General features: G+C 35.6%; 6 protein-coding genes across 14 annotated transcripts; 2 read left to right on the forward strand and 4 right to left on the reverse strand.

Moving 5' to 3' along the window:
• The first annotated feature begins 30,645 nt into the window (after positions 1–30,645).
• On the forward strand, positions 30,646–37,374 carry LOC114313068 (acetyl-CoA acetyltransferase 2). 2 transcript variants are annotated; one of them, XM_028259401.2, is made up of 15 exons: positions 30,646–30,851; positions 31,559–31,629; positions 32,263–32,361; positions 32,477–32,650; positions 32,739–32,844; positions 33,884–34,022; positions 34,232–34,309; positions 34,396–34,461; positions 34,630–34,715; positions 35,204–35,303; positions 35,454–35,564; positions 35,659–35,700; positions 35,867–35,953; positions 36,089–36,194; positions 37,207–37,374. In XM_028259401.2, the coding sequence occupies exons 2-14, from the start codon at positions 31,581–31,583 to the stop codon at positions 36,176–36,178; spliced, it is 1,227 nt and encodes a 408-aa protein (XP_028115202.2). In that variant the 5' UTR covers positions 30,646–30,851; positions 31,559–31,580; the 3' UTR covers positions 36,179–36,194; positions 37,207–37,374. The 2 variants fall into 2 exon arrangements, with proteins under 2 accessions (XP_028115202.2, XP_082740866.1); XM_082884740.1 differs by having other exon boundaries at positions 30,810–31,383.
• Positions 37,375–40,077: 2,703 nt separating this feature from the next.
• Positions 40,078–44,711, forward strand: LOC114313070 (protein NOI4). 2 transcript variants are annotated; one of them, XM_028259405.2, is made up of 3 exons: positions 40,078–40,850; positions 43,127–43,309; positions 44,082–44,711. In XM_028259405.2, exons 1-3 carry the CDS (start codon positions 40,845–40,847, stop codon positions 44,136–44,138), a joined length of 246 nt encoding a protein of 81 aa, XP_028115206.1. In that variant the 5' UTR covers positions 40,078–40,844; the 3' UTR covers positions 44,139–44,711. The 2 variants fall into 2 exon arrangements, with proteins under 2 accessions (XP_028115206.1, XP_028115207.1); XM_028259406.2 differs by having other exon boundaries at positions 40,505–40,850; positions 44,383–44,711.
• Positions 44,712–45,310: 599 nt separating this feature from the next.
• On the reverse strand, positions 45,311–55,103 carry LOC114313069 (SAWADEE protein). Of its 6 annotated transcripts, none has more exons than XR_014339045.1 (8): positions 54,684–55,087; positions 48,407–48,730; positions 48,226–48,268; positions 47,828–48,134; positions 47,571–47,649; positions 47,395–47,506; positions 46,094–46,305; positions 45,311–45,766 (listed from the first exon to the last, which is right to left on the reverse strand). XR_014339045.1 is itself a non-coding variant. In XM_082884739.1 (7 exons), exons 1-6 carry the CDS (start codon positions 55,008–55,010, stop codon positions 46,141–46,143), a joined length of 1,245 nt encoding a protein of 414 aa, XP_082740865.1. In that variant the 5' UTR covers positions 55,011–55,103; the 3' UTR covers positions 45,311–45,766; positions 46,094–46,140. The 6 variants fall into 6 exon arrangements, 1 of the variants encoding a protein (XP_082740865.1); XR_014339047.1 differs by having other exon boundaries at positions 46,089–46,305; XR_014339046.1 differs by having other exon boundaries at positions 47,257–47,506.
• Positions 55,104–66,885: 11,782 nt separating this feature from the next.
• LACS8 (AMP-dependent synthetase and ligase family protein) lies at positions 66,886–83,343 on the reverse strand. The gene is made up of 12 exons (XM_082884741.1): positions 83,141–83,343; positions 81,298–81,900; positions 81,128–81,208; positions 80,713–80,985; positions 80,238–80,369; positions 79,982–80,155; positions 79,616–79,845; positions 69,486–69,603; positions 68,840–68,971; positions 68,625–68,759; positions 68,184–68,390; positions 66,886–67,251 (listed from the first exon to the last, which is right to left on the reverse strand). The coding sequence occupies exons 2-12, from the start codon at positions 81,844–81,846 to the stop codon at positions 67,087–67,089; spliced, it is 2,196 nt and encodes a 731-aa protein (XP_082740867.1). The 5' UTR covers positions 81,847–81,900; positions 83,141–83,343; the 3' UTR covers positions 66,886–67,086.
• A 13,381-nt stretch (positions 83,344–96,724) lies between these two features.
• Positions 96,725–97,894, reverse strand: LOC145796734 (serine/threonine-protein phosphatase 7 long form homolog). The gene is made up of 3 exons (XM_082881895.1): positions 97,822–97,894; positions 97,047–97,712; positions 96,725–96,967 (listed from the first exon to the last, which is right to left on the reverse strand). Exons 1-3 carry the CDS (start codon positions 97,891–97,893, stop codon positions 96,740–96,742), a joined length of 966 nt encoding a protein of 321 aa, XP_082738021.1. The 5' UTR covers position 97,894; the 3' UTR covers positions 96,725–96,739.
• A 7,153-nt stretch (positions 97,895–105,047) lies between these two features.
• Positions 105,048–109,972, reverse strand: LOC114319058 (uncharacterized). Of its 2 annotated transcripts, none has more exons than XM_082884742.1 (4): positions 109,499–109,972; positions 108,296–108,695; positions 107,385–107,573; positions 105,048–105,616 (listed from the first exon to the last, which is right to left on the reverse strand). In XM_082884742.1, the coding sequence occupies exons 2-4, from the start codon at positions 108,539–108,541 to the stop codon at positions 105,533–105,535; spliced, it is 519 nt and encodes a 172-aa protein (XP_082740868.1). In that variant the 5' UTR covers positions 108,542–108,695; positions 109,499–109,972; the 3' UTR covers positions 105,048–105,532. The 2 variants fall into 2 exon arrangements, with proteins under 2 accessions (XP_082740868.1, XP_082740869.1); XM_082884743.1 differs by having other exon boundaries at positions 108,296–108,691; positions 109,499–109,962.
• Between the last annotated feature and the right edge of the window lie 9,371 nt (positions 109,973–119,343).

Here is a 119,343-nt window from a genome sequence, read left to right on the forward strand (position 1 = left end):
GGAGAGAGAGAGAGAGAGAGAGAGAGAGGAGATTGATCTTTCTCTCACTCGATGTTTGCAGAGAGAACTGGGCAAGGATTAACCCTAGGATAGGATTAAATTACAAATTTGCCACCATTCTTCACAATTTTCTGACCCAGTTGAAATTTTTGGGCCCCATCGGGGTGGTTTTGGGCTTTTTCTTGGTCTGTCTTCTTGGGCTTTTATTGCTTTTTTGTTGCTATTAAGACCAATTATTCATGTGGGCCAGTTAGGCTTTTCATGCATCACTCACTGGGATTCGTTTCCCGTCGCAATGTCTTGGTGGCCCAATAAAAAAACAACAAAAACATTATTAAAAAAAAAATAAAGTCTCTTACATTCTGTTTGGATTTTGAATTTATGAAAAGATTTGTAAAAAAATTTAGGGCAAATTACCAACATCCCTCGAGATTTGATTAAAATACGAATTTTTCCTTGAGATTTGAAAAATTACAAATTATCCCTAAAGTTTATATTTACATAACAAATTGCCCTCTCATTTGTTATGCAAATATAAACTTTATGAGGCAATTTGTTATGCAAATATAAATCTCAGGGGGTGAGATGTAATTTCTCAAACCTTAGGACGGAATCCCTATTTTAGTCAAATCTCGAGAGATATTGGTAATTTGCCCAAATTTTTAAAATGGAAATAAAGTGAAATTTATTTATTTATTTTTCCCAATTTTCCTTTTTTTTAAATTTTTTATTCTTCATAAATTTCTTCATAAATTCAAAATTCAAACAAATCCTTAAAATTCATGTTAAAAAAAGGGTTTTAATAGCCGCTTAATTGGATTTGGAGTTCAACCCTATTGACATTAACATATTCCCTTCCCAAATATTTAATGTTTTATTTGTACCAAAAAATGAATAATAAAATTATTTGAATGTCAAAACGCATTTTTCTTGTTGATAATTATAAACAAAACAAACAAAAGAGAGAATCAACTTTGTGCAAGTCACTTTATTGTACATTTGCAAAGTATTTTGCATGCTTGGATTGGCGTGAGTTGAGGATATAATTAGAAACCTATTTCTTATGAGAATGATTCCAACTTACTCGAATTGTTTATTCACACTGTTTGAGATTAGTTCAAAAACTAACCATTTGTTTTAGCGGAAAATATTTTTTGAAAAATGATTTTTATATTTTCTAATGTTTGGTTTGGTATAATGAAAAATAAAAATTAATAGAAAATATTTTCAAATGTCAACACAAAACAAGCCTTTTTTTATTGGCTTTACTTTTATTAAAATTGAAAAAAAAAAATATGCTTTTGTGGTTTTACATGATTAGACAAACCAAAAAAGTTTATAAAAAAATAACAAAAAGTTGCCTTTTACTTTTTAGATTCTTCTACATTAGACAAACTTGAAATGTAACATTTTTTGATACAAACTTTATAAAAAAAAAAAAAAGTCACTAAAGATACAAATGTTCAAGTATTAAAAAAAATGTGATTTTTTTATACTGATCCCAAACTCACCCTCAACTTCTCAGCTCATCTCATATAAAACACTAATCGTAGACTATACATGAAACTAGGCCTATATTATAAAATAATAAAAAAAAAAATTTATCTAGCACGACCTTTACAAGTAAAAATACATTGCATAAGCATATGTAAATAAGACATATACAAGACACCTATTAAAACAGATTAATAAAAATATAATATACGCATCTTATTCTGTAATTTTAAAAAATTCAAAAATTAAACCAACAAATCAAAATGATATACAAATTAAATGGCATATTTTACTAAATAAGTGTACATTTGATAACCAACAAACATAGTCAACCAAACATCCCCAGCATTTATTATATATTATTGGAAGGGAAAATGTCAAACAAGGCAACTACATTAGTTTTTTAAGACCCACCAATCTTGAACTGTTATGACTGAATAATTATCACAATGGCACTTCCAAACATATTTGATGTCGTAGGTGGTTGTTGGGTACTAGAGCTAGTTCCACTGCACTATGTAATATTGTTGGCTTATTTTTCTTACGAAGAAAAATATCATAAATGTGAGCGTGTCAGTAAGGATTGAAAAATCTTTACAGATTAAATTCAAGCCAATTATCAAGCGATTGCGTTGGCGGTTCTTTTGCCTCAATAAAGAGGACTTCAAAATTGTCAAGTGTAGAGAAAAGAAAAATTAAAAGAAGAATGAGGGAGGCGGAGAAAGGTGATTGAGTGAACAATTAAAGTAATAATTACTTACCTCTACTCCTATGCTTCGAAAAGGAAATGCTAAAAATAAATACTTTGAAATATAAATCTATGTTAAACTACTCCTAAGATAAGAAAAATGACAAGAAATATTGAAATCGATTGTCTTTGATTTGAATTATGGATCTTTTACAATGTAGTCATGAATGGCTATTTATAGACAAATATTTGTAGGAAAAAACTTCCAACAATAACTACCCAATAACCACCTAAAACTACCCACTCTTCCATCTTCATTCCCATAATGCCACATAACTCCCCATGCCTTCATAAATTCTCATAACCTCCAAATGAGTAGGAGGATGTCACATGTCCTGCAATTATATAAATAATAAATAATAATAAAAATTACAGATTTATGGTGCTAACAAATATATATATATATATATATATATGATGGTGCTAATGACAGTTTTAAAAATTGTGAATAAAAAATATGATATAATATTTTTTTGGAGAGAGAGAGAGGATATTGCTTGGTTTATTTTGATAAGATTTTTTTTTATTTTTAAAGCTCAATTTGGTGAAAGTTTAAATTGTTAAATAAGAAATGTGTTTCTGAAAGACGTCACTCTATACACATATTGTCATTAATTAGGCTTGACTAACATTGGGGATTTTTTTTCTAAATGGAATATCAAGTTATGATCAGGTTAGACTTGAATAAGTAATTTACATTTTGAATTAAGCTTGTATAATTCTCTCAATTTGACTGAAACCATTGAATTTCAGCCATAATACAACCATAACATAACAGAGAAACAAGTTTACAAGGCATGACAATGTAGACTAAAGCATAGATGTATATATAAGAATTAGACCCTTAAAATGGGACTTCTTGACTTGAGACTTTGAGAACAGCAAACTTTGTGGTCCAACAATGATGCCCACTACCAGCCTCCATCACCAGTTTAGCTCATTTTAATAACTTGAAAACTACTATTTGACTCCACATTCCCACCAACGACTTGTTGCAATTTCACATATATATATATATATATATATATATGTAGTATGTATAGTGTTTTTCACTCCAAAATTGACTAAAAAAAGTGAAAGAAATTATGTTGAAATAAACAAAATTACAAACTAATGTTGCTCATATCATATTATTTTAGTGAGTCTCGTTTTAAATATCAAAATTCTATCACAGCACGTAATATTAATTGTAAAAGTTTAGGAACACATAACTAAATCTAACCTCAATAGATCCTCTGTGTATATACTATAGAGTAGTATCATAAAAATAAAATATTATGTATGTCCAAAATTAATCAATCTCAATTGATCTCCATGTAAAAAGATTGTATCTAATTTTATAATTGATTTCTATATTTGAAAGGAGAAGAATTGATATTTATTTGTGACATAAATTTGTAGTAACTACGCAATAGAGTCAATAAAGGCTCCCAACTATGTGACTCTGTGAATAATTTGGTCCTCTCTTATGAGCCCTTAGTTATGCAGTAATATCTATCAATATATACATAATTGAGCGGATGACTTTGACTAAAAAAACTTCTTGAATTTACGTTTGTCGTCTCTCTCACCAAAAGCCCATACAAAATTGGCAAATACTACGCAAAAAAGGTCGTTTGGGATGATTTTTTTAGTGCTTTTTTATTTTTATATCATCTTTAGTAAAATTTTCTCTTTTTTCTTTTTTTTTTAACACCAGAAGTATTGAAAAAGTTAAAAAAATCCAACACAAATTTGAAAAAAATCACTAGACAAAAATTTTAAAAACGAATGTGATGCTAAATGATGTCAGTTTTATATTCAACTTTAAGTTGATAAAAATTAAAACAAAAATAGAAACATTTTTTGAATCCATGCATTAATGTATCATGTTATAATGAATTCAATAGATTTCATAACAGGAGTAATTATTAGAAGTGGCATATAATTAATATAAACAAATTTTTAAAATAAGATAGAAAATCTTAAATAAATATATAATGAATAAATCTTACACATAAATAGAAAGACTAGAATCTCTAATCTCTTAATAAGGTGTTAGGCACTACATAATGATGATACTACAGGAGACTTGAACGGGTCGGACTAATTCACGCTTCTCCAACCGGTATCCGAGTGATCAAGTCCACCCGAGAACCTGCACAAGAGTTCAACGGAGAACGGGAAGTCCCCCAGCGAACCCTCCGACAAGCAAGTTAGAAAGAGAAGTGGATTGTAGAGATAGATTAGAGATAGAAAAGCTTAACCTTCTTTCTGTCTTCGACGTCTGCTTATATCCTCTGGTAATCATTTCGTTGTCCCTTCCGACCTGTCACCTTGGCCGAAAGTCTATGCTCTAGCTTACTTTATTCATGGTGAAGGCGTTCTGTCCCGACGAAGAGGGCTTGTCGCAATAAATGTTGTAAGGGACTTCATTAAATGGCGATGTGCAGTGGCAATAACTTTACAGATCTTTGTCTGCTGATGTGGCTTGCCCTTCTCTTGCCATGTGTCTTGGTGTCATTGGTTCTCATTGCTACGTGAGTACTGGGCTTTAGTATTTGAGATATGTATTGGGCCCTAAGTAGTGGGCTATAATCTTCATGGGCTTACCCATGTCAGTAGTGTAACAACCCTCATACTGTTTACTGATTAATGACTGAATGATTACCGTTAATCATTGATTACTGCGAAATGGAACTGATAACTGACTGAAATTGAAACTGAATTGACTGAGTATATGTTAGTTAATTGCATTCTATCTGTTTAATTGTCTGATTATCTGTTCATGTTTATATGTTTAAACTGCTAATTGAAGGCCTTACCGACGGCCGAATCCGAAACCGATTAGTGTTCTATGATCCTTAGAATTAAGGTGATTTTATAGTATAATTATCTGAAAATTGATTGGGTATGATTAAATTAGATTAAAATAAGCCAATTAAAGAGTTTGTCATATTTACCATTTTGCCACTATCTCATATACACACACTTGAGCCTTTTACACTCCACGTATGTGATCAAACTAAACATTTCTTCTCCTCTTCTTGCCTCAACCGACCCAAGCTAGAGAGTGAGAGAGAGTTGAGTTGTTCTTGAGAGATTTGCTTGATCTTGCTTGGAATTGAAGTGTATTTGTATATTTGAGCTCCCTTCTTGAACTACAAGACTAAAGGTAGCTCCATTGTCTTCTTGTCCATGTTTTGAGTTGATTGTTGCATGGTCCATGTTAGATTGTAGAGCTAAGTCATGATTTGGGTCATTAATGGTGAATTGAAGCTTAAGTGTTGCATGCATGTACATATATTGAAGTTTTGAGGTTGTGGTTCATCATACCTCACATGCATGTCCATCTTTTGGTCATACTCCATGAGTTCATCTTGTTTTTGAAGGCTTGAGCTCTCTTGAAACAGCATTAAAGCTTTGAAAATGATTTAAGATCATGCATGTCATGTTTGAAGATTGTTCTTGGAAAATGATTTGAAATTGGTTTGAAATTGGGTTTGAATTAAACACCCTTGGGCTTTGATTTCTCAAATTGGGCTTTAAAACATGTTATTCTATACGTTTATAGATGTTTTCTGGAAATTTAGCCCAAGAGGTCGAGTTTTGATGCTTTTGAACTTGAGTTTGAGCTTGGAGGTGCAATCTGGGTTTTCCAGATTTCGCACTTCCGCTCGAGCGGGGAAATTTACGCTCGAGCGTGGAATCCGAGCAACCAGCATCTCTCTGCACTGTTTTGCAGTCCGCTCGAGCGGAGTATTGGGCGCTCGAGCGGAGTCATGTCTCAAGCTCGAGCGGGCGTCGAGCGGAGATTTCACCCATCCAGTACTTTTACAGTACGCTCGAGCGGGAAAGTTTGCGCTCGAGCGTGTACCTTTGTTTGCCTGTACGCTCGAGCGGGGAAACCTGAGCTCGAGCGGGACTCTGTTTTTCTGAAATCCTGAACATGCTTTTAAATGTACATCTGTGCATCCTCATCCCATTCTAGGCATTCTTAGGCCTAGTTTAAGGCATCTTGTTGAGGATATAGATGTAGAACACACCGAGGAATTAGGGATTAAGTTATTATATTTCCCAACTGTATAGCTTAGTGTGTGTTCAACCTGTGAACTGTGTAGGGTTGGCAACTGGGGAGACACGCTCTAGCATACTGTAGCCCAGAACTCTGTGAGTAACGATTGTGTAAAGATATGTTCAACTGATATCTTTTGAATACTGAACTGAACTGTTTACTGAACTGGTATTACTGAATGAATGTATGTCCTTTATTTCTGAACTGTACTGTGGCATCCTTAGTACCTACGGTTTACTGTTACTGTTACTGTTACAGAGATCTCTGTCGGTTCCCTCGTGGAACCACTACTGTTTACTGACTGATGGCCATCATTACTGTTCGGTCTTTTAAGACCTACTGTTACTGTTATGCTAATGGATGTACCACATATGACTGTTTACTGTACTGAACAACTGAAATACTGATTGAATTGAACTGTTTTCATTACTGTAAGGACATTCATTCTAAACCCCTTTACGCTTTATGTTATTCACTGGGCTTTAGCTCACTGCTCATATATATATGTAGGTGTACAGGCACCAGAACGGAGCTAGGAGCGTCAGGGTAACTCCAGTTTTGTCAAGCCAGCCTTTGTGCCTCACTGCGAGGTTCCGAGTTGCCATGCTATGGCATGGGGGTGTTTTGTTTGTTTTCCCCCGCCTGTCTTCTGTACTGTCTAACTGCTCTGTATAGACTGACTGTTTACCGTACTGTTACCAAGGGATTAGGTCCCTGTACTGTGTGACTGTAAACTTTGTATAGACCGTACTGTTTTGTACAGACGGAATGTTTTCTGTACCGCTATCTAGGGTTGAGTCCCTAGATTGAATGAATGTCAATATTGTACATACTGTTCTGTACTGTTTATGTATAAATGCATGGAAAATCTTTTGCATACAGACTGTCACAGCTCATTGGACATTGTTTAATTACTGTATTGGCTTCCGCCAGGCCCTGTACTCTGTTTTACTGTATTACTGTTAAGCAGGCCTTCGGTAATCTCGGATTACTGGCCGGTTACGGTGCTAAACCCATAGGGCCGGGTTTGGGTCGTGACAAGTAGTCCCCCATTCTCAAGTGCAGCTTTAGTCCAACGAAGGGAATAATGAAGAAAATGAGGGTTGTAAGAGACCGGCAGGGTGAAGGCCGACCGAGAGGAGTGGCCGACCATGAGGAGGGTCGACCACGAAGGGTGGCCGAGTGAAGGGACCGACCATGAGGAGGGCCGACCGCGAAGGGTGGTCGAGTGGAGGGACCGACCATGAGGAGGGCCGACCGCGAAGGGTGGTCGATTGGAGGGACCGACCATGAGGAGGGCCGACCGCGAAGGGTGGTCGAGTGAAGGGACTAACCATGAGGAGGGCCGACCGTAAAGGGTGGGTGGGTGGGTGGTATGGCGCGGGACTCGAAAAGCGGCGGGGTACGTGTGGAAGTGAAGTGGAATAGACAGGGAAGGGGAAAAGGGCAGTGGATCGTGGTCGTACACGTGGCAGGATCTGGTAGTGAGAGAGGTTAGGCGTTGGGCAATAAGTGAAACGATAAGTCATTAGAGGGTGTTGAAAAGACAATTTTGGCGGATTTTTGAAAATTTTCAAATTGGCGAAATTTAATTGTGACCCTTGGAATATAGGCAAACCTTGGGCTTTTGATATTATCCGTTTTACGTACCTCTTTGCTAACAACCAAAATATTCCAAGTTTAAACTCCTTCGTCGCTAGTGATACACTCCTGCAACACTTTGTAAATTTTCTTGCGCCGGCATCCGAAGCCATTCGCAAACATATCACAGAAATGGCCCAAGAAGAAGCTGCAACCGCCAAGGTCGATCCATTAGGGGACGACGATGCGGTGGATTTGGCAGAGCAATACAAGACGAAGAGGTAGGTGGGGAGTGGGGGGGTGCCAGCGGGGCGACCTCGTTCGTCCACAATGATGGCGGCTCTGAGGCTAATCAGCTAGGTGGAGCCAGATCATTGGCACACGAAGGCCGACAAGTCGACCATTACCACGAAGGAGTTAGAGGGTATGCGGGAGAAATACCAGATTCTCGCAAAAATAGAGTTGAAACTGTCGGAATCAACGGAGAGGGCCTCCGATGTTCGACTGGGGGAATTCACCCTGTACGAGGAGGCGCTAAAGGGGGGTTTGAGATTGCCACTCCCCCGGATAGTAGTGGACGTGTTGGACCGGTTGGAGGTGGCTCCAGGCCAACTGATGCCCAATGCGTGGAAGATCTTGCTAGCCTGTGCGAGCGCATATCCGAAGGCGAACGGCGGGGCTGAAATGACGGTGGACGAGTTTTTTGCGTGCTACAAGGCTTCGGGCCAGCAAGAGACTTGGGTAACTCTGCAAGCAGCGGCAGGGAAAGGTTTGGTAGCGGGGTTATCGTCGTCCATTAAGGAGTGGAGGCCGCGGTGGTTCTACGTGTCCGCGAACGGAGGAGTTGAAGTTCGCACGGTGTGGAGAGTGCCCAACAAGTCTGTGGAGCCAAAACTGGGGGTAGCGGCAGAGGAGAGGGTGAAGAAGGTGAATGCATGGAGGGAGAATGACGGTGTCAGATGGGACGACCTGGTTCAGCCTTCATCCTTGTTTGCCGTAAGGCTGGGCCCTCAGCCGACCGGTGGAGATCTGACACCGGAAGAACTAGAGGCGAGAAGGAAGGCGCAAGAGGCGGAGGATAGAACCATTTTCGCCAAGGCCAATAGATATAAAGAGACACAGGCAGGCCGTCCGTCGAAGGAGATCCCAAGGGAAAGAATCCGACTGCGCCCCAAACCGCTCGGGGAAAAAACTTGAGCAGTTTTGAGCCACGACCGCCCCCAGTTGATCCGGTGAAGGAAAGACCGAACAAAGAGGGTGAGGCTTTAGAGAAGAAGAAGAAAAAAAGGAGAGTGAGGGAGAGTGAGGAGGAGCCCGCTTTGAAGATGAGGAAGGAGATGACAGCAGAGGAGACCGCCCCAAAGGCGGGGCTGGGGGAAGTAGAGAAGGGGGTGGAGAGTGGGTCGACCGCCCCTGAAGAGCAAGTGGAGGTTGGTGTGGCTGATCGTATGAAGGGGGTGGAGCAGCAACCCCAGGGTGCTCCTGCGCCTCAAGGAGAAGGAGACGGGGCCAGGTTGAAGACCATTTTTTATCACGCCCCGGCCGTATCTGGGCGGCTAGGGAGAGAAGGAATAGAAGCCAGGGCCGTTGCAGATCGCCTTTTACGAGTAGTGGAAGACGCAGCCGTGTGTTCGGTGGAGAGTTTTACTGAGGCTAAGCTGCTGAGGGGGTTGTGTTCTGTCCAAATAGAGGCGGCCTCCTTAGCAGGGGCCCTTCTAAGAAAGGCGGCGGCTGCAAAAGGTGAAATGGGGCCTTTGGCGGCAAAGTTAGAGGGGGTGGAGGCTCAACTTGAGAGCTTAAGGAGGGAGGCTGCAGGGTGGCGGAAGGTCACGCGAAGTGCGTGTGCCAGGGGTTTGGAAGAGGCCCAGAAGGCCAAGAAGATGGGGGTATTGGCGGTAGTGCAGGGCAATGTTGCCGACCGTGCCCATGCTGAGGTGCTCGCGGTCAAGTTGGAGCTTGAGGACGAACACCGCAAGGTGGTATCGCTCGAGTTCCAACTGGGGAGTGAGCAAAAGAAGCTGGAAGAGGTGCAGAAAGCCTGCACCGTCGCCAACGACCGGTGGGACGAGGCCATGACTTGCAATGAGGATCTGCGGGCCTAGTCGACCAAGGAAAAAGAAGAAGCAAATTCGAAGATCGCTGGGTTGGAGAAGGAGTTGGTAGACAAGCGTACCAAGGTGATGGCAGAGAAGGCTGGGCTGGAGAAGGAGTTGGCAGACGAGCGTGCCAAGGCGGTGGCGGAGAAGGCTGGGCTGGAGAAGGAGTTGGAGGAAGAAAAAACCAAAGCAGCGTCTGAAAGGGCAACATACCCTGACTTATGCGTCGCGGCGGTAGAGCAGTTCAAGGGGTCTGCTGACTTCCAGATGGCGATTGATGCTGCGATCGCCAGCAATTTGGCGAGGGAGGGAGCTGGGGGGGCTGGCCCGTCGGGAGCGACCGCTGGGGGCAGGAGTGAAGAAGAAGTGATCCAGAGCTTCCAGCGGTCGGACTTCTACAAACACGAAATGGCTGAGTTCTGGGACAGCGGGTGGAAGATGTTCAAACGTAAAGCGGAAGAGTTGTTCCCAGACTTAGACTTAAGTAGTATCAAGATCGACGACGACGACGTGGCCTAGACCCCCTTAGACGAGGGCGTTGAAGAAGAAGACCTCGTGTCAAGTGAGGGGGAATGATGGAATGGGACAAAATTTGTACTTAGAGTTTTGCTTGTTTTTCTTTTTGTTGTTGTTGTTGTTTTTTTTTTTTTTGAATTGCTGTAATAAACTTGTGTATAAGTTGGTGAATGAATAAAATTATAAGGTTGTGTTTGTCACACTGCTGTCTTTATGTTTGTAAGTCTGAAATGAATGAGAATGGTTTATTCAAATTAGGCTTGACTTGTAAGGGAAGAGGCTGACTTGTAAAAGTTGGTAAGTAAGAAAATAATCTGACTTGTAAAGGAAGCATGTAAGAATGTCAAAAATGTGGAGTGTCAAATCAGGCCCAAAAATGAAGTTGTAAATCATGTTGTAAGGGTGTTGATAAATGAAAAATTAAGTTGGGAAATGAAAACCAAAAAATGTAAAGAGTGTTGAGAGGTGTGAAAGCATGGACCTGAAATTTGACTAAGTATGGCCACTATGCCACAACCATGAAATTGGCACGAATGGCCTTGACCGAGCTCTTCATTCGTGCTCAGCTTAGGTGAAGCTACGATTAACGGGCTTTTCGTGCTCAGTCCGGCTGAGGCTTTTCATGCTCAGTCTGGCTGAGACTTTTTATGCTCAGTCGGGCTGAGTTCTTCATGCTCAGTCTGGCTGAGACTTTCATGCTCAGTCTAGCTGAGGCTTTTTATGCTCAGTCTGGTTGAGTTCTTCATGCTCAGTTTGGCTGAGGTTTTTCATTCTCAGTCGAGCTGAGTTCTTCATGCTCAGTCTGACTGAGGCTTTTCTTGCTCAGTCTGGCTGAGACTTTTTATGCTCAGTCAGGCTGAGTTCTTCATGCTCAGTTTGGCTGAGGTTTTTCATGCTCAGTCACGCTGAGTTCTTCATGCTCAGTCTGGCTGAGGCTTTTCATACTCAGTCTGGCTGAGACTTTTTATGCTCAGTCGGACTGAGTTCTTCTTGCTCAGTCTGGCTGAGGCTTTTCATGCTCAGTCGGGCTGAGTTCTTCATGCTCAGTCTGGCTGAGGCTTTTCATGCTCAGTCTGGCTGAGACTTTTTATGCTCAGTCGAGCTGAGTTCTTCATGCTCAGTCTGGCTGAGGCTTTTCATGCTCAGTCGGGCTGAGTTCTTCATGCTCAATCTGGCTGAGGCTTTTCATGTCACACCCCAAACCTACCCCTAGAAGTTTGGGCATGACCACTTCAGAAACGGACACTTAACCTATTATATATAACATATGGGGCCTGAATGGAAACGTAAATTCTACATAATAACAGGCAAGAAAAGAGCTACATCCATTGAGTAACCACTATCATGCCAGGATCACAAACAGATAGATAATAATATTACATACACATATACAACCCCGCCCCTTGATTGGGCGCATAACAAAAACAAAATTAGAATTTATAACATTTTATAGACAATCAGAATGTAAGCCAAAACTTCACAAAACGGGTAAACTTCACCCAAATGCTTGGACACACAGAGGCTGACCTCCAAACGCAGGACCTACGGAATCAGACAAAGTACAGAGTGAGATAATCTCAGTGAATAATAGTACTTGAATAATTAAATGTTCAACTTGAATTATACTACAAAGCAGAGCGTATATAATATAAAAGACAGGTAGTTAATCCGATTCTATACTAATGTCAGAACGGCCTTAGGCCCCTTTTTAACTAAAATGACTTTAAGCCCTTAAATAGTGTGGCATTGAGCCCTTTACTAGAACGGCACTAGGCCCTTATCAGAATGGCATTACAGCTCTTAAAAAGTTGGCATTAAGCCCTTGAACATATGTGTATGAACCCAAGAGCTGTCTCACACGGATCCTAGAGGTGACTCACGTCGTAGCACTTAGTTCCGTGTAGCACTATGTTTTATACTAGAAATCCTTAGGTCTTAAAGACCGATCAATTCATATCGTGTTATACCATAGCATAAACGGATCGGATAAATAGAAACATATTCATACATATTTTTCATTAAACTCGAATCAGAAATAGAAATCAGAGTTCATGCTTGATCATAACCCACCCGTATAAGACCGTCGGTGGCACCATCCGTACAAGACCGTCGATGGCAAAACATAATCCACCCATACAAGACCGTCGGTGGTACCATCCGTACAAGACCGTCGATGGCAAAACATAATCCACCCGTACAAGACCGTCGGTGGTAAAACGTATCTTGTAGCATACTTGAACCACGGTATTATTACCCCCGGGTAAGGGCCATAAGACCACGGTATTATTACCCCCGGGTAAGGGCCTTGTGCTAAGGATGACATGCATACTTTTACATATATGAATAATCATTCATTAAGTCACAACATAACTTATCAGAAAATGGAGCATTACTTGTTATATCATGTCATTATCGTGCGCTTAACAAAATAGAATAATTCATATTCTTATGTGGTCACGTAATGATGTTAAACTTTTGCATTCATGTTGTAGATTCCGAATAACTTCGAATTCATATGTAACATAAGAAAGTAACTTCAGATTCATATGGATTCACATAACTTTCCAATTATTCTGATACTTCGAAGATGAACATAAATTCTCTTTATTCATTAAGAAATAACATGGTTCACTTGAGCCATTAATCAATAACATACACCTTTGTTTAATCGTTCATATATGTTAACATGGTTGACCCGCAATTAACAGAGTACTAATGGTAACCATGGTATCATTCACATGAGTTCATGCAGTTAACTTAAGTTTAACAGAACGTTCTTGACAATTGTTAACGAAAGGTAAGCACATTTTACCGATTGAATGATTCCAAAGATACCGGAATACTATAGTTTCACAATGCTCATATGTTCCATTTGTTTGTCATGAATCACCCTAGCTATCTTACAAATAACAGAAAATTAGTATTCATTGTCAATAGAAAGTCAATACCATCCCACATAATCACCACATATGGGCTGCTCAATAATGTCTCTAGATTCGCCAATCAACATATTGTTAATTTAATTACTTGCAAGGGTCATAATTAACAATACTTGAACGTGCGACTATAGTACTACTACTCACAGCGTTCAGATGCTTGGTCCGCCCCTGCAGCTGACCCTACACAATACATAATAAACATAAAAATCGGGTCACATATACTTTAGTCTGTTTTTAACTCGTTTAATTCTTTTTATACCAAATTACACATCAATTCGCAATTAACATCATTAACTCAATACACTTCTCCATACATATCTCAATACAATCCAACATAATTCACGCTATTTAGCATGATTTAACTTACTACTACTAAATATAATTCAACATCTTTCAAGGTGAAGTCTTAAATTCTCATTTTATCATTTCATCCCAAGGCTCTTATCACCCATGACATTAATAATCTTGTTCCCCAATTTTCATCTTACATAATAGCATGATTCAGAATGTTCATAGCAAAATTCATTCGCAAATTTTAAACATAACGTTCAAGTATAACCAAATTCCAATTAAACTTGTACATATGTAATTCAATCTACCAATTTCATTATTCTACTTTCAATTTGGACCAAATCATTGGTTATCATCATTAATCAACCTAGGGTCAACCTAGGGTTTTAAAGAAAATTGGGGGTTTCCTCCTTTCTTAGTTAAATCTTCAAATCAACAATTACTATAGATCAATATGCTAAAAACATTCAACATCCTTTGAAAATTGGAGTAGAAGCCCCATTTGTGAATCAACAACAAGCCATTAATGTTTCTAACCCATAATCAACTCAAAATTCCAAAATGTCAACAAAATCCCAAAGTGTCAACAAAATCACTTTGAATCATAAACATTCAAGGCTAAGAGAACCCCCTACTCAAGATTGGAAGCAAAGAAGCTAGGTCAAAAACGTCCTCTCGAAAATCCCACAATCTAATCGTTTGGAAAAGTTGATCTTCACTTATTCCTCATCCTTGATGCACGATCCATGGTGGCTTGTTGGTAAGAATGGCTGAAATCAAAGGTTTAAGAGTTAGGTTTTTGGACCTAGGAAGAGAGGAAGGAAGAGGGAAGAAGAAAATATATGAAATGATCCAAAAATCCCGTTTTTTAAGCTGCTGACCCGTAAAACCCGCTCGAGCATCTATCTTCCCGCTCGAGCGTACCTGCTTCCAGCACAGAATTCAAAACTTCAAACAGATATAACTCTCCCATCCGGACTCCGTTTTAGGTCGTTCTTGTGTCCAAATTGAACCCCCGGAAATAAGTTTTCTAATGGTTCTAACCTCACATCCCAATTCAAAGTGTGAAAAAAGAAAAGGACAAATGAATGACGGATGATCGTAGAATAACTATCCGAATTATATTCTTTGGTTCAATCTTCCTTTACCATCATACCACCACCTCAATCAATACCCCAAAATAAGGTAAGAACATTCCAAATACATTAATAAGAATGTCAAAAATGAGCCCACGTGCCTCAGAAGTTCAAACTTAACCAGGCGACCCGCTCGAGCGCCCAACCTTGCGCTCGAGCTCGAAGACCAATAAATTCGTCCGCTCGAGCGACCATTACTACACTCGAGCGGAAAATCACCACTCCCAGAATTTCAGTCCACCTGCAAAATTACTGAAAACCCCAAAAGTCCGCTCGAGCGCCAACTCCCCCGCTCGAGCGGAAGGAAAAATTTCAGATCGTTACAGTAAAGGTCGTCAATTCCAATGGATATAATTGATTTAAACCACGTTAACCCCATATTAAATAAGGATGATTTCCTCTACGCATTTTGGGGTCATTACATTTCATGCTCAGTTTGGCTGAAACTTTTTATGCTCAGTCGGACTGAGTTCTTCATGCTTAGTCTGGCTGGGACTTTTCATGCTCAGTCTGGCTGAGGCTGCAATCAAAGCGTTATTGTAATACCACACAAATAACTGAGATATAAGCTTGCTGTGATTAAAGTGGAGCCCATTTGATCATAAATTTACATCATGTGAGAGAAGAATAAGAACATTCAAGCGTGAAGATTGCCGAAAAGAAAATACAATAACTGATCAGTACAAGAATGAGAAATTATTGAAAATAACGCTTCAAGTGTTCAGCGTTCCACGGATGGGGGAGGTCTCGACCTTCCATGTCCTGAAGTCGGTATGTACCCGGACGAGGTCTAGCTTTAACAACGTAAGGTCCTTCCCACTTGGCTGCCAGTTTCCGTTCAGTCGGATTTTTGGTGGCAAGGGTTGCTTCTCGTAAAATAAGGTCCCCCACGGCGAACTCCCTCAGTCAGACTTTGCGGTTATAGTGAGTTCTCATTTTTTGTTGGTATGAGGTCCATCTGACTGCAGTGGTTTCTCGGAGCTCTTCAATTAGGTCTAGGTCTGCCCGACGCAGCTCTTCCGTCAGTTCTGGATTCAAATGTAGAACCCTTAGAGTAGGAAGACCGACTTCCACTGGGATGACCGCCTTAGCGCCATATGTTAAGCGAAAGGGGGTCTCTCCATTGGGAGTTCGAGCAGTAGTGCGGTAGGCCCAGAGTACATTCGGTAGTTCCTCAACCCAGAGTCCCTTAGCAGCTTCCACTTGGTTTTGATGATCTTCAGAAGAGAATGGTTGGTGACCTCAACTTGGCCATTGGCTTGGGGATGACCTAGGGAAGAGAAGCATGGCTGGATTTGAAGCTTTGCACAGAATTTCCTGAACTTGGCATTGTCGAATTATTTGCCGTTATCGGAGACGATGGCTTGAGGGATGCCAAATCTGCATACGATCAACTACCAGATGAATTTGGTTGTGTTCCGCTCGGTAATTGTGGCAAGGGGTTCTCCCTCTACCCATTTAGTGAAGTAATCAATGGTGACAATGACAAATTTGGTTTGGTCTCGGCCAGTGGGCAATGGGCCAACTAGGTCGATCCCCCATTTGGCGAATGGGTAGGGACTGCAAAGCATGACTAATTCTGTAGAAAGAGCATGGGGGATGTTGGCAAAACGCTGGCACTTATCACATTTGAGCACGAAGTCTACCGCATCCTGATTAAGAGTAGGCCAGAAATAACCAGTGTGAAGTATTTTGTGGGCTAGAGACTGGGTGCCCGAATGATAACAACAGATACCCTCATGCATTTCCCTCATCACGTAGGTTGCTTGAGCAAGATTGAGGCATCTGAGGTATGGGCGTGAAAAATCACGTTTGTATAAGAGGTCGCCGACAAGAATGTAGTTGGACGACTGGGCCCTGACTTTGGCGGCCTACTGTTTGTCGGCTGGCAGTTCCCCCGTTGTCAAGAAGAAAGAGATATCGGCCGCCTAGGGGATAGGTTCGTTTTGGAGAAAGTAGACTTGCTGTTGGTTTGGGGAAATGGTAGGGTGCGTCAGGTACTCGAGGCGGACACCGTGGCTAAGGTCTGCCTGGTCGGCCGAGGCCAGCTGAGCCATTTCATCGGCCTTGGAGTTTTCTGTCCGAGGGATGTGCTTGATGTGGAAATTGCTGAAGAGGCGAACGAGAGGGAGTGCAATGTCCCTGTAAGCCCGCATTGTGTCGTCCTTGGCATCGAATTCCCCCGTGATCTGGCCGACAATAAGCTGAGAATCGCTGAACACTTGGATATGGCTGACACCAATGTCTCTGGCTAGGCGAAGACCTGCTATCAATGCCTCATATTCGGCCTCATTATTGCTTGCATCGAACAAGAAGTGGAGAGCATATTTGAAATAACCACCCTTAGGGGCGGTGAGGATGAGGCCAGCCCCGCTGCTTTCTTTGTTGGATGATCCGTCGACGTTGAGGGTCCAAGAGTGGGGGTCTTCTGGCTCGGTTGGGGGTGGTAGAGGCGGATGAGCTGTGGTTGGAGTGGGATTAGTGAATTCCAGGATGAAATCGGCAACAGCCTGCCCCTTAATTGTTGTCCGAGGCCGGTAGGAGATGTTAAACTGGCTGAGTTCGACCGACCACTGCATAAGTCTACCAGAAAGCTCTGGTTGTTGCATTATCTTTTTCAATGGTTGGTCAGTGAGGACCACAATGGAATGAGCTTGAAAGTAGGGATAGAGCCGTTTAGAGGCAGTGACCAAGGCCAAGGACATTTTTTCTAACAATGGGTAATTATGTTTCGCTCTCCTAAGAGCCCGACTGATGTAGTAGACTGATCGTTGGACCGAGCTGTCTTCCCTGATAAGAGCTGCATTGACTATGGTGCTCGACACGGCTAAATAGAGGAAGAGGGGTTCGCCCGTGATTGCCTGAGAAAGGAATGGGGGTTGGCCATACACTACTTCAACTGCTGAAAAGCCTCTTCAGATTCGACCGTCCACTCAAAAGTTTGTCGAAGCACTTTGAAGAAGGGGAGGCACTTATCCATTGCGCGTGAAATGATGCGGTTGAGGACGGCAACTCGGCTAGTAAGTCTCTGAACCTCTTTAACCGTTCTGGGAGACTGCATTTCAATCAAGGCCTTGATCTTTTCAAGGTTAGCTTCAATACCCCGTTGACTGACCATGAAACCCAAGAACTTCCCAAATCCTACGCCGAAGGCACATTTCTCCGGATTGAGCTTCATTTGGTACTTTCGTAGGGTGGCGAAGGTCTCTCACAGGTCAGCCAGATGATCTGTGGAGAGCTTACTCTTGACTAGCATATCGTCGACATATACTTCCATGTTCCGGCCTATCTGGTGATGGAAGACAGCATTGACCAACCGTTGGTAGGTGGCCACAGCATTTTTCAACCCAAATGGCATCGCACGATAATGGTAGGTACCTCGGTCGATGATGAAGGAGGTGTGTTCCCGATCAAACGGGTGCATCAGAATTTAGTTGTACCTAGAGAAGGCATCCATGAAGTTGACCATTTGATGACCGGCCACGGCGTCAACCAGCAGATCGATGCGAGGAAGGGGGTAGCTTTCTTTGGGGCCAGCTCGGTTGAGGTCAAAGTAGTCGACACAGAGTTGCCATTTACCATTGTTCTTACGGACCAGGACCACGTTTGACAACCATCTAGGGTAGTCCACGTTCTTGATAAATTGTGCCTCAAGGAGCTTATCGACCTCTGCAGCAATGAGAGTATTGCGCTCTGGATGAAAGATACGCTGCTTCTAGCGAAAGGGTCGGAAGTGGGGCTCAATGCTGAGGCGATGAGTCATGAAGGATGGGTCAATACCCGGCATGTCTGAGTGGGTCCATGCGAATACATCGTTGTGTTCAATCAGGAGGGCAGTAAGGTTGGCCTTTGCTTGGGTGGATAGTTGGCTGCCGATCTTGGTGGTTTTTACTGGGTTGGTGGGATCGATGGGGACCTCGATAAGTTCTTCCACTGGTTCCCCCCTAACCAGCTCGTCTTCGTCTCTGACATCGAGTCCCTCAAGGATCATAGCCTCCTTCAGCTTGACTTCTTTGAGTGAGGCGACATAGCATTCTCTAGCCACAGTCTGCTCTCCCCTCACTATCCCGATCCCCAGATCGGTGGGGAACTTGATGGCAAGGTGGTAAGTTGATGTGATAGCTTGAAAAACATTTAGGGCAGTGCGGCCGAGGATTATGTTGTAGGCAGAGGGGCAGTCGACAACAAGGAAGGTGAGCAACTTGGTGGTTTACTACGGGTACTCACCGATTGTGATGGGGAGATCGATGGAGCCGATGGAGGTCATTCGGTCACCAGTGAAACCGACCAAAGGGGTTTGGAGAGGGGACAGACTTTATTTCCCTATCTTGAACTGGCGGAAGCAGTTGAGGAAGATAGTGTCTGAAGAGCTGCCGTTGTCTACGAAAACCCGTCTGGCCTTGTAGTTGGAGATGAGGGCCGAAATGACAAGGGGTTCGTCATGGGGGTAACGAATGCCTGTGCAGTCGGCGTCCGTGAAGGTGATAGGCTCGGTCCACTGCCTGGGCTGTTTGGAGGGTTGGTCCAATGTGGCAACTTCTTTGTCTAAGCCCTGCCTTATTTTTCTAAGTTCTGCCCGTTGGATCGAGCGGGATGGTCCTCCACAAGCAAGCCCACTGGAAATAACACTGATTTCTCCAACAGGTGGGGCGGGGTTACCTTGTGCCCGAGGTTGCTGTGGAGGGCGATCATGACCTTGGTTAGGTTGTGCTGGTTATCGGGGAGGGGTGTGCCTGCGGTTGTTTCTGATGGGTTTAGTCCGTTGTCTCTGCCGAGGGTGAGTTTCCGTGAATCGACTGAGATGACCTTAACGAATCAAGCCCTTGACCTGATCTTTGAGGTTAACACACTCTTCGGTGTTATGGCTCTAGTCTTGGTGAAAACGGCAGTATTTGGACTGGTCTCTCTGATTGGAAGGAGTCCGTGATGGTTGGGTCCATTTTAGGGGGTAGTCATGCTGGATCTGATTGAGGACTTGTTCTATGAGTGAATTGAGGGGTGTGTACCGCTCGAACCAGCCGGGCGGTCGGGCTGGTGTTGACCGGTCGGCTCGGGGGGGGTCGGTTGGTATAATGAGGTATTCGGTTATTGTATTGGGTATTTCTTTTGTCTGAATCCTTTCTCTTCTCCCGGATGATGGGGTTTTTGGCTGCAGGGTCTTAGCGAGCGGCTAGGGAATCCTTGGCGTTCATGTATTTTTGGGCTTTGGAGAGTAAGGCTGCCATGGAGGTCGAAGGGTTTTTTGAGAGGGAGAAGAGGAAGTCAAATGACCGCAGACCGGCCATGAAAGCTGTAACGATGACTTTGTCATCGTTTTCCGCTACCTGCAAGGCTTCAATGTTAAAGCGGGTAACTGCGCAGCGACTCCCCCTCGGTCTAACGGATGTTGAGGAATTGGGTTGTCGAACGTCACTGGCGCTGAGCTCCAATGAAATGGCTGAGGAAGGAGTCACTGAGGTACTGAAAGGTGGAGACAGAGTCCGCCGGCAGCTGACTAAACCAAAGTCGAGCTGACCCCTTGAGTGTCACGGGGAAAGCCCGACACATAATTTCGTCAGGGAATGTGTGAAGGATCATAAGGGTTCTGTAGGTCTCCAAGTGGTCGACTGGGTCCGTCGTACCGTCAAAAGAGTCGATGGTGGGCATTTTGAACTTGGGGGGTAGAGGTTTGTCCCTGATGGAAGTAACAAATGGGGAGTTGGCCGTGGTAGATGGTTTATGTTGTATGTTCTGCATGACCCCTTGAAGTTGGAGCTTCATGGCTCAGAGAGCTGCGTCCCAGAGAGAGATGTTGTCACCACCGAAGGGCAGCGAGGGTTGGACGCTGCTGGCCTCTCCTTCAGGGGTCGGTATGGCTGTGGGCCCCGAGGTGGCAGGTTTATACCTGGGGGAGGGGGTTGTAAGCCTTCCAAGTTGGGTGGATTAGGCTGCAGGATAGTATGGCTCGGGGCTCGTTCTTAGTTGGGGGGAATATCTGGAGGTGGTGGAGGAGACATAAGAAGGTTTCTTTGGAGAAGAACATTAATTAGGGCTTGGTTTTGCTCAGCCAAGCGGTTAATGCTGTTGGTGAGCTCGGTGAAATACGGTGGTGGGTTATTTGGATTGGGGGGGTCGGCTTGATGATCAGGAACATTGGGGTGAGAAGCCATGGATCTAGGCGTGACCATACACCTTGGCAGGTGGTAGGAAATGGGTTATTGGGGAAGGGCCTCCGGCGACAATGAGCACAATTGGCGCGCGAAGTAAGAGTTTCCTACGGACGGCGCCAACTGATGATACTACAGGAGACTTGGACGGGTCGGACTAATCCACGCTTGTCCAACTGGTATCCGAGTGATCAAGCCCATCCGAGAATCTACACAAGAGTTTAATGGGGAACGGGGAGTCCCCCAGCGAACCCTCCGACAAGCAAGTTAGAAAGAGAAGTGGATTGTAGAGAAAGATTAGAGATAGAAAACTTAACCTTCTTTCTGTCTTCGACGTCTGCTTATATTCTCTGGTAATCATTTCGTTGTCCCTTTCGACCTGTCACCTTGGCCGAAAGTTTATGCTCTAGCTTACCTTGTTCATGGTAAAGGCGTTCTGTCCCGACGGAGAGGGCTTGTCGCAATAAATACTGTAAAGGGCTTCATTAAATGGTGATGTGCAGTGGCAATAACTTTGCAGATCTTTGTCTGCTGATGTGGCTTGCCCTTCTCTTGCCATGTGTCTTGGTGTCATTGGTTCTCATTGCTACGTGAGTGCTGGGGTTTAGTATTTGAGATATGTATTGGGCCCTAAGTAGTGGGCCCTAAGTAGTGGGCTATAATTTTCATGGGCTTACCCATGTCACATAACAAGCTAAATTTTTGTCTAAGATGAACAAATACTGAAACTTTCCAACAATGTTTATTTTATTAGCACCAACCTAAGAGAGTAGGTATATATATGTTTTGGACTGGAGGATATTTTATATTACTAAATGAATTTTACATATTTTTTTTGGAAGCAGACCCAAGATTTCATGTAAGATGAACCAAAATTTTGACAAGAAAATTTTCATTTCTTATAAACGATTTTATATATTTCTTTTGAACCAAGACTTCATTTACTAAGGTGGTGTTTGGTGTCACTTTTGAAAGTCCTTCCTCACCACCATAGAAGTCCTTCAGAACTAATTTTTGTACGAGCAAAGAAATTTTGAGGAAGTCCATCTGAGAGAAATTTCAATAACTTGCAGCTCAAATTTATGAAAAAATGAAAATTTAATGTTCAAAGTAGGGATGTAATTTTGGCCTGGCCCATCTGGGCTCGGGCCGGGCCCACGTCGGGCCTTGCAGGCTTCCCCCAAAAATTAGGCCGGGCCGGGCCACAAGCCAAAAAATTAGGCCCAGGCCCTAGCCTAGGGGTATTCGGGCTTTGGGTCGGCCAGTGGGCCGGGCCTCGGGCTTGGGTTGGGCTCGGGCTTTGGGAGGGCCTAAACAATTTTTTTAAATTTTTTCCACCAAAAATTTATTATTTTCCATTAAAAATAACATTGGGCATCGGTCGGACTGGGCTTTTGGACGGGTCTTGAGCGGGCCAATGGGCCGGGCCAGGCTTCAAAACGATGGCCCAGGTCTAGGTCCAGGCCCAAGCCCAAGGCCTCAGTGTAGACACCCCATTTTTGACCGTCCTCAAGACTTGGACATCATCGTTTGAACACTCGATGATCATCCATGATCGTGTTCGTTTTGAGTTCTCAAAGGTCTCGGCTACGCGCCTCGCCTCAAGATCTCTCAACTTATCTGTTTTGTGCTTGGTCATGGACCAAACACTTGTGTTTTTGCTTCTAAGGGCAGGGAATGGCTTGTTGGCCATCCCCAAACCTCACCGGCCATGGCTTGAGGCCACCGGCCCTGTTTTCTTGCTACTAGCCAAAGGTATTGGCCGGTCGATATTGTTTTTGGTCGGCCGACCATTGTTTTGGTCAATCGGCCACTTTTTCTGGCCGAGACCTTTTCTTTGCCTTTTTCAGGCATTATGCATACCAGCTGTACCAGCTGGTAAGCACAGACCCTGCCCTCCATACACGTGTATGGAGGATTTGCACCCTTATTTTAAGCTTCTTGAGGAAGCTTGAACCTTTTGAACCCTTATTTTAGCTTTTTGAGGAAGCTTGAACCTTTGTTTTAGCTTCTTGAGGAAGCTTGAATCTTTTGAACCCTTGTTTTAACTTCTTGAGGAAGCTTGAACCTCTTGAACCTTTGCTCTAGCTTCTCTAAGAAGCATGAACCTTTTACTCTAGCTTCTCCAAGAAGCTTGAACCTTTGCTCTAGCTTCTCCAAGAAGCTTGACCCTTTTGCTCTAGCTTCTCCAAGAAGCTTGAACCCTCTTCTTTCTCTATAAGAGAGGGCCTCCCTCTCCTTTAGAGAGGTTGAAAAATTTGTCTAAGGCACAAGAGATATATCTCTCTCTATATCTCTATATTTTGGGTTCAAAAGAATGAGATTCTTGGCCCCTTTGCACACCACCTCACAACCACACACCTCCACCATTCATTTAAGGTTCTTAGAGGGTATTTTTAGAGGTTAAAGAGTTGGTTTTTGGTCCAAGAACCTGCTGGTTTTGCTGAGCTACAAGGGTAACCCATTTTCCCTCTTTATTCCCTATTTTTGCACAAGATTTTAGCCTATCTTGTATGCTGTTTTGAGCTTAGTGTATAACTGATAAAAGTTTTTTTTTTCATGCTTTTAATCTTTGTTTAAGATCACTTTTGTATTTGGGTTTGTTTACCCCCTCTTAGGCCTTGTTTGGCCTCATTTTTGTTCCTTTTTTGTGAGCTTCGGGACCACCTTGTAGATTTCAGTGGTGGGGATGGTGTTTTGAGGTCCTAAGAAGGAGAGGGTCATCCCCTCTCCTTTGTTGTCTTGTTTGCTAGCATATTTGGCCGATCAAAGGAGCATATGTTTATATCATTTTGAGGCCTATTTTAGGCACTTTTTGGTGACTTTTGGGACCTGCCTAGCCTTTGTCCATGGCTGGTTTGGTCCCCTTTTGTTTGCCTCTTGCATGTGTAGAGTAATCTCATTCATAGCTTATCAAAGGAGCATGTCATTCTTGCATGTATTGACCATGTTTCAGTGGATTTTTAGTCATATTTTGGCATGCCATGATTCTGTTTTTGGCTGGTTTGGTGGCCCCTCGCATGCTTCATGGGCTTGTAGTGTAAATCATGCTTACTAGCTCACATTGCATATTGTTTTGGCCCCTTATTCTAGCACCTTTTGGCCACACTCCAAACATGTTTTGTTCATATTTTGGGCTGTCTTAGCTCTGTTTTTAGGCCTCTTGGTCGATTGGTGCTTGCCATGCATGGTTGTAGTGTAATAGCCTTGCTTACCTTTGAGTTTTGGGGTCCCTTGCGTGTGTTTCTTGAGGCATTTTAGTGTTTTGACATCATTGAATATGATATTTTAGAGTTTATAGGTGTGTCATATTCTCATGTTTATCATGTCTTCAATGTGTTTGAGAGTTGTGCTTTTATACCCCATTTGTGAGCCATTGCATGAGCTTCATTTTTGTGCACTTTAAGGCATCATCTTAGTCCATTTTGCCACTATTTTAGGCCTGCATAGGGACTGTTTAGGGTTGGTTTGGTCATTCGAGCATCGCTTTGCATACCTCTAGTGTAATGTGTTTCACTAGTTTCGGTATTTGAGCCTTCCTACATGCATTGTGTGAGTCGTTTGCATGATTCAAGACCATTTTGTATGTCATTTCAAAGCTGGAATATATGCCATTATATGCCATACTTCATCTTTTCAATGCACTAGCGGAGTTGCATCTTGTGCTATGAGTTAGAGCCCTTATACCTTACATGTTTGCATGTGTTTTGTTGCCTCATTTCCATCATGTTTGGCCACTGATTTTGGCATGCTTAAGAGCTACCCATGTTAGTGTAAGTCCATCTCACCATGTTGTTGCATGCTTGTTTCATTTTGCATGTTGTTGTATGCTATACATGTTCACATGTTTAGGTTGTATGCCTATTGCCTATTGCCTATTGCCTATTGCATGTTTGTGTTGCTTTGTTAAGTTCATCATGCATGTATTACATTGGTCTAAGTATACTTGTCTTTGCATGTTATTAAATGTTAGCCTATTGACATGTTGTTGCATGTTCATCCATCTTGCATACTTGTTAAGTTACATGCTTGTCTTTGCATATTGTTATATGCTAGTTGTCTTGTATAGCATTGTTGCTTGCATGCTCATGTTGCATTAGTTTGCTTGCATGCTTAGGTTGCATAGCATTGTGTGCGCATCCCTTGCCTCTTGAATCAATCATGATAGAGGTTGAGGCCCTTATGTGTTTGTGTGCATTTCATTTGATATCAAATTGCACACTTGACGCCTTTGGCCATCATGCATTGAAATGCGTGATTGGTGGCCCGAGAGTCGAGAACCAAACCCCCTTGAGTTCATAGCATGATAGGGAGGGTGGTCGTGCATACATTGTCTTGTAAATTCCTTGCCATGCACTGTTTGTCCTCTGCTACAGCAAAAACAGAGTTCTGCAGGAACAGATGGCCGGTCAGCCCTTTTTAGTGCCGGCCGGCTACCAAAGTCCAGCCGATGGGCCCACTTTTGGTCGGTGACCACTTCCTAATGGCTGGTGGTCCTATCGTTTAGCCGGTGACATCCCACAATGCTCAGGGAGTAATTCAGAGGCATCTCAAGGATTTTCACAATTCTCAGAGGTGCAGAACAGTGCAAATAGAGGCAACATGTGGCATGGCAACGGGTTTTCGAGCGAGGCGAATCGAGCATGCATGCATTTGACCCTCTTCCCGAGGCAGCTTTACTGCTTTAATAGATTAATTAATTCGTTAATTAATTAAGGTTTTGTAATATTTAATTAGCTAGAGTAGTTAATTATTTATTTGGTTTGTATTATTCTTTTGGCCCCTCCGAGAGAGAGCGAATTTTGTAATAAGCGTGCGTGTGTGTGATGCATGTCTTCCAACCCCACGTCTTTCTCCCTTTTACTTACCTGCTTTCAATGGTTAGTCTTAGGGCACGTTTCAATTAGCATACTTATGATAGCATGTTTGCATACATTCATTCGTATTGCACGCACCGGGCTCGGCACATCATACTAATTGCATAGTATTTCAATTCCAACTTGAATACGTGTATCGAATTGTCGCATTTCACATGTCATTCTTAGGGTAGCCGAGCCTATCTTAGTTGCATTTTGCATGCGTTGCATTAGCCATTGCTAACATGAACTAGGATCATGCATGATTACTAATTAGTTTCTTGTTTTGACTCGGAGTACACTGTGAGTATTTATGCTTTAGCATCTTGCATGTATGTGAATGTTAACATGACAACATGCTTGCCATGAGGCTAATTGCTTATGTGATATAACTGCCTGAATGCATGTGGGTGAAGGTTGGATTGCTTGAATTGGAACAATTCATTGGAATCCGTGTTTTAGCCTACTTGCGAGTAGCACCTTCAAACCGTTTTTCAAAATGAACATGAGATGTTTTGTTCCAATTCAGGCGACCCAGTCTATACTTGTATGTAGTGTGCATCACATAGTAATTCTAGGCTAATAACCGGAATAAGAGCACATAATGTTTTCAAAACTCGATATCATGATTAGTAGAGGCCGATCTTTGATCGGGCGAGCGGGGGTGCTCATGAAGTGACATTCCCCAATCGTACGCAAATTTCCGAGCCGAGGCAACTTTGGTGATGACGGACATGTGACCTTAGGCACAAGTCAGGGTTTCCTAAATTCTCCCAAAATAAAATATTTAGGTGGCGACTCTGTATCTGGCAAAGCAGTCCATGTTTGGCACTTCTTTCTAAAAATCAGTTTTTCAAAACGATTTGCCGGATTTGGACTCTTTGATGATTCATCGATCTTGTATTGCACTCTGCGAGATTATATACAGGATCGTGACATTGAGTCCCGAACTGTAGTAAGCCCAAATGAACAAAACGGGATTTCTCTTAGGGCGTTCGGGGACATCTACACTCAGGCTGGGCTTGGGCTCGTGCCTAAACGGGCCGGGCTCACCTCGGACAGCGGGCGGGCTTCGGGCCGCCCACGGGTCACGGGCTAAAATTACACCCCTAGTTCAATGGTAATATGGTTGAGTTTTTATAATTAGTTTTTTGAATTTTTTTTAAAATTAGAAATTGGTTTGATAAAAAATACACACTACAAATATATATATAATTTAAAAAGTTAAAAATCATATTAAAATAATGATTTTTTTTATTTATCAAATTAAATTTTGAATGTTTTTATAAAATAGATTATAAAAACTAAACTAAACAGAATGGTACTTGGAATAGTTTAAACTCGCAATGATATTTTCTTGGGGGCAGAGGGCCATGGCCATGGCCATTGGCCACACTAAAATTTTATTTTTAAAATTTCTAAGCTCAAAAAAATAAAAAATAAAATAAATAAATAAGAGGAAATTTGAGTCAGCATAAGGTGGGACTAGCAAAAATGGTGCACAAGTACGAGTGTAAAAATTGCTCGTGGCCGTGAGTGACTCAAAGTCCACCCGTGGTTCGGAGTGAGTCCAACCTGTTTGGGTCCGGGCCTAAGCCCAATTCGAGACTCACGCCCAAGGCTTGACCCATCATTTTGAAGTCGGCCTGGCCTGCCCTATGGGCCCACTTAAGGCACATCAAGGCCCAACCCATCCGAAATCCAGTGTTTTTTTAGTGAAAAATAATAAAATTTTAGTAGAAAAAACAAAAAAACAAAAAAATATGTTCAGACCCGCCCAAGCCTGAACCCAAGCCCAGGCCCATTGGCTTGCCCAAGGCCCGAATTTCCCCTAGGCTTGCACCTAATGTTTTAGCTCGTGGCCTAACTCGGCCCGAATTTTAATGGGAGCTTGCGAGACTCGACATGAACTGGACCGAAACAAGACCGAGCCATATTTACATCCCTATGGGCAACTACGCAAGATGGGCAATAAAAGACAACAATTAGTACAAATTTGTCGCTAAAATCGAGGGTTGGGATAACGCAAATCTTACCACTAATTTTTTTTTTTTTATTAATTTATTTTCCCGTTAAGAGAAAGAGGGACGCAAATCCTACTATAATTTATAATTTATGTTGCAGTTTAATAACAATATTGCAAATCATAGAGTCTTTAATTTACCAACCACATGGCACATATGAGGCTTGGAGTTTGATTTTCTTAGTGTATTATCAAAATGAGTAAATAAAATATAAATTTTAATTAGTTTAAAATAAATAATTTTTACAATTTTAGATGAAAATATTATAGTTTTGAACTAATTAAATTTCGTATTTTACAATTGATCATAGAGTCTCTCTTTTCAATTTTTTAAATGTTTTTCAACTATTAAATTATTTAAAAAATTTAAACTATATAAATCTTAAAACATAATTTAGGCTTTGTTTGGAGTGTTATTTTTTTGGTTAAAATAGTAAAAAAATCTAAATAGCCAATCACACCGCTTTCTATTTTTGTACATATCTTTTCATAAAAAAAATTGAACAACTAACTAAATAGTCACTTTCCAAACACTTTCTTAATAATAAAAAGTGCATTAAAATAAAGAATATGAAAATTAGAATAAGTTTATGAACCTACCCTTATCTATTTTGAATTTATCCCGAATGATGATGTGTGGTTAGAATTGAATTTGTGTAGTGTGAAATTCATGTGTAAAATATATCTAAATTGCAAGATGATAATTCTAAATAATTTATTTCTAAATAGTTAAGTCTAAGTAATATCGACCCATACTATAAGCCACGTTTGTTTGGTAAATTAAGTTGGATGAGATTGTTAATGAGATGATAGTTAATGAAGAAATTGTTAATGTGAGAATTGTTAATTTAGAGATTGTTAGTCAGTGGATTAAATAAAAGTGTGTTTATTTTGATAATAGTATAAGTGATGGTTAGTAATGTGATTATTAAATTATTTTTATGTAAAATAAATAAATAAATTATTTTTATATTAAGAAAAACTAAAACAAATATTAAAACATATAGGTGTACTTGATAAAAATAAATAAAATTAAAAAAATAAATTTTTTTTTTATATAAAATAGATTCAATTCCCGCACTATTTTTCTAATTCCATTTAAAACTCAGCCAAACTTATTTCTTTACAGGTTCAGTGGCATTGTGGAAAGGCCTTGGGATTTAAGCCCCAAGGTCACAAGTTCAATTCCCCCCTTGGGCCAATCTCTTGGGCGAAGCACTGTTGGTTAGGAGGTTGGATCTCAAGGATGCCTAATCAGCTACTTGGTTTAGGTTTAATGCTCCCTCGCTGTGCGAGTCCTGACTTAATCGAAGTTTGCCTTGGGAGGTCGGGACAAGCTTCCAGGCTATAGTCTCTTACTCGGAACGGACAACAGGACACCCTGGTGATCTCCTCATGGGACGCAAGCTTGCCTTGGGAGGTCGGGACAAGCTTCCAGATTATAGTCTCTTACTCGGAACGGACAACAGGACACCCTGGAGGTCGGGACAAGCTTCCAGGCTATAATCTCTTACTCGGAACGGACAACAGGACACCCTGGTGATCTCCTCATGGGACGCAAGCTTGCCTTGGGAGGTCGGGACAAGCTTCCAGATTATAGTCTCTTACTCGGAACGGACAACAGGACACCCTAGTGATCTCCTCATGGGACGCTGCCTTGGACCTGCGGGAGAGTGGGAGGATTTCCCTGTAACAAAAAAAAAAAATACTTATTTCTTTACTGAGAGGAATTACTAAGCCCTTTGAATTATCAATTCGCTTTCCCATTTCACTACCAAGCACACAGCCATGATAATCCAAATTGACTACTCAAACTGCAAAACAAACATTTTGTTCCAAAAAAAAAAACTGCAAAACAAACATGGCCTAAAATCTCTAATTTACCAACCACTCATGGTTGTTGTAAACTATCAAAACTGTCCATGTGAGCATTTAATAATGGCTCCTCCTCTTTAAACGTTTACAGTTGTTATTTTGAATACCCTTATTGTTCTCTTATTAAGAGATGTTAGGAACACTAAATAATTTATTAAATTTTTTATATGGGTATGAAACTCATATATATGTGAGTTCGTGTGAGTTTCACACCTATTTAAGAGATTTGTTAAAAAAATTTAATAGATTATTTAAGGTCCATATCATTTTATGTTCTTATTTGACCATTCATGTAACCATTTGCATGGGAAGGTTTCAGTTTTTTTTAGAGTGGATTTAGAAATTCTCATTTACATTATTATATATATATATATATTTCTTCTGATTAACCATATTCATGGGTTAATAGAGTTAATCACTATACATCAAATGGAAAGTCGCCTTGTTTTATTAAAAAAATATGAAAAATAAAAATTTAAATTTTTTAAAATAATAATCAAAATCAAATAAGGCTAATTTTCAGTCGCATAATTTACATTTGATTTGGCAGTAACTAAAAATTTTATTTATTTATTTTCATGATAACCTTTGAAGTTTAGTTAAAGGGAAAATTAGTAAAACAACTTTTTTTAACTTTGTATAGGAGGAGATATTTAAAATGTTTTTTTTTTTTTATTAGTGAAGGTTTTTTAATATTTTCATAAAAAAAATCAAACGATTCAAAGAAATTTCGAATCCGACTCATATGTGAAAATTAAAATTTCTCTGTCGAATAAAACTTTTCTAAATCAAATTCTTTTTATAAAAATATTAAAAAATATTAACTTTTATAAAAATATCTTATATATCATTTATCTTATAAAATTATCTTTAATATCAGGCAACGCAAAAAAATTCACGCTAATTAAGAGTTTAATTATGGACAAGTGAGTCAAAAAAGGCGGTCTAAGAGGGCACGCTTGTAATTTTACATGTCTGCGTGTTCCCCGTGCTCGGCCATTGGCTAGCTCTACCTCTCTCTATATATCGCACCTCAGTTCGATTCCTTGCTGACCATCTCTCTCTGTACTGCTCTGTGGATTCAACTCTCTCTCAGGTAGACTCTCTCGTCTTCATTCTTCAAGCAAACACATGCATCAACAACATCTTTCTAAATTTTCTTGCTGTTTCTCGGCATTTCCACCGATCTAATTTCTCGCATAAGAAACTTATTTGCTTTATAAGATCTATATTAGCTTCGATCTTTGTTATCGATCAGGGATGAGATAAAAATATCGTTTCCTAATTACTTTGTCACGTTAGATCTAGCTCCCTCTCTCTCTCTCTCTATATATATATATATGTGTGTGTGTGTGTGTGTTTAGGTATACGTACATATACATACATACATACGCCTATATTCCTTTCCTCATTATTGTATTAATTTCTTATTTCGACGAGATATAACTATTTGCTTGAGATACGTTTTTCTAGCGTAAATTTCTATTTTTGGTTTAAAAAAACTTCAGATGATTGTGTTTTGTTTGTTTCTCGGAAAAATCTGTGAGAAAAGGGGAGAAAATTGATTGGAAAGCGTCGTTTTCTTTTCTCAATTTTTACTTGAACCTGAGTAGGGTCAGTGAAGTGAGGTGAGAAGATCTCTCGTAGCTGTGTCTTTGTTTTGAAGTCAAAGCTCATCATGCTTTCGTTATGCAACGTTTTTTAGGCACCAGAGTCGCTATTTTATTGGGCTCACACATTAAGCTTGATCACATATGTTATCAATCGTGTTGTTTTCTAAATCGATATGTCTGAATGGAACAGATATTCATTTACATACATCATCATGGCTCCAGCAGCAGCAACAGCATCTGCAGATTCTGTAAAGCCTAGAGGTAGATGCTCTGGTTTTATTATTTGAAAAATTCATTATTATTAGCTGTAATCAATTTATTTATTTATTTTGGCTTGCTCTAATCAATTTGTGTGCATTGTTTTATTTATTTATTTATTTATTTATTTGGATATAATATTGATAGTTCATCACTAATTGACTGTGCTTGAAGTACTAATAATGAGTTTTGATTTGATTAATTTCCCTAATTATGCTTGAAGTGCAACTTATTTTGAAAGGAGATCTTGTAGGACGGAGGAATACTGTTTGTTAGTCATTGGATGCATGTTAAAATCAGTCTATAGTGGAGTTCGATATGTTTTGTTCCTATGTACATGCATCCACAAATATCTGTATATAGTGTGTATTTATATCTTTTAAAAACATTTTACACAGCCTTTGATCTTGTGATTCAATGTTTTGGTATGCCACTCGTAAGCATGTTAGATCCACTTTATAAATTTTAAGTTGGCTACTGAAGTATTCGAAAACTGAAAATCAGTAGCTTCCTTGTTTTTGAGTGATACATTTATTACCTCATATTTTACAATTAAGAGATGCATGATTGTTTGAGTTTTGAATTTGGAAGAACCTTTCTACCGTTTAGCTCAGCTTTCTTGGTTTATATTTGCAGATGTTTGTATTGTGGGTGTTGCACGTACACCAATGGGTGGATTTCTTGGTTCTCTTTCATCTTTACCAGCCACTAAGCTCGGATCTATAGCTATTGGCAGTAAGATTGCAACTTCTTCTCTATCCCCAATTTTATTCTCTGTTGCTTTGAAATTTCTATTTTTATTTTTATTTTTTTGTGTAATTTCAACTGGTCTTGAAATATCAACGTGTAGGTGCTCTTAAAAGGGCTCATGTTGATCCGTCACTTGTCCAAGAAGTTTTCTTTGGGAACGTCCTCAGTGCCAATTTGGGGCAGGCTCCGGCTAGGCAAGCGGCATTAGGTGCAGGAATACCTAATTCAGTGGTTTGTACCACCATTAACAAAGTTTGTGCATCAGGGATGAAAGGTGTGACCTCAATCTTGAAACCAGTATTTTCTTTTCTACTAAAGCGATATTGGACTGTAATATCAGTATTTTTTTTGGGTCATTGCAGCAACTATGCTTGCAGCACAGAGTATCCAGTTGGGCATCAATGATGTTGTTGTAGCTGGCGGCATGGAAAGCATGTCCAATGTCCCTAAATACCTAGCGGAAGCAAGGTTTATGTCCCCCTCTAGCTCAAAATAGATTTACTTTATATCTTCTCATCTAACTCAAGTTGAACTCTGTATTGGGCAGGATTCTGTCATTTTTCAAAGCAAATGATGGGATGCATCCTATAGATATAAATTTTACGTAAAGAAATGAATTGTAAATTGTCAATCTCTTTCAATTCTGATTGTCAACAGGACAGTTAGATGATATATATATATTTATATATAAACAGATTAAAGCTGACTTTTGTCTACCTTGAATCATATTGGACCTATGGACTTTTTATAAAAAATTATTTTATATATGTCTTGTGAGCATAAGAGGCACATCAAACAGATTAACTTGATTTGGTAATGCTGCACTTTTTTTGGTTGAGGAGTGGCAAGCTTTCTTTGGGGTTTAGCGTGTTGAATAAATTAATTTTTTTCTTTGCGTTTTTAAATGGATAACTCAAGAGAAATTTGGGAAACAAATAATCACATCTTTCTAGATATTTGGGTTCTTAGTTGTGTTAGATCCAATACCTATATCGAATTCATATCGAACATGTTTCTGACTTTACCGCTCCATTAAGTCTTGTACAACACCCATAAACTTTCTTTATTTTGTCATCAATATTTTGATCTGCCACAGCATAGCATTATTTTAGGACGTATATAAAGTTTTCAAATGGCTGATATATTGGTTTTAAACATCATGGACTCTGGTCATGCATATAAAATACAATCCACATGACATGTTGCTGTCTACTGTTATCTAATTTGTTATTTACTTTCATGTACTATGTATTTCTGCAGATTCTAAACTTTCATTCTTGTTGATTTGAACATCTTTGAAATCATATCAAATTCTCAACCTCCATACTTTTTAAATAGTTTTCAAAGTATTGCTTCTCTTATTGATTCCTTTTAGCTAGGATGATATTGGAATATTGGACTTCCTGATCTGCTATTATTGTCTTTATTGCTTCAATATCCTAGTTAGTCCTATTAATGAAGAACCTCCTATGTTGCAATTTGTGCTGAAATTTTTATTTAATTGCAGGAAGGGATCTCGACTTGGACATGATTCTCTTGTTGATGGTATGTTGAAAGATGGATTGTGGGATGTTTATAACGATTATGGAATGGGAGTTTGTGCTGAATTATGTGCAGAACAACATAAAGTAACAAGAGAAGAGCAGGTTGGTTATAAACCTACCTATTGAGATGTTGATGTAACATTTCTTGCTCATTTGGTCTATTTTCGAGTAACTCAAATTTATAATGATGAAATTCTCCATTTGTAATTAATCACTCTCTTTCATTCCCCCTCACAAGAATCATCTTGCATGAATTTTGTTTTTTTTCTTGCATAAAAGTTGCATTACTTATATCTGGATGACTTGTGCAGGATGATTATGCCGTTCAGAGCTTTGAGCGTGGTATTGCAGCTCAAGATTCTGGTGCCTTTGCATGGGAAATAGTTCCGGTCAGATAACTAGTTCTAAGTTTCTAGAGAAGCCAATGAAATTTTGTTGTAAATCAGTATGCAAACCATAATTTGGTGATGTGCAGGTTGAAGTTTCTGGAGGAAGAGGAAAACCGTCAACAATTGTTGATAAGGATGAGGGTCTTGGAAAGGTGAATTATTTTATCAATATGTCTACATGTAGTAATGCCCCCTCCCCTCTTCCCCAATAAAATAAGTACATAAATAAAAAGAAAATTTATGTGGAATCAGTCAGTTCTATTTGCCTCAATACCTGGTTGTTGATAATGTTACCAATTGTTGCTTTTCTGTGTTGCCAGTTTGATGCTGGAAAGTTGAGGAAGCTCCGACCGAGTTTCAAGGAGACTGGAGGTTCTGTCACTGCTGGCAATGCTTCTAGCATAAGGTTTATTGCTTGTTCTTCCACATTTTGATCGTTAATTATTTTTTATTTTCAATTTGCCTGATTAAACAACGTATAAGGGGCTTCTTTTCACTTATAGTGCTTATTTCGCTGTATTTCCTTCCAATCGTTATTTATTTTTTATTTTCAATTTGCCTGATTGAACAATGTATAACGGGCTTCTTTTCACTTATAGTACTTATTTCACTGTATTTCCTTCCAAAGCATCTCATTGATTTTAGAAGAACCTTACTCTTGTACATGATCATACTTGGAGTTATAGGGTGCTGTTCTCCATCAATTTATTATCTAATTTTCCTACTAATAGTTAAAGTTGATAACATAATTGGTTGCACTTTTTTGGGATGGATATAGTTGCTCTGTTTCTTAGTTACATTGAAGTGGTACCGTGGTATTCATTTTCTTGTGCAAGTCTTATAAAAAACTGAACAGCAACACTTTACTAAAAGTAAAATTTTTTACGTTGACAGTGATGGTGCTGCTGCTTTAGTCTTAGTGAGTGGAGAGACAGCACTTAAGCTTGGGTTGCATGTGATTGGAAAGATCACAGGATATGCTGATGCTGCCCAGGTGCTTATCCAATATATAGCAGACTAAATAAATGCTAGAGGCTTCTGTGAACATAAAAAAGAAAAATAATTGTTCTTCTGTTGCTCATTTTCATTTCTATCATCTTTTGGGTTTTATGTTCTCGGGGCTGATATGAGATATGCCATGCAGGCACCAGAACTATTTACAACTGCTCCAGCCCTTGCAATACCAAAAGCTATTTCAAATGCTGGCTTGGAGGCTTCTCAAGTTGATTATTATGAAATTAATGAAGCCTTTGCAGTAAGCTTTCATGCCTAATTGATAATATGGACCTAGCAACTAATTTGTCAAATATGAGTTAATTAAAATCTTATTTATCATGTGGTCTGTGCAGGTTGTCTCCCTTTCAAATATGAAACTTCTGGGACTTAATCCAGTGAGTCTATTAATCTTTGGTCAATGATCTTGTTTGAACTTTTTGCTCAGAATTTGTTTTGTGTAGCTCTTCTTTCGTTATTACTACCCTTTGCCTTCAGAATTTCGTGGGCACGAGGGTTGGCCATATCCTGTTTTGTTAATCGCCTTTTTAATGTTGATTGTAGGAAAAAGTAAATGTACATGGTGGAGCTGTATCTTTGGGCCATCCTCTCGGTTGCAGTGGTGCCCGTATCCTGGTCACGCTTTTGGGGGTATATTTCTACTGTATTACTGTTTTATGTTATGTAAATATATACTGCATAGCTATTCTTGCTGTGTGACTATTAATTCTTGGGATGGAGGGTTTTCCCTGTGGCTTTGCATTAATTTGAAGTGTAATGTTTTAGGTACTGAAGCAGAAGAACGGCAAATATGGAGTTGGCGGTGTTTGCAATGGTGGAGGAGGTGCATCAGCCCTGGTTGTGGAGCTCCTGTAATTCTTTTTTATGTTTGGTAAGTCTCATTAATAGTATATTTCAACTAGTATTCGTATCTATCACTCCTCATATGTTGGTAATTATGGTCAAGAGTGGCTTAGCATCCTTGGGCTTTGTTTCACCCCGTTTGGTAGAGCTGTGAGAAAGTGATTATAACTTATAGCCTAACAGCTTATAGCTTATAACTGTGAACATAAGTTAATTTTTGACTTATAAATTAAGTTTCTCTTTCCCCACTCAAAGAATAGTTGATTTTGACTTACAAAAAGCTATAAGCTGTATTGTTAAGCTGAACCAAACACATCAAAATAGTTTAAATTAAGCTAAAAGCTGAAATAAGCTGAAAATAAGTCCCTACCAAACAGGGCCAAAGTATAAGAAATCATTTCTTCCAAAATCAAAGACATAATCAGACAGTGGTAAGCTTGTGGATTATGGTAACGGGCAGGCGCATGAAAGTTTTCTGGCTGATGTCTCCTTTGCGTGAGCAACCTTTTTCTTAATTGATGGAAAACCAATGTTCTCATGATAAACAAGAGAAATGTTTTTAGTAGGTGACTTGCAAGAAGTGGTTTCTTAGAAACAAATAACACCTGACATTGATGCTGATGGTAACAGACAATGACTTTCAACATTGGAATCTTGTGGACTAGTCAAAATTGTTAGATTGTAATGGCTTTTCTTTTTTCTTTTAATTTTATTTTAAGGAAAGCTGTTTCAAAAGTCCTCTTTGGTACTAGTTTTTGCAACCTTGTGGAGTGTGAATATTTATGTCGTGTTTGGTTGGAGGGATTCGGGAAGAGATTTGGAAAGAAAAAAGAAAAATGTGTGTTAAACTAGGTGAAATATAAATATGTTTTATTCACATTTTACTTACCTTTTCCATTTTCATTTTCATTTTCATTTTCATTTTCATTTTCAAATCCCTTCTTAAATCTCTCAACCAAATACAGTGTTAAGCACTTTGTGTTAATGTAAAGCATTAAATAGCCTAGTATTGTGCAACTGATGGTTTGTTTCTTGTGCAGGCCAATTATGACGGTAGAGCTCGCAAAAGATTAATCTCTATTGTTTTCGAAGGTAGATGATGTGCAATTTTCGCTCCATTTCTTATCGATTTTTGTTTTCTTTCTCCAATAAATGAAAGATGTAGTCAGATTAAAGAATAAGAATATAATTCCAATACTTCCCCTGAAGTCTCTCTCTCTCTGTCTGTCTCTCTCTCTCTCTTATTTAGGATCATGTTTATTCTTTACTAATCAATGAAATCCTATGATAGGCCTTCATGCATGCCTTAGGCTATGCTTGAATCTTAAAATTGGGTAAAGATTTGTGAAACAGAATGTGAATGAAATTATAAGCTAATTTTCTTTTTGCATATGTTTTGTTCTTGTTTTTTACCGTCACAAATTTGAGATTCAAACAGTTTATTAAGAGTGTCTTGTGTTGCAAAAAATGTTGGCTTGAACCCCCTGGCTCCTCCTGAGGCTGGATTGGAGTACACATAACAGAACAAAACATGGGACTAGGATCAGTGTTTGGGGATTCGATCTGCAACTCGTTACAGTATATAAGTCATATTTGAATAAATTATTACTCGGCTTGACCTGATTAATGGGCTCTTCAAAGTCACTGTGGTTCTGTTTATTGAGCAATTCTCACCAAAACCAAATTATTAATAACAGAGATACACATTAATGGGCTCTTCAAAGTCACTGTGTTTCTGTTTATTGAGCAATTCTCACCAAAACCCAATTATTAATAACAGAGATGCGTGTGTGTGGATAATCAGAAGCAATTTGTTTCCCTTTTATTTTATTTTTTGATTAATTTTTGTACAAAAGGCTTTATTAATCAAACTAGTAGAAGGATTTGAATTGTATACGTACCTCGGATTAAAAGTTGTGTGATCCTCTTCTCCCATGTAGAAGCATTTGAATTGTATAATCAACCGTATTTATTGAAAGTTGGGCTGCAAAGTTTGTACCTAAAAGTGGTGTTTTAGAAAGTTGGTAAAAAATTGATTTTTTTATTTTTTTGACTTTTTGGTGACTTATTTTGTAATTTTTTGTGACTCTTTTTGTATAAAAATTTAAAAAGCCATTGGAGTCTTGCTGGGGAGTAGCTATAGATTCACCTAATGCTGACATCAACCATATTTATAATGTTTCTATGAGCATAAAAAAACACAACCTAAGAAGAAAAAAAGAATTATCCCTTAAGTATGGTTTGAGTTTTTAAATCTAAACTAAAGAATTTGACGAACATGTGAGACTCTCGTTTTAACGATTTAAATCGTTTATTGTATAAAAAAATTTGTGTACACCATTTATAAAAAAAAAATTAAGCATAATCATAACCTTTTTATTTTCTTGAATTTGTGTAATCTTTTTCTCCTATGTAGAAACAATAGTAATTTGGATGGATACTTGTCAATAAATTTAAAATAGTTATGTATCCTTTCAACTTGAGCATCGGATGAGAATTTTTCAACCCATCAAGGGTTGTAAATGAGCTGAGTCGAGTTGAGCTTTAGTATGTTTGGGTTTGTTTATTAAGGTTTTAACGAACTCAAACTCAAAGTCAATAAAAATTTAACGAACTGAACTCGAGCCGAGTTGGTTTAAGCTTGACTCGAGTTCGAGTTGAGCCTATTCACTAGCCTTAACGAGTCAAAAAATTTATAAATTTATATTTACATATGAGACTAAAGTTACAATTAAAATTTTGATTATATAATTATATATACAATATATATAAATATTTTTTAAAAAAAGTCAATATTTTATCAAAATAATAATATGTACTACAATTATTATATAAATGTACTATATATAGTTAACTATTATTTATATTTATATTTTTTAAATATATAAATAACATATTTATCTTATTTTTTATATATATTTTTACATTATTTAGTATATAAATAATAAATATTAAATGAGCCAGCTAACGAGTCGAGTTTTAGAATATTTGGGTTTATTTAGTAAAAATTTAACGAGCTCGAACTCGAGTTCGAGCTCGAACACAAAAAAAATTTAACGAGCCGAGTTCGAGTCTGTTCACAAACGATTCTATTCATTTGCAGCCCTACATCCAAGTGCCCATCTTCAAAATTGGCGACTCCCAGTTGTATATTTTGGTGAGATCAAACTAACAAATTGGGAGGGTTAGAAATAAATAATGGAAAAGAAAGCACATAATCCTCTATCTTCATATTTATGTCTCAACACACCTTAATCATTCAATTATGTCTTGAGATTCATATGTCTCTAAATTTTCACATGATTTAGAGATTGAGAATGTGTTAAAATTAGATGATAGAAAAATAGATCCTTCGAAATAAACTTCAATGAACATTGAGAGTGGAGTTTGTGCCAAGCAAACGGGCCGAGCTAATTATGACTTGGGCCTTGCCGTTGGATTACGTGACCGAGTTGGCATAGCCGAGGGCAGTTTGGCTAAGGCTTTAAATCATGCGACTGAGTTAGCCCAAGGTTCGGAAGTTGGATCGGGCTAAGCCGAGCTAGGTAAAGCGATGGTCCAAGGCCGAGCAAGGTCAGTGAGAACAAACGGAGTTAGGCAAATCGAGTTAGTTATTGAGCTTGACCTTGAAGGTCGGCCAGAATTGAGGCTGGAACTGACCAGGCTATGCCTAGCTCGGTAGAAATTGCCAAGTGGTCCAATTGGAGTGCGAGAAGAGAAGCCCGCCAATGGTATGCGTCAATACCGTTTGGCAGTTTGGCCAATGTTGTTTGGCAATATTGGCGAGTACACGTGTAAATAATAGAGAGGGCAATACAGCCACGCATCCAGAAAAATGACGAGTAGAGTAGTGCGCGAAGGCTATATAGACTGAGCGGTGCCTCCACACACAGGTCTGAATGTCTGGCGACCCAGAGCTCTATCTCTCTTTTGTCTCCTCTCTCTCTTCTTCTCTCTAAGGGTGCTAACTTGATCGTTGGAGGAGTTTTTTGGCATCACACCCGCTAGGCAGCTCACCGTCGCTTTGTTCTCAAGTTAAACGACATTGTTCGGAGCAGCGTGGAGCTTGGACACGAGGAGTACGGAGAGCGACGAATATTTTATCTCCGTACAAATATACAACTATATATAATTTTTTTTCATAATTTCAACAAAAAAAAATTATTATTTCTAAATCTCAACATAAATTTACAAATTAATCAAATGAATAATGTTATTCAAAATTATTTTCATAAATCAATATACCAAATAATTATTAACTTAAAGAACAAAAAAAAATACAATGTAAATAAAAGTGAATGTGCCTTATAATTAATTAACCAAATATACGATAATTTTGTGTGGACACATTATACAAACAAATTAGGTCAATTTATATATAAGCACGTCTTGTGGGTTGGTTGACCTTAGGGCTCCTTAGGCTCCTTAGGTGAATCCGAGTGCAGGAGATTTCTACTTCATTTATGGTTGATGATGATGGCCGTTCGATCATCATGATCGGTCCCACTTTCCTCTTCTCTCTCACATGGCGTACCTGGTGTCAAGCCCCACCTCTCTCTCGATCCAGCTGTATATGGAATCTATCTATCGACTCTTCTGTTGAGTTAGAAGAAGAAGAAGACAAACGAAGAGGCACACAATTCAATTTTTGAACTCGCTTTTTTCTCTGCGAGAAGACATGGCGGTACGAAAACGAAACGAATCACTTTTACATATATATATATGTGCGTGTGTGTGTGTGTGTTCTGTATCCATTTTTGATTTTGGAATAGTAGATTTCTTTCAATTCGATTTGATTTGAGGTTCATATGAGTTTCTTGCTTCTTTTTGGTTGGTTTTTGTGATTAGCTCTATCTATGATCGTTATTCACATATGCGCAGGTGTATCAGAAAAATATTAGGGGAAACGAAAAATGCGATTTTGAAAAAAGATATGAATTTATTTAATTAGGGTTTAACTGAGTATTGTGCTATTGACAGTGTGGAATAACGAAAAATGATAACGATGAGAGATCGGACTTAATTTGGTAATTAAAATTCATTGTCTGATGATGTTTTTGTTGTCTATTTCAAGTGTGGATTTTGGATTTTTCGGCTGTGGGATTTTGCAGATATTTTCTCATGTCTCTCGCTTTACGGGCTCTTGTAGTTTTATAAAGAATGGTTTTATACATCGTGACTCTCTTTTTGGTTCATTTCATATGCAACAATGCTAATTTCATTTGTAATGTATAATTTTTTTATTTTTTGGCATTTTAATTTCACATGGGTAAAAGTACTGTGCTTTTAGTTATGAATGTGTGGGTTTCATATACCCATTGAGGATTATATTTACCTAAGAGCTGTAGCCCATTTCATGGAGGCTGTCTAAGAAAGCTGGCCCAAGAGACTAGCGTTCAATTTTTTGCTTCTAACTATTATGAAGCAGGGTCACCTCTGCAGAGGTTACGTGTCGTATAGTTTTACATCATATAAGAGCCCCCTTTTTTTTTTTGGTGCATTTTAAACTTTGCTAATTGATATCTCATCTAATTTGTCTCATGTCATCTTGTGTGCTTTGTGGAATTTCGGCTCACTCTGTTGAAAATGGATTTGTGTTTTTGTTTTTTAGGTAAATATTTATATGAAGTGTAATAAAATAGAGTAACTATCAGCCGATGTTGCCAAATTGTTGTTTACTAGGTTATATCTTTTGTTGCTTCTCAAAAAAAAAAAATACCATTTGTCGGTCTTAGTCTTAGGGATGTCTATTTATTTGCTCTGTTATTTTGTTGTTTTCATTTCTGTTTGAGGACATCTTGGCCTCCCTATGTTACTGTTTTTCCTTATTAATATATATCTTTTGTTGCTTCTCAAAAAAAAAAAAAAAAAAGAGTTAGAAATCACATGAAAAACCTCTCAGCATGTTGGTGGAACTTAAGAAACTGGCATTACCACAAGATGCAGTCAATTGCTGTTGTTTCTTATAGATCACGGCAACAAATAAACATACAGAAGAGAGAGAGAGGGAGAGAGAGAGAGAGAGAGAGAGAGAGAGAGGTTGAGATTTATTTGAAAGGGGTCAGTAGCATCTGCCCTTTTTCTTTTCCTTTCTATTTTCTCTGTTTCTTTCAGATTGTGTTCCACTACTCATATGGTTGAAAGTGGCACTTCTGTTATACAAATATTATGGATGACCAACAAATTATGTCACTTCCAAGTATATAATGAAAAGGTTTTCTAATCTGATATTTGTTGACAGCTAAATAGCCAGAGAGAAACCCTTATATATGTATGCGTGCACAAAATCTTTCTGCCAGAGCATGGTACTGAACTGTTTTCTATATGTGCCTTTTATCGGACTGATGGATCAAAGTGATTTTCCCGTTTGAATTCAGTTTTTGCACTCACTGTTCTGTTTAGATGTTGTATATGGACCATTTCCCACAGTTTCACTGTGCTTGAACATTTTTGTTTGATTATGAAGTTAATCATGGTTGAAATATTTTGCCAGAATTGGTGACCCTGGTATCGAGAATAGTTTTGAATTTTTCCTTCTAAGACAGATGTTGTACCTTTCCTGTCAATTGATTTTTTATCACACAAATAATGTTCTTTATGCCAACTGTGCTTTGTGATTGTAAGTTTGCTTATTGGGATTTGTGGACTATTTTTGAAGTGCTACAGTGTCTTAGCCGCTTAAATTAATTGTATTGCCTTCTTTTTTGTTATGTGAAATTGCTGCCTTTGAGGTGATTCGTAATGTTATCCATCCATATCCAATATGTAGTCTTTATTGTATCATGTTTCCCTGTAGCTGTTCACAAGTCATATTTGATCATACACCAAGCTTGTGTAATCTCTGAGACTATTGGTTTCTTGTTCGAAGGATTATGCATTTGATAATATATGAATGTTTTTATTTGTGGCTTTTTTCTGTCTTGAGACAACTACAAAAAAGTGAAATCTTCAATTCCACAGGAAAAAGGTGGACCATTGCCCAAGTTTGGTGAATGGGATGTCAATGACCCAGCGTCAGCTGAGGGATTCACAGTAATTTTCAACAAGGCTAGGAATGAGAAAAAGACAGGAGGCAAGCCCGAATCACCAACAAAGGAGGAAACTGCATTTAAGCATGGGGCAACTCTTGGAAAGCCTCAGTCTGTAAGTTTTGGCTCGCTTTACTTCTACCTTAGTCTTACTTGCCCGCTTTGGTTTGCTTTGAAACTTGAATGTTATCCATATATCTGTTTTCTTTCCCTATTTTTAGAAGGGTTTCTTTAAGAAAGCTAGCATTGAGCTTTACTTAATGAGTACGATAACTTGTGAGCAGATACTGGGGAATAGAAGATATGGCCTCAGATGAGTTGTATGGTGAAAATATTCTTATAGTTAACCTGTAATACTTAGAATGAAGTCTTAGTAGTTAAGCTAATATTTTGGTTTAATTAACATCATGTTACATTAGAGAATATCGATCATGATACTATCATCTATTGGAAAAAAGTGATTGCCCTGTTTTGCTTTTTAGTAATGCAATGATCGAGAGTCTGTTTGTTTCTCAAGGTCCTACCCTTGGCCATTTTCACCTCTGAGAATTGTGAGCTAAATTTTATCCTATAAATATTGGAAAAAGATTGAGACCCACAATTTAATGACATGACACGTTATGTGTCAACTTTTGACTCAATTATATAAGGCTCAACTCCCTTGCTATGACATTCTAAAAAGAAAAAAAGAAAAACTCCCTTGCTGTGTCATTGTTGGTGAATTGTGGGACTTAAAATTTGGGTCTCTAGCATTTCTGTTTCAAAATTTCTTTGTACTCTATAATAAGCATGAAGCACAACACCTCTCACTTTCACATCAATTTTGGACATATCTTGTTAAATTGCATACTTGGTAGCTCCTGAATGTTGAAATTTTCAATGTTCAGATGGCTGAGTTATGTGGGACTCCAAGTCATTTTAAAGAATACTTAGGTTTGCGATAGCCCAAATATTAAACTAGTTGGGATGATTGCCACTTCTGCGAGCTGCATAGGGACAATATATATATCAACTTTTGAGAGTACTGAATGGTAATAATTAGCAAGATACCCTTTCAATTACCAGAACCACCGTTGCACTGCCTCTGTGAGTTTGCTTACCAAGACTATTTTGGGGTAGTTTGATGGGACTACACTTTTTACCTGATATATTTGCTCTCTTTTGACATTACGACTGCGTTCTTTGCAGAAAAAATGGTTTTGCTGCATGCAATCTACCTATGCGGAAGCTTGAAGCTCTTGAGCTGGTGAGAGGGGCTTTGACAGCAAAGCATTCTTCATCAATGCCCTGCCCCCACCATATATTCTTCCAGTAGACTGGAGCTGTAGTGGAGCTGTGATGGATCATGCTGGAATATGTTTCGATATGATTTAAACTTGATGATAATTGTGCTTCTTGTTTGATTGTGGGTGTCATTTTCTTGGTTTTGCTTCGTCAATCCTTTGTATGTGTCGATGAAATATTTGATTGTATTACCTATTATGTAATCTGTTTGCCACTGTCCCTTCCCCTTTCTATACTTGCAAGCTTTATTTGGTTGATCACGCTGATGAGATAGCCTATGCCCCAAAACCATGAACAGAAATGAGTTATGACTAAATTCATGTCATGGCACAATGGGGATTATACTTTGCTGCAAGGTCTTTTTAATTTGTTACAAGGGCTTAATGTATGTGTCGACGTGGCATCGCGTGATTATTAACCCTCCACACTTGGTTATTATTTTTGGTACAAACAGATGCCCGTTCCAATTGCTCAACTGACCATTCAAAGGGGTCTAAAATCATTAGACGCCTAAATTTTTTTCATCCACAAGCCAAAAAATTAATATTATGCTTCCTGAATTGAACAAATTATTGTTTGAAACGGACTTAAAGGCACAAATACTTGCATTTCTATTTTAATTATTAAATTTTTATTTAAAGATCGCCTATCAGCTGGAAAGGGAAGGGAAAGAAAATAGTAGCAACATATGTAACTGAAGGAACGTGACCATACATCTTTGAAGAAATATAGGATAATTTATTTTTAAGGTACATAAATTGGCACATTGAACCACCAAAAAAGTCACAATTATGCCTTTGAACAGCTCAGAGACAATGCAGTCTCAAAGAAAGGCTGAAAACCAGGTGCTTGTATTTACAGACAAGGTGGATCTTGACACAAACAATATATTATACATACAAAAACCCTCAGTCCTCATGCCATATATATAAGCTGCAACAACACTGAAAGCACTATACAAAAGGTGTAGGTATAGGCATCTAAGGTCAACAACATTTCTACAAAAAATAGTAGCATTGCTACGTGCCTACAAAAAATACTTAAGAAAACTATTCAAAACTCATTTAGAATGAATCTGATTCACACATTTGAATCTGGGTACATAAACATAAACATTTCTGAAATGGTAGTTTGTCAATGTACAAAATGGCTATGATGAGATGGAGACTCTTGTTGCCTGAAACAGCACAAGAAGAAACTGGTTCACTAGTGCAGCTCTGTTGCTGGCTGAAAGCAAACTTTTATAAATCAGAGACATGAAGTCCTTGGAACAAAGAAGTTGATCAACCTATAAGAGGAAAACATAGGCATTAATGGTGATATATACTGATAATATATACTAAGGACTGATGAGGAGAAATCTGGGCTGTGAATCTAAAAAACAGCAGCATCAATCAATTTCTTTACATAGCCACCAGAACTTTCAAAATTTCAACACAAAGTGAACCCAACCTCGAGAAGAATAGGGATCTCCTAGAAGAATCTACAAATGTACAACATAGGAACACTTGATACCATGTCTCATCCCCGGATTTATCGCACTAGTGTCATCAATAAATAAATTCTCCTATTACTAACAGGAAAAATAAAATAGAAAATTGAATGATTACCTTACCTTAATGTATTAACACATTTGCCACGAGCCTGAGAAGTTGCTTGTAGCTAAACAGCGGGCTGCAAGATCTTTTTCTCCTCCAAAGTTAACCTCTTGTGAAGTCGCTGTTGGTGTTCCACAAATTCTTTGAGTAAGTCCCTCAGACGTTGAGCTATCATGAATTCTTTAGCCCCTCTACAGACAACCTTCAATTCACCATCAATGCTTCTGTTCTGAAATTTACACGGTAAAATGTAATTGCAGAAGATCAATTTCCAATAACGTCAAAAATTGATACTAAACGAAAAGAATAAGTCTACGGACACAAAACCGGACAAAATTTATATCGACGGATAAGATTTTTCAAAGTGAACCCCACTAACAAATCCTATAAAATCTTATCCATTTGTGTATTTTATAAACGGCTTCTATGTCTGTAGCAGAATTGAAATGAAAAGGAAAATTTCTATAAGTTAGTGACACCCCCATTGCAAATGCCCCAAAACCTTGTTTGAGATATTATTCTTCTCATTCTATTTTGTTACTATATTTTTATAATTCAATCCTGTGTCTTTTTTTGACAAAGCTGGTCACAAGACTAGATAAACAAGGAGGGTTGTGTCCAATTAGTAACCAATGTAAAACTTATAGTCACACCTTTATGAATACAAATCCTAAAAATTCTTTTGTTGGGGCATTACTTATTTTCAATGTAGTGTATTGGAGCCCTGGTGTAGTGATTAGTCGAGAAGGGTTGACTAGGGTGTTCCCTCCAAGCAACGGAACGTGCCACATCGATGCCGGGTGTGATGAGAAATAGGCAAGGATTTTCGCATTTTAATGGATGAGCAGGGGTGAAGAAGCTAGTCCAAGAGAATAGAATACAGTTGGAACTTGGAAACATAGGAACACTAATGGGTAAAGGGATGAAATTAGCAGATATTTACAAAAAAAGTTTCTTGAAGAAACCAGATGGGTAGGAAAAAAATACTGTCTGCTTCCACTCTCCTAAAGATATAGACTCATATAAATATGCATTGGAGATCAAGGAATCAAAAGCATCAAAGCAAGATTTTAAACATTTTTTAGTTTCAGACCCTAAGTGGAGCATAAAGGTGTGTTTGGTTGGGGGATTTGGAAAGGAAAGAGAAAAGGTGAGTGAAATGTGAATAAAATATACTTACATTTCATTTAGTTTCACACATCTTTTCCTTTTGCCGTTTCCAAATCCCTCCTCAAATCCTCCAACCAAAGGTTAGAAGTCAAACAATTTGTCAAAACCATCAAATCAATGAGTTTTTATTATAAATTTTAGATCTTACCCATTATAAGACCCTACCATAGGAATGGTTGATATCATTTTTTGCAAGGGATATGAACACTTTCTCCTCATAGTGCAACCCATTCGTATCCCATTAGTAATACAAAACTTACCTGAGATGTTGGTATTAGATTCCCAAGTCTAGTCCTAAAGTTTATACAATAATACAAAACTTACCTGAGATGTTGGTATTAGACTCCCAAAAGTAGTCCTAAAGGTTCCACGCCTTGAAGTAGTTTCTGTTATGACCCAAGGCCTGCAGAAAATGAACAAATAAATCAACATTAATCGGTCATTGGATAAGCCTTTAAGCTGCATGAATTTCACATAACATATAAATAAACAACAAAAAAATAATCGTAGGACAGAGAATATGGAAATTTTGGACACGACTATGGCAACAACCCTTAAGCCACAAATATTTTAAGGCATACCTTCCCCTTGACGACATAACAATTTGATCTGGATTATTTAAAAATTCATATATCTTCTTAAGCTTCTTCTTGCAATCCAATACAATGACGCCCCTTGTATATGTTTCTGATGATAAACTTGGAAAAACATATGCTTGTGGTGAGATAGATGTTTGTTTATGTATGAATTCCATAATTGATGATGGAGACAAATCTTTCTCCAAATTCTCAATTAACATGAAATGATGACTGCCAAATTCTCCCATGTAAGATCCCCCTCCAAAATCTATATCTTGATGGTTCCTCTCATGAAATTTGTTAATCCTCCCTGCCTCAGAAGAAAAATAAAAAAAAAAAAAGTTGGCAAGAAAGGACAATGAAACTTTGTGATGATTTAGTATGTTAACAAATGAACAAACCTTCTTTTGTATGTACTAAGCTACCAAACTGCTTAACACCCTCCTTTACCAGAAAAACAAGTAGATGTGAGTTCGGATATGACAAAAACAACAAAGCAAATTCCAAATTGTCACACTTAAAAGGGTAATTAAAGGCGCTTTTATGCTAACAAAGAAAAACTCAGAACATCATGCAACTTGCCTGGAGCCCACGTTGAGATAAAGTAGACTCTTGGACAGTTGACAAATTTCTATCTTCTTTGTCAAACGTAGCACTCTTACCCAATGAAGTTTTACCATCAGAAGCTGAACCAGGTGTAGGGCGAGCAATCTCGACTTTCTCCTTTGCCATCTTTGAGAAAGTGACCACCCTAGAATCCATTTGTTCAAAAGGTTGGATTAGGCACATGTTTGCAATACCGGAAGCTGTTACATTACCCTCATTTGGCCCATGTTGCCAGAATAGCAGAAAGGTGCACAAGCATTCCTCCTCTTCTTTTGCAAATGAATGCTCCACATGGTGCACCTATCAAATCCAAAAATAAATTTAAAGAGAAAACATAAAATAAAATTAAAAAAAACTCAGCTTTGAATATAGTTAGCAACTGCTACACCTTCTACAAAAATTTTAAGATCAACCCAACAGATTTTCAAATCTCTATTGTTTAGTTAAAATAGAGAGCATAACCTCACAGGGTTGGCCATGGCCTAGTGGTCAAGGCTTGGGACCTGGGTGTGCTTCCTCCATGATTTAGGTTCAAAACCTCCTCCTAAGTGCAAACAACTTCTTGGGATTAGTTCATAAAGGGCTTTACTCTGGCTTTAAATGACTCCCCGCTAGAGGACGGTGGAATTGGTCCCGGATTAATTGGTCCATTGAGACTGGATACCGAATTATCAAAAATAAATAAATAAAGTCAATTATACAAAATCAAACTCCCATAGATTCCCTATGGCTCCCCAGTATAGGGAGACTAGTGCAAACTGGAAAGAGTCTCCCAAAAATTTTAAAATTATTTTTTTGACAGTCTCACTTTCCCAAATAAAATTTAAACAGAGTAAAGAAAAACTAATTGAACAAGTGATCTTACACTATGTTTGGGAATCTAGGAGAGAAAATAAAAGAAAGGATTACTTAAGTTATAAGAGAAAAGAAAAGAAAAGAAAATAAATGATTGTAATTTTTCTTTTTTGTTTGGATAAGTAAGAAATAAAATAAAAGAAATGATTGTGATCTCTCTCCTTATTGTTTGGTTAGATTTCATAAGAGAAAAGAAAAGAAATTATTTTATGTTATATTACCAAAATAACCCTTTTTATACTTTCAATCATTCTATTTCTTTTATTTTTACAGGGACAAAATTTGTATTATGAAAATATTGATTTCTTTTCTCTCCCAATCTCTCCACATTTGGGAAGATTGAATGTGCATCGCTAAAATGACTAGCTAAAGTCCAATTTTAAATTTTTGCAATGAAGAGTCCCAGAATGCTATAATTTAGCAATGGTACTCTAAGAGCATCTCCAATGGTGTGCCAATGGAGCTGCTATTGCCAAATTATGGCAGCAGTGGATAGAAAGGTAGCTCCAATGGCAACTTATAGCAACTACTATCTTTGGCAAATGCCAAAGCTTGTGTCAAATATGGCACAAGCTTTGGCATGCCAAAGCTGCCAAGTCATCAGCTTCAACCAACCTCCTCCTTCCCTCCCTCCCTTTTTCATCATCCTTTCCAAACACAGTTTCCAAATTAATTAACACAGCAATTTGAAGCAATTTCCAAATTCACACAGAAAATTAATTAAAATCAATTAATTAAAATCACCAACAATTTCACCATCAATTTCACAGAAAATTCAAAAAAAAATTAGATGACAGTGAGGAAAAAAAATTACCTGACAGAGAGGGATGATCAATTAATTGGATGATCTTGTTTGTGTTCATCATTAGGGTTTCAATCTTCTCCATCACCGATCCATTGTAGGAGTCAGACAAAGAGTGACAGAGAGGAGTGAGTGAGAGAAACAGAGGGTTTCAATCTTCTTCATCGCCGATCGAAGAAAGAGAGAAGAGGGTAACAGTGACAGTGACATTGAGAGGGATCGATACCATCGCGGGAGATGAAGGAGGTGGGTGGTCTTCGACGGATGGTCTTTCATGTCCATGGGAGATGGAAGTGGGTTTGTGAGATTTGGAGACATGGATGATGAAGGAGGTGGGTTTGTCAGATTGGAGGTGGGTTTGTGAGATTTGGAGGCATGGATGATCGATTGAGGTGGGTTTGTGAGATTTAGAGACATGAATGATCGATTGAGAGGGTAGAAGTGAGACAACTACAAAGATCTGGGTTCTACGAGTGAGAGAGAGAGAGAGAGATGAGTGAGATCAAAAGAGCGGTGGGAGGTAGAAGTGAGAGTGAGAGAGAGGGAGACAGAGTCGAAGTGAGATGGAGAGGGTTGGATCATTCTGGATGATGAAGAGAGGAAGATGATTATACAGAAAAGTGAGAGTGAGAGGGAGAGGGAGAGGGAGAGGGAGACAGAGTCGAAGTGAGATGGAGAGGGTTGGATCATTCTGGATATGGATCTTATCCGTTGGAAATCCTTTACGTGGACAGTGGTGATTTATCTTGGGAAGGCAAAAGAGCTGTTGTGCTCTTTTGGCCTGGAAAAAAATTCAAAAAAAAAATATCAATTATAAATTAACGGTCATGTTTTTTTTCCAAACGGTCATATTTTACATTTCTATAAATAGAAACCCCAATCTCAATTTCATTCACAGCACATATTTCTTTTCTCCTCTCTTTATCTCAATTGTATTTGAGAACCAACTTTCAAAATTACTTTCGAAAATATTTTGTTTTTAGTTTTTTCAGCCAATCATTATGAAAGGTTCATCAAAAACAAAAAAAGAAAAATCATTCACTACTAAAGAAGATGTGGCAATTTGTAGAGCTTGGTGTCACATTACTGAAGATCCAATTGTTGGAAATTCACAATCGCATGCTCATTTTTGGGGAAGAATTTTTTAAAATTATTGCTCGCTGCAGAATGATCACTCAAGAACACAAGTGTCTATCTCATCTCGATGGGGTGTAATCATGAAATGTTGCAACAAATTTCGTGGGTGTCTAGCGCAAGTCGAAAATCTACATCCAAGTGGGATGTCACAAGTTAATATAGTAAGATTTCATTTTCATTTATTATGTTAGTTTTTTTTATTTTGTCTTACATAAAAATTAACTAATTAATTAATTAAATATTTTATTGATATAGATGCTTCAAGCAAAACTATTATACCATCAAGATGAAAACAAACATTTTCTTTTTGAACAGTGTTGGCCAATCTTGCAAAACAATATCAGGTGGCAAGATGTAACTCCTACGAACACGGTGAAGTCAATATTACATACACCGTTTTCCCCTAATTCAACCTCCGATTCCCCTATGGATAACTGCATTTCTTTTGAAGATGACATCAGTCCAAGTGTTGGTAACAATCCAACTGTTGGTGAGAGCAGTGTCTCTGCAAAAAGTAAAAGGCCTATGGGTAGGAAAGTTGCAAAAGAATTATTTCGAAAAAATCAAGTCGTTCAAGCTGAAGTTCAAAAAATGAGCACACAATTGGACACATTTAACCAATACCTTACTGAGAAGGAAAAGAAAAAAGATGAAAGAGAAGAAAAAAGGATTCAAGCACTGCAGGAGATGAAAAAACATGACTTTGAGATCAGAAGACAAGACCTTGAGATGAAAAATGAAGAACATATGATAATGACTACGGACATTTCTCATTTGGACTCTCAGACGAAAGCGTATTACACAATGCGAAAAAATGAGATTTTCGCCAAATGGTCTTCAAATGTTAGCATTACTATTTCCCCCTGCCTCCTAATGAATAATTACGGGATAATATAATGAAATTTTCGCCAAGTAATCCTCATATTTTTATTTTGTAATGAAATTTCATATTTGTTTTTATTTTTGAGTATTTTCTACAAAAGAATGTAATATTATTTTTGCAATGTATAATATAGCAAAATAGTTTAGTATAATTTAATTTTTTCAATAAAGTATAATGATAAAATAAATATATTTTTTCAAATGAAGGCAATAAAAAGATAAAATTTATTTATTTATTTATTTTTCCAATTTTTCAATTTTTTTTATTTTTTATATTTGTCTAGTCGGGAATAATATAAATATATAATTTTTTTTTACAAACAGTTAAAAAAAAAGTCACAAAAGACAAAAATAAAATAAAATAAAATAAAATCACAAAAAAACCTATATCCAAACAACACTACAAATTTGGAGGTAAAGTTCGTTGGAATTTGCCAAAATAGCAAATGACCATTGGAGCACCATTGTTATAATTTGGCAAAATAACACTATTCATTGCCAAATTATAGCAATAGCAATGGCAATGGCAATATAGCAACAACCATTGGAGATGCTCTAATGAATGTCATTTTGTTTTTCTATACTTTTCTTTAGTTATTGTTAAACTTTGGACTAAAAAAATAGACAAATTACAAATAATAATAATAATAATAATATACCCTTGTAACAAAATAAAATTAAACCCTTTTGTTTTTTTTATTCTCCATCTAAATCATCTACTTATTTTCGTTAATTAAAATTGACAGGAAAAATGATATTTTAATCATTAAAGTCTACCAAAAAGCATATTTTAGACATTTATGTATAGTTTAAGGAAACACTATGATATATGCACCTTATGATTAAAAAAAAATGACATACTTCAATTTCTTGAGTTATTATTATAAAAACTAAAAATAAAAATGTCATAACTAAATACAATATAAGGTATAACTAAAAAAAATTGATAAGAAAATGACATAACTAGGTGCATATGGTCCATCCCTTTTAAAGGGGTGTATATTAGAATTTCTCATAGTTTAATGGCTAAATTACTATTTTCCAGACAATTTTCCTATTAACAAAAAATAAATGAATAATTTAATTTTTTTTTTTTAGATCAAGAAGAAATTCTTTTTTACAAAATCAATAAAAAATCGAATCAATCTCATACAGCAGTAACTGAAGATCCCATAGATAATAAACTTTCATAAGAGAGAGAATCCTGACCTCCACATAGGAGGAGAACCTCACAAAGAAGGAACACAACCTCCACAAGAGAGGAATATTACCGCAAATACAAAAAAAAATTTAAAAAAAAAACTGAAAATAACCAGATCTAAGGTGCCAAATGTATCCAAAACTCCATTACCGTAACCTTCAACTTAAAATATGAAAACATTGAGATTGTCGCCTAACGTGAAACAAACGCGTTAAATAGCATTGGTGTGAGAAGATCTGAAATTAAATCTTAAAATTTTGGGCGCGAGAAGGAAAGTTTGGATGCAAGTAAAACATCAGATCTGAAACATTGCCGATGGCCAGAGGCAGATCTGGAGGAGATGAGGCAAATTAGTGAGAGTGGATCTACAGAGGCGGAAAGGTGGTAGGTCTGGTAGCCGTGTGGTAGACAAACTTCCAATATGATAAAGCAAAAAGACAAAGAAAAGGAAAAAAATGGGGTGAATGGGGGAGAGGAGGCCCGCAGCCGAACGCAAAAGGCTTAGACCATCTCCAACCCTGAACCAAATCTGGCATCAAATTTAAAATTTGGTGAAAAAAACACTTTTTCATGTTCCAACGCTTTCACCAAATTGATATCAAATCGAGATTTCACCAAACGTTTCACCAAAATGAGGACAGGCTCCGTATTTCATCAAAATACTGTGCATGACCGTTGGGGGAGACCAACCGGTCGACTGGCCGGTTGACCAACCGGTCGACCACCAAAACGTTCAAACAGTTCCAAAAAAAAGGTCAAACAGTTGAGAAAAAAAAAAAATTGCCTTACCGGTCGACCAGCCGGTCGACCACTAAAAGGTTCAAAAAAAAAATTTCAAAAAAAAAAAAACAATTTTTTGGCTTAACCGGTCGACCAACCGGTTATCTCAGCACAGATTTGATGAAAATTTGATTAAAATCAACCGTTGGAGCACTCGATATCAGATTGAGGAAAAAGTCATTTTTTTACTCAGATTTGATGAAAACTTTGGTTCAAGATTGGAGATGCTCTTACAAAAGAGGTTTAGAGGACACCCGTCGCCTTTGGTTAAGAGGTTTAAAAAAAAAAAAATTATGTAAAATTATATAAAATATAAATATATTTTACTCATATTTTATTTTTTTTTTTTTCTTTTTAAATCTCTTCTCAAAATCTCCAATCAAACCCAACATCAGAGAGATGCTTGGAGTTTAGAGAGAGGCTCTGGGCATTAGTTTAATTTAGATTGAAAATAAATAATAAAATTTAAATTTAAATTTATTTTTGTAATTTTCCAAAAAAGAAACTGTTCATACTATATATACTACTACAAATTTTCAGTTTTTTGTTTACCAGACGCCAAACAAAGAAAGCTCTGGCGTGAAATCAAAACTCACCGCCTCGACAACGGCGTCGTAGAAGCGAATGTCATCGTCTCTGAAAGTAAAAGAGGCACACACACCAATTCCTTCGACGAGTCTCGAGCACTGGCTGTCCTGCAACTGCTGCGATGGAAGCCGAAACCTCCGAACGAACTCCTCGACGGCCTCGATCGTCTTAAAATCGCCAACTCCGAAGCTCTCGTCGGTGGATTCGGAGAAGTTCCAGAACTTGACGACGAGAGTGTCGTCGTCGGAGAGTACGACTCGGACGCTGTACCAAGCGTCGTCCAACGTCGATCGGAACTCCAGATCGTACAACGAATTGTCGTCGTAACCCATCATGGCGGTGGTGGTGCCGTTACAGATACAGTAATAAAGACATATAAATAGAGTGGTTGTAGGTGCTGTGTACTGCCGCTGTACCGACTAATTTCTCACATTAGCCCTCGTTTTGACCTCGTTTGAGAACCAGCTTATTTAGTCAAAAAGTTAAAAATTATTAAAAAATGTTAAAAAATTAATAATTCATATCAAAATTTTCTCTATTTTTTACACATCTTTTTATAAAAAGTCAAAAAGTCATTCCAAATATACTAGTTTTTTTTAGCTCATATTTTAGCCAAATAACCAAAAAGTTACTAAATTAGCTTGTTTCCAAACGAGACCTAATTTAGTAACTTTTTTGCTATTTGACTAAAATATGAGTTAAAAAAAATTAGTATGTTTGGGATGACTTTTTGACTTTTTATGAAAAGATGTGCAAAAAATAGAGAGAAAAGAGAATCTTTGACTTTTTTGTATGAGTTGTTGGCTTTTTGACTAATTTAGTAATTTTTTAACTTTTTGACTAAAAAGGAGGATTCCCAAACGAGATTAGAAGTGACGCTTCTACTGTTTTCGGTTGCGTTCAAATTGGGAGATTTTTTATTTTTTATTTTTTTAATAATATGATTTTTTATATTAAAAGCATGTTATAACACTCTGGCCCTATTTAGTAGAGTTGTGAAAAAATGATTATAAATTATAACTTAATAGATTATAATTTATAGTTGTGAACATAAGTTGTTAACCTATTTGGTGCAACTGTATGATTATGAATTTAAGCAGTAGAATAGTGTTTGGTTGAGAAGCTGTAAAATAATTTTTTGATGTGTAATTATCTTTTTTACCCTTATATAATATAAAAATGCATATTTTGTCATTTTTTTCAATTTTAATTTTTTTAAAAAATTATTTCATTAATAAAAGTTAATATAATTAGTATTACATAAATAATTATTTCATAAATTGTTATTTTCATTTTTTCATTATAAATTATTATTTCCAATTTTTCATTATAAATCAATTAGTATAAATTTTTTTTCATTTTTTCATTATAAATTAATTAGTGGCAATTAATGGTTTAACAAGCATCAATTAATAGTAAAATTATTAATAGGATCAATTAGTATAATTTTTTTTTTCATTATAAATTAATTAGTGGTAATTAATGGTTTAATAAGCATCAATTAATAGTAAAATTATTAATAGGATCAATTACTATAAATTTTTTTCATATTTTCATTATAAATTAATTGGTGGCAATTAATGGTTTAATAAGTATCAATTAACAATAAAATTATTGATAGGATCAATAAGTATAAAAAAAATTTTCATTTTTTCATTATAAATTAATTGGTGGCAACTAATGGTTTAATAAGCATCAATTAATAGTAAAATTATTAATAGGATCAATTAATATAATTTTTTTTTCATTTTTTCATTATAAATTAATTAGTGGCAATTAATGGTTTAATAAGCATCCATTAATAGTAAAATTATTAATGGTATCAATTAGTATATTTTTTTTTCATTATAAATTAATTAGTGTCAATTAAAATTATTAATTAGCATCAATTATTATTTTTTATTCATTAATTATTATTATTATTTTTATTAAAAAGAACATTGAAAACCTCCAACGAAAAAAAAAATAAAAAATAAAAAATAAATTGAAAACCCTAGCTCTAGTGGGACAAACTGACGCTAGGGTTTCAAATTGACCGACAGAGACAGAGAGCCAGAGTCAGATTGACTACTAGTGTCGATCGCAAAGAATGAGAGAGAGCTAGGGTTACACTGTTGATCGCGATGGTTCAAATCACGCCGCCGGCGTCGATCACGAAGAGGGAGAGAGAGCTAGAGTTCACGCTGTCGATCGTGATGGTTCAGATCGCTATGGTTCAAATCGCGCTGTCGGCGTCGATCGTGAAGAGGAAGAGAGAGCTAGGGTTCACGCTGTTGATCGCGATAGACACCGGAGAGAAAGAGAGAGAGAAAGAGAGAAAAGATAGAGCTCGGTCGTCGGAAATCGCCTCTCTCGTTTGTGTGAGAGAGGAAGAATGAGTGAGAAATGGTTTATATACATGGCACACTTATAATTAGCATCAATTAGGAAGGGCATTTAAGTCATTTTACACCTCCCATTTTAGCTTGTCATATAAGCTGAAATCAAGAAGCACCCCCTGAGGTGCTTACAAATTTAAGCTGAAAATAGCTTAATAAAAGCTATAATATATCCCTTTAAATTTTACCAAGCACACCAAAATAACTTAATTTGAGCTAAAAGTTTATTTAAGCTGCTTTTAAGTGCTACCAAACAGCCCCAGACCTAAATTCTTTTAAAAAAAAAAAACACTCTTAGACCTCGTTCGGAATTTATCATCTTAATTATTTTTTTTATTTTTTATATAATTTTTTTTTAAATAATTTATTAAAAAGTGGGGCAGAAACAGATTTTGCTTTCCCATTCCACCCGAATCTCACCCCAATTATATTTATTAAATATATTTACATATAATATATAATTTATTTATTTTTATTATAATAAAGTTAAAATATTATACTTAATATTAATTTTTATTCATTTATTTTCTATTTTATATAATATAATTCTCATTAAGTATAAATTATTATTCGTAATATACTATATTGTTTATAACTTTTACTAATATTTTATTTTTTAATTTACAAAATTAACTTGCCACCCGTCCCGTTTCTGACACTTCCCGATTTGCCTTGTCCCCGATATGATATGAAACGGGGCGAATTTCTATAAACCTGCCTCGCAACCATCCCTAATCATAATGTTAGGCGCCATCCAAGAATATTTAAAGAGTATTTAATATATTGTTTACATTCATTCAAGATGTGTATTTTATCATACAAAGATCTAGGTTATTTTGCAAAATGTTAAATAAGTTGATTTTTTTTACTTATTACGGAAAGCATATAAAAAGTAGAAAAGTGAACAAACCAAAAAGTTAATAAACTAGTTTATAAGCTACTTCCTAGAAGAGGCCATTAATCTCAGTCACATTATTTTTTTATATATATTTATGTGAATAAATTCTGTACATTTATTGTGTGGGTGATTTTCTGACCATACTGTCAAACAGGTACCTAGCTGGAGAGCACCGGCAGAATAGATTAAGCCCAAACGACTTGCAACAGAAAGAAGAGTTTTTGGCGGTGGCTCGTCCACCCGGGGGCACTCCAACGATCAAGTCAGTACTCAATATCTCTCATAGATAACCAATAGTGCTTAACTCACTAGACAGAATATCAAAAGCATACCCTAGACCCATGGGGGTGCCTCCCTTTTATAGCCAACACAATCATAGTCCCAATAGAAACCTAGCTCTAATGGACTTAGGATTACTGCTAATCTTGGACTCCCAGTAGATTTAGGATAAACTCTCTAAGAGTCTTATTTTTACCCAAACTGAAATCTTCTCCCATTCTAGGACTCTTGTCCCCTATCCGCTTATCTCGGATTCCGGTATTGCCGCAGAATACCTCGGCAATGCCCCAAATATCTCGGCAAACATGATCTGTCCACGTAGCACCTCGGCCAACAACCTCGGCCACGTGGACTACCTAAAAAATATGTCCCCATAACTGCCCCCTAGGTTTTATTACCTCGGCAAACTGAGGTGATGGAACCTATATTATCTCTTTCATCTAGCACGTCGGCTAAGCTTGCTTCATAATTTATTGCCGAAGTCAGAACTCGTCGGCTCAATATGACCTAGACCTATAGTCTGCTTTCATCAAGGCTTTGGATCCAACAACCAAATTCGTTCAAGTTTCTCAGCCGAAACTGTCCTTCCAGCTGAGGTATTTGTTTCATTAAATCAAGAACTTCAAGAGTTTTCTTCATGCGTATGAGCTGGCACGTACAATTGTTCAACCGTTTCTGCCACGCATCTTTTCTTTACTGAGCCGTGTCTGATACACGTCATTAAGTCGCCTTGCATCTGCGTATTTGATCAAAATCTCTTCACTCTCTCCGTCTTTCCACTTCTGCATCTTCGTTTTTGTTTAAACTTTCTCTTTCAAATCCTCTATTGCTGCCTTTGCGAAGCTTTCTGCAACCAGTTTCACTCTCCCCTCTGGCGAGGCTTCTGCTGCACTTCCTTGCTTACGGCCACTGTCTGATCCCGGCGAATTTTACTTCGGCTTCATTGCTTTACTCATTCATGTCTTTTGATCATTTTAACCTGTATCTTGAATTTCACCATGTACTGAACATGTACTGTCTTTGTACCTTGTACTTTTTTGTTACTCAAACAATTTATTCTTCAATGTCAGGCCGAAGTGTCTTCTTCCCTTATCTGAATGCATTTTTTAACTTCTTCTTTCAAGTGTTTTGAATGTTTACCCTCTTCTTAATGCCTTGTATGATTCCATACTTAGAATACAATTTGCATGTCTTCAACATACACCTTAACTGTGTAATCTCCCCAGGTTAACATACCTCGGACAAAACTTCTAACCTTGCTTATCTCGGTCTCGGTTTAACACTTGAAAACATTGTAACAAATATTTTCACAAGTGTTGCTTTTACTTCTTAAGACTTCTGTCTTCCATTATCTTCCAAGTCTTGGTAACATAGTCACTTCGGTATGTGTATAGACACTTCTATAACCTTGGATTTAATTTCAACTTGTAAATTTTCTCAAAATTTCAACAAGTGTTAAATCAATCTTCTTTCTCGGTTCAACTTCAACTTGTAAATTCTCTCAGAATTTCAACAAGTGTTAAACATGATCTCGGTTTAACTTTAACTTGTAAATTTTTCTCAAGTTTCAACAAGTGTTAAACACGATCTCGGTTTAACTTTAACTTGTAAACTTTTCTCAAGTTTCAACAAGTGTTAAACATAATCTTGGTTTAACTTCAACTTGTAAACTTTTCTCAAGTTTCAACAAGTGTTAAACATCATCTCGGTTTAACTTCAACTTGTAAATTCTCTCAGAATTTTAACAAGTGTTAAACATAATCTCGGTTTAACTTCAACTTGTAAACTTTTCTCAAGTTTCAACAAGTGTTAAACATTATCTCGGTTTAACTTCAACTTGTAAACTTGTCTCAAGTTTCAACAAGTGTTAAACATTATCTCGATTTAACTTCAACTTGTAAACTTGTCTCAAGTTTCAACAAGTGTTAAACATCATTTCGGTTTAACTTCAACTTGTAAATTCTCTCAGAATTTCAACAAATGTTAAACATAATCTCTGTTTAACTTTAACTTGTAAACTTTTCTCAAGTTTCAACAAGTGTTAAACATTATTTCGGTTTAACTTCAACTTGTAAACTTTTCTCGAGTTTCAACAAGTGTTAAACATCATCTCGGTTTAACTTCAACTTGTAAATTCTCTCAGAATTTCAACAAGTGTTAAATATAATCTCGGTTTAACTTCAACTTATAAAATTTTCTCAAGTTTCAACAAGTGTTAAACATTATCTCGATTTAACTTCAACTTGTAAATTCTCTCAGAATTTCAACAAGTGTTAAACATCATCTCGGTTTAACTTCAACTTGTAAATTCTCTCGGAATTTCAACAAGTGTTAAACATAATCTCAGTTTAACTTCAACTTGTAAACTTTTCTCAAGTTTCAACAAGTGTTAAACATTATCTCGGTTTAACTTCAACTTGTAAATTCTCTCAGAATTTCAACAAGTGTTAAACATCATCTCAGCTTGTGAAATTCCAACTCCCAAGCATCATTCTTCAGTCCTTTGCCCCCTAATGTGAACTTAAGTTTCACTTGGGTTCTCATTAGGCACTTGGCTTTAACCTTGATATTGCTCTATGGGCAGGGGATCTGTCCCCTGCATGGTTTCTACATGCTTCTTTGTGAAAAAAAAATTCTTTAACTTAGGCCAAACTCTTCTCTTCTCGGACTTAATCATCTAAGTCGAGATCTTGTCTTCTGGGATCTGGGATTCCAGATTTGGAATCTGGGATCTGCTCACTTGGACTAAGCTTTTGTCTTCTCGTGTCCAGTATTATCTCGGCTTTGCTTCGACGAACCATTTCTCTTCTCTTGTTTGGACGCCTTTGTCCCCGGGGTGTCTTCCTCGGCTCTGGCATACTTTTCTATTCTGGCCATCAACTCCTCCATGCTTTTCGGCAATGTCTTTGCCAGTGATTTTCGAAGCAGGCAGTCATCCTTCAAGCTGTTTTTAAACGACATGACCGCAACCTCTTGGTTGCATCCTGGTATTCGGTTGAATACCTCATAATACCTTTTGGCATAGGCCCTACGGCTTTCATCCTCGCCGATCTTCAGGGCCATTAGGGCATCTACCCTCAATGGCTGTAGTTTGTTTGTCACGAACCTGGCCACAAACATCTTGGCCAGGCCTTCCCAGGTTTTCACAATTCCTTTCGGTAACTTGTGAAACCAGTCCGATGCAATTTCCCCGCATGATGAGGGAAACACTTTGTAGAGCAACGGCTCGTTCCCAGTGTATAACGCCATCGCGTTCAGGTATAATCCGACGTGAAAGTTGGGGTCCGACTTCCCATCGTATATCTGGAACCTCGGCATACTGAATCTCTTCGGGACCTCAACTTTGTCTAATTCTTTCGAGAATGGCGTTCTCGGTTTGATCGGGGGGTTCCCTCGGCATCTTGTTGCTTCCTCTGTAGGTGATCTCCTAGATCCTTTTTGGTTCGTCTAAGGGTTCGGCTATCTCCGGATTTCAGCCTCTTTGGCGCACTACTTCTAGTGTCATCGTGAGTCCTTTTGGACCTCCCTCCACTGGTCATGTCGAAACAGAGTTCCTTCTCCTAAACATCTCGATGTTCTTTGGTGCAGGTTTCTTTTGTTCGACGTGCTTTCTGGGATTCTCCATGCCCGACCTCCCGCGAAGGCCGGTGAGAATGTCCCTTGGTCCCGCCACGCTGAGGGACTGTAGGAACCGTTTTCTACCCCTCTTTCTGGGCACTTTTTTTGGCCGCTGGAATCGGCGGGTCCTGCAGCAGGAACGGTGGCTGTATGACGTTGTTTTGCATCATGAAATTGATGACCGATTACAGGTCTGCTAACTTGTTTGCCATCTCTTTCACCTCTTCGTCCCTCCGCAGGCATCTATCCTTCCATACTGGGAGGTCGTCCTCGTTGTAGTATCAACTTTGATCTGGTTTCTTTGGCACGTCGCCATCCTGGCCGACGTCTTTCGTGCTGTGATTCTGGTTTTGAGTCTCCTCATTGTGACCATCTTCTTCCGCATTTGGGTCAACGTGTTTTCCACTCCCAGCAAGGATTTCGTCCCCAACCTTATCCTTCTGTCCGTCGTTGGCCATCTATTCTCCTTTCTTTCTCACAAACGGTGCCAAATTGTGTGGGTGCTTTTCTAACCACACTGCCAAACAGGTACCCAGCTGGAGAGCACCGGCAGAATAGATTAAGCCCGAACGACCTGCAACAGAAAAAAGAGTTTCCGGCGGTGGCTCGTCCACCCGGGGGCACTCCAACGATCAAGTCAGTACTCAATATCTCTCAAAGATAACCAATAATGCTTAACTCACTAGACAGAATATCAAAAGCATACCCTAGACCCATGGAGGTGCCTCCCTTTTATAGCCAACATAATCGTAGTCCCAATAGAAGCCTAGCTCTAATGGACTTAGGATTACTGCTAATCTTGAACTCCCAGTAGATTTAGGATAAACTCTCTAAGAGTCTTATATTTACCCAAACTGAAGTCTTCTTCCATTCTAGGACTCTTGTCCCCTATCCGCTTATCTCGAATTCCGGTATTACCGCAGAATACCTCGACAGTGTCCCAAATATCTCGGCAAACATGATCTGCCCACGTAGCACCTCGGCCAACAACCTCGGCCACGTGGACTACCCAAAAAATATGTCCCCACATTTATCTATACTATTGATTCATGGTGTTCAAAATTTTTTCTATAAATTTATGCATTTACAAATTAATAAGGTTCAAATTAGCTAATGCTGAATCTGTGCAGGCTTTTTGTCTAGGACAATAGGCAAGAAAAGAAATGGTAACATTTTAATTTATCATTTTATTGAAATGAAGAAACTAAAAATATTAGTATGACTTTTCACATAAAAAATATTTTTCGTTATCTCACCATTTTTAACAAATTTCTCTTTCTCACTATTCTTTGTATTCTTAATTATCCAAACAAGTACTGACAGATATCATTATCTCTATTTTTATCATCCAATCTCTAAAACAATACCAAACAACCACAACTTTGAGTTCCATTACTAGATGGTTTCAACAACAGCTAAACAATAGTGAGTTTGAACCACCACTGTCAAATCTATCTATATATTACATAAAAAGAGGATAAGGTTTCTGATCTATAAATTTTGTGAGAATTTTAATATCTTAATTTTAATTTTTTAATTTTTTTGATTTAATAAAAAAAATCTCGGTATTTATTGACTTTTTTCAATCCACAAACCCTTTTGACTTCTCTCATAATTACTGCAACATCCTTTTTAATTTCTCATATACACTATGGTTACACACAAAAACAAAGAAGATAAGAATTTAGATATGAATCTCAAAAAAATATAACATCTAAATTTGAATTATGATTTAGTAATATAATTATCTATTTTTTTGATATATATCTATCAAAGTTTTAAATCACTTAATGGAACAAATTAATCAATTTTCTAAAATTATTGATTTTTTAATTTATAAAATAGATTGAAAAAGCTATTGACTGATTTATTTATTTAATAGCAAAAATATTTCCTAATTTCTCCATCCTAATCTCTCTCACCGATTTTCAAAAAAAAATATTAAAATTGTATTCCTTCTCTCTTCCCCAAAAAATGAGATAATAGTTTTTACGAAAGTTGTAGATATTTATCTATATCTTATATCTTATATTATAAAATAACCAAAAAAAAAAACTAAAAATCAGATATAGAAACAGATAAAATTAATAAATTTGATTTTTATTTATTCAGTTAAAATTTTTCTTTCGCATGTCAATATCCAATTTTAAATTTTAAAAATCTTTAAAGTTTATCTAAACAAATCTAATTTGAAAATATCTCGCACCATTATACTTTAGATTAATAAAACCTATATGTCTATCACAAATCTAACTCGCATCATAACTTACCTAAATAATAATAATTAAAAAGAAATAGAAATCAAAGATAAATTAAATTAAAAAAAAATAGCTACCCATAACTCCGTCTTAAATAAATTGAAAAAAAAAATCCAAATAAAAATCACACAAAAATAAAAAAAAAAAAAGTATAAGAATTTAGATATGGATCTAAAAAAAATATGATAATATCTACATTTGAATTATGATATAGTAATATAATTATCTATTTTTTTGATGTATATATATCAAAATTTCAAATCACTTAATGAGACAAATTAATTAATTTTTAAGTTTTATTTAAAGAATAATCTGATTAGTCATCCCAACTCCTAAACTTCGCGAACACCGACAAAAGAGCTAATGGATTGGGTTAGGTGAGGTTTAGGTTATTGGAGGTAACATTCTCCTACTCTATAAATTTATTTATTTTTTAATTTTATTTTTTTCCTCTGTGATTCTTTTTCTCGTTTGATTTTGGTTTTCGTTTTAGGCTTGGTTTGGGAAGTAGGTTGGCTTTTTGGCTTTTTTGGCTATTTTAGCCTGGGCTAAAAAGCTTGGTTTGGGAAGGGCTTTTTGGCTTTTTGGCTTTTTTGACTTTTTTTGTGAGAGAAGAATGTAATGATTATAGGTTGGATGTGATGTTTTGTTTGTTATGGCTAAAATAGCCTATTTTGTTTTTTGTGGCTAAAATAGCCAAAAAAGCCTGAAAACCATCTTGCCAAACAGAGGCTAAGCCTCTGTTTGGTTTATATGTTTGTTTATAGGTTTACATTGTAGAGAAGAATTATTAGTAATTATGATTGCAATCAAAGTATCTATGTCCGTTCCATGCCAAGGATTTTGATCAGTTTTTGTTTTCTTCAGTGAAGGCCATAAAATTGAAGTTAAAAAAATGGATATCAAATTTTTTAATGTTTTTTGTCATTTTATTTTATAAAAAATGTGAAAATTTATTGAAAATTCAAGATTTACTATAATATTAGATTTTTGTATAACTAAATTTAAAACTTTTAAATATCATTGTGTTCTTTATTTTTATTCTTTTTTTATCTCATTAGACCATTACTGGTATTTGTTAATTATAATTCAATTAATTAAAATTGAAAGTTTAATATAACTTTTCATGTATATTATAATTAATTTGTTACAACTATAGTTGTATGTAATATCATAATATATAGGGATAATATCTAAATATAATTTCTATTTTTTTTTATGTGATTAAAATAGTCCATCTTAATGGTATATAGAAGAGTTAGATGGTTTCTTTTATCTCTAAAAAATCCAATCTATTTTTTTTTTACTTTTAATTTTTAAAATTGAAAGAGTCTATCTTAATAGTATGTAGAAGAGTTAGATAGTTTCTTTTATCTCTAAAAAATTCAATCTATTTTTTTAATTTTTTAAATTGAAACATCAATTATTTATGTCCATCAAACAAAAATAATAAACACATATAAAAAAGCTACACTTTTTCTTTTTTCATTTCTTCATTTTTTAATATGTACGATATTTACAAAAGGAAAATATTTGACACCCCAAATTTTTTTTCATAATCCAACTTATAATGATATAGTCATAAGTATCAATTTTTATACAAATATGAGAAAAGAATTGATTAAATTATACATTTTAACCAACCACATACTCAAACTTTGACTATTTTAAGATGTTATTTCACTATAATTCCAATTAAGAGAATCTTCAACTGTTAATATATTTTTTTATCAAATTATAATTTGATAAAAATTTAAAAAGATGAAACGTTGAAAATTATTGTTTTTTCCATCAAAATTGGTGAAAAGAAAAAAAAATTGGGATAAGAATGAAAGTTCTTTTAAAAATTGATAAAAATTTAATGAAAAAGTTAAAGCAATTCATATCAAATCAAAAATTTTATTTAAATTTAAAATCAAATTAGATAAAAAAAATTAAAAGAAAATTATGAAAGTTTAAAAATATTTTAGAACCTTCTTATTCATGAAGACCAAAAATCCGTGTGTGTATTATATTCATATTGTATTTTTAGTTATGAAATTGAAATCAAAATAAATTTAACTTAAATTATTAGATTAATAATAGAAACATCACATTAACTATTGTTAAATATCACTTTACTTCATATTTAATAATAAAATTATATATTTGTTTTAATTATAATTTTTTAATTTGTATATTTTCATAACAAGAAGAGATATGTCATAATTCAATTAATCTCGTTTAATCAAGTTTATTTTTTTTTTAATTCAAATTATCAAAATTACACTAAATATATTTATATATATATTTTATTTTTTTTAAACTAATAATTTAAAAAATTATGAACATAAAAGTTAATTTATAAATTTCATATATACCGTAAGATAAAATATTAAATTACTTTAAGATAATTATAATAATTTTTTTTAATTTATAAAATCCGCACAGGTTACCACTAAGTCATTAGAATGAATTGCAAAAAGAGTAGAACTTGAGAGAGAGAGAAGCCAGAGATTCAGGGTTTTACAAACCTAATCACGAATTCGAAATTGTATTAGAAGCGACACCATGTTACATACTTGTAGATGTGTCTACATGTCAGATTCTTCAAATTTCCTCCTATTTTCTAGAGTAAAATAGTGTAAATATAGTAACACATTTTATGCATAAGGCGAATATTTTAAACACTATCATCAAGTAAACTCAATTACTAGATCTTATAAAGGGTTGAGATTCTGACACGGGTATTTCATACATTTAACAGGAGATACAACCACATTGATTATGGACAAGGATATACCATTAAACTCATCATCACTTATTTTTTCAACTGAAACAAACCATTGAAATCTTAAAACAATACTAAATCAGCAAAAAGCTTCCAGCGAGGAAAATCGGTGCCAATCAGTGAGGAAGTTTCCGTGTTGGATAACAAAGACAATACAGATAGATAATCAGAAAGTAAGCATAATATAATGTAAATGATTAAAATGCTTTCTCACTCGTACATCTTTTTCAGCTCATCTTTGAACTTGGCCTTCAATTGTTCCCTCTTCAATTTGAGAGCAGCAGTAACCAATCCTGACTCGGGCGTCCAGGGCTCTGGCATCAACTTAATCTTTGCGGGAATTTCAAACTTGTCCAGTTTTGCAGGTTTTGCCACCTGAACATGGTAATTACACACGAACAAAGTGCTCTCAACATAAAACTAACTCAAAATTGTAAACAAACCCCCCCATTACCCATAATAAAGAGTCACCTTTTATAGTAAAGAATAAAAGTGTATAAGTGGTTGGATGAATATTTCATACAGATCTGATTAGGTCTCGCGAGAGGCAGAAAATTTGTTTTATGCAGAATTATAAAGTGTCTAAGAATTTCAAAAATAATTAAGAAAGGAAAGTATTAATGATTTAATGCTCGTAATAACATGTGTGTTAAAATATGTGAAATGAAGGCATAATTTGAAGACCAATCTTGTCAGCCCACATGGTGAAAAACTCCTTGCCTAAGAAGCACGAATATGGATCAGGGACACCAATACAACACGATGCAGAAACTTCAACATGACAATATTTTAAAAATAGGACATGACACAGCAAAGACACATCAAGAAATTATTATATATTTTTACATATATACATGAAAATAATACAATTTCTTCATTTTTTATGTTCTAATACAAATACATCTATATTGTATTATGTCAGGTTTAAATCCACATTATTTGGATTTTAGTCATTGGCTCCCAAGTTATGCTCTTTAAACTAGCTATGTATTTCATGTATGTCTAAATAATAGTCACACATGTTCCTGGGTGTACAAAGCATGTCCGGATCTAATAATAATAATTGAAAACTAATAGGACACATTTAGACGTGTGTCTGACACACGTCTTGAAGTGTCAAATATGGACACAACACCTCCTAACAAGGGACCTTGAAGATTGTAGATCCTATTTTAAAGTGTCAATTCCCACTCTGCTCCAAACGTGAGTGGTGAGTGCAACACTTTCAAGTTTATGTACTCCACTATCAATGGAAGTGAAAATTTTGCTCACTGTTATAAGAAATCAGCTGCCAAAAAAGGACAAACCTTCAAAAGAGATTGCTGGACCTCTTTTACAGCTTCGGCTTTGTCACACAACTCAGAGAAATCTTTGTACGTAATGCCAGCTTCTTTTGCCCACTTCTCAAGCACCTGATGTATGGGAACAACTAGAGCTACACAATAGTTGTGGAAAGGATCTGCATATACCATGACATTGTCCACATAGTTGCTTGTCATCAGAGTTGCTTCAACCTACAGTGAAGTATCAACGATGGTTGAGTAAACAAACTGACAAAGTAGAGTACACTAGCCTACTGGTACTGTCTATCTGCGCCACATATATGGCACAACAGGGGCAAAGAAAAACTCAAATAACCAACCTAATTTGAATACTCTTTTGCATACTGCCTGTATAGTAACAACACAGAGGGCTGGAACCAAAAACTAAGGTAAATCAGGAGATAATGCGTAGATTTGTATGCTCACCTTGCCAAGGGAGATATACTCTCCATGTTGAAGTTTAACAATATCCTTCTTCCTATCAATAATTTCAATGCATCCATCAGGATGAATCTGTCCTATGTCACCAGTATAAAACCAACGCATGCCCTTCTCATCAACCTATATTCAATAAGAATTAGAGGCTTGCAGTAAGGAGCTGCATCATCAAGTTGCCACATGCTGCATTCTGGAAAACTTACCTTGTACACCTCATTTGTTTTTGCATCATTGTTGAAGTACCCAGCGGTTACAGTAAACCCACCAACTACAACCTCTCCTCGCGCCATTGGTTTGTCAGAAATTGTGTACCCACCTTCTTTCCAAGAAACAAGCTGCAATGTCAAATCAAAGATACCTGTTTAAAAATGTGATCTACAAAAATTTGAAGGTTTTATTGATTCCCCCCCCCCCCCCCCCCCCCCAAAAAAAAAAAAAAAAAAAAAAAATTCACAAAGTGGACAACAATTATAGAGAGACATTACAAAGTTTTAGTCAAATGACTAGCAAATATTTACAAGCAAATACATATTTACAATCATAAGGACATTTGCTAAAATGATTGTATTTATACATTACTTGAGGATAGTAAGCTAAGGCATGCTCTTATAACTTGTGTTTGTAATATTCACCAATCAACTAGTCTTTGACATTAACTATCACTAACGGATTGCATAAGTTTGTAATTTCGGGAGTTATGACTCCGATATCAAAGGTAACTTTAAATCATTTCAAGTATTGTATGCTCAATATCACAAATATGATCAACATAACCCACCTAGAAGAAAAATATTATTGTTATGAAATTATGAAATTCGATCCTTTCATGGCAAACAGAGGATGAAATACCTTGATGTAGCAACAAGGAAGTGGCGGACCAACACGCCCAACAGAAGTGTCATCCCACTCAGTAAAAGCAGCTCCAGCACACGTTTCTGTGAGGCCATATCCTTGACCAATAGGAGCCCTGAGTAAACATCATGCACAGCAAAACCAACTATAAATGAAAAGTGAACTAAACACAATAATTATATTTGTACATATCTGTAAGTAATACAGGAGAACCATGAAAGCAAGCCTACTCAGAAAAGATCTTGCATTGATTTGAATGAATAGCTTCTCTATATTTACTTATTGAAAATTTTCCACTTCCCAGAGTGTCAGTTTTAGTCCATCTAGAACAAGACTTTTTTTGTTCACAAACAATGTCAAGACATCTCTCTCTTTTCTATAAAGTGAAGTCAAATAACACAGTATAATACATAGCTGCAAATACCTGTTTGTTGTTTCCAAAATTATCCTCTCTAGATTTTTAGTTCTTGCCCTTCTCTTTTTCATGTGTGCGCCATTTCTTAATGTCATTTATCACTAACTGGAGCTTTTACTTTTAGACATGTTTGACACCCTCATAGTAAAATCAAGGGGAAATAATTTAACAGTGATATCAGGAAGAAAAAAAAAAAATTAAATGTGATAAATATTATAAATATTAATAATTAAAATGATAAACTTTATCATTAATGTGTAATGATTTTTAAACATTACCACTGAATGGTAATTTCTGTTAAAATTAAAATGAAGTATTACAGTCCTTATATTCCACACTGTAATCTTGTGGCATCCTATTCATTCTCCATCTCCTTTTTCATAATACATAATTATCCAATAAAATGCAGATGGTCAGCTTGTGTACCTTTCAGCTATCAATTATCAGTACAGTATTAAAGATTATTGCTGAAAATAATACAGCCAATAACACAGGTCTCGAAACAGACCCCATTTAAAATAACCATGTACGATTCTACCATAACAAAGATCTAGAAAGAGGGCAAGATCAAGGGAATTCCCAGATATCATCCAAATTCTTCTGTTAGTAGGACCATATATCAACTTCCTGCTTGCTACAAACTTCTATAGAAATGCCCCATTTTGCTCACCACCAACTAAACCATGCAAAGAAATCAACATCTTTTTCTGCCTTGATTCCTCCAGCTTCCACAGAAGCAAGGTCGACTTACATCTTAAACAGTGATCCTAAAACCCTACTGATAATGACATCGTTCTTTTAGATTCAGAAATGAGTGCATAATTCAACCATACAATATAACACACTGTCCAGGCATGACATCAGCAAGTCCCAGCAAGAAATAATATTAGCTTAAAAAAATATCATTAGATCTTACATTAAGAGATAGGTTTCTCTTAAAACTGAGTAAAAGTTGAGGCCTACGGCGAAAATTATGAGGCCTTTATAATATATAATACACAAATAGTTTTATATTGATTAACTCTCTACATAGTAAAATTTGTTGGTTAAAAATCAAACTTGCTTTTTGGGATGCAAAAAAAACTATTACAAGCATTGTCAATAATGCAATGCAAGCATTTGAAAATAAATCTAGTTTTTAAAATAATTCAATAAATCATAAAAATAAAAAAAACATCTGTGACATTCCCTAAATTATTGATTGAAGAAATCTAACTAATATTTGTTTTAATACTTACCTCTTTGTAGCGAGAAAATTGTATTCAGATAAAGATTTGGGACTAAGAAAGCCGTGTGTAGAATAATCAAGAAGAAAAGTGAGAAGAATATGAGCACATAAGGAGGAGAGAAGTATAACAAAAAAGAACTAAGCATGTTAGTAAAACGGAAAAGGATAAAGGCCTCGTTTGGGAAGTGGCTACTTTGTAAGTATTTTGGCTATTTGGCTATTTTAGTAGGCTACGTTTTTGTGTTTGGGAAGATTGGTTGGATTTTTTATTTGATTGTTGTATCGAAAAATGTGTTTGAAATGATGTGAGAAGGGAAATGACAAAATTGCCCCTAATGATTGAATGATTGGTGTGGTATTCAAAAAATTTCAAGGGCAAAATGGTCTTTTTGCACCTGACAGCCTTGCCACACCCCCACGTGATAGGCTGCATATGGGTTTTGTTTGTATATGCTTTTTTGGCTTTTCTCTATTTGAGGCTATTTTAGCCTCTAAATCCACTTGCCAAACACTGCCAAAATGGAATAGGAAAGGTCTGACATATTAACGTTACATTTTATTAAAAAAATAAAAACTAAAAAATGATACGATCTAAACCAAACCAAGCCAAGCCTAGCCTTAAGTCCCATCAAATGGGGTCGATTGCATGAATCCTTCTTCTCCACTCGACTTTATCCAAGGCTATTTCGTTAGTCAAATTAAAAAGATTCATATATCTATTTACTACACTAGTCCACGTTAATCTAGGTCTACCCCTTCCCCTAACACTACCATCTACCGTCACTACACATCCACCTACTACACCTACCACCACCTACTACCACCTACTACACACCTACCACTACCACCTACTACCACCTACTCCACTACATCTCCTATATAAGGAGCCCCTCACCATTTGTAATATATAACATACAACAATCAATAATACATAAATCCTTACATGGTATCAGAGCCACGTTAAGACCTTAGTGATTCCGCTTCACCGGCGGGCGGCAGCCTCGCCTTGACCGTCCGCCGGACAAACCCAAATTTTCTAATTCTCTCTCTCCTTCCTCCATACCCTCACCCACATACCAGTACAAAAAAAAAAAAAACAAAACAAAACAAAAAAAACATTTGGGCGAACACCTCTGTACATCATCCTCACCGTGTACTCGTGCCTACCGTCGGATCGAGCAGCCTTGATGGCCTTGAGAGCTGTCCTCCACGAACACCACCACACGCCGAGTCGCCGACATCAACCTCCGCGGCGAGTCCGAAGACCCCATCTACGAGCAAGCCCACCACACCAGTTTCATGACTGGTTATATCTCTCCCTCTCTATACCACATCAATATCACCTCCAGCTGCAGAACAAATTATTTCTGCCATTAAGGTTCTGCTTGGGGAGGATGGTTCTAGTAGAGGGGCTCAGCAACTTGCACGGATACGGGAAAAAAAACAGCAATTTTTTTTCAGGTCAGAACTACAGAAGATGGGCTTTGAGGTCCTAGGAGCCAATGATTCTCCTGTAATGCCTATAATGTTCTACAATCCACTCAATCTCTCTCTCTCTCTACTCAAGGTAAACCCATTCTTCTTTTATTTTTTTAATCACACCCTTGATGTCTTCACCTTTCTTTTCTTTATCTTTTTCAGATACGCACTTATCATGTTTTTTTAGATTCCACCACTACCCACACACTTCTCTTTCACTTTCTAAAACATATAAAAAAAAAAATAAAAAAAAAAAGTCAGTATTATAGTATGATATCTTTTATTGGGCAGACCTATGCACATGGGCACTTTCTCTCTCCCTCTCGACAGACCTATACACATGGGCACACACTCCACACAACTCAGATACACCCTTATCTCTGTTGATCCCACTTTTCCCCATTTTATTTCTTTTCTTTTATTTTATTTTATTTCTTTATTTATTTTATTTATTTTTTTTTTTTTTCCTTCAAAAAAAAATAAAAAATAAAAAATAATATACAAAACATAAAAAAAATAAAAATAAAAACATACACACAAAACCTTTTATTCATGTCGGGGCTCCCCCGATCACCATTTTACACCAAAAAAACAAAAAAAAAACAAACCAACAAAAAAAAAAAAAAAACAACCACATTCACAGGTGGGATTTTTCTTCTCTACTTTGCCGCCGGTCTTTTCTTCTTGCCTCCGTCCTGGGTGGCCCTTGCCGGTGTTGTCTCCGTATTTCCCACCCCACTGGGCATGATCACTACTCCCTGCTCCTCCACTGCAGCATATGGTGGACCTCCAAATCGGAACATCACGGTGGCCTTCCGCTTCAGCTCCTTATTTTCCGCCTTTAGCACACTTATCTCTGCTCGCGCATCCTTATACATGCGCTGGAGCAGAGCCAGTTGGGCGTTTAACTGCTGCACCTCATTTGTCCTACTCTGCAGCCGGTGCGACAGGTCTGTGACCGCAGTCATGGTTTCCACACATGACTTCAATGTATACTGATTGGCTTCAATATCCGTTTGCACTGCCATTTTTTGCTCCACCGACCGCATCGGAAAGTTCAACGGAGCAAAACCAGAGGTGTTTGGTTGAGGTTCACGAGCCACCGCACCAGTTATCTCTCCTGTTGACTCGTTGAGGTCGGGAAAGAGAGTGAGCAGACCACGGGAAGAAGAGGCCATGTTCTGGGTAGCTGAACGGGAAGAAGAGGCCATGTTTTTGGGTTGCTAAGTGTTTCAGAGAGGCTGCGATTACCGATTGGTACTGTCAGACAAGGTTGGTTACAGAATGGCAACAGAGTGTTCCAGAATCTCTTTCTCAGAAACGGAAGAGTTTTTTCAAAGGATTTTTCGGCGGTTTCAGACTGGTTTGCACAGCCTCCGCCTCAACCTTGGTTAAATAGCCGAGGCCGACACGCCACTCTGTCGCTCACGTGCCTCGCCGCGTCTCCGGCTCACCTTTTGATGGCTCGACGCTTTTCGTCAGGCACGCCTTTTGATGAAGTGGGCGCGCCTTTTGAGGGCGCGACTTTTGAGGGCTCACTATATATATCCATATATATATATATTTGGGCAGCCTATCTACACCATCATACAGTGTATTTTTTAAGGGTCCAACAAGACTCTGTAAACTGTCCCGACATTGATACCGGTTAGTTTCTACAAGGGTCCAGCAAGACTCTGTAAACTGTCACAACAACTGTCACAACATTGTCAGCTACAATGGTCCGACATGACCCCATAAACTGTCTTCTACATCGGTCTGACACCGCCATCCAGTGTCCTCTACACCGTTATGACACCACCATACAGTGTCCTCTACAACGTTATGACACCCCCATACAGTGTCCTCTACAACGTTATGACACCACCATCCAGTGTCTTCACCAATGGTCTGACACGACCATACAGTGTCACCTATCCTCTTTTATTTTTATGTATTTTCTTGTTTTGTAACTCTCTCCAAACTCAAGTTGGTTAGTTCCTATCCCCCTTGAGTTTGCGGGGGGCTGTTAAAACCTATCACCTACTTCACCCACTTAAACCTACTCCACTAAACCTAACCCACTACACCACTACCACCTCACCTACTCCACTAAACCTAACCCACTACACCACTACCACCTCCACTTCACCTACTCCTTACCTACTACACACTCACCCTCTTCTATATATAGGAATCATGAATCATTGTAATAAATATAACATTACATCAATCAATAATACATAAATTCTTACAGTATCGCATCTCTTCACTACTACTCCTATCCATTCTCAAATATACTCATTCCTAACTCCGTCTTTTCTAGTCTTGTCACACATCCACCTTAGCATCCTCATCGTAGCAACACTCATCTCCTCTACATATTGTTTCTTAGTTGTCCAACATTCTGTCCCATAGAACATCGTTGGTCTAATAGTTGTTCTATAGAACTTCCTTTTTAGTCTAATAGGTACTCGTTTATCGCACAGTACTCCAGATGCACTCCTCCACTTAAGCCACTCCACCTTAATTCTGTAGACCACATCCGCTCCAATCTCTCTAGTCATTGTAATAATTGATCCTAAATAACGAAAATGTTCACTCTTAAGTAGTTCTTGATTCTCAATCTTCACTTCTCCTCTGCTTCCATTGTGACTGTTACTAAAATTATATTCCATATACTCTGTCTTAGTTCTGTTTATTCTAAATCCTTTAGATCTAAGCGTTTTTCTTCAAATCTTTAACTTAGTGTTAACTCCTTCTCTAGTCTCATCCACTAACACAATATCATCTGCAAAAAGTATACATCATGGCACATCATCCTGAATGTTGTGCGTCAACTCATCCATAATTAAAGCAAACAGATAGGGTGGACGGAATTTTGGGATAGGACTCGGATTAAGGTGGGGGTGGGGGTGGGGGTGGGGGTGGGGGTGGGGGATAGGACTCGCTTTTGGCAAGATCAGTGGTGTAGTGAGGTGCCTTTGGCGAGTATGTTTCCTATGGTTTATGCTATTGCTGTGGATGAGGAGAAGTTGGTGGAGTCTGCTAGAATTAGGCAGGGCCAGGTGTTTGTTTGAAATGTTCACCTTCGCCGTAATGTGCAAGATTGGGAGTTGGATCAACTGGTGGACTTGTTAGGCGTTTTGTATGGTGTCAAGGATGGGGGATGGAGCGGACTCTTTGGTGTGGGATTGTTCGAGATCTAAAGGGGTGTTTTCAATGTCTTCTTTTTATGGTATGCTTGAGGGGGGGAGTGGGGAAGTGTTTCCTTGGAAGAGCATTTGGGTGGCGGGTTCACCTTCCAAGGTGGCTTTCTTTGTTTGGACTACTGCTTTGGGGAAGATTTTGACTATTGATAACTTGCGTCAGCGGGGGGCAGGTTCTGGTTAATTGGTGTTGTATGTGCTGTATCGATGGGGAAACGGTGGATCACTTACTTTTACATTGTCCAGTTGCATCTCGACTTTGGAATTCTATTGTGGCTTTGTTTGGGATGGTTTGGGTGCAACCGGGGTCATTATTGGATGTGGTTCAAAGCTGGGGTGGGGCTAGGGTGGGGAAGCGGCGTCGGAAGGCTTAAGTTCTTGCTTCTCACTATTTGATGTGGTTGGTGTGGTTGGAGTGAAATAGGAGTGTTTTTCAGAATGAGTGTCGTTCCGTTTCCTGGCTTGAGAGTCGGTTGTTGCTGGTTTTGCATAGTTGGGTTACGGGTTTAGACGATCCAAGTGTTTTGGTTTTTATAGATTTTGTGGAGGATTTACTTAGATAGTTTGGTTGGCCCTTTGTGGGTGGTTTTTGCATTCTTTGCATCATATTGATGCTTTTCTAATAAAATTCATTTATTTATCCAAAAAAAAAAAAAAAGACTTAAGGTTGATCCTTGGTATAACCCTACAGAAATTGAAAATTCATTCATCTCTCCAGCAAGTGATCTAATAGTGGTCACCACACCTTCATACATATCCCTAATCACATCAATGTAACATTTTGTCACCCATTTCTTCCCTAACACCCACCAGATTATATCCCGAGGCACTCTATCATATGTTTTATCAAGATTGATAAAAACCATATGAATGTTTCTTTTCTTTTCTTTTCTCTAAACCCAAATTAACTCTCTGACACCTCTGTTATATCTCGCAATCAACGTTCCATCACTCTCTCTCACACTTTCATTGTGTGACATATTAACTTGATTCCTCTATAGTTGTTACAATTCTGAACATCTCCTTTATTCTTATATATTATCACTAAAATACTCTTTCTCCACTCCTCTAACATTTTACTAGTCAACAAAATCTTGTTAAATAACCTAGTCAACCAAACAACCCCCTTCCTACCCAAACATTTCTACGCTTCAATAGGTATATCATCGGGTCCTAAAGCCTTATTCAATTTCATCTTTTTAAGTGCAAATTCTACTTCAAAGTCCCTAATCATACAATAGAACCTATAGTCTTGGTTTTCCTTATTACTGCCTACATCCTCCCCTTTTGACCTACCTCCATGTTTCTCATTTAATAACTTCTCAAAATAGTTCTTCCACCTCTCCGTAATCTCTTAATCATTCACCAATACCTTAGAGTCCTCACTCTTGATACACTTAACCTGATTAAAATATTTTGGGTGTGTTTGGTTTGGTTTTGAGAGATAAATTTTCAAAAAAAAATTTGGAGAGAGTTTTTTTGGTTTGTTTGGTTGTATATTTTGAAAATAGTTTTGGAATATGAGAGTTTGGGATGATTTGATATTTTGTTGTAGTTGAGTAAATGTATGTGAGAGAAAAAGTGATTGAAAAGGAGAGATAAAAGAGAAAAAGTGATCAATTGATATGTAGGAGAGAGAGAGAGTGATTTTGAAAAAAAAAATTCAAAATCACTAAACCAAACAAAATTTTAAAAATTTTTCTCCAAAATTACTCTCTCAAAAATAAACCAAACAAGGCCTTTGTTTTCTTCTCTCTTATCTTAACAAGTTTGTATATCCTCTTCTCTCCCTCCTTACTATCCAGTCTAGTGTATAGGTCATCATAGGCTTTACACTTAGTCTTCCTCACTACTTTTTTGACCTCCTTATTGGCCAATTTGTAGCGCTTAAGGTTTTTCTCAATTCTATCATTTTGTCACTTTTTAAAACTCTCTTTTTTCGTTTTTATTACCGCGTGGACCTCCTCTCTCTACCGGTAAGTTTCCCTAAAGTTGGGTCCCTTTCCTTTCTACTCTCCAAGAACTTCTCTTGAGACTTTCCTCACACAATTGGCCATCAAGTTCCACATAATATTAGCATCATCTTTCAAGTCTCAAGTACCTTCTTTATCCATTTTATTCTTAAATGTGTCTAGTTTAACCCCTTTTAGGTCCCACCATCTAGTTCTGCGACGCTCACTATCTTTCCGAGTTTGGTATTGCCCTTTATAGCGTAAATCTAGTACTAAAATCCTATGTTGAGACGTCAAGCTCTCTCTAAGAATCACCTTACAGTCGTTGCATTTTAGACGGTCCCTTTTTCTTACTAGAAAGTAATCTATTTGACGCCTAATTAACCAACTCTTGAAGGTAATCAAATGCTCCTCTCTCTTGTTATAGATAGTATCGGCCACTACTAGGTCAGAAGCCAACGCAAAATCTAAAATACTCTCTCCAGCCTTATTTCTATCACCAAAACCATACCCACCATGCATCCTCTCATACCCTAGTTTATCTACTTCTACATGACCATTGAAATCACCACCTATAACTAGGTTCTCTCCTACAGATATCTCATGTAATACCTCATCCATTTGGTCCCAAAAAACTGTCTTAGTCTAATCATCTAATCCTACTTTGGGGCATATGCACTAATAACGTTCACTATATTCTCTCCAATAACTAGTTTAACTAACATAATCTTATCACCTTTTTTAATGACCGCAACTACATTTTCTACAAGACGTTTGACAACTATTATTCCTACTCATTCATGTGTCTATTCTTGCCACTATAATAAAACTTAAAACCGGCATCCCCTATTTCCCAAGCTTTCTCATCCGTCCACTTAGTTTCTTGTACGCAAGCTACACTAACTTTTTTCCTAATCAAGACATCTACCAATTCCATAATCTTACCAGTTAAAGTTTCTATATTCCATGTGGCTACCCTAAACCTCTAATCTTGGACTAGCTTCTTTATCCACATTCGTCCAGAAAAACGCGGAAACCTTTACCCATTTTTCACCACACTTCCTTACTCACTTTTCGAAATACCCAGGGGTAGGCACAACGCGTCACTTAAAGGGAAAATGACTATTTTATTGGAAGAGGTGACTGATGTGGATCTAGGCAAGCGAGGCCTCAGGCAGCTGCCTCACTTGCTTATGCCTTGAGCCTGTCCTGCAACTGAGCTCCTTCTAGCATGGATCAAGTTAAGGCTCCACAAGTAATTATCAAGTATCTCTAGGGAGGATACCACAAATATATATATATATATATATTTAATCAAGCCAACCTTTATACCACACTTTATACACGACAGATTAACTTTAATCAAGCCAACCTTCTCAAATGTTTCATCTTCACGAACTAACTACTATGTAAGAACTTAGAACTAACAAGAGTTTCAACCTCAAACATAACTATTAACATAGTGTAGGTACCCCTTATTATATGTTATTTGAAAATCTAAGAACCAGTAGAAGCAGTAGGAAAACAAGTAAACAGCAACTTAAATTGCAAAAAGATATATTAATTGTCCTGAAGAAACTAGAGCAGTGTCTCATTGTCACTGGCAAAAGAGAGCTGCATGTCAGAACTGATAATAAACACAGAACATTAGCTAGTCAAAAAAGGTAAGAAGTTCTCATTCTACAAGTTTGACTGCAAAACATACCAGCATACTTTAAATGTCGCTAAATACTTTGAAATTTGATTCCATAATTATCAAGATTACCATCTAGAGGGCCTTCATTAACTATTTGGCATTGAAACTTAAGACGCAAGGAGAGCAAGAAATCTAATTAATTCCTTCCTATATATCACAGAACAATTACCCCATGCAGATATTGATAAATCGCTGTGTATCTGCAGATAAAGGAGCTCCACCACAGAGCATGAACCGGATTTTTCCTCCAAGTACAGAACGTATCCTCTTGAAAATGATGACATCCCACAGTGATCTCTCTAATCCCCAGGCTCCAAGCCAGCTACCTTCTATAGCTGCCAGCCGGCGCTTATACGCAATACTGAAAAGTTTCTTTGCAAAACCTCCCTTCTCCTCAACCTATTGAGTATAATCAAAATAACAAGGAAGAAGCAGATCTGATTAATCATCACATTCATCCAACATTTAAAAATGCATCAAATTAATGCTATAACAACAAAAATGTGAGAATAAATTCTGTCATTCTTATTGAAACCTTCTTTGAAACCCCATCTCGAACACGATCTAATATTGCTGGAACTGCTGTCATGAGGGTGGGGCTTAACATAGAAGCATCTCCCTTGGTTCCCTTCATGATTTTGTTAGAAGTGTCTGTTAACGTCAATGCCGAACCATAACCAATGGCACAACCTGCAGTCAACATCACAGACTGCACAACGACAATGTATTTAGAAATGCATTAGTAATCCCCACAATCATTTCGCATATAAAAAGTTCATACATAACAATACCTCAGCCGCCAATTCAAAAACGTGAGCCAGAGGCAAGTATGCCAAGTAAACATCATTTCTTCCCAGATTTGGAATCACTGTCATAACCGCAGCTGCAATTGCTACAAGGTTACCATGAGTTATCATAACTCCCTACATCATCAACATAATGTTCACAAAAGTTAAGGTTCTGGCAGTGGCAGAACAAACAGAAAAGAAAAGGTGTAAGCAGCCTATTATCAGGTAAACTTAAGCGCACAATTTCAAACTTTCAATTAAATTCATTGTGATGTGTGATAGCTGCATGTCAAGATCAATGCTTAAGCATCTGTAAACACTTTCTCTTTGTAATTTATCTTTTGCATCTTCTATCTCATACTCATGCCATCAAAGGCCAATATCCAAGTTTTAATATGTATTGTTCTGAATTGAAATTAATGTTCAGCATATGCAGATAACAGATGGTAAAGAATATGAAATTAAAGTTTGATCAAACCTTTGGTAGACCAGTACTACCACTTGTATACATGACAACTGCAATATCCTTCTTGATAGGTAGTGTTGGATGAACAGGACTGCTTTTTCCCAACTTCTCCACCTCAGAAAAAGATGATACTGTCCAAGTGCTCATATTTCTGGAGGAGTCGGAGTCGCTTGTAGTTTCATCATCTTCAAAATAAATGACATTCTTTATAGTTTTTAGGCTTGAACTTATTGGATCCAATTTCTTCAATTGCTTAGAATCACAAATCAGGGTTGACACTTGGGTCTGCCAGGATTTATCAACCAGTCAGAATTATAGCAGCTCAAGTACAATATAATCTACCAGTAAACCATCTAAATGCTATCCTTATCTCAAGGGAAGGGGGGTGGGGGTAAAGAAAGTTTTGCATGAAGAATGGTCTCCCTACCTCATTAAGTGAGTGGATCAGGGCATCCTCGCCTAGGGAAGCATAAATAGTAACAATGGTAATATTCTGCCGGAAGCAACCCTGAAACCCGAATACAAGTGTCATCTCCTCACCCACAACACAGACATGTGGAAAATTATATGAAAATAGAAGATGATTGGCAAGGCTACCTGAAAGGCAATTAACCACTCTGGCCGAGTCTCGGAAAAAATGGCAGCACGAGTATCCACATCATGACCTAATTTAATAAGTCCTGATGCAAAATTGCAAGCACGATCAAACACCTGCCCATAAGTCTCCCATTGATATTCCCCTAAGTGTACTTTCTCGAACTTCCTGCCATCACTAGCTGTTACAAAGTCCCTCTTAATTAGCTTTCTTGTTCCAAGAAATCGTTCGTGTGAATTCTTCTTACAAGACTGCTCAAACAGAGCTGCCATAGTAGTGGCCCCTTCCCAAGGAACTTCAATCAATTTGGCCGATCTACCATTACGGATTGCTAGACCTGCCTCACCACCAACCTGAACAGGTACCCCTCTCTGTTTGACCTTTTTCTTCCCCACAAGTATCATGGACAGCAATGAAGGTACAAGTACAGCAACAACAATCGCACCCAAGACGCCATACAATCCAAGGCCTTTGAAAATTGATGAATATTCACGGTCGGCAATTTTCTCTATTATAGGCGAGTTCAAAAAACTTCCCTTGGATTCCCCCATTGTATTTGATTATATATTGACAACTAGCATTCCTCTTCGAAAACAGACTAAGTCCTGACACAAATTTAAAGCAGAAGTACTGTAATTCAAACACAATCTACAATGATCCAGCATAGAAATAGAATAGTGTTTGTAACTTTTAGCATAACAAATACGCTACTTATACTGAGCTCCCATTTATATGTCAGTGAAATTTTTATTTATTTATTTATTTATTTATTTTTATTTTTTTTTGTGTACAACTTACATACCATTAAATTCTGGTGTAGTGCACCCACTAGTAATAATAATTTTTTTTATTAAAAAAATAAAATCCTAAACGAAGGAGATGCAGCCAAAAAAAAATTAAAATCATGTCATTAACTCACAAATTGCTTCACTTTTTCCATCAAATTTCCAATGTTACATGTGATTAAAAAACCTAATTGTACTTCAAAAACAGAGCAGTGCCTCAAATTTAAAGCATAATTTTTGTAACTCAAACACAATCTATAATGATCTAAGCATAGAAATAGAACTGTAAAAACATGAGTTGTTAGTGATTATGAGATTATGAGTGGATTTGTAGAACAGATTGTTCGCATGTTGAATCTAATCACCTAAAGACACCAAAATATTGTGAAATTTTTAATCTTTCTCTTTCTTTAAAAGGTGTTATAATAAGTTAGATGTATAAATTATAGCGTATCATGTATAGACAAACATAGAGAGCAAAAGGTAGAAAAAGATAATATTTAAATTTTAAAAAAAAAATCAAGAGGAACGAATCTATATAGTTTAAATAATCAATAATTAATATTAATGTAGGAAAATGGTTTTCGAACTTTTAAACAAATTACTGTAAATCAATTTTTTTTTAACTTAAATATCCTTAAATTCTAGTATAGTGCACCCAATAATAACAATAAATTAAATAAAAAGATAAAAAATAAAAACTGAAATTCATGTCGTAACCCGGAGATTGCTTCAACTTTTGCATCAAATTGCCAGGGTTTTAAATACAACGTAATTCTACTTCTCAACTCGCCGATCATCACAAATAATGTTGAACAACATAAAATCCGGATAAAAACAACAAAAAAACGCATTCATAATCAAGTCGTGATCCCGAATTCACGGTCATAATCAAGCTTACCTCAACTAATAATTAAAAAAAAAAAACTCATTCGAAACCCTCCACAACAATTGATTACGCAACAGAAAACAAAAAACAATCAAAAGGTGTCGTTTGTTTCCAGGAAAAGATTTTCTCTAGAAATGAATCAAATTTAGGTCAAAGATCAAGTAATTTTACCTTGAGAGACACGAAGCGAAGCTTGTGCTTACTGTTTTTGGTTCTCTTTTTGGTGAGCTTGTAAGGCAATGCAGAAGAATGAGTCAAGAATTGAACGATCGAGAGAGAGAGATATAGGCTACTACTGTATGAAAAGTACTATAAATGACTTTGGGGTGGATGCCAAAGAGTCCAGATCCCCTCCTTGAGCCCCTCCTTCTTTCCCTCTTTGCAGGGGCCTTCGGGTCCACTTTGAGGCCTAGTTTTGATAATTCGAACCGTTCATATTTTTAGATTTATTTAGTATATTATACCTGTAAAAAATTAAGTTGATCGGATATCAGAAAGTATGCGTTCAGAAAATTGGGACTACAAACTATTTTTTAATAAACAGTTTTCCGAACGCATACTTTATGATATCCGATCAACTTGATTTTTTACAGGTATGATATACTGAATAAATCTAAAAATATGAACGATTCGGATTATCAAAACTGAACCTCAAAATGGACCCGAAGGCCCCTACAAGGAGGGAATGAAGGAGGGGCCTCAAGGAGAGGATCCCAATTCGATGCGAAAGGGTAGTTTTGGTATGGCTCGTACAATCGACGTCGGCTCATTTTTGTTATTCGATTCGAGGAGTTTTTTTTTTTTTTTTTGGAAAAGTGTGTTGATTTTTTAGTTTTTTTTTATTATTTTAATTTATAGTTGATAATTTTTGTTTAGAAATAATTTTTTTTATTTTTTAAATTTTTTATGAGCGAAATGATATAATGATTATAGGTTGAATGTAATATTTCGTCTTATTTGACTAAAAAATTTATTTTGTCTTTTTATAACTAAAATAATCATAAACCCAACCCAACCCAACTCAAGTTGTCAAACAAAGGCTATATTTCATTGAGTGTATTACTCATGTTAAAAATTAAACCGATTGGATAACAATAATTACATGTTGTAATCTATTTTATATAAACTGTTTAATTTTTGAGGCCCGACTTCCTTCCCGTCCCAAATTAGATTGAAGAGTATTGTTAGGTCCGGGGGGGTCACTACGGATCCCGTTTCAATAATCTGAACTGTTGAATATGTAAAACTTGTTGAGTATTGCATGTCTGTAAAAAATTATGTTGATCGGATATCGATAATTACATGATTAAATTAGTTTTGTATTAAAAAAATGGACGGTAAAAAAAAACGATTGACAGAAATCTGATCCGATGAAAAAGCTATCAATATCCGATCAACGTGATTTTTTACAAACATATAGTACTCGACGAGTTCTACACATTGAACAGTTCAGATTATTGAAACGGGACCTGTGGTGGGTCCCACGAGCCCAACAGTACTCTCCAATCCAATTTGAGATTAGAAATAAGTCATTCCCTATTTTTTGGCCATCCATTTTTTTGTACAAAACTAACTCGATCACGTAATTTTCGTTATCCGATCTATTTAATTTTTTACACAGATGATATACTTAATGAATTTTAAAATGTGAATGACTTTGATCATCGAAGTGAAACCCAAAAGTGGATCCACTTCACGGACTACATGGCCTAATGCTAATTTCCAATTGAAGATAAGCTGGATCCTTTTTGGTATTACGAATCTAACACGATAAATTCTATTTGCACACCTCAATAAATCACAGTATATATCATTTGTTTTGTTTGGATATAAATTTTTAAATAAAAGGCAATTGTTCAGATATAGATTAATGAACAAAAATAAATTATTTAAATGTATATTTCGTTCAACTGTTTATGTCCAAATAATTTTTTTAAATATAAATTTATATCAAATATTTAATTTTTGTCTAAAAATTTGGTCTCATTTGGAAAATTGGCTATTTTAGTAGACTATTTTAGTTTTTAGTTATTTTAGTAGGCTAAAACTTATGTGTTTTGAAAGATTGCTTATTTTTTTGTAGTTCGATGTGATATTTGTGAGAGAAAAAGTAAAATGATTATGAGTTTGATGTGATATTTTGTCTTCGTTTGGGAAGTGGGTTGGCTTTTCAGTTTTTTGGTTATTTTAGCTTGAGCTAAAAAACTTGGTTTATGAAGGGCTTTTTGATTTTTTTCACTTTTTTTTATGAGAGAAAATTGTAATGATTATGAGTTGGATGCGATATTTTGTTTGTTGTGACTAAAATAGCCTATTTTATTTTTTGTGGCTAAAATAGTCAAAAAAGCCTGGAAGCCTTCTTCCTAAACGGTGGCCTATTTTATATTTTTATGTTTTTTAGCAAAAAAAAAAGTTAGAAACTCACTTGCCAAATGTGATTTTGAATTGTTTTGGAAAATTGATTAAAAGTTAATTTTTTGATTTTTTTTTACAAAATATGTAAAAAAAATAAAGACCTGATGTGGCCCAAAATACACTAAAAGTCAAATTTTTAACCATCTTTCAAAAAGAGTCCTTTATATGACTGGTAAATATAAAGACAAATTACAACGGTCTGCTATCTTTTTTCTTAAATTATATTGGCATCTCCTATGACATGGCGTTAATTGGAGAGTTAGTTATAATGGAAGTCCGTGTAATTTTTAAAAAAATGTGGAGAGGCTATTGTAATTGTCAAGAATCTCAAAATCACCATGCTTGGTTGGATTTTTTGAAATTTTTTTTCAAAAAGTGATTTGAAAACCGTTTTTTGAAAAAAAATGTTTGTTTGGTTTTCAAAAAAATACATCATTACAATTTCAAATATTCCTCTAAATTAATGATTGAAACAATTAAAAAAAACATAAAAAAATCACATCATAACATTCTCTCTTTTTTTAAATATATATATATATATATACATATATATATATATACCTAAATGTACCTATATGTACCTATATTTTCAGAAAAATGTACCTATTCAAAGCCTACCTATGTGTACCTAGATTTTCAAAAAAACGTACCCATCAGAAAAATATACTTAGATTTTCAAAGGCTACCTATATATACATATTCTACTAAAGCCAACCTATCTCATTTATTTTTTTGAAAACATAATTCATTTTTCAGAATAACCAAAGAAGTTATATAAAATTTTCAAAAAACTATATTAAAAAAATCACAACCAAACACAGTGTTATTTTAACTTGTATATAGTATATGGTGTGTATTATAGAATAACCTATTGTTTTGGTAAAAGTGATGATGAAATAAATTTAACAAATTAATTATGTAAATATAAGATAATTATTTGGTAGTTTGTAATCAAAACTTGATATCATACAATTCAGTTGTCTTAAGAATAATAATAATAATAATAATAATAATAATAATAATAATAAATCTCACTATCTAAATAAAAAAATTGAGTTATGCTATGAATCCCAAATATTCTGTCAAATCTGTCACATGGATGTGGAACCCACACACACATGGATTTGTGTGAGTCTCACCCCATGTAAGAGATTTGATAGAATATTTAGCAAAATATTTGAGATATATAACATTTCTCAAAAAAATTAAACTAACAATCAACTAACGAAAATAAGTAATTTGCAAATCAAAAGTAAACCTCGGGAAAGTCAATGTAATTTTAAAAAGAATAGGGAAGGTCAATGTAATTGTAAGTAAATTCAGTAGAGGTGATTGTAATTCATCCTAAATAGAAGGGTAAATTACACTTTGCCTCACTTTGCCTTTTCAAGTTTTTTTTTTTTTTTTTTTTTTATTTACTTTGATCCTTTATGTTTTAAATTTTTTCCAATTCACTTTTAAAGCTAAATTATATTAAAATTAGATTAAAACAAATATCATAATATCTATTACATAACACAAAAATATATTATTATATTAAAATATAAGTTTATATCAAATATGTTAATTTTATATAATAAAATATTTATATGTCAATGTGTTATTTTCTATCTATTTTTTAATAGAAATTTTTAAGATTAAACTGAGAAAAACTTGGGGGGTCAAATTGAAAAAACAAACTTCAGAGGCCAAAATAAAAACAAAACTAAACAAAAAAATGAACAAAGTGTAACTTACCATAAAATTAGGGAAAGGAAGGCCTTCAATCCACTTTCCCATAGAATTACCCTTGTGACACATAAGAGGTAACTAGATGGAAACCTTTCCATAAGCAGAAAAATTATTTGATGGTGTTGCGACGCCACGTGATAGTCTTCTCACTTATCACAAACTCTTATAAATTTTCATGTTTTTTAATTATTTAATAGAAACAGATGAAACAAGTTAAAAAATCAGTAAAATAAAATGTCTCATTCAAATTATAATTATTTCATTTTTTAGTACACAAAATTCAAAAAAAATTAAAAAAATTCATCACAAACAAAACTTTTAAGCCATCAACTAAAATAACCAAAAACTTAGAAAGCTAACCCATATTCCAAACGAAAGCAAAATAATGAATCTCACCCCTATACTAATCGTAACACCTTTAGAAAATCTGATAGTGTCACAAAACCAACCAATAATTTTTTCTACACGCATACTGAAGGGTAGGTGAGAACATCACGTGTTATGGATTATGGACTGGGAATGAGAGTGGCGTAATTGCAAAACAGAGTGTCACGCGACAAGTCGACACGTGGAAAGGGCATGCACTATTAAAAAAAATTTAAAAATTGTAAATCCGTCTGCTCTAAATCAAATTATACTGTTTGTTTTGATTTTTTCAATGGATAATTCAGTCTAGATTCTTAAAATATGTAATTTGCACTTTACAATTTGATTCGTAATTTTATAATTATTTATTAACATATTATATATAGTTATAAATTGTTAAATTTTTATTTATAAGTATATTTTATATAATAATAAAATTAATTTTTTAAAATTATTTAAATAATTTTATTTGTAAAATAATGATATATTATTTAATTTTTAAACAAGTTGTGATTATTTTGTGAATGATAATAAAGTTCCTAAAAATAATAATTCCAAATCGAATAGCATTTTCACGATTCAGTTTAATTTCAAATTTTATAAAATTGTAGATAGTAATTTAATTTTCATTTACTTCAAAATTCAACCAAACTGAAACTATGCTCACTCATAATCACTAATTAAAACGCACTCTTGTTATTTTAGATAATTATTTTTTACTACTTATTTCAACAATAATTTAAGTTTATATTAGATATGTAAGTTACATATAATAAAATATTTTTATATCACGTGAATGTCAATATGTTATATTCTGTCTAATTTTTAACATATATTAACTTTAAGAGTAAATTGAAAAAACTTAAAATATAAAAGGTCAAAGTGATAAAAAAAAATTAAAAATCAAAGTGAAAAATGGCCAAATATAAAAAATGATATAATTTATCCAATAATTTACTCAACAAATTTACGATATAGAATTGGAAGAGGATGATCGGATTCTAGAAGTTGAATGTTCTAATATATATAAGAACATATATTTAAGTTTTGTTTGACATATATTAAAATAACACATGCTATTTTAACGCATGATCTTGTTTAGGTTATAATTATTTTATTTAAGTTATATTATTTTTTTACTACATCATTTTAAATTAATTCATATTTTACGGCTTTTTTTATATTTTATAAAAATCAAAAAATATACTAAGAATTGCCAAACAATCCCGTGTGTATATGATGCACACAAGTGAAGCCATTACAGCCTTGTATTAATTAATAATATAATGCCAGATGTCATTCAAGGAGAAGCAAGTGTTGACGATGCAAACCACGGGCTCTAAAAAAAAAAAAAAAAGAAAGAGAAATGATAAAGATCCCTTTTTCTTTGATCCCACTATCTTCACAGATACATGTCAGTGAGATTGGTAAAAAAAATTGACCACTCCCAATACATAAAAGTAATGGTGGTCAAAGAAATAAAAAAGGGGGGCATTTCCCAATATAAGCCATTTTTGTATCGTATTTCCAAAACTATGCCAACTTCTGACGGAATTCCAAAACTAAGTTAAAACGCTATTACTATTCGCGCTTTCACTGTTAGGAGCGGAAAAGTAGGTGAACAGTAAAATCGCTATTACAAATAGCGACTTTGATTAATAAGTCGCTATTACAAATAGCGCTTCTAGGGTTATTTTTTTCCCAATAAAAAACGCTGTTCTTAACAGCGCTTTTCACACAAATTTTTGTTGCAAAAAAACGCTATTATTAATAGCGATTTTAACAAAAACAAATTCCCCAAAAAACGCTGTTTATAGTAGCGATTTTAACATAATTTTTTTTGCAGAAAAAACGCTATTCATAATAGCGATTTCAGTTAAAATTTTGTTCCAAAAAACGCTATTCCTAATAGCGATTTTAACAGAAATTTTTTTTTTACCATAAACTTTGTTGGAATAAAACGCTATTTTCAAGATAAAACAAAAGGAAAAAACATAAAGCAATTATCATGTTAAAATATGTTTTTTTTTTCTTTTTTTTGTTTAGAATGTGTAATTCATAAATTTTACATAATATGAAAAAAAACCTCTTCTCATATATTAATTTTACATACTATTTTTCATATATATAATTTCAAAATCATATTCATGTAGATTATTGAATTTTTTTTGGGAAAATTTTACATAGCGATTTAGCTATTATAAAAAATGTAATTAAAGCTCATTTAGCTATTATCAATAGTATATTAATTTTACATAGCGATTTTTCATTATTTCATAGCGAATTGTTTCAAGTTAAATGAGCTTTAATTACATTTTTTTAATTACATTTTTTTGGGAAAATTTTTTTTGTTAAAATCGCTATTGTTTTACAAAATGTAATTAAAAAAAAATTTTCGTCTTCACTAAAGTTGTTTTCATGTAAAATATTTTTTTGCTTATTGTTTTGTGTAATTAATTATTTTTTTTTCGCTTTACTAAAGTCGTTTTCATGTAAATTTTTTTTTTCTTTTGTCTTTATTTTGGGTTGGAATGTGTTATTTTGAAAATTATTTTGGCTTTACGAAAGCCGTTTTCATTTAAACATAAATATATATTTATTCTTTTGTTTTGGGTTAGAAGGTGAGAATGTAATTCAGAAAATCAGTTTAGTAAACCAGTTTAGTAAAACCGTTTTGTACCCGTTTTCATTTAAATTTATTTTGTTATGGGTTAGAATGTGATATGCATGCTGTACAGTTCGAAGCACACCCACACATTGTGCAACTCGACGAGCAACGACGAAGGGTGAGACGCGAAGACCACCGCGGAGTAGGCCAAGAAGACAAAGGCCACAGCGAGAGCTCCTAAAATAAATTTTCTCAACATTTTTGTAATAATACTTAATACATAATATACGAAGTCAGTACTTTACAAAATACTCTTACGGGTATGAAAACAACATAACTGAAGTTGCAAATGTAATAGTTTTCAGTTACGTAGGTAGTACAGACATAATTCTCCCACAAAAATACATTATGGACACCATGAACTGAACACACATTACATACATCCTGGACACTCTTAACTGAACACACAATACATAAACATAACAGTTAGATAGAGAAACACCTAATTCATGACCTAATATTGCATATTAGTAGCCGTAACATTTGACAGACACAATACATATACATAAACATAAACTTAAACATAAACATAACATAACATAACAGTTATACTTACTCTAACACAGACATTACATATTAATGGAAGTTGTTATATTGCCGAAGTGTAGACATTAACACCTAATTCGCGCTTAAATCGGCAGGTGGCTCAGAATCTGAACAATCCGAAAGCTCAGCGTCAGAGACAAGTTCAGGATCCTCCATGATAGCCTTGATAGCCGCAACATTTGGTTCTGTTTTGTTCTTCTGGGCATCCTTCTTAAGTATGAGTAGCTGCATATCGCGGGCCAATCTACGACCCATTTGAGAAATCTCACGTTCTAGTGTTTGACATAGTCGATCAACATTATCAGGATCTTCCTTTTGGATCTCAACAGAACGTGCTTTTGGCACCTTCAGTCCTCTTTCCCGACATAATCTTTCGTTTTGCACTCGCTCTATAAATAGTGCGGGCCACTTAAGAAGTCTAGCCTTTGCATAACCATATCCTGTTTGATTTTCTGATGGATCCTCCACCAAACCACATGGATCTCGATAGTACTTGGGCATGACGAAATGTCGCTTCCCAAACCTATCATGATAAGCACAAGAGGCATCCAAGAAAGGAAATGGTGTTTCATCTTCAGCATCGCCACTTCCCCTTCCCCCTCCTCGTCGTGAACTTTCACCCCTTTGCAAGTTCCTACCACCTCTGCGACCCCCACTCCCTCCTATGAACCATGTAGCCATGCTAATTTTTTAAAACAAATGAATAATAATTTCGTAGGGCGAAATGAGTTGTAAGGTTGTGTCTTCACCTTGAGTTGTAAGGTTGTGTCTTCACCTTTACTCGTTTATATAGTTGATTATGAACGGATAAATGAGAATCCCACATATATGCATGCTGACTGGAAGGTAAATCAGTAGATTCACTGTTGCCATGTGACTTTCTAAATTGAGAATCCCACATATATCAATACGAGATGAGTTATCACTGTAACAAAAAAGTCGAGCAAAAAATGGAGAAAACCAAAGCATGTGGACCAAGTCACATCACTTCACAATCCATCTGCATATACGAACAAAATAAGGGCATGGTGACTGTAAGGTAATTCAGTGAATTCACTGTTGCCATGTGACTTTCTAAGTTGAGAATCCCACATATATCAATAATAGATGAGTTGTCACTGTAATAAAAAAAATCGAGCAACAAATCGAGGAAACCAAAGCCTGTGCACCAATTCACATGACAAAGACCATCCATCTGCATATAAGGACAAAATAAAGGCATGCTGTTGTTAACAGATGACAAAGAATCTCACATATATCAATAACAGATGCGTTGTAATAAAAAAAATCGAGCAAAAAATCGAGAAAACCAAAGACTCTGCACCAAGTCACATGACTTCACAATCCATCTGCATATACAGACAAAATAAAGGCAGGCTGACAATAAGGTAAATCAATGAATTCACTGTTGCCATGTGACTTTCTGAGTTGAGAATCCCACATATGTAAATAAGAGATGAGTTGTGACTGTAATAAACAAATCAATAAAACCGAAGACTGTGCACCAGGTCACATGACTTCACAATCTATCTGCATATACTGACAAGTCTCTCCACGATTTGACTACTCAATGTGTGAAAAAATGAAGGTCATGAAGCTTACGACCCGCTATTTGTATTTCATTGAAAAGTATGACTATTTTAATTGTTCTTGTCATTTGGGAAGCTATTCACCGACCTACCTGTTATGTTTTATGTGTTGTTGAAGGCGGTAGTTCGATTCACCGAGTTTAGTTTTTTGTCAACCCCTCATTCATTACCGGAGTCATAATTTTTACTGGACTTTCAATAATTGTAAGGTGACTCTTTCTTCTTTCCTGATGGAGATTGAAATTCGTTGTGATTTCATCCCTATTTCAGCAGCCCCAGTTAAGGGAACCTTTTCTCCGAGTTGCCTGATCTATTTTATGTGTTTTAAGTATTCACATAATTGAACATACATTAATCCATTAATTAATCCAGAACATTCATGAACAAATTGCAATTCAATAAAGAAAGTCATGAACTCATAAATGTGTACTTATAAATGTAGGTATTTCATAAACTTCAGGTGCATAACAAAAATACTTGAAATACATCCGTACGTTACACCAACAACAACGTTGTCTTACACTCCAGGAACGAACATATGAAAGATAACGGTGTTTGATTTCTTATTCATCATCTGACATGTAGTAGTCAGAGAGATATTTTTCATTGTTGAAGACATTATTTCGCTCAACCATTGTCAAATCTCTGTTGCTTGCTTCTGCCATTTCAGTGGCTAGCTGAAGCATGAAATGTCGACATCTCCGCATCAACATCCTGTTGTTCTCCTTCTTAATTCTGCTAACTGCTTTTTCATAGTCACTCACATTTCGTCTAGCCATGGTCAATGAACGACGATGAGGTACCGGTGCCCCAAAGTTACGTAGATCATTATACAATCCTTCTTGCTCCGTTACCCTGAACGCCCATTCTGCTCGGATACCAGCATAATAATCCTTCGGACTTGAGTACTTTTCGCTCTTGTAGTCATACATAAATGGAGGTAGCAGCCACACTTTCGGATTTCTTTGCTGGCGTGAACTTCCTGCACCTCTTGAAGACATTGTTAATAAAATTAAAAATAATAATAATAATAGTAATTGTATATCTATTACTATTGTTATGCCTTCAACAAACATCATACTGGGGTATTTATAGACATGATAGTGGTGCTAGGGCACTATGGAATAAGTGATACACGTGATATTATTTGATGTTGTTCATTTCATGTAATTTTGATTACCCGTGACTTTGTGTACCTGTGATGTAGTCACGGATGTGGTTGTAAGATAAAATAATAATTGTAGGCTATAGAATCACAATGCTATCCCTTCATATTCGAGCAGTGCGTTGTCAAATAAAACAAAATGCAGTGAGTTGTCACATCTGCACATGAAACTATTTTGTCATGCTTACTTTTGTAATACAATAAGTATTCACTTGGAATTGACGATTTCAGTACGTATAAGTGTTTTCGAGAAATTATAAATCAAATCGAAAAATGAAATTTTCTTTGTATTCAAGTAATATTGTTCATAAACTATCATTGTTTTTCTCACCAACATAACAAAATGGTCACCTGCTAGGTAAACACGATTGGAACGTTGGTGCCTATATTTTATCTTATTTTCAGTTAAAGAACTTCACAGTCATCCGATTTTTATTGTCATTACACAATCGTCCATCATATTTTTTTACCAACATAATAGCATTTCTGCTTCTTTTCACAGTCATAATAATGTGACTTAGATGAATTCTGAAATGTGCGGAAAAAACAAAGCATGTAAGTTGCACTGCAGAAGTCACATGCATCACGTAATGTCAAGAAACAAGTCACAACGTATACAAGCATGGCAAAGTAAGAAAGTCACATGCATTACTGCATCACTGCATAAAGTGACATGCAGCATTGCATCACTGCACAAAGTCACATGCCTCCTACGTACTGTGCCCATTGCAATTATGCACAAAGTCACAGGCATCGCTGCATCTTCGGCACAATAGCCGATGCTACAGGCCGTTGATTCGTTCATGACTGCACAAAGTCGAGTCCTGACAGCCGTATCCACTGGATAAGGTCAGTGGCATGCATGTGATCGAACAGGAAATTGCATACACACAGGTACCATGTGTGTATATGGTATAAATATCGTAGCATACCACAACAAAAGTTTTACAGCTATTTCTACCGATATGATCATGACATATACGGTGGTTGATCTATATTCAGCAATGGGTCGCTATTGGGTTGCAGATGGAGATGAATTTCAATACCCATTAAATCCAAATTTGCGTTACTCACGTGCCACCGTCAATACCATGAGAGCTGAGTGGGAATTTCGCAAAACTCGAGCAAACGTTCTCGTTGAGCTATGCCGTGAAGTTAATCTTAAATTTCCTCGCCGGTTAGCCATGCGTATGCCAACTGACACTCCACAGTTGTTGCAAAGGGCATTGCATCGTATCCGCGACGAGGTTAATCGCATGACACAACGTTTGCAGAGGTCTGAACTAATGAAGACTGCAAATGAGCGTGCCGAAGATGGGTTAATGGATGATGCACACCAGTACTACGCCTGGAGCATGGATGTTATGTATGAATCTGATATTGAGATGTCAGATGATGATGATAATGAATGAAATTGTTTGGATGAACGCCCAGGGCATTTCTGTAATGCATGCAATTTGTAATGCTTATCCATGACTTATCAATAAAACGAGATATTTCAATTATTTTTAGCCTTCAACGAACATTTTTTTTATAGCTTCTTTACACATTTTGTTCAAACCAAACGCGTTTGTAATTTATGTTCTCCTAAATTACGGATAATGAGAGAGGGGTAGAGATGTGAAACAGATTTGTGTGATTCATCAATATAAATAAGAATAAAAAATTGTGAAATGATAATTGCGAATAAATAAGTATGACACTTACATCAGCTGTACAAGTTTGACACATACAAACAAAAAAGAAAAAAATAAAAAAACCTATATAGTCCATATCGCAACCGCTAATGCCCTAACCTGCCCCCAGTCCCACAACCCCGACCGTGGATCTCCCTCCTCGGTCTCCTACGGTAGACTCTCTGAATATCTGGCACTCTCTCCCCTGCATGCTGCCCTCCACTGACTGCCTGCGGAGCCTGTGAGTGTGAGTGTGACCCCCCCTCTCCTGCATCTGATGCCCCTGATCCTGCCTGTGCCTGTAGATCATATACTGCTGTGAGCTGTGAAACTCCCACTCCCTCGTCTGGTGCAACTGTATCACGATCTGCAGCTCGACCACGACCTCTGCCTCTGCCCGCACCCCGACCTCGGCCGCGACGTCCCCCACGACCATAACCTCTCCCTCGCGCTCTGGGGGGGGGCTCAATATGGCCCTCATCATCAATGTGTGAGATGTCAGTGAGAACTGCATCATGTGTACTCCTGGGCGCGGTCGAAGTAGTCCCCATAAAAGCAGGTGATAACTGGGTGGGTGGGGTAGCAACATCATGCATGAACGGGGGGGCGGTCGAAGTACTCCCCAGAAAAGTAGGATGTAACTGGGTGGGTGGGGTAATAACATCATGTATGAAGCGGGGCGGTGACCAATCAGGGTCAGGGTCAGCATGCTGGGTAAGATGTACGTGTGGGGAATATGGAGAAATGTATGGGGTATCATGTGGTGGGGTGCTTGAAGTCGAAGGACCTGCTGTGGCTGGCGCTGAACTGGAAGGCACTGACGTGGACGGGACTGATGTGTCTGGAGCAGCTGCTGCAGTGTGTACACCGTAGTCCCCAAAATGCAGACGATCTACCCGATGGGCATGCTGGATCCCCTCGTACAATAACTCTCTGATCTCTACAAGGGCCTGCAGACCAAGCTGTCCATCACGTCTGAAAATAGCATCCTCAGCCAAGTGATATGACCTCCCAGCTCGAACCACCTGTCAAAAAAATAGATATATTAGGCTATAGTTGACTGAAAATAATCAATTATGATATTAACAATTATCGGAGATATAGTACGCTACTCACCAATGACTCGAGAGAAGGCCCAACTCCCTGATATCCGTCCTCGGACAGGTGGCTCGGATTACCGACAAGTAGGTGTGTATGTCGCCGATACCACAACATGTAAGGGTCGGGAGAGGGGAGGACCCCATCGCTCCAGTCAGCCTGTACAATAGTGTCGCGACGGGCATCCCACAACTGTATGTATCGCATATGATGCTGACTCCAGTCAGTGCTGCCTCGGCCACGTCTATCCGTCGCATGCAACCGCCACTCGGTGTCACATCGATCCGGCACGGGCTGGACCCGACCAAACTGTCGGAGGACACGATCAGGGAGATGCCACTCAACCACGTCATAACAAATGAGTGGTACTCTCGCCATCCATATATCCTCACCTAGGCGGCAGTAGTCTGGGAGCGTGTGCAGGACATCAGCATAAGGCTGCCAGATAAACTACAATAACGACAAGTCTATTAAAAATCGGTCATAAACGTATACAGTCCATATGACAATTAAAATTTAGGTATATAAATTTGATACCTCGCCGTCTATCATCCGGTCAAGCTGGTCTCTATACACGACCACTACGTGGGTCGATACGACCTCGTGGCTCATGTCAACCCTCCATCGGCTACCTCGAGGTCCGGCCGGCATCTGCATGTCTCCCTGCCCGATGGGAACCTCACCAGGAGCAACTACTTGCCGCCTAGCCGGGGCAATGCGAATCAATCTCTCCCACGCCCAAATCTGCAATAGTTTGAACGCAATTACAATACTGATATATGCCATACAATATGAATTGACATGTAATAAAATTCTTACTAACCTGTAGCAAGACAAGGGGTCCTCCGATCTGAGTCACACCCACCTGAGTGGCTCGACATAACATCCTATACAAGCATGCCAAAGCCGCGGCGCCCCAGCTGTACTGGCCGATGACGTCAATGTCTCTCAACAGTGGCAAATACATCAGCTTGAGCAGGTTCTGTGACTTATCAGGGAGAAGTACCCCCCCAATAAGCCACAGAATATATGCTCGCGCATGCTGCTGTACTAACTCATCTGCAGCATCATCTGGAAAATCGCCCTGAAAATGCTCCGACAGCCACCTCACCCTCACTCTACCTGCCTGTAAGTCTGCAGGTGTAGGTGCTACTCCCAATAGCTCAGCACATAGCGCTATCCACTGCTCCGTCGTCAATGATGGGTCAAGTCCAGTAACTGCTCGCCCATCAATCCGTAGACCGTATAGGACAGATACGTCCTGCAATGTGACGGTGGCCTCACCGGTCGGGAAATGAAATGTATGAGTCTCTGTGCGCCATCTCTCGACGAGAGCAGTAATGAGTGGGTGGTCCAGTCTGATATGGCCTATACGATATACACCATAGAATCCCGCGCGTAGTAGACACTGCAAGACTCTATGGTGCAATGGACGATCCCACAGGCCGGAATCTCCCCGTCGGCATGCCACCACGGTGCGTGACTGGTCCTGCATAACAGAATGAGTATTTTAAATTATAGCATTATCAAGGAAATGAAAAACAAAATGCAGTGTATTTTCATTGTACGCGTAAAGTCCAACAAACGTTATTGCATACCGGGTCCTCCCATATACTGTCAGCCCGATGTGGATGACTAAAAAGGGGGACCTCATCAGGTAGATGTGCCATGAAGCCTATACAGTTGAAAAACAAATACATTTTGACAAACTGTATTGGTGAGCATGTAATTTAACTATATCAATTAAGCTGAAATTATTATGTACATGACGACTTGAAAAATAAATGTGGTCGATTATTTTAAAAGTATAAATTTGTGTGTCATTAACTAAAATCAAAAGTTTGCATATTATGTGCCCATTAAATATGATAAACAATTCAACATAACCTATCGTTATCTATGCTTCAGACTAATATAAAAATCTTTTACAAAGTCATTTTACGATATCAGTTACATAAGCTTAATAATGACCAATAACATGTGGATAGTTTTTGTATGTCAATATTTACAAACAAAATGGAATGATCAATTTTTTTTTTTCAAAACTTCATTATTGATTTTGGCATATTTGACATAACGTCATTATTGATTTTGACATATTTGACAAAATTCGTTACATTTATGGCATATTCGACAACTTCATTATTGATTTTGTAATTTTTGTTTTGCAATAAAATAAAAAATTTGTAAATTACGTACATGTAATTCACAAAATTCTGTAATAAACATTTTCAATGAAGTAGAGAATAAAAACTATGATAGTTGTAAATTTCGTCAAGCAAATAAAACAATTACAATAGGAGACTGAAATGCTGTCGTGTCAACCCCATGTGTCAGCAATGTAGTGAACGGATGCGATTCCATCTGTGTTACATTCGGAAGATTCTGTACAACCTCTTTCTGAATGTACACTTCCAAACAATTTGGTGGTTCGAAATTTCCACCGATACTTAAAACGGTGTTCAACGCCTCATCGTCATTTATCGGTAATATTTTGTATTTGCTGGTTGCTTGCCACTGGCGATAAGGATATCTACATTTGAAGATCAATCGGACTGTTTCCCCGTAACTTGCGACCTTGGACATAAACATCTCCTCCAAATTGCCAAGTGTGGTGCCAAGTTGCACCATATATATCCCTTTCGGCTCAGCATCATATGACACACCTTCATCGGGATCCCGAATTATGTTTCCCCCCCAGTAAAAGATAATTGGAACAGTTGCCATATACTTGCTTCAATGAAACAATAAATATTAAAATATCAACAATATACATATATTGAATTGTACTTGTAAAATAAACATTAAAATTTGCAGAAGCCACAAATAAAAGCAACCCTCTAATTTTTTATCAATTTATATTTTCCAGGGTTGAAGGAACTGTAGAGGTGAAACATTAATTCAATTTCTATTTTGTCAACTATATATTTGTGTCTCAACTTGATTATTACTTTTTATTCAATAATCTTGTTCACTTATTTTTATTCGTATAACAGAACAGCTGAGATTTCATCTATACGTGGAGTTACATATTGTGTCTCATTTACTTCGTATGTGAAGACTTTTATCTTTTCAACGTGAATGTTCTTTGTTGTCATTGCTCTATTGTCTTCATCTAAAAAACACATAACAAGAAGTATACATGTTGTCTTAATTCTTTCGAATTAGTGGCGAAAAATAAAATAGGTTGACAGATATTTAGTAGAGGGTGACGCGATTGATTTGGACAATATAAAATACAGGGTGCAAACATTGAGAGAGATTTTTTTAACCTGGTGATGTAATTGTTCAGATTTATGGAAAATATAAGTTAATTTGATTTGCTCCAACTTGTGCCATTACGGACCTTAATGACAAAGTTATTTCCTATGTGAACTAGTAACCCTCGTCCATTTTGTAGAGGGCATAGAGGCTTTCTTATAAAATTAAAACAACAAACTGATTTTGGATCATTTTGGATTGTTCTGAAAAGTAAGAAAAAAATTAAATTTATTTACTCCTTTTTTTTCTTACACATACAAAAACAACAAAATTATTACAGAGATAATTTATAATGGCCAAAAATTAGAGATAATTAAATTGAAGTTGGTGGTTAAATGTATGGACTACATTTTGGACAGTTATCCATGTGAATCTATCGGGCCATCCGTACCAATTATTTGGTATTACAAAATACATGCTTACCCATCAACGTGCCAATTTTTTTTTTTCCCTTCTTACGTACGAAATTGCTACGGACTATTAATTAAAATAATTTATTACTCTTTTCATGCATATATGTCTGCACACCTCTATGGACAGAATAATTATGATATTTGCTTCCGCCAACCCCTAATTTTGTAAATCTATTTAAGTGGCCTTCGGTAATCTTAGGATTACTGGCCGGTCATACCTATAGTAGCGAGTTTGGGTCGTGATAGAGTGGTATCAGAGCACGAGTTGATTATTTGAAGTGTTTCCATGTTGGATCATTTTGGATCGTTCTGAAAAGTAAGAAAACTTGATTTTGGATCATTTTGGATCGTTCTGAAAAGTAAGAAAAAAATTATATTTATTTACTCCTTTTTTTTCTTACACATACAAAAACAAAAAAATAATTACAGATAATTCAATTGAAGTTGGTGGTTAAATGTATGGACTACATTTTGGATAGTTATCCATGTGAATCTATCGGGCCATCCGTACCAATTATTTGGTATTACAAAACACATGCTTACCCATCAAAGTGCCAATTTTTTTTTTTTTTCCCTTCTTACGTACGAAATTGCTATGGACTATTAATTAAAATAATTTATTACTCTTTTCATGCATATATTGTAACTACTCTAAAATAGCAGCCAAAGTAGATTTTCATTTTCAATGGTAGTGGACAATCACAAAGTGAAAAAGACGATAAGTCAGTTCGTTCAATACCCATTTCAAAAACTTTCTCAAATTTTCTTCAGTTTTATCATAAAATTTTAATTTGTACTAGAATACTATTATATGTATTACAAATTCAGCTCATTAAATGTTTTAATCATATTTTGGCTGCTTCACCCCAAATATGACCCCAAATATAGTGAAATAAACCAAACGAAATTAAACCAATTTTTTTTTTTTTAAATCAAATACAGTCAAATTTAAATATTTTCAGAAACCAATAAAAATATTTCTTTTCAATAAAATAGAGTCAAAATTAAATATTTTGATAAACCAATAAAAATATTTCTTTTTAATAAAATAGAGTCAAAATTAAATATTTTGAGAAACCAATAAAAATATTTCTTTTTAATAAAATATAGTCAAAATTAAATATATGAATTTCGGATTTTTTAATCGCAATTCTTAATTAAAAAAAATTACTTTTAAAACCCTAATTTCCTTTTAATTCCTCTTCACAAGAAAAAAAAAACAATTTCCAATTCAACAAATGTACGTTGGTTTATTCAATATTCAAAATATAGACATTTTCATTCACAAACAAAATTTAAAAATTCTAATTCCTGATTTGAAATTTACAAATATAAACATTCAAAATATTCAAATTTATTCAATATTCAAAATATTTTTCTTTTGGGTCCAATGCCAGTGGTGCAATACATAGTAATTCATGGGTGGACATTGGAGATTCTTCTTTCTACTAATAAACCCACTTCGCAAAAGTATGAAACAAAGAACTAGCTTGTTGGTCAAGAGTCTTTTTATAGCTATTTTAGCCCAAACATGACATGCCAAACGAAACCTAAGATTCACAAAATTTAAATTTAGAAGGCATAACACTATTTACATACATCCTAAAATTATATATATTACAGCTAAATTAGCTAATTGCCCAATAGAAATCCAGTCTATGATTTTGCATAATGATGAGTAGCTCTTTCACTTGTTCATGAATTCCCTTCATTTGACTTGATTATGATTGTGTTTGAATCATAACTTTGAACACAGATTAAAAATAAAATAAAATAAGAAAAAAAAAAGAAAAGAAAATAAAATAAAATAAAAGAAAATAGAAGAACAAATTAGATTTTATTTTACTCACATTTTTCTTTCTCTTAATTCAAACTCAGTTTTAAGAGATTGATTGACTTGACAAATGAGACACTTTCTTAATCAAAGTTGTATTAGATTTATCATTGCAGAATTGATTGTAAAAAGAGAAAAAAATACTCTCTTTTTTTCTTTTTTTTCGGCTGAAGGTTAGATTTGATTTCAAGTTTTTGGTACACCTATTAAAAGACTTGTGAATTAAGTTAATGTGGTCATTTAATGTTGTACCCGAGCCTTGGATTTACCAAGAGAAATAAATAAATTCACCTCATTTTCTTTTTGTCAAGATAAAGAAACATAATCTTAGGGTGTTGTCATTTACTGCATTCCAACAAAAAAATCAAGATTGAGATCTGAGTCGATTTTTTGATATGAGTCGATTTTTTGACAAAAAGGGTTTGTTTGGATATGAGTCGATTTTTTTACTATTTAATTTGGGGCTAAAAAATGTCGTTAGTGATATGTTTTTTTGACTTTTATGAGAGAAAAAATAAAATATTTATGATTTAGATATAACATTTTGTCTTATATGAATAAAATAACTTATTTTATCTTATATGACTATTTCTTTGACTTGAAACCTTGAAATTTGTTTATGTTCATTTTATTTTTTATTTTATTTTTGGGTAGCCCTATTAATATTTTGGTTTTGTTGTAACGGTCCATGAAATTTTGGGATGATCAAATTATATTAAATCTAGCATTTAGTGAATCTTATCACGTTTTCAAGAGATGAGGATATGTAAAATATTTTGATCCTCCATGTAATTCTCTCTCCCTTAAATTAATCAGAGTATACATATGTGACAAAACTTTCCTATTTTTTTTTTTAAAATTTTAATTTAATTTGTTTTTTGGGGTAGGTCATCCATATGTGATCCTAACACATTCAAAACCCAATAAACAAAACCCCTAAATAGTCCCAAAGAAACATGGATCCTTTGTCTCTTGGGTATCACAATGCAGGTCTCGAGTCTTGACCTCTACAATTTCTCCCAAATTAATGACATTTACATGCTTTGATTTCTATTTTAACTATCTTCATTTGTATAGGAGAATGTAAAACATAAATAGAAATAAATATGATGAAACTTAGATATTTTTGTACATAGACAAAAATGTTCTCACATTTGAAATAATGAAATTAACTAATTTATAAAAAAAAACATAACAAAATAAAATGATAGTATCCTCTTGAATAAAAAAACAAAAAACATTAATATTTCATTATAAATAAAATATAAATTTATAAATCATTTAAATAATATTACTTTCTTTATTTGGAAGCTCATTTAACTTGAAACAATTCTTTGAAATAGATTATTGAATTTCACTTACAATTAGATTTTAATCTATTAATTTTATAATATTAGAACCAAAAGAAAATAAAATCCATTCATGCTATAATATTACAAAAAAAATAAAGCATTTCAATTTATTCCAAAAAATAAAAAACCAAATAAATAAAAATACTTTATTTACAAATTATATAATGACAGTATATGTTTCAAATTAAAAATACTTTATTTTGATAAACCAATAAAAATTTCAGAAAAATTCAAAAACTAACCATGATTCCAAAAAATTCAATTTCATTTCAAAACCCTAACATTGACAGAAAAACCCTAACCCGTATGCCAAAAAATTCCAAACCCTAATTTCATAACCACAATGATAAAAACCCTAACACATTTAATAATTCACAAGTAAAACCCTAACATTGACAAAAAAATACAACACAAAACAAACACAAAAAGTAAATACATAAAATTAGGGTTAATGTCATACCACGGAGAGAGACAGACAGCAGAGACAGAGAGCGAGAGCGAGCTGAGATGGAGCGAGAGCAGAGAGAGAGAGAGCGAGCGAGAGCAGAGAGAGGGAGAGCGAGCGAGAGCAGAGAGCAGAGAGAGCCAAAAACCTAAGTCGTATGCAAATGAGGGGGGGGTGAGGGGGGGGTTTGTTCGTATATATGAGGAGTTTGAAAACGCTGATACAAAAAGCGATTTCATTTAAATGAAATCGCTATTACAAATAGCGTTTTTTGGCAAAAAAAATTTGTACTGAAATCGCTATTAGAGATAGCGTTTTTTCCGGGGAAAATTTTTTCTTAAAATCGCTATTACGAATAGCGTTTTTATTTTAAAAAAAGCGCTGTTAGGAAAAGCGTTTTTAACAAACCCTAGAAGCGCTATTTGTAATAGCGACTTATTAATCAAAGTCGCTATTTGTAAACGCGATTTTACTGTTCACCTACTTTTACGCTCCTAACAGTGAAAGCGCGAATAGTAATAGCGTTTTAACCTAGTTTTGGAATTCCGTCAGAAGTTGGCCTAGTTTTGGAAATACGATACAAAAATGGCTTATATTGGGAAATGGCCCTAAAAAAGGAGTCCCAACCCATTTCAAAAAAAAATCCTAGAATTTTGAACCCATCTGTTTCGTGTCATGACCAAATTGTGGGTCTAAACCTGCTTTAACCAGTAAAGGGTGGATTACACTGATAATCCTTATAATTTGAAATTTGTGTTATTTTAATTTTAATTTTTTTAATTATGATATATTTAATTTTAAATTTTAAATTTTATTTTAAATAAAGATAATTAAAAATATTATTGATTAATTTTAAGAACAAAATCGTCAACTTAATAAAATATAAACTAATTTAACAAAAATAAATATCAAAAAAATATTTTTAAATTTTTAAAAATTATTTCTACATATTAAAGATAAAATTATATAAAATTGATAAATCTCTTAAATATTTATTTATTTATTTTATTAAATTAATTTTTATTATGTATTTAAATGATGATCATGTAATAAGTGATTATTTTTATTTACATTAAATTAACTTTTATTTTTTCAAAAATCAAATATGACGACAATATTAATATTAGTATTAAACCAATCCATTAAATCAAAAAATCCAAAATTAAAAATATTTCATATATTAAATATATCGATTACACATTAAAATCCTAACAGTCATCCATTACATGATCATCATCCAAACACGTAATAAATATTAATTTGGTAAAAATAAATAAAAAAAATATCTAAAAGATTTATCAATTTTACATAATTTTATCTTTAATAGGTAGAAAGAAAATTTAAAAATATTTTTTTAACATTTATTTTGATCAAATTAGTTTATATTTTATCAAATTGACAATTTTACCCTTGAAATTAAGCAATAGTTATGGTATCTTCAATTATCTTTATTTGAAACACGATTCAAAATTCAGGAGCAAATGTGCCATAATTGAAAAGTTAAGAATCAAAGTGACACGAGTCCCAAAACTATAAGAACTATTAGTATAATCCGTCCAAAAATAAAATACTACAATGAAATCTTTTGATGCGACTTGCATTTGATTAAAAATAAAAATATTTCGATCAAGCCTACTGTTTATCAGCAACTAATTCCCTTTGCAAAAATGGAGACATGTCCCTATTGTGGCGTGGGCACATAAGATTCCAGGAATATTATATAACTTCTCGGACACAACAAATTATTAGGTGATTCTGGAACACTAGGGTGAACAACGAACAAAAAATACAACTTGCACACGGCCGTAAGAAGGTGACACTGCAAAACTTGGCAGCTGCAAATGTTTTATAATTGGAGGCTACATAGCATTGCAGTTGCATTTGTTTTGCCATTTGCAGCAGGAACATGAACGTCAAGCATCAACAACTTCGAAGATTTTCAAAGCCTACCAAGCAATCATGTACAATAATAAAACAAGTAAATATACCTATTTTTAAACGAATTCACTTGGGCCTGTGTCTGACAGTTTCTTCGGCACGTGTTAGTGCATCTGTGAGCACATCAATAGTCCAATCCTTCAAATCATCCTGCACAAAACAAGTAAATAAAAACAAATGGTCAGGGAAACCGGAAAAATGGATTAAATCGCCATTGGTTCAAATGCCGGATCAACTAAGATCAAATGTCTCAAATATATTACAAAATTTAAATTAAAAAAATACAAGTATTAAAATTACAAAAAGGCATCATAGATGCACAAAATTGAATAAACTAAACACAGATTCTTCATCCGTCACTGATATGGGGGTTTGAGGAGTGAAGACTGAATGAGGATGAAAAAACTGAATGACGGAATGAGGGCTGAAAGAGCCCTAAGCCAAAATTTAAAGGAGTTTAGAAAACAGTCGGTCAAAGTAAACCGTTGCCAGCTTGAACGAGTGACTGGTTCAACCACAGATCTAATCAGCTTTAACAAAGGAGGGCAGTTTGTGTTCAAAGCAGTTTTGTGGTTCATATGGACAAGTCTGGTCTGATTTTCATAACATTGATATATAACACACAAGCACACATGCATACTTTCTGAAGAATGGAACTAAGCACGTACCCAAATCACAATCCATTTAATTTGGTTATACAAACAGTGAACTGTTATTTGCTGCTCTGAGCTACAAATGTCATCATCAGTTCCATCAGTTACCATAGTAAACTGTTTTCAGCTACGATAGAAATAGAGCAATGCGGTCAGTGTTTCCACCATGGTAACAGACCTGGGTTAAGAAACTTGGCTGCTAATTCTAACTACACTAGATTTTGTTCAATAAACTCAAGAGCCTAATTTTGAGCCTTCTCAGGAGGCAGTAAGGCAGACTGAATATTGAAAAGGTTCACATATTGTGTTGAGGTTAGATGTGGAAAGAACGGAGCATGGTGCAAATATAGTTCCCTACTACTACAGTCATTGTAAACAACATATTAAAATGCCACAAGTGCTAAAGGTTATAAGGAAAAACAGGATATAAGATTAAAAACGTGCCATTGCCTAACAAACACATAAAAGATGCATATAAAAAAGAAAAGGTGGTTCTGAATTCAAAAAAATAATTAGGGATCTTAAATTCATGTCAGACGAGTATTAATTCTTAAGAAATAGAGGCTCGTTTCCCAAGAAAAGAAACCATACAAACCGTAATAGCTGGATCTTGATATTATCATGTAATTTGGTGGAGAAGAGAATTTCTGCAAGTCTCTGACACTAAAACAAATAAAACAGCAAGCATATACACCTCTGGTCTTGTGCTAATCATAAGTAAATAAAGTGCATACGTGTAGAGGATTAGAGCACACAATTAATATAATACTGTGGCCTCTCATGTTAACCTGCAAAGTGCCTCAAAACTATCTCAACAATTTTTAGAAAATATATGTTGCAAAACCCACAGACAAAATAACAAGATAAATATGTCTAATGGAGCACAAAATTCAATTGCCTGAGGTTAAATGAGAAACAAAGTGCCTAGTATTTGAGAGGCATCAAAGATACCAAAAACTAGCACCACATTCAGTTTTCCTAAAATGGAACTCTAACAAAATTTTACCATGAATGGACCCTCCATCATGGGCCATCAAAGAAAATGGAGACATTACCACGACTTATTTTCTAATCTAATAAGCAATTATTCCAGACCATTTAACAGAGGCAGCCACTGAACACAATTTATCAATCAATTTTCATTAGGATGTTGGAGAACACCTTTACCCCTTTCAATGTAGTATCAGCAAGACTCTGAAATAACTAATTAGGCCACCTCAATGTATTTAAAGAAAAAAATAAATGACACAAGAATTGAGCTTCACCTTGTGTAATTGTTCTCCAGTTCTTATTCGTGCATTTGGACGAGCGAGCTTTGATTCAAACGGAGTCCTTGGCCTCACTTCTTTAATTTCCTCCCACTCCTCACGAGTAAGCATCCTAACTGTGCCTTGTCCAGCAGGAGCATGCTCTATTTTGCGCTCAATCATCTCTTGGGATTTGGATTCATCATACTGCCAATACACCATATTAATCACATTAATATTGTCAAGTATAGAATCAAAAAAATTGACTGACGTGCTTTTCAGGCAAGCAAAATTGATGTCAAAGAGAATAATCCACAAAAGAAACAGCATGAAACCTCTACATTTAAGCTCCAAACTTTATTAGGTATGCCATTTTAGTAGTGGATGAAACTTCGGTCAATAATGACCAAATCATATCTTGAAATATCTCAGAAGGTTAGAGAACTAAGAGAAATTATTCAATAATCCCGGAACACCACATGGGCATACTCCATGTTATTCTCCTATCCCCAACACAAATCATGCGCTCCTACCCCTCTCTACCAATTAAAACCTTATGGAGCACCACCATGTGTGCATACGGAATACTGAATAATCACCCGAGAACTATAACCAGTACAGTCCCACCAACACAATTACCTGAAACCTTGCCACAAACATCAATGGGGCTCTGCCCTATTGAGAGTATCTCCCATTAGGCAATCCGATAGATAGATTTTGGCTAACTTTTAGATTCGCGATAATGGAAGGTTGAGACAAAAATTCAAACCCATGAATTTTTGTTTTCAACTTTCTTAATTAAAATAAATAAAAACCCATCAAACTACTACCAATGAGTAGCAAACTGATATAGAGGTTACGCATTTGGCAAACAAATTAATTTGGTTCAGATAAGCACAAAGAAATGCATCTAAACTAAGCGTACGTACCATCATCAGGAGTTTCGCAAAGAGTGCAACTCCGACAGCAGTGAGAATCATCGGCATAGTCGCTGTGTCAAGGAATGTTTTTGGCTCCGGAACTTGTACAAATAACTGATTTTTCCTAGGGTTCTTCATTTTCCTCATCTTCTCCAACTCAGCAACCTTCCTCTTTAGGGTTTCGCTAGGATCGTCACGGGATAGTGTATGCATCTGTCTATGCAATGGGAATACTGCTCTGCCAACTCGAAGCATTGTTACCAAAAAGACGGTCTAACTATCAATCAAGTCCTCGAATTATTTCAGTGCCGACAAACCAACCTGTTCACCCCATAAGAGCAAAGATAACATAGCCCCAATTGTGAGATTGGTTGTTACTTCTTTGCTCAAAAATGCCTGGGAACTCTGTCTTCAGAATTGAGGAGGATGACAAAAGAATCAAAATGGGTTACCAAACAAGCCTTATTGAAACATTAAGTAAAAACATATATACGTGTGCTATAAACAAACTAGGAATAATCTGTGCCTCTCAAATTTTTTTTTGGTATTGCACATTTTACAAAACTCAATTAAAATAAATTAATTCAAAATAACAATAATTTTATTGTGTTATAGAACTCAATTATATCAAATCAATTCAAAATGACAAACTTCACCCATAAGAGGAATGGTAAATAAAGATTCAATAATGCCAGGTAGCTCAAAATTGTGTGGCTCAAATGGCTCAAATCTGTCAAAACGACGTCGTTTTGACAAATTTTGAGTCTAAAACGACATCATTTTGACAGATTTGAGCCATTTGAGCCACAAAAATTTGAGCTACCAAACATTTTTCATAAAGATTTTGGTACAAAAGAATCAACCCCGCTATGTAGCTCGAATCATCCGCGGCCCGAATGGCTCGAGTTGCCAAAACGACGTCGTTTTGTACTTTTTTAAAAAAAAATATTTTGTGTGCTTTCCTTCGTTTCCTTCCTTCTTCCTCTGTTTTTTCCCTTCTTTCTAGACTGTTGAATGAAGCAAAACAAAAAACAACAGAGAAAGAGAGATGGGAATTTTACACCAAACCCACAACCACAAATCAAAATTGAAATCGAAACCGAAACCCAAATCAGATAAAATCAAACAAAAATTCGAACTTCCATGAAATAATTGCTGCATGTACATATACATATATATATATATATAAATGTTGAAGACAAAGGTTTATACCTTCTTGATGCACAGAAGCTTCCAATGTCTAGGATTTGTGAAAAGGCAAAACAAATGTTGAATAGAAGGCAAGAAGGGACATAGAATTCTGCAATCAAGCTTGGAGCGCAAAAGAGATTTCTGGAACGAAGAAGATTTTGGAGGAATTTGTACAGAGCAATACCACTTCATTAAACCCAGTTTTTAATTATAGCCACCATATAAAGCAAACTCATCTTTTTCTCTCACTTAAACCCAAAATCTAAAATCAAAACCCAAATCTAAAATCAAAATCCAAATATGTTGACACAGCCATAGATCGTGGTTCCTCACAGCCATAGATCGCTTTTCCTCTCCGGTGAAATCGAATCAGAGAGAAGGATGAGAGGTGAGATTGGGCCACAGAGAGAGAGAGGATCAGAGAGAGGGATCAGTTATTCGAGCTACGGAGCATTTTTGCAAAAGAATAATTATTGTAGTTTATTAAAAAAAAAAACAAACTAATCATGCAGTTAGCCTCTGTTTGGCAACTTAGGTTTTGGATTTTTTTTTGTTATTTTAGTCACAAAAGACAAAATAAATTATTTTAATCATAAAAAACAAAATATTACATCCAACTCATAATCATTACAATCTTCTCTCACAAAAAAAAATAAAAAAAATCAAAAAGTCAAAAAGTCTTTCCCAAACTAAACTTTTTAACTATGGCTAAAATAGCCAAAAAAGTCAAAAATTCAAAAACCAACCCACTTTCCAAACCAAGCCTAGAATAAAAGACCAACCACTAAAACACATAAAACAAAAAAAACACAACTACAACGTTTTGAATATTGATCAGCCACCTACAACAAAATCGCTCCAATGTTTGAATTTGATTTTAAAAAATCAATTAAAATAAATTATAATAGGAAAAATCATTCAAAATGTTTATGAGAAATAAGAAAATCAATAACTATGAATTAAGGGGGGTGTTTGGGAAGAAAAAAAATAGCCTGATTTAGGCTAAAATTCACAAAAAAAATAAAATAGGCTAAAATAGCTAATAAGACAAAATATCACATCAAACCCATAATCATTTCACTTTTTCTCTCACAAACATCACATCAAACTATAAAAAAATCCAATCATCTTCCCAAACACAAAAATTTTAGCCTACTAAAATAGCCAAAAACTAAAATAGCTTACTAAAATAGCAACTTCCCAAACGAAGCCTAAGAGAAATTGAACATAAAATTTTTTCTAACATAACTCTTCTTGATAAAAACACCATTGTCTTCCCCAATTTACCAGTAGTTATCACATTCACAGTTGAACAATTTTTTTATGATCAAAGTACATATGACTCCTCGTAGAAGGCTAAAAATAAAAATAAAAAAACCGTTCAAAAAAAATTACCATAAAAAATGTAACACTTGAGAAAATCCAAACAAACTATTGCCAACAAAAGCCAAGAGGCAAAACAAACTATTGTATTAAAACCAAAAAGATAGGACACCTAGTTAAGGTTCGCCACCTTCATAAGTGTATTGTAGATAACCAGTTTTTTCCCTTCAAAACAATTTGCCTTGAATTGTAATGGAGTATCTTAGAACTAAATAGAAAAGGCAATATGAAGTCATGCATTTCTTTTTACATAGTGTTAAAAAAGGGACGACGTTTCCAAATGCCTTCGAGACTTACCAAATGCATCCATCACTACAATCAGTGAATTGGCATTATAAAAGATTGGTTCAATTCCTTTGACTTTCACGAGCGGAAGAACCTTTACAGTTTGTTCACATAAAGCAACATAAGAAATCATATAATTAAGCATGTTAAATAAATAGGTATTGAAGAAAAAGTTAATTGAAAAAAATTATTGACTACATCATACATGATTTCATTAGACAGTGATGAGACTGCTAAATCTTTAAAATGTAAGATCTTGCATAATCATTAGTAGTACATTATCCCATGTTTCTCACTTAATCCCATTAAAAGAAACAAGCTTCAAAATTAAGAACATATTTAAACTAATAAAAAAAATATGAGATCCTTGGCCGTCAAATCCACCATCTTCAATTATTCAAACATAAAGAGCTTGTGGCATAATTAGAAGCATAACAATAAAAAATTTGACGCAACACAACTTACAGGTAACATCAAATAAAAGTTTAACAACAATACTAATATTATGAAACATCAAGTGCTTTGTAGTCTTGAAACATACTAATATTTTAATTGTTAAATAAATAAAAATACTTCAAAAACCATACCAGTTGATAAGAATTTTATTCAATAACTATCCTGGAACTAAAAAAAAAAAAAAACTGCGATGTCAACACTTTAATTCTTTGTTTTTGATTAACATAACAAATCTAGTAGTCCATGGCAAAATTAATATGAGGAGCTTTCAGCATAAATTTTTTTCCATCATAAATAAGCAGGCTTTGTTAAAAAAAACATCAAGATGATACAAAGAATACAAAAATTCAGCCCCAAAGGGGTAACAAAGCTAAGAAAGTAAATCATCCACAAAATCTATAAAAGCCAAAACATTTGGATCAATCAAACTTGTAACCCGAGGGCGATTTTGGAAAGTGGCTTATTTATTGACTTATTATTTGGTTATTTAGGTCACATCACCTCTCTACTCTTTACACATTTTTTCGTAATAAGTCAAGAAGCCAACTTATAAGCCATATATAAACTTGACAAAACACAACCTTCAAGTAACATCAAATAAAAGTTTAACAGCAATACTAATAGTATGAAGCATCAACTGTTTTATAGTCTTGAATTATACTAATATTTTAATTATTAAATAAATAAAAATGCTTCAAGAACCATACCAGTTGATAATAATTTTATTCAAGAACCATTCTGGGACTAAAAAAAAAATTGAGATGTCAACACTTTTGAAGGTTGTTGAACCTCTTTTAAAATTAAAAAAAATATATATATATATATATACTTTTGTGACAATAAAAAATTCCGCATCTTAAAATAAAAAATAAAAATAAATAAATTATGTGAGAAAAAGACTTTACCAAAACGAAGAATATATCAAAACAATCTAGCGAATGATCTGTGCCTAAAGGCACTCCCCAACCAAAATGAAGTATGTATTCCTAAATTATCAATATTTGATGTGTCCTTAAACTCACTGTTAGCCTCACACTTCATTTTTAATCCTCAAACAGTTCTCAATGATTCAATTTTTCCAAGAAAATCAAATTAAGGATATTAATGCAACAAAGTTCACTCTAAATATTCCCCCAAAAAAAGTTCACTTTAAATGGTTAACAACAAAGTCCAAAACAAAGAATAAAAGAAATAAATAAAAGAAAAGAAAATCAAGCAGACAAATACAAATCTGAATGAAGGAGTTCTCATATGATCTAAACAACAATGCTATGAATACAATAATTTAAAAACAAACCCAAAATAGAATTGTGAACAAATACCAAATCAAAATCAAATTAGAGAACAAAGACACTTAAAGATCTCATCACAGCTTGAGTTTAAGAAAATTTTTTAAAAATCTATTAGTTAGCATAATGGAAAAACGAAAAAACCAAAAAAGGAAAAGCTCATTATGTAATGAAATAGGCACAAAAATAAACCATTGGATTAAATTAGACTTTGATGAGGCGGTGGCTAGAAGGAAGGGGCAAAGTTAAGGAGGGGTTGAGAGATATCTAGAATTTGAGGTGGGTGAAGTGTTACAAAAATAGACCATTGGATTTAATTAATCTAGACCATCCAAATTGCTACATAGGACAAATGCATTTTCAAAATCACTCTTGAAAATGGACTGTGGATGAAAGGGGGAAGCAATCCTAGCCATTGGATCAAATATTACCCTTCCTTATTATATTCCCCCATCACATTGCCACCACCTTCTTTGTCTTTCCCTCCCCTACCGCATACCCTCTTCGTCTTACCAACAACTTACCAAATCGATAAAGATAAAAATTCAATAAAACCAAAGTAAACCAGCTAATTTGATAAAGAAATTTAAAAGTGCATTAACTAATAAAAAATCAAAAACATCAAAATCAACAACCAACGTAAATAATGATTGATTAAGCATAATATGATAAGTAGATGTCAATGAATACCTTCAATTATTTGGATGATCTCGTAAAAGCATAATCAGAGTTACTTCAATTAATTCTTACAAAATAACACAAAAGATCATCTAGAGGGGGATTCCATTTTAAAAAACCATGTACAATAGATTTTGAATATGAAAATGCAAGGCAATAAAATGTATTGCTAATTACTAAGAAGTTGTCATTTAAATGTGCAAAAAATATTGTGAAGTAGGCTTGGGAATTATTGACCGAAATAACAAAAAGTGTAGTTAGGAAATAAACAACAGTACATGAGTTACTAATATGATTGTGAATCACTTCGGCCACATGAGTGCTCTTCTTATTATAATGCTTTTAAAATTACATAAACCACAAATATACAGACAAATTTCATGAGTATTCAAATGATAAAAATATATATATATATAGAAAAAGAAATAATGAATCACATAAAAAATATTCTTACAAATAGTGATTATATTAGAAACACGAAAAATTGTTAATCTTTAGCAAGAAGAAATCAAATTTCAGAAATTGATTTAGAAAAAATTCATACCTAATTTTCATACCTTTGACATAGCTTCACCGTTTTACGACCAAAGAACCGAGGGACATTATAAATTCTCCTGTAATACAAATTAGATAAAAAAATTATATCAATAATGGGAATGGTTCAAAAAAAGATACAATCATGAACCGCGTAAAAAATATTCAAAAATATACAAACAATGACACTACAAAGAACATAAATTGTGCTTGAGAGAAAATGTGGAGTAAGTTAGGAATTAGGAAGAGGGAGTTGGAGCTTTAGGGGGGAGATCAAGCAAGGCAAGAGTAGATCGACAAAGTTGGGAAGATAGTGGTTAGCACTTCATTTTAAAGCCAACTCGCCAAATGAGGTGATTGGCAGTTACTGTGAAAATACATTATCAGATTGTTCATGAATCAAGAGGGTTGGACTGTATGATATGCTTCAATAGTAGGATTTTAGTTTGAGGTGGTTGCTGATTTTGAATGAGAGAGGCGAAAAAGTGGAGAAAGTAGAAGAATTATCTCTCTACCAAAAAATATACAAAATATAGACCTAAATTATATACATTTGAGAAGGTAATTTGTATAGCCAAATTGGGTCAAGCTATGAAGCATTGTTTCTGAATATTAGGCTGCACTAAGAGCCAGGCTACGGGCCGAAATAGGGGTTGATAGCTCGGTCTTGGGCCAGGCTGGTCAGCTGTGACACTGAGGCTTTGACCTAGCTGTTTAAAAGAAATTCTGTAGGAAATCGAGGTAACATCAATGACGAGGGTCGAGCTATGTATAGCTCGGCAGGGTGCCATTCGATAGATCGGCTTCCAATCACACGGTCCGAATGACAGGGGACTGAGATAAGGCAGCTCGGTCAGGAATGTATATCCGAGCATGAGGGAGTGGCCATCTCACTTGGCTGCAGTGATGAGAGTGTTTTAGGGATAAACGTTATCCTTGGGCTTGAGACTCCTAAGAGGACTCTGCTAAGGAGAGTAGAGTCCTACTAGGATTGTGCAAAACTATCTCACTTAGTTGGTAGTGAGTAGGGTGTGTGATTCCTATGAGGACTCTTATAAGGAGAGTTGGAATCTTACTATGATTGTGCCAGGCAGAGTCTATAAAAGCTCATAGCATGATCTATATACAGGTATCCCAATTCTTAATCTAGAATACACAGAGCTTATTGTCTATTGTCTAGTTGCTGACTTAGGCATCGGAGGGGTTTCCGGTTTACACCCGTCGGTTAGCTCACGTTTGTATTTTCAGGTGGCAAAGCAACGTTGTTTGGATGAGTGCAAATTTGATCAATAGGATTATACGAGAAGATTATTTTGCGCTCGTACAACATTCTTTTGAATTTGGATGATAATGTTGGATCCAAAAAATCAATATCTACCTTTCTTTGATCCATTTACAAATGGATATGGCTATGGTTGTACAAATTCTCTCTCAAATAACATACAAAAAGAAAGAAATTACATGTACATTTAAGTCCCAAAAAAAAACACACACACACACACCATCAGCTCTATCAAGGTTTTAATAGTCTTCCAAATCAAAAAATCATGGGATTGTTGATAAATGTTACTATTTGTCAATAAAGAATAAAGTGTCAAATGAATCGATGTAAAATTTAAAAAAAAAAATTAAAAAATTAATGTGAGCCTACCGAATTTTTAGGCAATGAAAACACATAAATATAATCAAATACCAACCACAGTGTTTGGATGCAAAAGATTCTTCAGAAGTTTCACTTTTTTCTCAAGCTCTCTAATGTGAACTTATTAAGCAAATTGAAAGCAACACTTCATATAACAATTGTAAGAATCAATCGCATAACTGTAAATAAAGCAATTAAATTAGACATCGACAAAACATGTGGATTGCGTTTGGTTTAGTTTTGGAATTGTGATTCTCTTTTTGGAGTTGTGATTTGAGTGTGTAATTGTGAGTTGAGTTTTGAAAAAAAAAAATTTGTTTGGTTATGAGTTTTGAAAAAAAAAATTGAAATGAGTTTTTGAATTTTGAAAAGAGTTTTGAGTTGTATTTTGAATTTTTTGGATTTTTTAAATATTAAAAAATGTTTAAGATTTTTTTTTTAAAAATTTAGATATATATTTTTTATTTTAAACATTTATTTTATTTTGTAAATATTTTAAACTCAAAACAAAACTTCACACTTAAATTGTAACCAAACACATAACTCAAAACTCAATTTAAAAATTATTTTCAAAACTCATAACCGAACACATAACTCGAAACTTCACACTACTTTCAAAACTCTACACTCAAATTATAACCAACAGATAACAAATAAGTTAAAATATTTAAAAATATATTTATAAAATAAAATAAAATATTTAAAATAAAAATTATGGGTTCGTTTGGTTTGTATTTTTGAAAAATTTTTGGAAAATTTTCTCTACAAATAAGTTTTTAAAAGTAATCAAACCAAACAAATTTTCCCAAAAAAATTTCTCAAAACTTGTAAACCAAACAAGTTTTTCAAACAAATCTCTCTCTCACACACATCAAATCAATCACTTTTTTCAAAACTCTCTCTCAAAATAATTTTCCAAAACATCTTTTGAAAAAAACCAAACCAAACAACTTTTCGTACTTTTTATCTCTAAAACACATCTCTCAAACACAAACCAAACATACCCTATATATTTAAATAAAAAATAAATTTTTTAAATTTTTTTAATATTAAAAAAAATACTGCACATAAATATCTGAAATATAGTGCACATTAAAATAAATAAATAAATATTTAAAATATAAAATATTTACCCTAAAAAAATAAAATTAAGAAAAATTTTAAAAAAATATATCCAAAAAATTTCAAAATACAACTCAAAAATCTTTTCAAAACTTATAACCAAACAAATTTTCTATTTTCAAAACTCATAATTCAAAAAACGATTTCATACTTAAATCATAATTCTAAAAATAATTTTAAAAAACAAAATAAAAAATATTTTTTAAAATTTTTTCTTTTAAAATAGAGTTTTGAACAGAGTTTGATTTTGAATTTTGAAAAAAGTTTTGAATTGAATTTTGAATTTTATGTTTGGTTATGAGTTTGGAAATTAATTTTTGAATTGAGTTTTGAGTAATTTTGAATTGTTTGTTTAGTTATAAATTTTGAAAAATGTTTAAAATTTTTGCCTTTAGAAGCATGATTTCAAAGGCAAACCAAACACTGCGTAAGAGTTTGTAAAGAAAATGTGAGAAAATTTTAACATATAATTCTGTTTTTTTCTTTTTTGTCCCCTTTTCCCGTTGTAGCTTTTCTAGCGAATTCCGCATGAGAACGAATAGCCAAACCACCAAAACAAAACATATACTTGTATAAAAATTAGATGGACTCCAAACGATAGTTGCCCACTGCCTCAGATGTCTAGGCGAATCCAATGCGTCTTTATCGAGTGTCGTTGAACATAAACCAGTTTATTTATGCGTTTAAATCATAAATTTAAATAAAATTTTTAAAAATACATGAAAAAAACAAATATCAACTTATATTTCATTTATATCTACTTAATACTTTCTCTTCTCTTTTTAAATTTCTATCTAAATTAATAAGACCGTGGTAGCGGTGGTTGTAATAATAGTGGCAGCAAGTTAGAGATGGCTGTGGTGGGTGTCAGTAGGGATGATGGCACCAGGACTTTAGCTCAAAAGACCCTTGTCACTTTTCAAAGTTATAAAGGCTCTTTTTGATAAGTCTATTAAATTATAATTTTATCTATTGATTTAAGTGTGATGTTTATTTTGAGTTTTTAAATCATAATTCTATACTTATTACTCAAAATTCAATTCAAAATATAATCATTACTTTTCAAAATTTATAACCAAACACATAGTTCAAAATTCAATTCAAATTAATATTTTAATTTTTTAAATATTTTAAAAATATTTTAATTTTCTTAAGATTTTAAATATTTTAACATTTAAATATGTTACGATTTTTTTAATTTTTCAATTTTTTTGAATGTTTTTAAATATTTTAATTTTTAAATATTAAGATTTTAATTTTTTAAATTTTAAAATATTTTATAAAAATAAATTCAAACTCTATTTTATAAAAATATTTTTAAATATTTTAATTTTTTTTGTTATGTATTTGGTTACGATTTGAGTGTAGAGTTATGAAAGTAGTATAGAGTTTCGAGTTATGTGTTTGGTTGTGAGTTTTAAAAATAATTTCTTAATTGAATTTTATTTTATGTGTTTGGTTACGATTTGAGTGTAGAGTTGTTTTTAAATTTAAAATATTAAAATTTTAAATTATTTAAATTTTTTGAATAGTTATTTTAGTTTTTTACTTATTAAATTTTTTAGATTATTTAAATATTTATGATTTAAATTTTTTGAATATTTATTTAAAAAAAAACTATTTCCTTTCTAGTATTTTCAATTAAAAAATTGATTAATATTATTTTCTGTTAATAATAAATTTTTTAATTGAATTTTAAAAATAATTTGGTTATTAGTATTGATCAGAATTTTCAATAGTATGAAAGTAGTGTGTTTTGTTATGAGTCATAACAATTTAAATTAAGTTTTGAAAACTCTTTCCAAAACTCATAATCAAACAAATTTTATTGCTTCACATGCCAAATCAAACTTTCAAAACTCAATTGTACACTCAATTCAAAACTCAATTCAACACTCTATTCAAAAATCATAACCAAACAAGTTTTTTACACTCAAATCATAATTTCAAAACACACAAACTCAAAATACAACTCATGTTCTCAAATCATAGTTAAAAAGTCTTGCCAAATGAAACCAAATTTATGTTTATTTGTGGACTTTCAATTTTAATAAAAATATAAATCACTACAAAGGCCTCTTTTGGATACTTTTTTAGCCACGTTTGTATGTTTATAACAAAAGTAAAAAGTTTTTTTTTTTTTTTTTTTGGGTATTTAAAGACACTTGGAAAGTTAATTTTTAGCCACTGATAAAATTATAATTCTACCCCTCATAACATAGATCAAAATATACTTACATGAGTAAAATTGTAAATACTTCAAATTGTATAGGAATAGTTTAACCATTTTATTGTGATTTGACATCATAAACAAATATTAATCAATAAAGCCAAAAATAACTTTTTATTAACTTTTCAAATCACTTGCCTAAAAAAATTAAAAGCTTAATTAAAAGTCAAAAAATCAATTTTTACAATCTTTCCAACACATTCCAAATTATCGCAACACTCCCTCTATTTTTCTGTACACTATTTTA

The sequence above is a fragment of the Camellia sinensis genome, chromosome 8 (genome assembly GCF_055761805.1).
Source record: "Camellia sinensis isolate YWXY chromosome 8, ASM5576180v1, whole genome shotgun sequence".
In the NCBI taxonomy this organism is placed as follows: Eukaryota; Viridiplantae; Streptophyta; class Magnoliopsida; order Ericales; family Theaceae; genus Camellia; species Camellia sinensis.

What these genes read in the sequence shown, in the direction of transcription:
- LOC114313068 (XM_028259401.2), top strand. Translation starts at nt 31,581, where the DNA reads ATGGCTCCAGCAGCAGCAACAGCATCTGCAGATTCTGTAAAGCCTAGA. An exon ending in TTGCATGGGAAATAGTTCCG is followed by an intron (nt 34,310 to 34,395) that starts GTCAGATAACTA and finishes GGTGATGTGCAG; the next exon opens with GTTGAAGTTTCTGGAGGAAG. An exon ending in AAATTAATGAAGCCTTTGCA is followed by an intron (nt 35,565 to 35,658) that starts GTAAGCTTTCAT and finishes TGGTCTGTGCAG; the next exon opens with GTTGTCTCCCTTTCAAATAT.
- LOC114313070 (XM_028259405.2), top strand. An exon ending in CTCTTGGAAAGCCTCAGTCT is followed by an intron (nt 43,310 to 44,081) that starts GTAAGTTTTGGC and finishes TTCAATGTTCAG; the next exon opens with ATGGCTGAGTTATGTGGGAC.
- LOC114313069 (XM_082884739.1), bottom strand. Translation starts at nt 55,010, where the DNA reads ATGATGGGTTACGACGACAATTCGTTGTACGATCTGGAGTTCCGATCG. An exon ending in CTTAGTACATACAAAAGAAG is followed by an intron (nt 48,135 to 48,225) that starts GTTTGTTCATTT and finishes CTTCTGAGGCAG; the next exon opens with GGAGGATTAACAAATTTCAT. An exon ending in GTTATGTCGTCAAGGGGAAG is followed by an intron (nt 47,650 to 47,827) that starts GTATGCCTTAAA and finishes CATTTTCTGCAG; the next exon opens with GCCTTGGGTCATAACAGAAA.
- LACS8 (XM_082884741.1), bottom strand. Translation starts at nt 81,846, where the DNA reads ATGGGGGAATCCAAGGGAAGTTTTTTGAACTCGCCTATAATAGAGAAA. An exon ending in AGTGGTTAATTGCCTTTCAG is followed by an intron (nt 81,209 to 81,297) that starts GTAGCCTTGCCA and finishes TTCGGGTTTCAG; the next exon opens with GGTTGCTTCCGGCAGAATAT. An exon ending in AGTATATCTCCCTTGGCAAG is followed by an intron (nt 68,391 to 68,624) that starts GTGAGCATACAA and finishes ACTTCACTGTAG; the next exon opens with GTTGAAGCAACTCTGATGAC.
- LOC145796734 (XM_082881895.1), bottom strand. Translation starts at nt 97,893, where the DNA reads ATGGCACATCTACCTGATGAGGTCCCCCTTTTTAGTCATCCACATCGG. An exon ending in ACAGTATATGGGAGGACCCG is followed by an intron (nt 97,713 to 97,821) that starts GTATGCAATAAC and finishes TCTGTTATGCAG; the next exon opens with GACCAGTCACGCACCGTGGT. An exon ending in GACCCCTTGTCTTGCTACAG is followed by an intron (nt 96,968 to 97,046) that starts GTTAGTAAGAAT and finishes AAACTATTGCAG; the next exon opens with ATTTGGGCGTGGGAGAGATT.
- LOC114319058 (XM_082884742.1), bottom strand. Translation starts at nt 108,541, where the DNA reads ATGCTTCGAGTTGGCAGAGCAGTATTCCCATTGCATAGACAGATGCAT. An exon ending in TTGCGAAACTCCTGATGATG is followed by an intron (nt 107,574 to 108,295) that starts GTACGTACGCTT and finishes GTGTATTGGCAG; the next exon opens with TATGATGAATCCAAATCCCA. An exon ending in CTGGAGAACAATTACACAAG is followed by an intron (nt 105,617 to 107,384) that starts GTGAAGCTCAAT and finishes TGTTTTGTGCAG; the next exon opens with GATGATTTGAAGGATTGGAC.